The sequence below is a fragment of the Malaya genurostris genome, chromosome 1 (assembly GCF_030247185.1).
Source record: "Malaya genurostris strain Urasoe2022 chromosome 1, Malgen_1.1, whole genome shotgun sequence".
Lineage (NCBI taxonomy): Eukaryota > Metazoa > Arthropoda > Insecta > Diptera > Culicidae > Malaya > Malaya genurostris.
Window position 1 is genome coordinate 101824167 of NC_080570.1, and position 126438 is coordinate 101950604.

The following is a 126438-nucleotide window of genomic DNA, read 5'->3' on the forward strand; positions in this document are numbered from 1 at the left end:
TTGTAACCTAAAGAAATCGGATTTTTTAAAGAAGCATTATTGAGCAGTTTAAAATACAGCCCTCACTCTAGCAAAGTTGAAAAAAGTGTTAAAATCATCACATTCCTTTTAAGGAATTTGATTTGTCGGTTTCAACAGATTTCGTAGCCGATTCTTAGCGTTCAGAATCATTGAATAGCTAGCATACTATGATCCTACTGACACTAAAACTCCTTCCAAGTCGGGGCTGAGACGTACGACGACTGGCTTGTAAGACAAGCGCCCTATGCATTGAACCGCCAACCTGGGTCGACCCACACTATAAGTATTTAGTAATTACATTACGACTTATAAGAAACAAATTCGATGCAATCATTGTGAAAATCAACTGTGCAAGGCCAAGTCTCAGATGACCGACTCAGTTTGTCGAGATAGACAAATTTCTGTATGTGAGCGCTTATAATTGCTAATAAACTTTATTCGGATACGTCTTCCCGTTCCAGAGCAATGGAGAAAAATGTACAAAACGTGAGAAAAATACGCTCAATTTTCTCAAAGACCGCTATACCGATTTACACAAACCGTTATAGATTTCTATTTGAATCCGACTTCCGGTTCCAGAGCTACGGGGCAGAATGTACATAAAAATTAAAAAAAGATCACTCGATTTCCTCAGCGCCCACAGTACTGAACCTCAAGAGCTTGTATTCAAATGGAAGGTGTGTTAGTACAATAGCCTGCTATTGATTTATTTCCGGATCCGATCTTGAGTTCTAGAATTAGTTGCAATTTTCTCACCTATGGGTCAAAAGATTTCCATAAACCTAATTCAAATGAAATATATCACGATCTTATGACTTTCCGTTAATTGAATCTGAATTCTAGTACTAAAATTACAGTTTAATGATTTTTGAAACAGTAATTATAAGGCTATATATTTATAAGTAACTCCATTAATATGATGCTACTTCCTTGAAACTAAGCAGTAATTCCTTCCTTGACGCTGTTGGGTTCGATGAATTCGGCTCTGGTGTTATGATAAACAATTAAAAATAAAGGGTTGTTATCGAAAATTGCTTTCTTGTTTTTTAAAGTACTCTCTATGAAGATCAATACACTTTTGCATGCGATCGATATGGTCTTTCTCCTAGGGAATTAGATAAGAGTTATTGTTTTATAATATAAGGAGTTTTTAAATATTGCAGAAATATGTTTGCCTTACTCATATAGCAAGGCTATGCAATCACTGTGAAAACCGATTTTTAAACGGAGGCCCGGAGTTCCGAGTTTCATATACCTTTCAACTCAGTTTTCGAGATCACAAAATGTCTGTGTGTATGTATGGATGTATGTTTGTATGTGACAAAAATGTCACTCGATTTCCTCAAAGATATCTGAACCGATTTTCACAAACTCCGGTTCAAATGGAAGGTCTCATGATCCCATAGATTGCTATTGAATTTTATCCCGATCCGACTTCCGGTTCCGGAATTAAATAGTTATATGCACCAAAAAAATAAAAAAAAAGGCCACACGCTTTTTTCGGAGATGGCAAGACCGATTTTTACGAACTTAGATTCAAACAAAAGGTTTTATGATCCCATAGCTCGATATTGTATTTTATCTTTATTCGACTTCCGGTTCCAGAATTACAAGGAAATATGTGCAAATCTATGAAAAAATGCGCACTCAATTTTATCAGAAATTTCTTAATCGATTTTTACAAACTAAAATGCAAATAAAAGGTCTTGAAATTTTTCAAAATAGTCCTCAAAAAATTGTTCAATTTAATCCAATTTCCGGTTCCGGTATGACAGCGTAATAAGTGGATTTTTTTTAATTTCATGGGTATTTTGTCAAAAGAGGTAGCGAAACGAGGTGTAAATTTGCATAAAACTTACAAGTAATTTCATCTAGTTGGCAGACCTTGTTAGTTCATCAATATATAAATTTACTTTGGGACTATAATCTCCGGTTTCCGCTTTTGAACGCATTGGCAATAGTGAAGAAAAGCTCCAAAAACGGAACTCACTTCGATTTCTCAGCAACGGTTAAACCGAATTTCACAAACCATGATTTAAATTAAAACTCTTGGTGTTCTAAAAGATGCTGTGCCATTTCATCCAGATTGGACCTCCGATTTCGAAATTATAGGGCGATTAGTATCAAAACTACGCATCGGTACGTGCTGGTACGGAAGAAGAAAATACCACTGCGTGCTTTGTTCATTTTTTTTATAGCGTGCAGTGTTCCTACATTGAAATCCATATGACCTTGACATAACTGTTTACTAATTGAAATGATTATGTTAGGATATGTATACCCAAGAAAAGTTTTTGATTTTTTAAATATTGAAAAAAACATTTTGACAGAATCTTCTAGTGATGTTTTTGAAAATATAAGTAATATGAGAAAGGCATCACTACACCACTAGGTGGATTACAAAAGGTTTTTTTTTGTAATTTTCAACCTAAGTTTAGGGAAGCATGTGAAATTATCTAATTAAAAAGGAAATAAAAAGATACTAATCATAATGCAAAAGATTTATTCTGCAGATTGCTTCGGGTTTCATTTCATGAAACGTATAGCTGAGAACAAGATGCGTTCCATGATTCGAATTGGTGTTTCAAACCAAGAACTAGCAAATTATCACATATATTATGTGCCCGACTATCCATCTATCCAAGGTCGTTAGTTCTCAGATCGGCACCTGCATCTTATTAGAGTAAAAAAAACTATGAAACTTTTCTTTTGCTTCATACAAAGTGCCATGCGTCAACTGATTTGGGCGTGCTTTTCGAAATTCATCCTGGAGCGCACAACGACCATGGGCAGTCATCGAAACACGGTGGTCTATACGATTATATTTTATCGAAAGAAGTTAATCAATACATTTGTGTTAAGGTGAAAGTCGAATTAAGCTATGTCATGGAAATTTGGTCGATACTTACTATTATAAGAACATGTAGACGTACTAGCTCAGAACTAGCTTGCACTAGCGCTAGGCGAAAAAAGTGTGGCCATATCTCAAAACTTATTGAACAATCCTCGTAAATGGACTCATCAGATTGGTTAGGTTGAAATTTCCGAAATCAAAATTTTTTTTTGATGCCAAAAGACTTTTAGAATTTGTTTTAGAACTTCATGAAACGTCCAGATTTAGTGTCATTTGGAATTTTTTTCAATTGAATTTCTGGAATTTCACATCTCATCCAAGACCAAGTACAGTATTGTGTAGTGAACAATAGAACGATCTCGAAATGAGTGAACCAAACGAACAAAAGCTACCGCCGACACTACGAAAGAATACAATTATTATTGACTTCATGCAGTGCAAAATTCGACCTTCGAAACGAGAACTTGCAGGTTTGCTTAAGGAGCAAATGCATCTTGACATTAAAAGTGTGCATTTACTTAAATGCAATAAGACCAATAATGTTGTTTATATCCAGTTCTATAAAGAGTTGGATGCAATTCAATTCGCTAAAGACAATAATAATGTGCACTATGTGGAGCATGAAAACATCAAGTACAACATACCAGTATAGATGGAAGATAGTGCTATAGAAGTGCGTGTGCATCATCTACCCTCAAGCATCTGTGATCCTTATATTCGCAAAACTATGTCCCAGTAATGTGAGATTCTTTCCATCGAAAAAGAAATGCGGGAGAACTTTTTCCCCGGTATTCTAAATGGCGTACGTTTGTTACGCATGCGCTTGAAGAAGGCTAATGAAAAAAAAGACATTTGGCAACAAAATCAAAATCGATATCAGATGGGGACGGGTATAGCGCGATGGGTAAGTCGATGCTTTTCACGCAGCCTGCCTGGATTCCATTCCCAACCCCGCCCTTAAAAAGTCAGAAAGTTTTTCTGGCCCGAAGAGGTTAAAATCTCTATAATTAAAACAAAAAGAATCGATTTCGGAAGTTTTTTTTTCTAGATAACATAAAATCTTGACGTTTCATGTAATTCTAAGGCATTTGACAACAGGGAAAAAATTTTGATTTCGGAAATTTCAATTTTTTTTAATTCCCAGAAAGTTTACATTAAAGAAAATCAATTGCAATTTAAAGACTTTTGACATCACACATTTTTGTAACAAATGTGGAAATCACTCGTATTACAGATTGTAAAACCAACTCTCAAACCTGGTATTTTTCCCATTAAAAACAATGTTTTATTAAAACACGAAATTTATTTTTCACAAATTCAAAAGAAACGTCACATGTTCTTCGTTTTTTATGTTTTGTGTGTGTGGGTGTGTGTGTGTGTATGTGTGACAAATAATGTTACTCAATTTTCTCAGAGATGGCAGAACCGAATTTCACAAATTTAAATTCAAATGAAAGGTCTTGAGGTCCCATACAAAGTTCCTGAGTTTCATATGGATCCGACTTCCGGTTCCGGAATTACAGGGTGATATGCAATAAAAACAAGAAAAAAATAGTCACACACGTTTCTCAAAGATCACTGAACCAATTTTCACAAACTTAGATTTAAATGAAAGATTTTATGACCTTATAATATTTTCCTGAGTTTCATTTGGATTCGACTTCCGGTTCCGGAATTACAAGGATATATGCGAAAATTTATGAAAAAATATGCAATTATTTTTCTCGGAAATTTCTTAACTGATTTTCACAAACTAAAAAGCAGATAAAAGGTCTTGAAATTCTTTAAAAAAAAACCCGCAAAGTTGATCCAGATCCGACTTCCGGTTCCTGTACTACAGTGCGGTTTGTGAAAATTTTCAATTTCATGAGTATTTTTGCACAAGCGATGGCGAAACGAGGTACACATTTTTATAAAACTTACTGCTAAATTGATCTAGTTGATGGATCTTATTAGTTAGTTAATATATAAAACCACTTTGGAACTACTAGTCCCCGGTTTCCGCTTCCGAAAGCACCGATAATAGTGAAGAAAATCTTCAAAAACGGAACTCCCGTCGATTTCTCAGCAACGGTTAAGCCGTTTTTCACGATTCATGATTCAAATTAAAGCTCTCATTGTCTTTAAACATACTGGGCAATTTCATCCTGATCCGACTTCCGGTTCCGAAGTTATAGGGCGAGAAGTGTCATAACATTCAAATTCAAAATGAAGATGCAGGGGAACGGATATAGCGTTATGGGTATCAGGAATCAGGAATCAGAACAAATTGGCTCAAATGGCACGTTCCCCTTGATATTTGGAGATTTGTGCCTTGCCATCAATTTGTTTTTAGCATCATTTTCCCGATATATAAGAGGGAAGGATTGAAAGGAAATGGTAAGGGTTGGACTAGGAGGATGGGAAAAATTGACGACACAAAAACACATAAAAGCAGAAGTAAATTCTGCACCCCTAAGGGATGCTGAACAATCTGCTGAGGATCACATTTAGTGGAAGCAGAAGGAAATTCTGAACCTCTACGAGGTCCCGAACAGTCTGCTGTTAATAAAACCTCCAACCCCCGAGAGGATTTAGAGATCTTACAAAAGCGACACCATTCTCGGAAGAATGCAGAACGACTCGCAGTATGTACGAGCAGAAGTAAATTCGGCACCCCCCAAAGGATGCCAAACAATCTGCTAAACCCTATTTAAGGTGAATACAGAAGGGATTCATTCACTCCAGGAAGAACGATGAACCCTTCTGACTATAGCTCCTTACCACATTGGGTGAGAAACGAGAGAATATCCTTCAATTTTAGCTCCGCATACACAGACTCAACCATGTATGGAGAACCAAAAACCCGGATACGTAGCTGCGTCAATGCGGGACAGTTACATATCAGATGATATGAAGTACCATAATCGCATTCACACAAATCACACGAATAATACTCAGCACGTTGAATAGTAGCCATGTGATAAGTGAGTTTGCAATGTCCAGTCAGAGCTCTGACCAGAATACTGCAATGATACTTGGAGAAATGCAGTAGACACTTTGACATTTTCAGATTTAAATCTGGTAGAAATGCTTTTGTCTGAGCGCAAGTTTGCAAGCTGCGCCAGTAAGACGGTATGCACAAGATAATGCTTCTTGTTTTAGGAACACATGTAGTGGTTTAATGCACAGTAGCGCCTCTAGAGCAGCATTAGGAGTTGTCGTGAATGCTCCTGTCATCGCCATTAAGACCATCCTTTGGAGATGATTTAGCTTCGACTGAACTGTCGCGACTTCTCCTTTCTGCCACCATACAAGACAACCTAAGACCTGCTAAAATTGGTCTAACGATAGTTGTGTAGATCCAATGAATATATCTGGGTTTGAGTCCCCATGATTTTCTAAAAGCTCGTCTGCATTGGCCGAAAGCCATGCAAGCTCCTTCAATCCTGAAGTCAATGTGAGCAGACCAATTCAGTTTTGAGTCAAGAATAACCCCGACGTATTTAACTTGATCGACCACAGTGACCTCTGAACCAAAGAACTGCAACGGACGAGCTCCTGTAATTATCCTACGATGAGTGAAAAGCACCATTGATGTTTTGCCCGGATTTACAGATAATCCAAACCTGACAACACCATTGTTCAACAGATCGCAGGGCTTGCTGCATTAAATCAAAGAGAGTGTTAATGCTTATACCGGTCATCAATATATGATAATCGTCGGCAAAACCATAAGTCGGAAATCCAAGGTTATTAAGTTTCCTTAACAAACCATCAGCGACTAGGTTCCATAAAAGTGGGGATAGTACACCACCTTGAGGACACCCACAGACACTCAGCTTTCTAATCTCTGCTTGCCGAAGCGATGAACAAAGAAGTCGATTGCTAAGCATTGCGTGTATCCAGTAAGGGAAAAACCCAAGATATTCCGTTCACGACTGCAATGTTTAACCTCCTGCAGCCATTCAGCCATCGGTACGGAAATACACCTTGACTTAGGAGTTCCTATTTTTGTGGCCTTTTACGACATGGAACAGGAAACCAGTGGATCAATTCTTGGTAAAAAATAATTCCGCCGGATGCCACACGGCTTACCTGTTTGGTGGACTTATACCATCGGTACAGGTGGACCGTAGCGTTATTCTTAGCCAGTTGGGAAACCGCTACCGACACTACACGGCTATCTAGGCTGCTCAGAGAGGGAAAGTTGACATTGATGGTCAACTTCCATGGATGGCCGAGCAGCCTGTCAATTTCATCAATTTTCAATTTCATGAGTATTTTTGCACAAGCGATGGCGAAACGAGGTACACATTTTTATAAAACTTACTGCTAAATTGATCTAGTTGATGGATCTTATTAGTTAGTTAATATATAAAACCACTTTGGAACTACTAGTCCCCGGTTTCCGCTTCCGAAAGCACCGATAATAGTGAAGAAAATCTTCAAAAACGGAACTCCCGTCGATTTCTCAGCAACGGTTAAGCCGTTTTTCACGATTCATGATTCAAATTAAAGCTCTCATTGTCTTTAAACATACTGGGCAATTTCATCCTGATCCGACTTCCGGTTCCGAAGTTATAGGGCGAGGAGTGTCATAACATTCAAATTCAAAATGAAGATGCAGGGGAACGGATATAGCGTTATGGGTAAGTCGATGCCTATTAACGCTGCCCAGCTGGGTTCGATTCCCAACTCCGCATATAGGACCAGAAAACTTTTCTGGCCCGAAGAGGTGAATGACAACAATGTTAAAACCTCTATAATCGAAAAAAAATGACGATGCAAAAGTGATACGTGACGGTACGTGCGGCTTTGCTCCATTCACAGCGTGCTTTGTTCAACTTCGTATAGCGTGAAGGGTTGCCACATTAAAATTTATATTTTTCAGGTGAAAAAAATGTAAATTTCTAATCCTTTTATTCAATTTGTACCTACTTGTTAGTGTTATTACAAGATCATGATAACGATACTTTTCAATAAAAGTGCACTTATTGCCTTTCTCATATAGAAAGTTTATACAATATGTTCTATATAATTCAACATAGCTCATCAAGCTGAGCAATGTATGTGGCTGTGTGTGATTATGTGTCAAATAATGTCACTCATAAAAAGAATCTCGTAGTCCTGTAGGTTGCTATTGAATCTCACACCGTCATGTAGAGCGACGAAGGGTAAAATTCTTCTAGATTTGGTTTAGAACTAATTCAATTCGTAGGCTATATTAGTTACTTACTAAACGAACCGACTTTAGCTTTATTGGTTCCAAGTTCCTGGTTCCAGAAGTACCAGAAGTAGTGGTCGAAAAGTATAAAACGAGACTCACTCAATTTTCACAGAGATGATTTGATCGATTTCCACAAACAGGCTCAAATAATAGTTCCTACAGTTTCATAGGTTGCTGTTTAATTTCATCCGGGTCCGATTTCCGGTTCCAGGACCATAGGGTAAAGAGTGTTTAATCATTTAGTGCGACGATGCAAAATAAAGAAAAAATCTTATCAACGTGACATAACTGTTTGCAATTTGAAATGGTTATGTTAGTTTATACCCAAAGAAAGTTTCTTATTTTATTCAAGATTGTAAAAAAGAATTCTTTTAAAAATCTTCTGGTGATATTTTTGAAAATATAAGTAATATGAGAAGGGCATCATTACACCACTAGGTGGATTAAAACTGTTTTTTTTGTACGAACCACATATCCATAGTTTTTATCAATTTCGGCTGAATAATTCAATGTTGCGTTTCAATCAAAAACAGATTAAAACTAAACGGTGAGTCTCTGTTGAAATGCCACTTGAAAAACAATTCAAGCAATTTAACAAAAATACTAACGCGCTGAATTTATGAAAAACGCAATAACATTGAAATAGGGCGATGAGGTTAAAATGGCTAATTTCAAAGGTTTTTAATTTGATTTTGCATTTTGATCGGTGAGTGGATACAAGGGAGTAACCCATTCATATTCCCATAAAAGTTTTAGCAATCAATTTGTCTTCAGATTTATATAGTTTTTATCTGGAAAGCCACTGCTGTATACTGTCCGCAATCAATCAACTCCAAAACAGGTTCATCAATGTGACAGTGACGGAGTTTGTAACGGACAGGGAAAGTGTCCTCGAGACGATCAGCATTTTGTAACAAAACAGCGGCTTAGCGTGATGGATGACACACACCGCATGCGTGCCAACTCTCGGCTGGGTGAAGCCATAAGGGAAACTGTAAAATATAAAAGACAAATTGTCCTCTGCTCTCCCCGTGCGTTGGCCGTGGGTTGCTGTCACGGACTTTAGTATGTCAAGTTGGCATCAAGTGCCAACTGAATCCAGTCGACGACTGGATGAACCATTGCAAGCGAAATCGTTTCTTAATGGGCTGTTGCTTTTTTTTTTTTTGCTCCGAGCCGTTCAAGGGTGGGTGACTTCGCAAGATCAGCTTATTGGAACGAAATTGAATATTATCGGATCGTTTAGAATGACTGACATTTTATAACCAAATAATTCATAACTATGTTTTCATTAACGGTTTCGAGCTGTGATCTCTATTTAGTATCTAAGTTCGAATCACGCGAAAAATATCATTAAAATTTTAATAAAGGTCGGATCTATGACTTACACTTATTAATTTTTACTTGGAGAGTTTGCAATAGTTTTTCTTTAGGTGGTTTTTTTCTATAGTTATTTTTACACTGATTCCCAAATAAAGTACCCAAACTAACTCTTCAACAAAGTCATGAAGAAAAGTAAAACCTTACCGAAAGATCCTAGAGTATTACGCAACGAAATATTAATGCTGTTAAAGAGATCAGTACTTTATGTCAAGGTATTTGCGATGACAGATGTTTTTCTCTTTCCGCGATAGAGCCACCAAACAGCGTGGATGTTGAAAGCTCTTGACGCACGAGATGGTAATTCGGAGTTAAAAATGGAGAATAATTATTGCATTTACTTCATGTTCGTGGATTGCATAAAAGATTGCAATATATTGCGGCGCAGTTCCAAAGACAGAAATCTTAGTTTTATATGATAGAAGATAAAATAGCTTGAAACCAATTCTCATTGATATCAACAAAAGTTTAATACCTAATAGGCCCAAAGCAAACCATCGATGTAAAAAAAGAAGCTTTTTAAATTTTCATATATTTTTACAGGACTCCTTCAGTGCCGACGTCAACCGAGCAAAGCGGAAGTCCAAGGCAATGGAGTTGGCCTCCAATATGATTTTGAATGCATTGGAACAGCGTAGGAAACGTGATCAAGCTGCGCTGGATGCCAGTGACTATTTGCCTTCTGGCTTCACCCGGCAGGCTACGCGTAAAGTCGATCGCGAAACACCGACAGTGACCAAAGAAGAAGACGAAGAGGTCGATGAAACGACCCCGTTCGGAGAGGGTGGTAAAGTGACTCTGCAGATTCCGGGAAGGCTGTTTGGCAATGCAACCAATTTGTTTTTGGCGGTGGCGAAGATGCTGGGTGATTTCATCACGGTAGTTTTGCTGTCCAATTAGTTATTGCACAACCACTAATCATTTTCCATTCATTTTTATATTTTGCAGAACACAGCAATTCGAAAGGCCCGTTTCATGAAACTGTTCCAGCCATTGCTTGGGCGAAATCTGTACATTCAAATACCGCCAAGCACGACGGAATCAAATGATGTTTAAGATTGCAGTTTGATTGCAAAACTTAATGTTAAATTGTGTTTTAGGTTCTGTTTTATCCTAATTTGTTATTCAGTGCATAGTAAGTTATTTGTCACAATTTTAAACAAAAAAAAAATCAAACAGCGAAATGAAAAGCAACGAAAAACAATATTAAGTAAGTAAGACAAGAATTCTTACAACATTCAGCGACACAAAAAGGTTTTCCTAAACAATTTCCGTTTATGAAAATACTTTCGAAAAACTTCCGGATTTAGCAGCAAGGTTTGAAACTAATAAAATCTATGAACAAGTAATCATCTTCTTATTAATTCAACGGAAAGCCTCTATAAATTTCGAAAAGTCAACCTAGATCTGAAGTGGTACACTCAAAATACTAGACTTTATTTGGATACAAGCTCGTATTGTGGAATTACTGACTGAATTCCGGGATGTAGAATAATACCGAAAACTTGTGTAATCTTACAAACAGTACACACATATTTCCTTTTTGTAAGCTATAATCGGTGTTAATCCTAGAACGCTTTTGTGACTATTTCTACACGTAAACGCTTTTGGGAAAGTATGTTAGATTTTAGAATAATATCAGATAGAGATAGGCAATCCATTCGCGAACGGTTCAAGATAACTAGTTCTTCTAGAAGTATGATTGAACAACCGTTCTCTTATTTTATCAAAAACAGTATAAGTGAATAAAGAAATTGTATTAATAATTATATATTATATATATTAGTGACCTCTGAAAAAGTGCATAAAAGCGAACGAATGCTACTCTAAATACATGCAAAAAAGTTAATGTATATTATATTTTAACATTATTTGCTCTCGTGCGGTATTTGCTGAAACATTCAAAATTTCTTAAAAACGAATGAATGGTTCAGGAGATAGTTCATCAAGTTATAAACGGTTCTTTGAAATGAACTGTTTTGCCCATCTCCAATATTAGAGTAGTACTTCTTAGTAAAACAAGCCCCAACATTAAATCAAAACTCTTTTTCTACCTTCATTCTGTTGTGATACAAATGTTCCCCAGGAGATCGTTATTGGGCTAAGATATGTCACCAATTGAGTACTAAAACACTTACATTAAAATACAACAAATTTGTACCCGGTGAACGACCATAAATAGGTTAAAGCCGGGCCTAAAAACGATATATAATAATAATAATAATGGCAAATTTATTTATTTATTTATTTATACGAAACAAACGGGGGTTCGTAAAAAGAGGTAGCTCGTAAAAAAAGTTTACGTTATTTGGAATTTATTTCTTAAAAAAAGTTTTGTTTAATGAATGTGGAAACCGCGCATAATATGGTTATTTTCGGAACGGATGTGAAGAGTAAGTGCAAGAAAATCATGTTCGGACTCGTTTCAAAATCCAAGATGGCGGCTTCCGGTTATTGAGATTGCTTTAAACCCCTAAAAATATGGGTGTCTTCGGAACGAAATTGATGAGTAGATGTTAGAAAACGGTGTTTGAGTAGGTTCTTAAATCCAAGATGGCGACTTCCGGTTTGTTGATATTTCTTGAAAACCCTTAAAATACGGGTACTTTCGGAATGAAATTGAAAAGTAGATATCAGAAAACGATATTTAAGGTGATTCTGAAATCCAAAACAGTGACTTCCGGTTTATTAGTATTTCTTGAAAGTTTTTGCCATATTCCTTGACTTGGTATTCCTTGAAAACACTATACCGAAAGTCAACTTATTGAATTTTAAAACGAGCTCAAGCATCGTTTATTGGTATCCAATAAGCGTTCAGGAAGAAATTGTAAGGAATCGATTGGGCACTCTAAAAAAATATACACTGAAAAAAAATTTTGATTTTTTTTTCTCAATAATTACAAAATAATCCGAAAAAGTTAAATAAAAAAAGCATGGTTTTAATTTTTTTTGATAATGTTTATTTTAAAGCTGTTATTAAAACCTACAGATTGATGGCTATTCAATCCGTACCTTTTGAAAAATGAAGAAGTTACAGCTAAAACAATTTACCGATATATTTCAAGTTCTCGTTGAAATATAATCATTTAAACAGTGAATATTATTCTACAGGTTAAAGGCAATAGATTTGTTCATGATATCCTTTCTTCTAAAAGTAGCTGTTCTTGAGATACTTGGATATTTAATTATAACACCATTATTTTTATATATCTACAATTATTACATGTACATGAATAATTCTTAATTATATTTAAGGTTTTATTTATGTCTGACGGAGCTGCCTCGCAGTACAAAATCAGAAAAAAATTTACTAGTCTCTGTAAATTTAAATCAATGTATAACATTGATGCTGAGTAGCATTTTTTACAACTTCTCATGGCAAAGAACCATGTGATGCACTCGGGGGTAATTTAAAGCGAATGGCACGACGTGACAGCTTGACTAAACTACATGAACACCCAATCACAACTGCAAAACAATTATATGAATGGCAGAGCAGAGACATCGAGATTCATTCACGGCCATGTCTTTTTGTTACGCATCACAAGAAGAATATGAACGGGCTATGACCGAGTGGAGTAGTGATTATAAGGATACCAAAATGATTCCAGACACACAGAAATACCATTCTTTCGTCCCGATTTAGAAAAACTACAAGGATCAGCCCCTGGGATTGTTCGAGCCATTATTAACGCAAAAAAAAAATAAAACAGTGTTCTATTCGTGTTTCAAATATTCATTAATTTAAAACAATTTCGTCGAGCAGTTTTAAATCTGTTTTAAATTTGTACTCGAAAAATAGAACTAAATCTCAGCGTCGTGATTGACATGTTTCAGTTGTAGATCTAAAGTAGATCAGTCCATATGAAATAAAACAGCTTTGCGCACAACCTAATAGTCGTGATTTGTATTTGTTTTGTAGCCGACGAAATTACATCAATAGCCCAAATGTATGCAATTATATGTTTGTACATGCTTGCGATACGGATATCGATATTTAAGCTTCTCTTCGCCAAGCTTGTATTCAAGTTTTGTACGCAAGCAGTTATTTTTATAGCGTTTCTCTACCATTACTATCCTTCTGCGATATTGGTTGAAGCGATAAACTTTATCTCATCATCAATCGAGTTCATCTTATATAAATTAGAAATTAATCTTATGCACTCAAAATTTACCCTGGGGTAGTTGACATTTTCTCAGGCGAAACGACATAACATGTAATTTCATCCGATATGCATGACACAAGATCAGAGCATACCAGTTAAAGCTTCAAATCGTTTTATGGCACTTTTTGTCTTGCTGTTTAGCAACAACCTACCTCTAGCATACTACGCGTAGGACTGAAACGTTAGCTATAATTTTGCTTCTATTTACAGATTCGCGTGCTTCCAACAGCTTCGCTTTTGTTTCGATTGACCAATCAGAGCGATGCTTTCCCTTTGATATATCGCTTACTCCTTCAAAACCGTCGACTATGACAGGGAAATCCGGTATACCGGTGATTTCTTTGCAGACAAAATAGGACACTGCTAGTTATTCATCAACATTTCAATGATATACAATTAAAAATACATGACTATGTACAATCAAATCAATACGTAGAAATATTTCCAATCAAATGGTGACATAATATTAATAATTGATACAATATTGACTGAGCTGTAATTGTTCAAAACCTGACCACATTTATACGTGTATTTTTCTTGAGTTTCTGGTTTGCACCCGTATATAGGAAACAAAAATGTGTTCCACATTTAAATATGTTCACACAGAAAGAAATAATGAAATTTACACGACATGTAAATCAACAGTAACATGTAATAGACATGGGTTGAATCGAGATTTTGATTGAAAACCTTCATTGATGCAAAACTAAATTGGATTGCATTGAATTTTCAATGAATATAACTGTATCTTTCAATTAACGCTTAGTTTGCAATTAAATTCTATTGAAACCTACAGAATTGTAAAGTAACTTTATGTTTAATTACCTGCTCTAAATATGTGCATGAAAATAGATGTAAATTCACAAAATATTTTTATCTGTGCAGTGTATATTTTTTTAGAGTGGCCTAGTGTTTTCTCGAATCGAAACCCTTATTTTTTTTTCAATCAATTTTTTTGGTTCATTTTGAAATTATTGAGAAAAAAAATCAAAAAATTTTTTCATTGTTTATTTTTTAGAGTGCCCAATTGATTCCCTACAACTTCTTCCTGAACGCCATTTTTGTAAAATTAAAGATTTTCAAGAAATATCGATAAACCGGAAGTCGTCATCTTGAATTTCAGAAACACCTCAAACATGGTTCTCCAACATGCTCATCAAACCTGTTCCGAAAATACCCAAATTGTAAGGGTTTTCAAGGAATATCAAGAAACCCGAAGTCGCCATCTTAGATTTCAGAATCACCCAAACATCGTTTTCGGATATCTACTCATCCATTCAGTTCCGAAGGTACATATTTTGTTAGGGGTTTTAACCAATATCAATAAACCGGAAGTCGTCATCTTAAACTTCAGAACCACCTCAAACATTGTTTTCCGACATCTACTCATCAAACCCGTCCGAAAATACCTATATTGCAAGGGTTTTCACGGAGTATCAATCAACCGGATTGTAGTAGTTTCCATGGAATATAAATGAGTCGGAAATCACTTTCAATGTATGCCAAAAACTTTTTACGAAGCAGGTTCGTTAAAAAAGTTTACGTTATTTGGGATTTTGTTCGTAAAAGGAGTTACGTAAAAAGAGTTAACGTATAAAAAGTGGGGTGTATGCATGAAGCATTTGAGTGAGTCCGACATTCTTTTATCATGCAGCTTTCAATTTGTGGGGAAAAGCACATACTTCAGAATGGAATTGTGACAGAAATTTTAGCGATTGCTCAAAACCAATCCTCCATTTATGAACGAAAGCGGGGATTCGCAAATCGAATTAGTGTACGTTATCTGAAATTTTTTGTAATGAATATTGTAAAACTAAATCATATGAACATTTTCAGAACAGAAGTGAAGAACAGGTACCGACAAATTCTTGAGAACTTATCACATGAACATTTTAGGAACGAATTTGATGAGTAGAAGCCGGAGAACGATGTTTGTGATCATTTCAAAATACAGAATGCCGACTTAAGTCTAAGCGTTATTCCTTTACAGTCTACTTCAACAATATTTCTTGAAACCCTTTGCAATGCCACAAAACGAAAGATACCATAAAACGATAATCGAGCACACAAAAACCTCCGTTTTCGAATACTTTTTTTTACGTTACCTCTTATTACGTAATGCTTTTTACGAACCAAATCCCAAATAACGTAAACCTTTTTTTTCGAATCTAATCCCAAATAACGTAACTTTGTTTTGAGCTACCTTCATTTACGAACCCCCGTTTAGTTCGTAAATGGAGATTTCGGTCTAGTATGGTATAAAACAGCAATTGAGTTCGTTTAATAATCCAATATGCAATCATCCGGATTATCAGTATAACTTGAAAATATTTGTAATATGAGTGGCTTTGAAACGCAATTAACCAACACAATTAAATACTATTTAGAGTTCCTTACCCCTTGCATCATTTTTCCGGGATGTACCAATCAAATTCGTTCTGGTCGTCAAATGGTGAGATAACTAAGTCCTCACAAGTCCCTATCTCATGCCTCCCCGAGCGTCTATGATGACATTTGGTCAATAGAACGGCGTCGACTGGGTGCTATCGCCTTCTGCGTTAGTAGCAGAATGAGAGGGTGCGAAATGGCTTGTAGGTTGAAGCCCATCCTAAAATGCAGTGTTTATCATAGTATATTACAACATATAATTCTGTTGTTTATTACATCATGTATTATTATTATTATTTTAATTATTATTATTATTATTATTATTATTATTATTATTATTATTATTATTATTATTATTATTATTATTATTAGAAGAGCGTAACTTACACTGCGGCATTACCTGTTATATTGTATCATAGCATATTATTTCATATATTATCGTCTCACACTATTTTATGTTATTATATCCTATGTTGTATGGTAGTATGATACCATACAACATAGGATATAATAACATAAAATAGTGTGAGACGATAATATATGAAATAATATGCATTGCATTATATCACATTATATTGTATTATATTAAAATATATTATATTATATTATATTATATTATATTGTATTCTATTATATTATGTTATATTGTATTGCATTATGTTGTATTATATTATATTATATTATAGGGTTTATTATGAGTAGTACTACGTACCTCTGCGCAAAATATAAATTTGTTTTCCTTATAAGTTATCATTTTTAAAGTAACTTTTAACTAAATATCAAGGTCGTCACAAGGTGAGTTTGGTTCTCACTGGTTCCTGTTTCATGCCTACACGTGTGTCTGTGGTGACAAATGGTCTATGGAATGCGTTGATGTCAGAATGAGAGGATGAGAAATGACATATAAATTCAAGTAATATAATATCATAGCATATTGCAACATATCATTTTATTTATTCTATTATTTATTATATAATTCATTGTACTATATTATATTGTTTTTTATTGTTATTTTCATAATTATATTTATTGTTATTATTATTAATTTGTCATAAATAATAATAACATATATTATTTTTATAGATGTAGATATTATTATTGTTATTAGAAGAGAAATATTCTACTTCCTGCAGTATTGCGAAGATAGAAGAGCATAACTGACACTCTACATTAACTGTTATTTTATACCATGTTTTGTAATATATTATATTATATTGTATGACATTGTATTATATTATATTAAATTAAAATATATTATATTATATTATGTTATATTATATTATATTATTTTGTAATCTATTATATCATTTTATGTTATATTAATTTCATTACACTATGTTTCATTGTATTTATCAATATAAAACATTTTGCACGGGGAGGGAGGGAGCATCAGGGCATCGGACGAATTGATGACTGGACGAGGGATTGTGGATAGCCAGCCCAAGTCACTTGAAGGAAACTTGTTTCCTTCTGAAGGTTTGACATGAGTCTGACGCGCCCTTCTCAAACAAACCATCAGGCGGGTTCAAGCATGTATAGCGATATGCTTCATCCATGCACTGGATATTATGGTTGGAAGAGCATCTTTTATTCCCGCGGAATACGAGTAAGTGACTCTACTTACGTATCCGCCCAACCCTTTTTGTTCGCTTTTCGGTAACAGCTATAGTAAGAAGGTGAATGGATGAGTCATATCGGGGCTACTGTAAGTCTACCCGCATCCACTGGCAAGTCCTTGAACTGATGGTGGCTTCATTTCACATCACATCACATCACATCACATGTACCAATCAAATTCGTTCCGTTTAAAAATACTAATATTAAATGGGGTTTCAAATTATATCGTCAAACCAGAAGCCATTTCGAGTTTTGATTGTTATAAAGTAAAGTTATAAAGGCTTATGTAAAACTACACATGAAATCACTTCCTAAAAGTGTTACATAACAAAATGACCTTAAACATCGTTTCCCGGTATCAATTTATCAAATCTATACCGAAAACGTACATATTGTAAGGGGTTTGAAGGAATATGGATACACCGAAAGTAGCCATCTTTGATTCTAAATCGAGTTCGAACATTGTTTTTCGCCAAATATTCGTCAAACGTTCCACTCAGCAAGCGGTTATATTTTATTGGTCGTTGAGCGTGTGTTGAACGGCATATTGCATACTCTTTCAGTTTGCTGGAATGGTTTGTTGTGAAAATTAGGTGTTACCTTAATATAGAAAGAAAAATAGCTCTCCTCATAAATATTATGAATTTCGACACGAGTAATAAAATACAACATAATTTTGGTTTTGTTGTAATTGTTATTCTAAATCCTTCGGAATCTCAATTTGCAATGAACTTCCGAATAGCGGTTGGACGAAACGCAGCAATTTGGCAAGTCGGGCAGCAGATCTCTGAAAATGAATAGAGAAAGGGGTTTTCATTACAATTGAAAAATGAATAATTCTATTAGCTGAGTATTTATTTTACAAAAAGCAGTTTTATTTTACTGCATTTAAAGTAGGCTTCAATGATAAATGACACCATTCTATTTAGTTTTCAAATCACAGATAGTTTATATAGTTTTTAAATCACTGATAGATAGATCATTATAGTGCAAATGGTCGAATCCATGTGTCGAATTGATATGCGATACATTTCTATAAAGATCTTTTCGGCGAATATACCATATATACAATTGGGGGTCATCGAAAGGTGAGATAACTAAATGTTCACATGTTCCTTTCTCATGCCTTCCTTCCCTTGCCCCCTTTATATGATGACATTTGGTCAACATAACGGCGTCGACTGAGTGCTATCGCCTTTTCCGTTAGTGCGTTAGTCGCACTATATGACAGTGTGCAATTTTAAACACATTTTACCCTATGGAAGCATAAGTGACATTATTTGACACATACTCAAACACATATACACATACACATACATTACTCAACTCGATGAACACGATGAATGATATAGAACACTTAGCTCTCTGGGCCAATAATCACTAGTCAATTTTTCAAGTGATTGCATAAACTTTCGATATGAGGCAAGAAGAAAAGCATCGTTATCTTAATTTCTAATAACACTAACAAGTAGTTACAAATTGAATAAAAGATTCACAAATTTACATTTTTTTCACCTGAAAAATATAGATTTAAATGTGGCAATCCTGCACGCTATACGAAATTGAACAAAGCACGCTGCGAACGGAGCAAAGCCGCACGTATCGAAGCGTACCAGTTTTGCATCGTTTTCTGGAATTACGATTTTAATTTTTTTAGACCTATATTTTCGGAACCGGAAGTCGGATCTGGATGAAAATGCACAGTATCTTTTAAGACACCGAATTCATTCGAATTAATTTGTCAAAATCGGTTTAACCGTTTCTGAGAAATCGAGGTGAGTTTCGTTTTTGGAACTTTTCTTCATGATTACCGGCTTACGCGGAAACCGGGGTCTAATAGTCCCAATGTAGATTTCTATATTCACCAATTAACATTAAGTCTGCCAACTAGATAAATTTACCAGTAAATTTTATAAAAATTTTTCGCCTCCGCTTATGAAAAAATACTTACTCATGAAATTGAGATTTTTTACTATTCGCACTGTAATACCGGTACCGGAAGTCGGATCTGGATCAACTTTTCGAGGACTTTTTAAAGTATTTCCCGACCGTTTATTTGCATCTTAGTTTCTGAAAATCGGTTAAGAAATTTCCAAAAAAATTGAATGCTCATTTTCTCATAGATTTGCACTCATTGCCTTGTACTCGGATAAAGATAAAATTCAATAGCGATCTATGAGACCATTTGACCATCATTTGAATCTAAGTAAATTAGTTTCGTTGTGTCACAACTTGTGCATACGTTCTGAAAATGAATCATAAAAGCGGGTCATATTTTCTCGTTTTTGTATTTCGGAGTTTATTTCATGTCAATAAAAGCGACGGTATACTACATCAAACGAGCAGCCATGAATTTTTTCCTAATGCAAAATAATTTTAATCTAAGAAGTAATAAATCATACAGCCCACAACAAATGTTTTGTAAATGTACTTTTGAACCATTGAATTTGCTCTAAGTGAAGCTGTCATCCAATGAACACGCACACACACAAAACAAGACTTATGAAAGAATTGAACTGATAATAATGCGTTAAAGAGGATGTTTGAAAGAAATATTAAGGGTGGGTTTATTTAAGTGCAAATTGTTTTATTTTTAATTCTATTTTAAACACGGATAAAAGGTTTCATAGAAGTTTTAAAAACTATTATAATTACGAAACTAAATTGTAGAATTAATTACAGAACTTTTATAAATTATCGAAATGTTACTTGGGTTATGACAGAAAATAAAATCCGATGGAAAGTAATAATGAGCCACATCGTTGAAGGACAATACGAATAGCAAGGGTTCTAAATTACTACCTTGTGGGTCTGTACTGTGTACGATATACGAGTTGCGAGATAAATTGTAGAGAATTATTTTAGAATTTATTGTGTCAAAAGCAGCTTTAAGATCGGTATAGACAACATGACGTCGATAACTACAGAGGCATTTCCATTCTGAGTTGCTTACCAAAAGTCTTCGAACGTATGCTGTTGGAGTATCTCTATCCCGCAGTAAAGCACATTATCAATACTGAACAGCATGGCTTTGTCAGAAAACGATCAACAACGACTAATATGATGAGCTACGTTTCTATACTGATTGACAAACTCGAAAAACGACAACAAGTTGATGCGTACGTTGATTTCTGGAAAGCTTTCGATTGTGTACCCCATCTGCTCGCAATAGAAAAATTGAGGCGTGGAGGTTTCCCCGACTGGCTGACTGATTGGATTTTTTCGTATCTCTCAAATCGCATAGCCTCAGTTCATGCAGGAACTATTCGTTCTGATCCTTTCAACATTATATCAGGAGATCCCAAAGGAAGCCATCTAGGTCCACTACTTTTTGTACTGTTCGTGAATGACCTATGTAGAATTATCGTCGCCTAAAGTAATGTATGCAGACGATCTCAAATTGTATCGCATCATTACTAGCCTTGTGGATTGCTGTGCTTTACAAATGGACGTTGACAAAGTTATTGACTGGTGTGACGGAGACGGTGTGAGTATAAACATAAAAAAATGCAGTGCAATTACTTTCTCACGATCGCAATCTCCGATCCTATTTGAATACTCTATGATGGCTGTTCCAGTTCAACGCGTTTCTGCTGTTGAAGATTTGGGCATCGTCCTTGATCGTAAGCTTCGTTTCACCGAACAATTATCTCTAGTTACGACAAAGGCTTACGCAGCTTTGGGACTTATCAAACACAACAACAGAGACTTTGATGATGTGTATTGCCTAAAGACAGTTTACGTCGCTTTAGTACGCAGTATTTTGGAATACGGAGTAATAATCTGGGCACCGTTCAAAAATGTTTCATTCGATTTGCACTACGACGACTTCCATGGCAAAACCGTCTTCGATTACCTAGCTACGAGAATCGCTGCGCTCTGATTAATCTTCCTACACTACAAAACAGACGAATTTTTCTTCAGCGGCTGTTTGTCTTCGACTTGCTTTCGAATAACATCGACTGCTCAGCGCTTTTGGAGAGATTGCATTTCAATATTCCTGGAAGATCATTGCGGAGAACAGACTTTCTTTGACGATCAGATCCTATGGATGTTTGTTGTCATCGCTTCAATAGTGTTTATCATTTATTTGATTTTACAATGAACAAAGACGCATTTAAAATTGAAATATTTATGGTAGGTTAATGAGAGTAGTTGTATAATAATAGTCTGTGCGATAATTTTATTTTAATCGAAGACAAATTTAAATAAATAAAAATTTATTTGTGTATCACTCCCATATTAGTAAAGCATCATATTGTACAAAACGAAAAATATTGGAACTGACGCCTGCGTAATGTTTAATGTTCTACTTCAAATATTGAAAAAAGAATCACACCCTTACTAAACTAAACAATTTTTGGAATATGTTTTTCCTGATCACTCAGCAACAAACAAACAAAAATCCCTCGATAACCGAATATAACGTCTTTCACTCATCAGTGCGTGACCAGTACATGTAAAACATAAACAATAAATGTTCAACATAAACCACTAAGGAGACATAAAGTTAATGCTATATTCATAATATTTTCACGTTTGCACTGCAGTGTCCAAGACGTCATTTCAGACATTACAATTCGATGCGAACGTACAAAGTATTTTGTTAAAATCATTAACTTGATTAATAGCGGCTAAGTCGCGCGAGCAGTTCAACATAAAATGCCAACGCTCTGATGAGTCGAAGACAAATCGTAAATTTAAAAAAACGTGGATATGAACATCAAATTGGGTGCTCAATTTCAACCCTTAAATCTCCAATTGAACTACGATTTAATTAAACATTGTTAAGATTTGCGGTTAGTAGTTCGTCACAAGTGAGTACTTTAGCATTTCTCTATAGAAAGGTGTTGCCTGGAAAAACCGACTTTCGAGCGGATCCTCGGAGACCCATATTACATTCGACTCAGCTCGAAGAGATTGGAAAATGTATGTGTGTATACTTTTCAAAGATATCGTTCAAGTTTCTCGGAGATGACTGAACCGATTTCAACAAGCTGAAAGCCACTATTGGATCGTTGATCAAGTTTGAAGATCAAATGGCTGTAACTTCTGGTTCCGGAGATATGATTGTATAAGTGACGTAACCGACAAAACGTGTCGTTTTTTCCGCTCGATTTTCTCAGAGTTGGCTTAGCCGATTTTAACAAGTCTAGGCTCGATTGAAAGCTATTATTGAATTTTTGATGAAGTTCGAAAATTAAACGGTTGTGTAGATGTAATATTATAAGTGACGTAACAGACTAACCGCACTTTTTTCATCGGCTGAATTTTCAACGAATCTCGATGACCTTATATGAAAGTTTACAATGTCAATTAAATTTGGAATGATTATAGCGAACATTTCCGGTTCGAGAAATGTAGTGTTATATGTGACGTAACAGACAAATCCCAATGTTTTCCAACGTAACAAGATTTCTTGGAGATGTAAGAATCGATTTCGAAATATTTAGACTCGTTTGAAAGCTATTATTAAGGTTATTTGATAGGCTCACAATACTAATGACCGATTGAGACGATTGAAATGACAAGAGAACGGAATTACAACACCACTAGGTGGATATAGAAGGGTATTAGTTCTCGAGTCGCTTCATTATTTTGTTGATTACGCGGTCTACAACCAAAGGAATGCCAATATCTTCGCATCGCAGCCAATACAACAGTAACATTAATTCGAAAAATGTCCCACAATTCTGTGCGAAAATTTGAAGTGAATGAACTCATTTTCATCTGGCATTTCTAGTCAATCAATTGAACAGATATATCAGTTTTCAATCCATTGGTTTTGATAAATTGATGAAACTGAGGTGATTAAGGACACGGTTCAGGAATCAGAACTAATTGGCTCAAGTGACACGTTCCTTTAGTTATTTGGAGATTTGTGCCTTAGGACACGGTTACTCTACTCGCACAAAATGTCCCGCGAAATGAATACACTCAAGAAAACTTCACTATAACACTTGGATGAGAATAGAGATTTCAGCGACACTAATCTTATTTGTTCACTTTATCTTTGCGATAACATTGCCATCATTACATTCTTTTTATCCCCGAATAATGTGAGCAATATTTTCCACTTTTACAGTTAGGCTAACTGACAGGAAATTTCAATTTTACACGAACGCACTTTATTTTATTTTTTGGAACAAGTATCACGTCATTGTATATACCGTTATGAGCTGTCCAAAAGCGTCTCTTAGTCGTAGCGTTAAATTGGCAGAGGATGAGAATAGCTGATCCGGCAGAGCTAAGCTAACGTGGTTCCTATCGATAATCGGAACATCATCCGTTGTAGTCCTTTTCACAGGTCTTTCCGTCGTAGATACTTCCACAGCTTTCTTTTGATGAGTTATAACATCTCCGCTGATATGCAAATCCTTTGTAACTTGACTGATCGGCTTCGATACGCAGTATGATATTTGGAATATTATTACAACATAGCAAACCGGAGTTAAGGAAACCATTTTACACCGATGACGAAAAAGCACTGATTGCAAATTTGCAATGATACAGTAGATAAGTTGAACTCACGAAGTAGTGCAATAATTAAACCGTTCTTACGTCATTGAAACGCTGTGTTCAAGCAGGACCAGAAAATCCAGTTTCATGATCTGACATTGAAAGCAAAAGTTGCGCGTCCTTGCGAACATTCTTGTACGTTTCTTTACCAGAGCTTTATTTCATGGTCAATGCGAATGGTTTGTTAAATGAAGCTTAAGTGTGTCTCTGAGTTTCTGCGAAGTCGTGGTATTTGGGAATAAAAAGTCAATAACCCAAACATTGTTTTTATTTTTTTCGGATGGTAAATATTTCAACAAATGCTGTGGAATACGGTAGCTCAGAAAAAAAATTACAATGAGAAGAAAAACATTAACTTCAAAATATCTTTGCTCTAAACCTGAAACCAGCTATCTCAAGGAACAAATAAGTCGTAAGTAGTATAACAAATAGTTTTCAGATTAATCAAATAACTTATTTTATTTCGTTGCTCTGTACAGAGCCATTCCCACTGGAGGCAGTAGTAGGACGTGGAGTAGTCGTTGTGGTCGCCCTGGTAGTCGTCCGCCGCGTGGTTGTGGTGGTAGTTGGGATCTGAATCGTCAAATTTTTCCCTATTAGTGGTTGGATAACCCAAAGAATTTCGCCAGTTCGACGAGCTGAATTCTGCAAAACAATAAAATTGTGGTGAAAAACAGCAACGCCAACAGATGGCGGCAGTCGACGTATAAAAGAATGAAGCAAGTCAGCAAAAGCTTGACGGTTGGGTAACATACCATGATCAAGTTGCCGATTCGAGTTGAAATGTTTGTAACGAGTGTGAATGAACTACCGAACAGGGCGTCCGGTACCTGGAGCGAAACTTTCATTCGGTTGAAATCAGGGGTGTCGTCGGTCGTTGAGGAAGTGGGTTGCTCAGTCGGATGGTGGGCATCCTTCAAAATTAGCTTTGCTTGTTTGCTCGCCTGAAATGATACGATATATTAGTTTTATGAGTAAATTGATTTTAGTTAAATATCATGTATATAAATTGCTGTTTGGAGTGAAATTTGAAAAAAATATTTTCTGCTCAGTTACCACAGGGTGCTAAAAGCTAAAAGAGTTTATTTCAGTAGAATGAATGATGGTGTAAAATCGAACGAATTCAGAGAAAATCTATAGAAAATTTCTAGCTTTCAGAAACAATACCACTATGCAGGTGAAAATACTCCAAAATGGTTTCGAAAGTGATGATGTGATGAGAAATTTCTAAAAATCATATCTCGAAAGTTAATCTTCAATGAAAATGACTGAAAATATTCCTGAAACAGAACAGAATAGACAAGTAAGCAATATGTAGCTACATGACTATGAGCAGCATTATACATAGGCTGCAGATTGTTCGTGTAGATCCCAAGATCTGTTTCACAGAAGTTCTTGAATGACTGTGAATGTTCCTAGATCAGATCAAAATAGACAGGTCTACAATAAATTGCTCCACAACTATGAACAACATTGAAAAATTATTCATAAGCTACTGATTGCTAGTGAAGATTTTAAGACCTGATTCTACTGAAGATCTTGGACATACCTGGAACAACTATAAATAGACAAGTAAGCAATGTCTAACTCTACGATATGAACAGCAAACAAAAAATATATATTATCCGTTGTACTTGTAATTGCTAGGGCACAGTGTAGTCTCTAAGAACATTATTCCAAGTAGTTCTTGGATCTTGGCATATCTTTTATGGATTTCCGTAGTCTCAGACGGTCATAGATGCTACTGTGTATGAACGTAGATTTTTTGTGATATTCACACTAGAATTGGAATTGAAATAACGCGATGTTTTATTTAATTTACGTACCTCCGGCTTTGCGCGTAAATTGAGAATCCAATGTAATATCAAATGGAGAAGTTTCTTATCAAGAATATATGATTTACCTTTTATCACAGATAAAAGAGGTACCAGTTTAACTGAGCTTTGGAAAAATGATCATTAAGTAGCAAATAGCGCATAGAAGCACTTCTAATTGGCCAGAAAGCCTTTATAGTTTCCTTTAGTCAAACTTGCATTCTGTGTACGCAACGCTGATTTGGATTGAATTTTAACATGTATTCTTTCCGTGTGCTATGCTCTCATTTGCATGTCCGATCTCTGTGTCTTAGCAACAAAGTAACGATCTTGATATTTTCCTGAAATAAATTCGGCAGGCATACAAACAATTAAAAATACTTTATTTTTGCGCATTTGAATGTTACGTTAAAAATTAATAAACTTAAACTTGATATTGTGTATTAAAAGAGCAGATTGAATTTTGCCTGCGCATTGCTAAAAAGCGAACTACTTCCATGTCAAGCTAGCTAAATTCTCAAAATTGGTCAAGCCAACTGACACCAACATAATCTAAAAATGACAGTGTCGTCTATAGCATTGCAGCGTGCTGGAAATGAGCTGGACAGTCGACTCACAAGACGATGATGCTTCTTAGTCGTGACAAAAAGTAAAACAGCAATACGGTTTGATTACAATCGCAGAAGCTGTACACAAAGATGCTAATAAAGTTTAATTGAGTGGTACAGGATAATGGAATCAATGTCAAGGAAAGCAATATTATACGAAAACTGGAAAAGGAAGACTGGCACAGATTTCTGTCGATATTCGCTAAAAAAAAAACTAAATAAATAAGTGACATTTACATCGCGATTGTAATCATCAGCTAGAAAGTTTATGTGCAGGAGTGTCTACCAAAAACATCTGCTGCCTTTATTCAATCAACACAATTGTTCCGTTCTGTTTTGGCTGGTTTTGGCATCTTACCATTACGATCTAAAGGCCATGAAGTGGTATGTTGTGAACAAAATTCTGATGGTTCTTAATGTCATGAAACTTCCGAACACGGCTTCCCATCTAATAACTAAATATAGTAAGTCGTCGCAAAATACACATATTTTAGGAATATTTAAGTGCATCCACCGATCCAGATCATCTCTATCTCAAGCAACTTGTCAGTTGGCGAGACGCGCTATAGAGTTCGTTGAAAGAAATCGGTCGCTCATAAATTTCACCCTCAATAGCACCATATTTGGCTAAAATATCGGCTCTTTCATTGCCTGGAATGGAGCAATGAGCCGAGACCCAGACTATAGTGATTTGATAATCATTATTCAATATGTCGCTCAGGCACTGTTTTATTTTACCCAAGAAAAACGGCTCATTCTTGCCAGTCATGCATGCGAAACTCAGACTATCTGTGAAGAGGAAATAATGATTTGAAGATAATGTGACGATTACACTCAAGCCATAATGAGCTGCTGCTAACTCTGCTATATAAACAGATGTAGGTTCTTGAAGCCTAAATGAGGCCGAAACATTATTGTTGAACATGCCAAATCCACTAGTCTCTTCAATTCGTGATCCGTCTGTGTAAAACATTTTCTCAGAGTCAATATGCCTGAACTTATTTGAACATAGTTTTGGGATTTCCATCGAGTGTAGGTTTCCACGCACATCGCGCTGCATGGATGTGTCGAAAAATAACGTTGAGTCAGGAATATTTAGGATGCTGACACGGATGGGAATATATTTTGAAGGGTTGATTTCCTGTGACATATGGTTAAAATATACTGTTATGAATCTTGTTTGAGATTGAAGTTCGACTAGTCTTTCGAAGTTACTAATAACCAGGGGATTCAGTACCTCACATCTTATTAGCAATCGTGATGAAAGCTCCCAAAAGCGATCTTTCAATTGAAAAACTTTCGCCAGAACTTCAAGACTCATTGTATGTGTCGAATGCATGCAGCCTAAAGCAACTCGCGAACAATGATATTGAATTCGCTCAAGTTTGATAATATGAGAGTTTGCAGCGGAACGAAAACAAACGCATCCATATTCCTTCACTGAAAGTATCGTTGTCTGATACATTTTTATTAGATCTTCCGGATGAGCACCCCACCAAGACCCTGTTATTGTTTGAAGAAAATTTACTTTTTGTTGGCATTCCGTTATACTTGATACTTGATGTGTCCTTCCCACGTGCATTTGGAATCAAACCACACTTCGAGGTATTTGAAAGTCAAAACCTGCGCGATGATTCTTTCTATCATATGAAGCTGAAGCTGCGCGGGATCATGCTTTCTTGGAAAGACGACCAGCTCAGTTTTCTCCGCAGATATTTCGATGCCCAGATGAACAGCCCAAACGGACCCAAGTTATCTAAGGTATCTTGCGATGATTTTTGCATATCAACAGCTTTGGGTCCAGTAACTGAAACCACGCCATGGGGTCAGGTGGGGTGGTGGCTGTCAATGTTATTCACGTAAAAATTATAGAGGAGCGGACTGAGACTGTTCAATACGTCTAAATTGTTTCACATCGATTGAGAATCACTTTTTTATTGCTGTGTGGAGTGGTGTCGGATTAAATCGATCCAACGCCGGCTTGCATGGAGCAGCTGATTATAGTGGAGTCGTTTTTACAGTATTGTTGTGAAGCCGTTTTTATGGGATCAGAGGTCCAACCAAGTATAAAGAAACTGCAATCACTGGCCAATCAAAATGTTTGTAATGAAATGTCGACAATGCAAGAAAAACAATTGATCCAAGTCACCAGGCTTCACATGCGTATATAACGCAGATTGTGCTACTTCCGCTCGTTACGAACATAAAAAGTATAGATAAAAGACTTGGAGTTTTTTCGCATCAATCTCAATCTGTCTTAAATGTCATACAACTTAATTAACTTACTTGAGTGTTAAATTAATCTAAATTTGCAAATTCTAATTCTTATCGAAAATGAATTCACGAGTATTGGCAAGTTTATGAAAAGTTTGCGAACGATTTATTATGAAAGATCATGCGGAATAAGTTAAGAATCTTTAAGATATATTTTTAGATATAATGTGATCTGTAATCTATGACAAAACATTTAGCACGCGACTGCTTCCTAAAAAAGTCTTTGGTGTGAATGGAGATATCTGAACCGAATGATTTTGAACTTCTTTCATATTGGGCTTCCGAGGAACCGCTTTTGTTGCCTAAATTGCGTTTTTTACCTATTGAATCTCTGAATATCCAACTGTAATAAACAATCCAAGAAATAGATTCTGCTGCTAAGGTTATTATTTTTTTTAAAATAATTTTCAGATTCAAATTTTAAAACTGACATATTTTATATATCTGGAGCTAGAACATTGAATATGAACTAAAGTATAACAAAAATAGTAGTGGCACTGAATGACTGTAATGTAGGATTCCTAATAAAAGACTCTATGCCTATCTCATGCATTTTTATACGTTTTTTATTACCAGAACTATGTTTGCACATCGTAAATCGGATATATTAGGTACAGACTAAAGCCATTCTCGTAAAATGTAGTCATTTGACGAATTGCCTTTTCATCTATTATTTTATACGTTAAGTTACGTCACCAGATCGATTTATCACTCTTTGCCTTATAACAATTTTTGTATCAAGTCCGAATTTCAGATTCAATGTCACTTTAATTCTCAAGTTTTATCGATCGGATTTGGAGATTCCGATCGGAACCAGACTTCAGTACGAAAGAATAGGGTTCTATACTTAAGCTATGTAAATATTGATAATTTTACAAGTTTGTGTATTTAGTCTATTGGCTTGCAAGACTGACTTAAAATCGAATATATTTTCATGTCCTATGGAGTCGCAGAGTTTTAATTCCCATATATTTAAAAATTGTGCTAATCCAAAGTATCATACATGGGATTCAAACTCCAGTAGTCATTTATGAAAAATGTTCTTATCCAATTTGTTGAGGTACTGACGATTCTGGAAAACAGAAAGTTTATTGAATGCGCGACAGTTGCTTGAACAGAAAACGGACTTTTGCATCATACGAAGCCCACACATTTTACTGAAATGCTCACCGACCACCTGAACGAAATGTTTCTGGAAACCTGTTTCCACTTCTTTTTTTACAAATAAGTAGGTTAGTAGAAAGGTTGAACTAATTTTTGATTTGAAAACCTGTCTACTGATTCTATTGAAAAACGTGGTATCATGAGTTTGCTGGCGAGGAAGGGAGGAAGCGATCATGTTTTGCAGTATAACGCAGCATGTTGGCGCTCCTTAGAATTATCAAGAACAAATGATTTCTAAATAGTTTGAAAGCCCATCTAACTTTTTTTCTATCGATAATGTATTCTTATTTCACAAGAAATTTAGACATTTAGACGTATATAAATACATTACTGGGTATTAAAACACATAGCTTTGTTCTACAAAATAGCCGCACATGAGACAGAGAACAGAATTTTGAAGAAATTCACCCGGTTGATTTTACGTGAAAATGTAAGAGTTTTCCACAGTTTTTAAAACACAAAAACTTTTCTGGAATGTCAGATCACAGAAAGCACAAATTACTTCTAATCGATTCGACTACTGCTGAAAATGGAGATGAAGCTTAAATAATACAATGGCAGAGTCATTGTGAAAATCGAATTTCGCGCAGAGGATAGCTGAGTGTCATATTCCATTCGACTTAGTTTTTCGAGTACGTATAATGTCTGTGTGTGTATGTGTGTGTATGAATGAGTTCATGTAACAAAAATGTGCACTTGATTTTCTCGTAGATGGCTATCTCGATTTGCACAACTTAGTTTCAAATGAAAGGTCTCTTGGTCCCATAGCCTGCAATTGAATTTCACCCGAGTCGAACATCCGGTTCGGGAGTAAAGAGGTAAAATGTACAAAAAAAATAAAAACAGGTGCGCTCAACTTTCTTAGAGACCCCATAACCGATTTTCAACTCAGATTCGAATGATGGGACCTATAATCCCAGGTTAGGTTTAAATGAAAGGTCTTATAATGCCTAGAACCTTATCAAATTTTCATTGAAATTTGTTTGGATACGACTTCCGGTTTCGGAACGACATGGTAAAATGTGCTTAAAATTTCAAGCCGTTCACTAAATTTCTCGATAATGGCGAAATCGTTTCAACAAAGAACAACTGGCTATCATTTCTGGTTCCGGATATATGATGGTATAAATTATGTAATCGCCTTTCTCTTGTAGAAAAGTTATGCAATCAGTTTGAAAACCGAGTTTCAAACGTAGGCCTGGAGGGCCGAGTGTCATATACCATTCGACTCAGCTCGATTAACTGAGCAAATGTCTGTGTGCATGTGGCAAATAATGTCTCTCGTTTTTATGAGAGATGGCTGAACCGATTTTCAAAAAATCTGAATAAAATGAAAGGTCTTATGGTCCATAGATCGCTATTGATTCTCATCCCGATCCGACTTCCGGTTCCGGAATTACAAGGTGGTATGCACAAAAAATGAAAAAAAAATGGAGTGACTTTTCTCAGAGATAGCACGACCGATTTTTACAAACTTAGATTCAAACGAAAGGTCTTATGTCTCCACAGCTGAGTTTTATTTTTGTCCGATTTCCGGTTCCGGAATTACAAGGCAATATGTGCAAATCTATGCGCAATTTTCTCAGAAATTTCCTAACCGATTTTTACAAACTAAGATGTGTAATAGGAAATTCTTTAAAAAGTACCCGAAAAGTTGGTACGGATCCGACTTTTGGTATTACAGCGCAATAAGTAAAAAAAATTCAATTTCATCAGCAGTTTTTCAAAAGTCATGGCGAAACGAGGTGTCATTTTTTTAAAATTTACTAGTAAACTCATCTAGCTGGCAGATCTGGTTAGTTAGTGGATATATAAGTCTACTTTCGGACTAGCAGTCCCCGATTTCTGCTTCCGAAAGCACTGGTAACAGTGAAGAAAAGCTCCAAAACCGGAACTCACTTCGATTCTCAGCAACGGTTACACCGATTTTCACAAATCGTGATTCAAATTAAAGCTCTCAGTGTCTTAAAAGATACGATGCAATTTCATCCAAATCCGACTTCAGGTTCCGAAATTATAAAGCGATGAGTATCAAGAATTTCAAACTGTCATACAAAATGATGCAAAATCGGTACGCATCGGTACGGAAGAAGAAAACGCCTCTGCCTAGCACACAGCGTGCTTTGTTCAATTTTGTATAGCGTGCAGGGGTGCCACATTTAAATCTATATTAACTTGACATAACTGTTTAGAAATTGAAAAGGTGATGGTAGTTTATAAAAAAGAAAGTTTTTGATTTTATTCAAGTTCAAAAAAAAATTTTGACAGAATCTTCTAGTGATGTTTTTGAAAATATATGTAATATGAGAAAGACATCATTACAGCACTACGTGGATTAAAAAGGTTTTTTTCTTAAAGGCTTACTTAGTTTGGAAAACCAGTTCAAGTAACTTTGACAGCAAAATCCGGGTAAAACATTGAGAGTAAAAACCGGATACGAATTTTGCAATGCAAGAATTAAATACTAATACCGGACCAAAATTTTATTCAATTCAAAGTTTTTATTAAGAGAGATTACCAAAAACTTGGATTCTTTTCTTCTCTGATACACTTGCATATCAGTCCCATATGGATCAACATGTTGAGAAAAAGACGATTCGATTTTTAATTCCAAATTTTCTGACTTTCTGTGCTCTAGAATGCTCAATCTTGGCATTATTGTACGAAATATTGGTAATAAACAACAAATATTTCAATACATTATATCAATGAAATGTTCACTAAATGGAACTGATATGCGATTACTTTTTTACATTTTAGTTAACTAACCCATAATTCTTATTGCAGTTTATGAGAGCTTATTAAAGATAGACTTCATCCTTCAAACCAACTCAACCATTTCGAAAATATGCTAATTTGCAAGTATCGGCAGTACAATAGCAGAAATCTTGCTAAAATCTAGCAGCGGTTAGATATAAAGCTTGATTCATACACTTCTATCTAAGCCAATGGGAAAATGAATTTCATTATAATTTTCATCATGTTCTCTCTCATCAATGTGTAAAAAATATTGACGTTAAAAGTCCTGAAACCTCGCATACATCAGATACTTATTCATTTCTTGCATACAACAACTTTTTGATACAAACCGACTAATTTTTGCAACCTGCTGAGAATGAATATACGATTTTTTACCGTGGTTCAACCTGTTGGTTTTTCGTCGAAGAACCTTCTGAGATGCCATGATGAGTCATAACCTTTTCCGAATTAGTCGTAGCACTTCGACATGTTTTACAATGTGACATATTTCAACAAAATCTAACGTTTTGTAGAATAAATCATTCCTCTAACGGAGTATGACAAAATTTAGAAATAAATGGGGTAACGGCTCTCTATTCTATTTCATTTGTAAGGACGTTACCTTAAACACCTGATTTAGCCACTAAAATCACTATGATTATTTTATCTTTCTGCTTAATTCGCCTTGCTCCACACTCACAATCGATTCACATTTCTTAGAAATTAAACTAATTTCCAAAAAACAGCGGAAAACATTTCTGAAATGTTCACTAATCTGTTCCTAATATCATCTCAATGGATTTTTATCCATCCTATCTTTGATCCTATATTCATCCTACTAAATAGCAATTGCGATAGCAATCAAATCATAATAATGCACTTTTACACTCTCAGATCCAAAATGTCCCAATTCTTCTTAAAAGGCCGATTGCAAAACTTGAGACAATACACGATATTTTTAGAACCAGTTTGGAATCAATTTGACTTGTAAAAATCATTGGGTCGTTGTCGTGTCCTTTCGTTTTACATTTAAAAATATATTGCAAGGTCAATCTGGATTGCATATATTGAAAATTAAAAATATCAGATGCACAGCCGATGAAACACACACACTTAACAGCGTTATGTTGAGATATTTCGGAAAGAAATCATTGATACTAGATTTGCCATCGTGGTTATTTAATTAGTATTCAACACGCACTTTATAGTAATATTCGAAACCGAAAAATTTTTTTTAATTAAACTAATGTTACGGATATAAAAACGCTTGCTGATGGTAATCTAAAGAAGAAAAGAATTGTTTTTTGCATAGCATCATGAAAAAACTTGGCAACCTTGCGATTCAAAATGAGATGAAAACAATGCGCAATCAAGTGAAATAAGTGAAACTTTCATCTCATATTTTTGAAGACTTTTATTGCCTAGCGGGTAATTTTTATAAGTTTTCAATCGTTGATTCAACAAGTGAAAAGTGAACATTGCTAATTATGAAATCATCCAACATTAAACAATGATGTAATTATGTGAAATAGTGATCATGTTTTAAGACGTATTATTAGTAAATATTCTGAAACCTGAAAATTCTGAAAATAAATTCACTTTCCAATTAAGGAAACATTTAGGAAAATGTTTCTTAAATTGGAAAATGAATTTATTTTTTAATGGAAAAAAGATCGCTGAAGGATTTGAAAACATTTTTAGTAGAAAAGTGTGACAAAAATTTGAATAAACATTTTAAAATATTTTATTCTTAGGTTCAGGTACGTTGAAACATACGATTCATATTAAAAATTATGAGATGAAGGTATGAGATGGAATTGAGAGCTCAGATGGAATAGGGAGGCGTTACCCTAAATGTTTTTTTTGGTAAAAGTACCAGAAAAAATAAGTCTAGCGTAGCGGAAACGGTACTAGAAATTACATTGTCTAAAATGCTGTCCCACATGAAAACTATTTCTCTCTCTCTCTCTGCTTCCAGTACAAGGTTTCTTATACACCCAAACCTCCGTTTACGAACACTTTTTATACGTAACCTCTTTTTACGTACCTCTTTTTACGAACCAAATCCCAAATAACGTAAACTTTTTTTACGAACCTACTTCGTAAAAAGAGGTTTTGTCATTCATCGAAAGCGATTTCCGACTCCATGGAAACTACTACAATATAGGTATTTTTGGAACGGGTTTAAAGAGTAGATTTTGGAAAATGATGTTTGAGGTATTTTGGAAATCCAAGATGGCGACTTCCGGTTGATTGATATTCCTTGAAAACCCATACAATATGGGTATTTTCGGAACGGAATTGATGAGTAGATGTCAGAAAATTATGTTTGAAGTGGTTCTTAAATCCAAGATGGGGACTTCCGGTGTGTTGGTATTCCTTGAAAACCCTTGCAATATGGGTATTTTCTGAACGGAATTGATAAGTAGATGTCGAAAAAATATGTTTGAAGTGGTTCTCAAATCCAAGATGGTGACTTCCGGTGTGTTGATATTCCTTGAAAACCCATACAATATAGGTATTTTCGGAACGGAATTGATGAGTAGATGTCAGAAAACGATGTTGGAGGTAGTTTTGAAATTCAAGATGGCGACTTCCGGTTTGTTGATATTCTTTGAAAACCTATATAATATGGGTATTTCCGGAACGGGGTTAATGAGTAGATGTCGGAAAATTATGTTTGAAGTGGTTCTGAATTCCAAGATGGCGACTTCCGGTTTGTTGATATTCCGTGAAAACCCATACAATATAGGTATTTGGGGACGGGTATAGCGTGATGGGTAAGTCGATGCCTTTCACGTCGCCCGCCTGGGTTCGATTCCCAACCCCGCACATAGGGTCAGAAAGTTTTTCTGGCCCGAAGAGGCGAATGACATTAATGTTAAAGCCTCTATAATTGAAAAAAAAAATTGGTATTTTCGGAACGGAATTGATGAGTAGATGTCAGAAAATAATGTTTGAGGTAGTTTTGAAATTCAAGATGGCGACCTCCGGTTTGTTGATATTCCTTGAGCCCCATACAATATGGGTACTTTCGGAACGGTATAGTGTTTTAAAGGAATGAAGAGTTAAAGGAAAATGAGAAAAACTTTCAAAAGATAATAATCAACCGGAAGTCACTGTTTTGCATTTCAAGACCACCTCAAATATAATTTTCCGATGTCTACTTTTAAATCTCTTTCCGAAAGTACCCATATTTTAAGGGTTTTCAAGGAATATCAAGAAACCGGAAGTTGCCATTTTGGAACCAAGAACCACCTCAAACATTGTTTTCTGACATCTACTCATCAATCCCTTTCTGAAAATACCCATTATGTAAGGGTTTTTAAGGAATATCAAGAAACCGGATGACACCATATTGGATGACAGAACCACCTCAAACATCGTTTTCTGATATCTACTCATCAATCCCGTTCCGAAAATATCCATATTGAATGGGTTTTCAAGGAATATCAACAAACCGGAAGTAGCCATCTTGGATTTCAGAACCACTTCAAACATCATTTTCCGACATCTACTCATTAATCCCGTTTCAAAAATACCCATATTGTAAGGGTTTTCAAGGAATATCAACAAACCGGAAGTAGCCATCTTGAATTTCAAAACTACCTCAAACATCGTTTTCTGATATCTACTCATTAACCCCGTTTCAAAAATACCCATATTGTAAGGGTTTTCAAGGAATATCAACAAACCGGAAGTCGCCATCTTGAATTTCAAAACTACCTCAAACATCGTTTTCTGACATCTACTCATCAATTCCGTTCCGAAAATACCCATATTGCAAGGGTTTTCAAGGAATATCAACAAACCGGAAGTCGCCATCTTGAATTTCAAAACAACCTCAAACATCGTTTTCTGACATCTACTCATCAATTCCGTTCCGAATATACCCATATTGCAAGTGTTTTCAAGGAATATCAACAAACCGGAAGTCGCCATCTTGAATTTCAAAACTTCCTCAAACATCGTTTTCTGACATCTACTCATCAATTCCGTTCCGAAAATATCCATATTGTAAGGGTTTTCAAGGAATATCAAGAAACCGGAAGTCGCCATCTTGGATTTCAGAACAACTTCAAACATCGTTTTCCGGCATCTACTCATCAATTCCGTTCCGAAGATACCCATATTGTTAGGGGTTTTGGGCAATCTCAATAAACCGGAAGCCGCCATCTTGGATTTTGAAACGAACCCAAACATCATTTTCTTGCACTTACTCTTCACATCCGTTCCGAAAATAAACATATGATGCGCGGTTTCCACAATAATCACACAAACCTTTTTTACGAAGTAAATTCCAAATAACGTAAACTTTTTTCACGAACCAAATCCCAAACAACGTAAACTTTTTTTACGGACCAAATCCCAAATAACGTAAACTTTTTTTACGAACTACCTCTTTTTACGAACCCCCGTTTAGTTCGTAAATGGAGGTTTCGGAGTATAGAATTGATATACTATCTCTATGGAAACCGACTTGTGACCCTAGGTCCCGAGCCTTGTGTCATATACATTCGAATCATTTCGTCGAGATCAGCAAATGCCTGTGTGTGACAAATAATATCACACAACTTCCTACGGAAATAACTGCACCGATTATCACAAACTCAAAATGAAATGAAAGGCCTTATGGTTCCATGAAAAGTTTCTGAATTTCCTCTATATCCGGAATTACACCCAAAAATTTTTCGCACCAAAAAAATGAATATATTTTCTTTTCGCAGAGCCGTTTTTTACAATCGTATATTCAAATAAAAGTTTTTATGGTCCCACGAAATATTACTGAATTTTATCCGATTCCATGTTCCGGTTCTGGAATTACAGGGTGAGTAGTTGTTCAAATTTCAAACCGTAATAGAAAATGGCAATGTGAATGTGAATGAGCTGTGAAAAAAAGTTTCAAATTGGGCTCAAAACTATTCTAAATTGTAGGTCGGGTTAGTTCATGGTCAAACGAACCTTTGGTGATACTGGTCTCTGGATTCCTGTTCCGACATCTTATGAAATTCTTGATCGATTTTCATAGACTTAGATTTAAAAGGTTGGTCTTACGGTTAAAAAAATTGATCAATAAATAAAGAAACAATTTATTTATAACTTTTCCTATTTTGGACTGTATTTTATTTCATTCAGAATCATTGTCCAGAATGAGAAATCGCTACTTCAGCACTATGTATTTATTACTCAAGTTGAAAACTTATCTCTCTCAGAGGGTACGTTTTGAAATCATGCTCTATTGTAAAGTAAGTCGTATTCACGACAAAACTGTGCGTACTGGATTTCTTAATCCGCATATCCGAAAAAACTCTTTTTAAAAAAATGTTAGCGATGTCAAGAATTTATTTTCCTTTCATAACATTTAAATCTGTATTTTTCAGGAGAAATGAAATAGAAAATTCAATTAATTCTTAATGATGATCTGTGGGACTCAATAGTGCCTTGAATTGTCACGACCAACAGAATCTGCATATAGACAGAACTCAGATGGCTCTTGGCGTGTACACTCGAAAAACTCATCCGAAATTTGATTAGGAATTCATTGTGATTTCCAATTGAATTCCATAGTTGAAATAATCCATTTCAGGCGGAATCAGTAGGTTCTGCTGTTCGGCACTCGCTTCATTCCAAAAGTGTAAGATCTTCGGTGTTGCTCTCCCATATGTCTCGCTCGATAAGATTTGCTCAGAAAATAATGGGAAAAAGTGTTTATCTTTTATATCGATGCAGCAGCAGATATTTTGCTTTCGTACTCAGAACGCGTTCTGAATGGCTGGTGCTGACATGGGTCAAATCAGACAAGGTTTTCAATAGTGTACTATTGAAACACTTCAATGTTGTTGCAATACATGTTCAAGATGATCCTTCTACTGATCACTGAGCTATGAGCTTTCAAAATACAAGAAAGGAAAACATTTCAGAAAAGTTTAATTTGGAACTATTTGCGATTATGTCATACAAAATATGATCACATTTCCTATGGCATGTACCAAAAATTATGTTGCTACGTTAGATACAACAAAAGATATTCACGATCAAAAACTTATCACTCTCTCAGAGGTTAAATTTTGTAAAGTAAGTTCACGAGAAAAAGGTCCGCATTTTTGAATTGGTTCCTATTTGACAGCATTTTCAAGCTGAGACTAGTTTTTTACTACCCAAACTGAGACTAGTCGTTTCCGCTATTGAGATACTTCATATTTAAGCTGTTTAGTGCGAGGGAATAAAGTAATATTGGACACCATAAATGGTATTCCACCATTTGAACGCATTTAAAATTTTCTTATCAAGATTTAACTTCATTACTACTATGTGTACGAATTTATAATATAACAACTTACCACTCACCATTAACCACCGGCTGACCGACATTGAAAACCATTTCATGCAAAACAGGATATTGAAGTTAGAACACAGGACGCAAGGTATTACGAGGGCCATCCAGAGTATGTACAAACGACAAAGAAAACTTCAAAACAACAGCAACAAACCATCAGAAATTAGTATCCGAAACAATCAACCACGTAATTAAAACCAACTATTTCAGATTTTCATTGTTTCGATTTATTTTCGTTTAGATATTTACAATCGGCTCGATTTATTTATTAAAAGCTTTCTACGAATTCGAGTAACTTTACTTCAAAACCCCTACCTATATGACTCTTCCCTAACTAGAATTTACTCGTTTGTTGTATGAATGATCGGGATGAACATGACTCGTTTCTATACTGGTGATTTTTTGTTGACGACGACGCATGGAACATTTCTACACATGATTTCTTTTAAAATGTATTCTGAATGATAAAAACCAAATCCAAATAGTTAACAAAATTTGCCTAACTGAACGCTTACAGCCCTAGGATCTACTCATCATCATCATCGTTATCATCATGAGACACCGAATTACCGCCGTAATTCGATCCCGAAGATCCGGACAGAATGGGTCCAGAAAGTTTCAGCAGCGACGATACGACACCGCCCAAATTTGGGGCACCTTTTCCGTGATCATCATGATCGTCGCCATGTCCACCACTACTTCCGGATAAACCACCCAGGAAACCACCGCTGAGGGCACCGAGCTTGTGGGTGATAAACTGGACCTTGGGTGTGATAACCGAAGAGACTAACGACTGGAAACTGGGAATGGGCTGCGGTGATTCGATGTGATATTGTTTGTTCTTCTCGATGTTGGCGTGATCCAATTTCTCCACGAGACGGGTCTTGGCATCAATTATGGAGTTGATTTTCTGTGAAGTATTACGGTTTAGTGCTACGCAGGGTCTCGTCTCGATCCAAGAGCATTCTAGATACGGTCTGACCGGTCTGTTGTCATATGCCGTTTTGAGTGATTAACGGTTCAGTTTGTTGACCTTCAGTGGGTCAATGATTATCAACACTCCCGTACACCAGTTAACATTAGCCATGAAACATAAGCAAGTTTTTTGTGTTAGTATTTTAAGCGGTAGAAAAATAAAGCCAAACAAACCCACGGCAGATATTTAAATTAGAAGCGTTATCACCAAAGAACTAAAAAATATAAATTTTACTGGTTGGGTATTATTAACTAGTAGTGCAAGCACAACAAAAAAAAACAAACTCAAATTACTTGCTAGTGAACGTGATCGCTACTAGGTACCAGCTAAGAAAAAAACTTGTTTGCCCCCACTAAAGCGGTTGCCATTAGACCTCTGTTCTCCTTAGCTCCATTCTTGAATGCTTTCAGTTTCCTAGCCGTGAAAGCTTGTCAAAGAATCGGCGGCTGCAGCAGCAACAAAAACTTCATCAGAAACGTGTTTGTCGGACTCTCAACCACATTCATATTCTCGAAAAAACTAACCGACCTTAACCGATAAAGTTGTCATAGCCGTCGTGGCAGTTACAAATGAGTCACTGCTACAATTCAGATCGGGCTGTACAGCATTTCACCAGTTCGTTAGTACGATCTTCTAAATCAAAGCAACCCATCCTCACTCAGAACAACACTGAGCAAGGTTCTGACAGAAATGCGCCCTTTTTTCATCGTGATGCAAATTGACAACATTTCGGCAGATATCCGCGATCTGAGGGTAATTGTCTATTTGAATGTTTGTCTAGGATGGACATACGAAATTCAAATAGTGAACAATAACTGATCTATCTAGGGCTAATGTTACAATAGACATCTAATTATTATAGTGACCATGCTATTTTATCGATTACTCGACTTTCAATCAATGGATTGTGATAAAATCGAATACAATATCTTTGTTTCGGCTTTAAGAAGCAATACCGCATAAAAAGTAGTTCGAAAATGGTTCAACTCGAAGCGAATGCTTCTAATCTCATCTTACTCTTGACGCCAATCTATCGAACAGAGACAACAGGTCTCACCATAACAAATGGTTTATGTATATGAGATGTCTAATGGAGCTGAAATGGGGGTTCCGGTACCTTATTAAGAAAATTGTATAAAACAGAATGGTCACTAGTTCTATGAATCTCCCAAGCTGCAAAGAACCTTCCTTCGCCGTATCTGTCATTAATTTGGTATTAGTTTGATAGAACAACCAATTCAACTTACGCCCTATTTTTAAAAATGGGCGAATGTATTTTTGCATGCATTTTATCGTTACTACTTGAAAACTGTTAATTGTACCTATTAATATTGTGCTCAAAGGAATCCTAAGCAGATATCTATATTGAGGCCTTATTTATGTGATTTTTTATTCGTTTTTTTGGCCGTTTTTTTAGGTGGATTTCCGAAGTTACGCGGTTTTTTTACACGTTGTTCCGGAGTTACGCAATTTTTTTACGCCAATATCTGTAACCAGGCGGTTTTTTTTAAAGCGAACTTTCAAAGTTATACGGGTTTCTTGTTTTGTCTTAGAAATGCATAAAACATCGAGATCTGCACAGATAAAAAAACTGATCATCATTTTTTACATCTTATAAAATGTTAATAAATGGAGCGTCGTATATTCAAGAATATATAAAATTGTGTAGTTTGAAAATTACCTGGCTTGAAATCGAATGAAAAAAAACGAAAGATCGATTGCAACAGCGCGACTTGAACCGAGAAACATTACATCGAAAAGCACGTCAGTTAATCGACTGAGTCGCATAAGTACATATCTGCATGATGAATAATTGATACGTAGCCGAGTGCAAATTACATTCGGAGCCTGTTAAATGCTGTACGAGTGTAATATTCTGCGTAATTTGATAAGTTAAGTTATATTAATTGTATCGTTTGTAGAATTGTGTCACCTGTAAAATTCATATTTTTTTTTTGTGGTGTTATCCTGAATTCAACTCTATAACACACAATTTTTTGATATTTTTCAAAAACATATTTTTTGAGATTACATCAGATCTTTTATGCATTTCAAAAACATTTGGCATCACAAAAGTAAATTTCAATTTCGAAAATCTTAAGATTTTTCAAAATCCCGAGTAGTCAATTAAAAAAAATCCGAGTTAACACTAGATCCCGATGTTTCAGACGATTCTAAGACATTTGACATCAAACAAAATTTTACGATGTCGCAAATCTCAAATTTTTTTTTTAGGTTCTAAAGTCGACATTTTTCACACAAATTTTTGTCGAGATAACACCAAATTCGATGTTTCAAGAATTTTGAAAGCATTCGACAACAAAAAAAAATCCTAGTTTTGCGCGTATTTACGGGGATTTCCGAATGTACACTGAGGTCTTTTTTACGCGGTTTTCCGAAGCTATGCGGTTTTCTTGTTTTGTCTTAGAAATGCATGGAACGTCGAGATCTGGAGTTATCGCGAGTTTTTTGAAGTCAATTCTTAGACAAAGAACATTTTCGATTCTTTAAAAAAAAAATTGTATATAAACCAGATTTCGACTTTTCACGTATTTCTAAGATATTTGACATGAAAAAATCGATTTGGGAAATCGCAAGGTCCCAGAGTCGATTTTATTTCAAACAAAAGTTTTTTTTTGGGAAAAACCGCTAAATTGAAGAAAAGCTTATGCAAATGATCTTAAAAGTGCATGAAACGTCCAGATCTGGTGTAATTTTTTTATGTCAAATGTCTTAGAAATGGTTGAAAAGTCGAGATCTGGTGTGATCTAAAATAAAATGTTTTTTTTTGAAAATAAATCGAAATTTTTCTAAGTGTCAGAGAGTTGACTTAAAGAAAATTTCGGGATAACACCAGATCACGAGGTTTCATGCTTTTCTAAGACAAAACAAGAAAACTGCATAACTTCGGAAATCTGCGCAAAAAAACCGTGTAACTTCGGAGATCCGCGTAAAAAGCCGCATAAAATCCACGTAAAAAGTCCTCAGTGTATGTCTAATGTGAAAAACTCCCATAAATCGATTGCAGATGGTCAGAATAAAAACAATAGTACAGAATTACCTGCTCAAATTTTCAGTAGAATTATGTTCCACTGAAATGTTTTCAGTTTAACCCCAATTTTTGCATTTTGTTTTACAAAATATAGATCACCGTTGCCAGGTCTTTTTTTTTAAATATGTATCCGGCGCAACAATCTATCTGTATCATATCTGTATCAGAATCTCTACTACATAAATACCAGGAAAATGTCATCGGTGTTATTTTTAGTGAGTAAAAAAGGTCCCACGTCATACCTATCCAAACGAAAAACGGAAAATCGATATTTATCTGTATGCACTGTAAATTATCGAATTTTAGGAGAACATATCTGTATTGGTGTAGAGATAAAAAATCTGTATAAATACCGAGAAATAGGTATACCTGGCAACGTTGATATAGATCAAATTTGGTCGTCAAAGCTGTTCAACGAACAGCCACACTTTGCGGTCTTTCACGGTCAATAAATCTAGAAGATTGACATAGTTCTAGGAGCATAAATTAGGACAGTTACGGAAACCAGAGCTGATAAAAGTCATTTTCTGTGACGCAAAATAGACGAAAATAACGAAAAATAAATTTCACTCTGACCTCCGCTTGCAAATTTTGAAAAAGATTTTCATTTACAATCACCGGCAAAAGCGGAATAGTAGCTTCGAAATTGTATTCTTTCTTTCGTTTACCATTTCAGTCATTTTCGGTTTTCAGTGCATAACGTACACTGTGCAGTATCGATATTCATCCGAATCGGGAAGCTTCGACAATGACAGACAACGAAACACAGTGAAAATGAAATTACTTTGAATTATCGAATCGATGAAAGATGATCAATTGAAATTCACCTGATTTATACAGCAGACTTTAGTTTGGTTTCATCTTGTAATGGAACGAGTGACATTGGAATCGACACTCTCTTTTGGTGCAGTGAGAGACAAACAATCCTTCGCATTTGGATGCAATCGTTTACGAAATAGACCGTAAATAACGAAGATAACTCTGTTGGATTGTATTCTTTTTTTTAGAATTCGTGAAAATTTTAAACTCTGATGGAAACTGCTCCATTGTTCAAGTCATCTCCACCATTCATCACACATAGAAAACAAAACATCGCATAGAATTTTCGCGTCACTATACCATAAGTTTTCCGCACTGTAATTTTGTTACCTGGTATTAAGCATAATAATATGCTGGTTCGTCTAATGAGATGACTATTAGTACAATTCCCCTATATTTGAATGGGGAAATTATGAAAAAGCTAGGTAACCCCGATACCGTTTTATTCGAGTTTAAAAAAATAAGGCGTTAGATCGTTTTGGAAGTATGAAATTAAGACGGCTCTCTGGTAGTAAGTTGGTTCACAGATTAATCTTTGAGTCACAGTTGTCCAATATTCCAATGTTCAGTACACGCAGAAAAAAAGGTAAAATTAAATAAAATCCTCGTAACTTTAGCTTTGAATCAACCAACGTCTTCTTGAACTAACCAACACCTGTTTGGAACAATCATATTCTGGGTTTAGACAAGCATATTTTGTTTAAATCTGGCACCTCTGTTTCATAGAGAAATCAGAAAGAAGAAGCGATAATTCGTTTGAATTAATGAATACAATCAAAACTGTGATAAATGCTTCAATTTTGCGTGATAAAACGTGAGTGTTTCTAGGATTGTTTCTGTCTGGATTAAATGAAAGTTCAAAAAAGCTTCGAAATTTGAAGATAATTGCTAGGTCCCAATTATTAATATTGATTTCTAATAACCTTCAAAAACTCACTCGTATCAAGATTGGTAAGATTTTTAAGATCCAACGAAAGTGTTTTAACGTCATTCAATATGGGTTCCATACAGGTTCCGTGTTGAAGGATTTTTAGGGCCAAATAATTCTTCTAAAGTTGCCTTGTTTCACTACAATCGTTCCGAAAAACTCTCGTGACTGTTCTTTGTAATGTTCAAATATAAAAACTAAATCAAAATACTACAAGTAAGCGAAATGACAAATTCAACACAAAAAAGTTCCTATGAAATACAACTATATTTATCAATAATATCATTAAAACGGAAATATCCTTTAAAAGTTTACCCTGCAGGCACGTACACTATAACAGCTAAATACTGCTTCCGACTGAAAATCCACTTGCAGCTGCTTCAAATTTCCAACATCGTTGGTACGAACAAAACACTCAATATCAAGGCCAATCATCGCCATCAGTCAGCGCGGGATAATCGGGTCTGTGGCATATAGACTACCAACCGGATCACCTCTTGCTAGGTCATGTTTAGTCACAGAAACCGGTCATTTTGCTTTACCCCAAAACCACCGTGTCCACGGATTGAATACCAAATACCAAATACCGATCAACCATTAGCAGGAGATTAGCATAGCGAATGAGAAGCGAGAGGTTAGTCAAACACAACATCCTCAGTGGCACGTGATCTTGCTCAGTAGTAATAGCATAAATCACGCGTGAGTTTTTTTTGTGTGTTGTTGCTGTTGCTCTGAGCACCTGATCAGTGTTTAGGGGTTAGTTGTACAAAAAAGCAGCGAATTGATGAGGAAACCACTTCTTTACGCAGACGTGAAGGGTTAGTGGAGAATCTCAAACTGGTCGGTCGGAGGTCTGCTACGAGTGGCTGGTGTGTAATAGTTCGTGGTCTGTTTTTTTTCATATTTCCTATGCTCTGTCTTGCATCAACAACGAATACTCACTCCAAACACGAATCCGAGGATGGCATTTTTGGCTTCGAACTTGGGATCGGATGGGGCTTTTCGCTTGTCACGGTCAATGTCGTCACTAATCGATGCGTCCTATAAGGGAGAGAAAGAGAAAGAATGCATTGGTGAAGGAAAAAGCATTTGTAAGCATGTAGCATGGGTATGTAGGTGATGTTGGTGAAATATTTTTGATATTTTAGTTTGACTGTAAGTGTTCCGTTGACAATGTATGTAATTGCATGCATAAAACTTTGTAGGGTTGCGTGGTGCTATGGGAAATTCTAGGGTTTTTTTCGAAAATATAATATGCCCATTAAGGGTTACGTTGTCTACTAACGCTTCTACTTGAAAATTGACAAACAACACTAATTTCAAGTAAGTTATAATTAGACCAGAGTTTATTTTTCTCCGTATATTCGAATGAAAGTTCATGTTGCAAATGTACAAAATAATTTTTTCTGGACTTATTTACTAAACATACAAAGTAATACAATTTTAACTTTCAAAACGTAGTACGAAATAATCTATTCCATTTGTGAGAGAGAAAGTACTAAAGCAAATTTTTTCTAGGGTTTAAGATAGACTGAACAGTCGGAATCATGGCAGTATTAGAGCAACTTTTTTATACGTGTTTCTGTTGACACCGATCTACGAAAATAATCTGTGAAATGACTAAAATAAATTTTCAAAGAATGTTTAAATGTAATTAAAAATAATGTATGAAATATAACACTTGTTTTACTTTAACGATTTTTCGAAAAAAAATCCTCAAAATGGGCTTAAAAAATGGCTGTCTCACATATGACCTGATGCATGCAACTCTTAACGAGATTAATTTATTCAATGCTCATATCTCTGATACAATGTAACTATGAACGTGATTTTTTAAAGGAACGAATGGTTTGAATATGTTATACGAATCAAGCGAAATCTCTTTTCGATCACACGAGTAGTGCAGAATTTCTAAATTGAAAATATAAACTTCAACAGTCCAAAATATTGCACGTACAAATGCGTATAGATAAGAGGAAAGATCGTTCATAACGCATTGTTATCGTTGGATTTTTTTATGAGGTTTTGTTGTTATGACTCAATTTGAAAATCGATTTACCATAATTTACCATTCGAATCAGTTTATCGAGTTGGGAGAATGTCTATGTGTATTGATGTGTAGAGGACACACGCACCGGATCAGTTCACGCGGTGTCTGGTGGATTTACTGACTGCGAATGTTATGAATTTTTTTTTGATCGCGAATCACATACAAAACATGTATATAAAATGTAGGTGAAAGAATTTTTCGAAATTTGAAGTGGGCAAGAATACGTAGACGAAGTATACTTAGCTCACTCAACTTAGCAATTTCAAATTGATCTAAAAGAATCAAGATTGTGTCGTTAATATTCTAGGATTTAAAGGACTACAAAAAAGAGACAAAATTGGATCTTTTTAGGCTTTGAAAAAATTATTTTCAAAAGTATTTTTTTGCAGTAGTAGAGCAACTTTTTTTATACGTGTTTCTGTTGACATCGATCTCTGAAAATAATCTGTGAAATGACTAAAACAAATTTTCAAAGAATGTTTAAATGTAATTAAAAAAACGTGAATAATCCACCTAGCAGTGAGATGACACCTTTTTTGTCAATCCGCAGGTGTTTTTTGCATGGATATTCTTAGATGTTTTAGTTCGCATGACATTATTTTAATTATCGTCGTTTTAAACGGCAAATTGAGATTTTAATCATTCATTACCCTGTAATTTCGAAACTGCAAATCGTATCGAATTTCAATTTTAACGTGTGATAATCGATTGAACATTCCATGAGATGTCGAAGTGAGTTCCATTTTAGAGTTTTTCGTCATTATTTATGGTACTTTCAGAGTCGGTATTCAGGAACTAGCATAACCCAAAATGATTCAAATGGCCACAAATTAATATGCCAAACAATTTACATCGTCCATATCGGAATGAATTTTAAAAACTCGTCATCTGTAATTCCAGAATCGGATAAAATTCATAAATTTTATATGGGATTTGAATTTTTGTTTTTGAAGTTCGATTTGGCCTTTTTGAAAAAATGATTGAGCTTTGAGAAACGATTCGATACTGGAACCGGAGTTCTAAAATCGGTGTAGCCGAAATCAGTTAAATTCACCTGAGGAGTATGTAGACATCTTTAAGAAATTGTTGTGCGAATTAAAATTTGGGAGTACATTCCAAATCGAAAACTGAATACCGCTTAAACTGAAATAAATTTATTTCGTAATCGACTAACCAAATCAGTAAACCCGATAAACCTGATTAATTTATGTGAAATGGACATTTTTATACTCATCACCCTGTATCTCCTAAACCAGAAATCGGATCTGACTAAATTTTATAGGATTTTAAGCCTCTGATTTGAATCATAGATGATTCTTAGATTTCATTTGAATCTTAGATCGGTTCAGCGATCTACGAGAAAAATGAGTTGCATTATTTTTATTTCGTTTCACATATCATCCTGTTGGTTCCGCAATCAGAAGTCGGATCCAAACGTAATTCAAAAACCTTGTTTGGGAGTATACTACTTTTCATATTAATCTAAGTTTGTAGAAAACGGTTTAGCCATTTCCTAGAAAATTGAGTGAAATTATTTGTCACACACGCATTTGATGATCTCGACGAACTGAGTCGTATGGTATATGGAAGTTATGTTCTTCCAGCATTTATTGCTGTAAGTAGTTTAAATCAATATAATTATGGAATTACTTTCAACTCGAAAATGCTGATATCATCTGGTTTACATATGCGAACGATTATGTTGCCAAAAACGAACCGTGCTAAAATCGGTCCAAGCAAATTGTCATGAAAAAGGATGCTGTACACAGTTTTTTTTTGGTACTTAGAAACAATTGTATGTCACAGTATAAAAAATCGTGTTTTCCGTTGCACCCAAGCATTTCTTTGTCATACAGCGCTCAAAACTTCTACTGCTGCAATTAGGGCAAAAGTCAAAACTTCTACTGCTGCAATAAGGGGAAATTTTGATATCTCCGTTAAAAATGGACGGATATTAACAATCTATGGCTTGTTGGATAGCTATTACCGTGTGGAATGTAAGTCTGGAAACATATTCTGTTTTCAAGGTCAATTGTGACAAATACTGTCAAAAAACTGAACATTCTGACATAAAACTTCGTATAACTCAAAAAGTAAACATCCGATCTCAAAACCATTCAATAGCGTTTTGGGTGACGGGGAGACCTTTCATTTGCAACTAGTTTGATCAAAATCGGTCCAGCCATCTCTGAGATCTCGACCTCTTAGTTGACAACACACATACAGACACACGGACATTTGCTCAGTTTTTCGAGCTGAATCGATTGGTATATGTCATTCGGCCCTCGGAATTCTATATCTATTTTTGCCTTTCTCATATAGAAAGGTTATGCAATCACTTGAAAAACCGACTAGTGAAAATTGGCCCGGAGGGCCAAGTGTCATATACCATTCGACTCAGTTCATCGAGCTGAGCAATGTCTGTGTGTGTGTGTGTGTGTGTGTGTGTGTCAAATAATCTCACTAGGTTTTCTCGGAGATGGCTGAACCGATTTTGACAAACTAAGATTCAAATGAAAGGTCTTGTGGCCCCATACGGAATTCCTGAATTTCATCCGGATCTGACTTCCGGTTCCGGAATTATAGGGTAAAGTGTGTTCAATATTGTACACCGTCACTTAAAATATTTTCGGATGCAACAAACATTTAAATCGTAATTTAGAGTGCGTACTAGTATAGTTTGTATGTCATGTTACTTGGTGGCCGTACGAACCGACTTTGATTATACCGGTTCTCGGGTTCCGGTGCCGGAAGTGCATATAATAGTGAACCCATTTCGTTTTCTTACGGATGACTTACGCAATCAAAGCACTGTTTTATTCTGTATGTTATGCATAAACAATCTCTTGGTTTCTATCAAAAATCGAAGAGAAAATTTTTGAATAAAATACCACAATATTATATGTACATGAGAAAGGCATCATTACACCACTAGGTGGATTAAAACAGGTTTTTATATATATAAAAAAAGGTAAAAATGTATGAAATATAACACTTATTTTACTTCAACGGTTTTTCGAAAAAAAAATCCTCAGAATAGGCTTAAAAAATGGCTGTCTCACTAACTGACCCCCTCAATTGATTTCCGCAGGTTGATTATCTGTTATATAATAACCATTCGAACAGATTTGATTTATTTATTTATTTATTTATTTGGAGCAGGAAAAAGCCCAATGGAGCTGAAATAATAATCTCTCACTCCAGCAGGCATAAAACCTCCTCATCGTTTATATTAACAGATTATAACAATCCAACAGATACATGTATGTACTTAATACTATCAATTAAAACTAATCCTAGCTAACTAACTCTGACACTAAACCCATCGTGTAAACGATGGTGATTTTGCATTAAAACTAAAGAAGGAAAGAAATATGCTTTAAAATGGGAGGTAGAAGGAGGGAGTGGTGAATGAGAGTTGGCGAACGAAACGGGATTAGGTTCGGCATGTAGATCTAATTAGTGGTCGAAAAGATGGTGGAAGACGGATAAAAAAAGAGGGCTAGAAAACGAGGTTAGAACCGACGTATAGATCTAATTAGTGTTCAAAAAGATTAGAGAAGAACGATTAAGAGCGGAGAAGAGGAGATACAACAGGATTAGTTACAACGAGCGAATTTATTAGTTTTCAATGGAGATGGTGGAGAGAACGAAGGGAAGGTCGAGCGGAAAGAATTAACATTAGTATTATAACTGCAAAAATAAAGAATCATGGAATAATCGTTGTATTCCATTACGAGAGAGATGAAAATCAAATTCCTGTGAGCAACTATTGAATAAATGGCACATACTGGAAAAGGATTCATTATATCCGTAATTGGTTCTAGCATGGGGAATTCGTATAAATGGATGAGAACGAAGACTTCGACGATGAATGTCAAAATCGATCAATTGTAGGAGATCAGGACTGTCAACACGTGATTGAATTAGATCAGCAATAAAGACAGCCTTGCAAACGTTCCTACGTACATTTCAACAGTAGTCAAACGGACTATAACAATACAGGCATTCTCTGGTTTGGATCTTAAATTTTTAATACCACTTTAGGCATTGAATAAAAAATAATTGGTGATCTAGGATCATTGCTAATCTTAAGATCACTGATCTCGTACATTAAAGGAATAGATTTTAATCATTGGGACTACACATTGTCTGTTGATTACATGTAAATAAATAAATAAATCACTACTGTTTTTATCACAAGTCATCTTAGCCAAGGAAAAAATCATCGTTGTGAAATCACAACTAAACTGATCTCTAAGTGATTTTGATATTTGAAATTAATAAATTTTGTATTATCTGAGGCCTTCAAACGGTTGAACTGAAGTTTTGCATTGATAATTTTAGCCAATTTATATGAGTTTTGGTGCACTAATCACAGGGAATTATCTATTGATCTGCGTGATAAATAGAGGTGGGGTTATAACCTTCATCGGTACGTACATTTATTGGTAAGGAATAAGAAAGTACAACACTGATTTCGTACACGTACGATACCCGATACTTTGCACGAGTTTTCAACCGTATTGAAAAAATCAGAATCGCGGTGGCGGTACGAAAGTCTGTTATCAGTGTTTGGTTTTCATTGCACTCGGTACAGTGATTGAGAAAAATCATAGCCACTTTACTAGAAGTATGGCAGAAATAATTTCAATGAGTTTATTTGGTCGGTGGCATCGGCATTCTATGCATTTGAAATTTATTCAGTAATACCGAGTTGGCGGAGTACTATCACGAATAAAAACAGTAAATAAGGGGAAGTGTTCGGTTACCGGCACTCTTTTCTTCTAAGCTTATAACATCTAAAAAAGTTCATTTTCCTTGACTTGGACGATTTGTTTGAAGTCGTCATGACTAACAGAACCAGAAAACCAATGTTTTTACTCATATGACGGATGTATTGAAGCCGTCAAGTTGTCTACGTGTTGCATATCACCCGAGATGCCAGGTAATATAATAAGTTGAGCTAGCAAAAACGAAAAGATCGCGCTAATTTTCAAAATTCTATAATTTCTAACGAATGTTTGCAAACAATCGAAGTTTCAAAAGTCTGTAAAAAGTCTTTATTCGAAAAAAGGTTTACATGTTAACTAAGAAATTTGATAATTTACAGACAAATTTGGAGACTTGGCATCTCTGCATATCACTGACAATTTTTCGCGATTTGCCGAAAAAAATGGGGTACCGATAACCGAACACCTTGGGGTGCCGGTAACCGAAATCGGTAGACATTTTGAAAATTACAAAAAAAAACTTTGGTTGGGAAAATTTTGATAGCATCCGGTATTAAATCACGAAATAGATCGACTTCGCCTCATAAATATTCAATCCTCTCACCTTTTTGATTGATGCTTTTCAATTTATGATATTATAAAAAAAGTCATAAAAAACTTTTATGTTGATTTTTACGCAATTAAGATTTGTTTTAAGCGCATCAAAAAGTACAAGCGTCTGTTTACTTTGGTATTAGGCACAAAAAGAACGAGCTGCTATTACACACACGTGACATTTGTCGGAATGACGCTATCTGCTTTTTGTCAAAAGTTACGGTGGGGTGCCGGCAACCGATCTTCTTCCCCTAATATTAATTCATGTGCTGTGATTAATAATAAGAAAAACATGCTCAATCACAAAGCATGTTATGCATCTAGCTGATTAATTTACCCTATTTAGCTGGAATATCATACACAGAAGTAACAGTAGTGCAAAATTTTGCTACGCCAACTCAACCGCGCCATTCAAACGCTGCGCTTACTGTGTCTTCGAAACTGCCAAATTCTGCGTTCATGTTACTTCTATAAATCAATATCATGTCAAATAGTGTTTTAATGCGTGTAACCAAAATAGTGCATGAACAATGCGCTGAACCAAAATAGTGCATGATCATCAGCATCAACCAGCTGGAAGTAAAACAGTCTTTTGTCGCTATAATCACTACGTGGTATGAAATATATTTTAATGTGGAACACATTTTTGTTTTCTATATAGCGGTGCAAACTAGAAACTCAAGAAAAATACACGTAGAAATGTGGTCAGGTTTTGAACAATTACAGCTCAGTCAATTTTGTATCAATTAATAATATTATGTCACCATTTGATTGGAAATATTTCTACGTATTGATTTGAATGTTCATAGCCATGTATTTTTAATTGTATATCATTGAAATGTTGATTAATAGCTAGCAGTGTCCTATTTTGGCTGCAAAAAATCTCCAGCATACCGGATTTCCCTGCCATAGTCGACGGTTTTGAAGGAGTAAGCGATATATCAAAGGGAAAGCAGCGCTCTGATTGGTCAATCGAAGCAAAAGCAATGCTGTTGGAAGCACGCGAATCTACAAATAGAAGCAAAATTATAGCTAACGTTTCAGTCTTATGCGTAGCTTGCTAGAGGTAGGTTGTTGCTACACAGCAAGGCAAAAAGTGCTATAAACGATTTGAAGCTTTTATTGGTATGCTCTGATCTTGTGTCATGCAAGATTGAATGAAATCCCATGTTATGTCGTTTCGCCTGCGAATTTGACAACTACCCCAGGGTAAATTTTGAGTGCATAAGACTAATTTATATAAGATGAACTCGATTGATAATCAGAAATATTTTATCGCTTCAACCGAAATCGCAGAATGGTAGTAATGGCTATAAAAATAACTGCTTGCAAACAAAACATGAGCACAAGCTTGGTGAAGAGAAGCTTAAATATCGATATTCGTATCGCAAGCATGTACAAACATTTAATTGCATACATTTGGGCTATTGATGTAATTTCGTCGGCTATGAAACAAATACAAATCACGATAAATAGAGTCTATATTCTGGGTTCGCGTGTTCGGTGTTGATTCTTAATAAAGATCAATCTAAGCAGACTTTTGTGCATTTGCGGATTCAAAAGTGTGACGATTAATTGAAAATGTCAATCATTGGAAATTTTAGTTGCCTTGTTCCACATCAACGGCTCGAACAATCCCATGGGGCTGATCCTTGTAGTTTTTTAACTAATTTTGCATTGCGTAGTGAATGCTGTCAAATTGACAATATCAATGTGATTACAATCTCAACTTATAATTTTCATTAAACCTTCATCTAGCATTCATTTCACTTAATCTAGTATCAGATCAGTAGTGATTTTTATTGGGAAAGATCACAAGCGATCTTCTTTTTATCTTGATTTTCCCAGCCCTGAAGCCAGGTGTCAATTTAGAATTGAAAATTACCAGCGATTTAAGAGCGGGTATTTAAGAACAGATTGAAAAAGGCTCCATAAAAAGGCTTTTTTAAAAGAAAGGACCGTTTTTTCTTGAAATTAGTTTCCCATATTTCAGTTTCACTTTCCCACACAATTGCCGATCGCTTCCTAGCATTTCTCGTATTGCTAATCTAGCTTTCTTGGCACATCTGCTAATATATAATCTCATCTACCAGGGAAACCAGTTTCTTTTGGTGTGCTCACAGTAGTGCGTCCAAGGTAAGGAAATTCATCAGCTGGGGCATAAATCATCAACTAACTAAAAACAGATCGCAGTGTTTGGTGCACCAGCTAAAAATTTCATCGGTTCGCATACCAGAACTATCACTCTACTCTTCGACATAGACGATTGTGCATCCATTTGTGAAATCACGACAACGACGATTCCTTCTGTTATTACAGTAGGTTCCTGAGCTAAGCATGGCTCTCGTTGAGAATCAGTAGTTGAAGATTCTTTTGTTTTTTCTTATCGTAGCATGAAATTCACAGCTGGTGGAAGCAACGATTATCGCGAACATCAATTACTGTAAGCACAGATAGGCAAACGACTGCTCAATCAAACCATAATTTGAAACAACTGTTCGAGTAGTACACGTACAGATATACACATGTTTAAGCTTGTTGCGATTTGTTGATTGTAAAATATAAGCGAACGACTCTTACTATTCAAATATACCTCATACTGTAGATCTTACGTGGATTTTTTTGCAATTTTTTAGTTAACTAGACGAATCAGAACTATCCTTAATTTGTTAAAAAAAAACATAACAATTCTTATATGCAACAAACAAGTGTTTAGTCCTCATATGAAAATTACAAAACGGCTTTGAAAACTGTAGACGACAATGGCCCTAATTTGGCGAATCGAGTGAGGTGAGCCATCAGATTCTTGCAAACTCGGGTAAATGTAAACAACAAACAATGATCAAAATAATAATAAATTTTACAATCATATCTTGTCGTGATGTTGTTTTAGTGATACTTGATATTGCTCCGATATTTCCTCGAAGGAATCAGGAAATTTGAGAATATTAATTATTATATCTTAATTCGATGATATTATTCTATCCCGAATGCTAGACTTTGTTATGAATTTTGAAATTTTTATTTCAAACTAAATAATGTTAGTTTCTACCATTGAGATGTTTGATTTTGAAAATAAAATTTGTTATTGGTTCGCAAACCACTTTTACCCGGGAGCGTATGCTGTGAGCAAAGATACTTCAAGGAATTTTCACTGTCGAATCTGAGTGATACAGGTCACCAAGATCTAAAATCTATATCGATAAGCCAAACCCGCAATTTCAAAAATATATATTCGGTGGCGATTGTGGGGTTTGTCTGATACACTAAAGTCGTAGTTTATGCGAATTTAGTTTACGCTAATTTATTTCGTACGACTTTCCCGGCGTTTTATTCGAAATAACGCAATTTTTGATTTGATTTATGCGTCAACAGCGCAAAAAAAATTTTGAAAATGAGGATTCTTTTAATTCATGCATACACAAAACCATGCAAAATGCTTCTGTGATCGGAGTATTGTGCAGTCTCCATTACTGAATTGTTTAGATTTACAGAATATGGTTAGGATCATGAGCATTTCAGAATTCTGTGCAATAAATTCAGTACATTTCAGGGAGGAAAGAGCGTGGATCAAGTGCGTCAAAGTAAGCGTTGTTGTGAGACATATAACCGCAATATGAACCAGAAGGTGTTGAGAACCGTCAGAGCGAACCGTGGACTATCAGATAATGAAATAGCACAGAAAAACGCTGCTGCTCGAAGTACTGGTCGAAGAATTCATTTGCGAGCAGGATTTCGTTCTTATCGAGCCAGCAAGCAACCAAACAGAACGTTGAAGCAAAGTTTCGTTACCAAAACATGAGCTCGGAAATTGTATTAGCAGGTTTTGACGAAGTACCAAGTTTCATCGACGATGAAACCTACTTCAAAATGGATTTCGGACAGCTTCCTGGCCGAAAATTCTACATGGCGATGGTATGAGGTGATGCTCCTGCGAAGTTTAAGTTTACTTTTATGGATAAATTTGACAAAAAAACTGATGGTTTGGCAAGGGATATGCAGCTACGGTGCAAAGACCAAAGTGTTCGTGAAGAATAAAACGATGGGCTCGAAGCTGTACAAGAAAGAATGCCTCAAAAACTGCGTGCTACGCGAATCAAGAAAATTTAAGGCAATAATGAGCTTAAGAAAAGTGGAAAAACGGCTTGAGACGCGACTCAGATGACCCAAGTGTGAAACAAATGTGCAAATAAATCAAGAAGAAAGTGTAAGTTTTCATTAGAACCGAAGAGAAATTATTCGTGTTAATATTTTTTTCCTTAAAGTACAGTGAAGTGTCTTTGTTTTGATTCTAAGTAGACCAAACTTTATTCTCTCTATCTCGAAATATAAACAAATGCGGAGACCTCACTTCCATTATCTTTTTTCTGCATTCAGTCGTGATCAGCGTTCATTGCATTAGAATCAGCAAACTCGTAAACGAACTCGTGATTATCCTACAGGAATCAGAAACCAGAATGAATTGGATCCTCTGGCACGTTATTCTTGGATATTTGGAAATAAGAAACATTCATGTTATTTTCTATCACTTGGCATCGAATTATTTTTTCGTTACATCGATATAGGTTGATACAATACCAGAGTAGCAACACATGGATGGCCTTTTTTTATTTACCGATATATTTAATAAGGCACACTGCATTAGCACTAAAATGCCGAGGGTATAATGGGCGGTTCAAGTTTATGCTTATTCGTGTCTCGTGTTTGTACCTGCTGGTCATTCCAAAAGATTAAGTCGATCACACTCATGTTAATAAGACTTATGCGTAACTCGACACATAGTCCGATGACGCATGAGTAGAATGCCAAATCCTCATTTGCACGCACCTCATTTCATTATACAATTTGAACACTGCCAATTTTTATCGAAACGTTTGAATTTGGCGTTGGTTTTCGTTGTATTCAGATTAAGTAGCAACGAAACCTATTTAGTCAAGTTTAACTGACGGATAAAAGTAAAAGTTTAGTTATCACTAATTTAATGCAAACATTTCATATCTCTAAAAATAAAGTGTAATAGTTAATAGCAATCATTCGAAGATAATTAGTAACGACATTTGCTCAGATTTTTTCTTAGTATTAGTTAATGGGTTATGCTTCTCACTGTATTAAATAGCTGAACAACTGGATTTAAATACTCGCGCACTATCCGTTCATTGGTTTAGTTTCTGTTGCTACAAATTTGGGTTAGTTTGGCTCAATGCACAATTAGTTAAATGCAAACAACCATAACAGAGGAATCGCACGGAGCGTGGTTAACGCAGCTCACGGTTGCATAATCCGATACGCTCATGGATGCCAATTCGGTAGTAATGTTAGTAGTAGCACCAGCTAAGCGGCTAAAACTGTTCGTAATGGCGGTGCTTAGAGGAAAGAGAAAAAAAAACAAATATAAAAACTCCTAAATGCCTAGAGAAACATTGCCCACTTCGTTGAAATGGTTGTGATGATAAACACTTTGGGTATCTAGGGTTTAGTATTATCGGTAGCATTCTTTAGTGAGGATCACTACGTTTTTTCTAAGGGGTCATTAAAAAGCACTGATTCTGGTACGATTGAATTTAATCTTTAATCTAAACAAATAATCTAAAACTTTTACTAAAAACAGTATTACATAAGTCATACAAGCTGGTCATCAAATTTTGAGGAAAATTGACGAAATGTTGACTTGGTAGATTCTGGAAGTGATAGAGCAATGATAGCGAAAACACTGGGACTGGTGCTTTATGAATGGCCCCTTCAATCTTTGACACATTTCACCACGCATTACTTCATCTTGCCGACACGATTGACGCCAGACATGCCACAACGGCATCATCATCTGCATCGGATTGCGAAGCTCATCACTGCCCCAGCAGAAACGATTATGAAAGCAAACCGAAGTAGTTTTGAGATGTTTTGAGCTGGTCGGATGATCCGCAGGTGTCAGCTGACGTTTACCGTCATCCGATGGTGGTGGTAGTTGTGGTTCTTCATTTTATGGCACGCAAAAAAACACTCTTCGGCTGTCAACTTCGTCCAGTCGTTCGTTCGGTGGTGGGTCACTGTGTTGAACAGCCCGCGTTTCTCAACTAACATGGATGCGGGTTAACCAGCAGTAGAAAATTGGACGGATCCGATCGACCTTGAAATTCTGAAGTAATAACCAGAGATAAGAAAAAGCAGGACGGTGATTGTACGGAGAAGGTCACTGAAAGTACAGTCGCCAATGGTATTTGGACCCTTGGAAAGATCTGCTAGGAAAGGTTCCTGAGATCCGTTGTTTCCGCTACGATCACATTATGGTATAGATAACAATATTTCATGAATTTACATCTTTTTTCATGCATATATTTAGAGCAGGCGATTAAACATAAAGTTACTTTGCAATTCTGTACGTTTCAATATAATTTATTCGCAAACAGGCACGTACCCAGAGGGGGGGTCCAAGGAGCACCTGGCCCCTCCCGAAATCGGAGTAAAGTTATTTTCATTTTAGGATTTTTAACCACTATTTCCGGAATCAAGAACTGAAATGAGTTTTTTTCATCAACTAACAAGATTAGATTAGATTAGAGTTAATTAGAAGATTTTACCAACCAGTTTTAGACAACCCCGTATCTTTCTGCAATCGATTTTTTTTTCGAAGCTCAAAAGTCGGTTTTCACAGTGATTACTGTCAATGTCAAAATTAAAGGGAGTGGTACTAGATGGCCAGAAAATGCCATGAAGATTAGTACTGAGCAATATAATCATAGTTTTAGCAAAATTCTGCGCTGGAAAGAGATGTTCTGCCGCTGGATGCCGCACTTGCATACTCAGGATTAAAACGATGAACGCGAGCACACTTCGGAAGCATGTCCGCCTATGTAGTTAGTTACCAGAGAACAGAATGATTAACCGACAATAGACTGAAATCGGCAAGAGTGCTCCAAAGCGGCCTAGGTAGGCTAAATTGGGCGGAATGGTTATGAAGTCGGTTCTTTGGGTTTGTCTCGGTATACTTTTCGTGGACTACCTCGAACAAAGAAAAACACCTTCGACAGCAAATACCAGTGTGCATTATTGGAGCGATTGAAAATTGGTTTTTCAAGATAATGCACAGATATACAAGAGCAGAGTGTGAGTTTCATTCTGGAGTTCTGACCGCTTCTTCCGGACCTGTTCCGAAACCGGAAGCCGGATTCGGTTAAAATAGCATAAAAGTCTATGAATCCATAAGACGTTTCATTAGAATTCATTCTTACAAATTTGTGCAAATCGTCATCTCTGAGAAGTTCTTATGTGAGTTCCATTTTGGAGTTTGGAGACCGCTACAAAGAAGATTTTTCTGTTGTTGCATCGTCACTCCCAATGACGAATTCAAATTTTTATACTCATCACCCTGTATAACCAGACCAGAGACGCAAAGTAAAAATTTTAACTATTTTCATGCAGGGTTGAAGAAGTCTGTAAACTCGAAAAAAAGTCTGCGGACTCCAAGTTTTCTTCAAATAATGATGTAAAGAATTGGTATAGTGAACAAAAAAACGTGATTAATCCACCTAGCAGTGAGATGATACCTTTTTTTTATCAATACGCATGTGTTTTTGCATGGATATTCTTAGGTGTTTTAGTTCTCATGACATTATTTTAATTATCGTCGTTTTAAACGGCAAATTGAGATTTTAATCACTCATTACCCTGTAATGCCGAAACTACAAAACATATCGAATTTCAATCTTAGCGTGCGACAATCGATTGAACATTCCATGAGATGTCGAAGTAAGTTCCACTTTAGAGTTTTTCGTCATTATTTATGGTACTTCCAGAGCCGGTATTCAGGAATTAGCATAGCCCAAAATGATTCGAATGGCCATAAATTTTTACGCCAAACAATTTACATGAAATTTATAAACTCATCATCTGTAATTCCAGAATCGGATAAAATTCACCAATTTTGTATGGGACCTTAAGTCCTGTAATATTTGTTTTTGAAGTTCGATTTGGTCTTTTTTGAGAAAATGATTGAGCTTTGAGAATCGATTCGATACTGGAACCGGAATTCTAAAATCGGTGTAGCCGAAATCAGTTAAATTCACCTGAGCAGTGTGTAGACATCTTTGAGAAATTGTAGTGCGAATTAAAATATGGGGGTACATTCCGAATCCAAAAACGAATACCGCTCAAACTGAAATAAATTTATTTGGTAATCGACTATCCAAATCTGCAAACCCGATAAACCTGATTAATTTATGTGAAATGGACATTTTTATACTAATCACCCTGAATTTTCTAAACCAGAAGTCGGATCTGACTAAAAAGTAAGAGGTTTTATAGGATTTTAAGACCTCTCATTTGAATCATAGATGATTCTCAGATTTCATTTGAATCTTAGATCGGTGCAGCCATCTACGAGAAAAATTAATTGCATTATTTTAATTTCGTTTCACATATCATCCTGTGGTTCCGCAATCAGAAGTCGGATCCAAACGTAATTCAGGAACCTTGTTTGGGAGTAGACGACTTTTCATATGAATCTGAGTTTGTAGAAAACGGTTTAACCATCTCCGAGAAAATTGAGTGAAATTATTTGTCACACACGCCTTTGCTGATCTCGACGAACTAAGTCGTATGGTATATGTAAGTCATGTTCTTCCAGCATTTATCGCTGTAAATAGTTTAAATCAATATAATTATGGAATTACTTCCAACTCGATAATGCTGGTATCATCTGGTTTACATATGCCATATTCGAAAGATTATGTTGCCAAAAATGAACCGTGCTAAAATTGGTCCGAGGCAAATTGTCATAAAAAAGGATGCTGTATACAGTTTTTTTGGTACTTAGAAACAATTATATGTAACAGTATAAAAAATCGTGTTTCATGTTGCTCCCAAGCATTGCTTTTTCATACAGCGCTCAAAATTCCTTCTACTGGAATAAGGCTTACACAAAAATATCGATATCTCCGTTAAAAATGGACGGATTTTAACAATCTATGGCTTGTTGGATAGGTATTACCGAGCGAAATCTAAGTCTGGAAACATATTCTGTTTTCAAGGTCAAATGTGACAGATACTGTAAAAAAACTGAAAATTTTGACATAAAACTTCGTATAACTCAAAAAGTAAACATCCGATCTCAAAACCATTCAATAGCGTTCTGGGTGACGGGGAGACCTTTCATTTGCGACTAGTTTGATCAAAATCGGTCCAGCCATCTCTGAGATCTCGACCTCTTAGTTGACAACACACATACAGACACACACACATACACACACACAGACATTTACTCAGTTCGTCGAGCTGAATCGATTGGTATATGACATTCGGCCCTCCGGGCCTCGGAAAATTTTTCTAAAGTTAGAGCGAATTCTATACCTATTTTTTATATATATAAAAAAAGGTAAAAAAGACCGCAGAAATTTCAAAAGTAAATAACGATCCCTTCTCTTTGACACATATAACTTCTTGCTTCTATTCCTCATTGTCCAATTCAAAATATATGAGTACATATTTACTTAAATTGATAATTACACAATAATCATCAGTTAGATGCAATATATCTTATTTGTGGACCCCTCCCGAAACGAAATCCTGGGTACGGGCCTGATCGCAAAACTAAGCATTAATTGAAAGATACAGTTCTATTCAGTATTGATGATTGCCGAAAATTTTACAGAAGCTGCTATATTGCTATCTATATTGTATACAACATTTTCAATCCGGTAGAAGATGCTACAAGAACTGAGTATCTCAATGCATGAACCGCGAGAGAATTTTTCTACATTCCTTCGCTCCACTTCATACTCTGAGTATTTCACGGCTCTTAAAAAAAATTACAGTCTGATAATGATCGTTGCTGTGTGGAATTTCCCAAGAGAGAATCGCAAGTTGATAATTTTACAGGAAATCGAATCGATGATTCGATGAGAGTGCAAAAGAGAGAATGATCATAGATTCTTTCATTCGTTTCATTTGTATGTGTTAGAGACGTAAATAATAAATAATATGTTAGTGTGTTTCTGTATAATTACTGTTTACACTTTTTGATCTGTTTGGCCTCCGGAACATTCTTTTCGAAAACATCAACAATCTATATCATTAAATTTTAAATCAGAATTATTTTCTATCGCAAAATTGTGAGCCCCTTTAGTGCCACTATGCGGGTGAGTTTCTAACTAACATTTCTAACTACATTCCGAACATCTTTCTAAAAAACATAATCGCTCTCAATCTTTTAGTTTTCAACCTAGAGCATAATTTTGATATTGAAATATTTACCATAGCAAGCACACGAATTTCAATTTGATGGAAATTTCACTTGTTGATAAACTTTGAGTCTCTCGGAAAAGCAGTAAAATGTTCGCGATATTTCATGTTGAAATTGATTTCACAACTGTGAACATATGGATTATTTCATGCTCTTTTTCAAGCACCCCTGATGGAGTAGTTATCAACGAATTGTCTTCCAAATTACTCTAAATGGTGGGTCTTAGTAACTACAATAAGTTTGTTGAAGACTGTTGACAGAAACGAGATAATCGTTTACAGCCCCAATCAGACGAAATTCCATATGCTCTGGGTTTATCGCGGATTCGCTTTTCACGCCTCCGGTGAACCGCGTTATACGAGACCCCAATGTATGTCGCTTCTGTATCCGCCATTGTATAATAAATCTTATATTCCTGTTCGGTGTAATGTGCATTCGATATGGCGCTTATCCTAGTGTTCGGTACAAAATTCTACTAAAATCATGTATCTAATATTGCATACAACATATAAAGCTGAATTGTCTTGTATGCTAGAGAGCTTTATCTATATAGATTGTGTACTATTTGTAGAATTAATTTTCTGCAATGTGAAATGCCATTACGAATTAGCTTTATTACAACAGTATGCTTAAAACCCGTGTAAGAATTTTTAGAATCTGTACATTATGAATCGGCTGCGAAGGCTGTTGAAGAAAAATTGAATGGGTAATGTCAGAGACATAACTGGACGACGTTACTATGAAATACATGATTATTCGCTATTCTGAATATCTGAAATAGTTCTCATAAGTTGATTTATTGTGTAAATTGTGCAATGTTTCATTTCTTTACTTCGGTAATGGTGCATCTATACTAAAATACATCGAATTCCCGACACACAAATTAATAAGATAATAAAGGCAAAAGGAAGAAATATCGAAAAGCTTGTTAATAAATAATTATCCAAATTATTGATACTAAAATTGAACGGTGCTCACTAGAAAGAATGAAACGTGTCACATTTTTCCATAGTAGGTACCGCGAGAATGCAATGTCGCTCACTGTATCAAAATCGTCGCCCAAGCACGAGAAAGACAAACAAACGTCATGAGTTTTTCTCTTTGATACTCGTTGATACTAAACACTTTAGAAAACTATAATTCTGAGTTTTTTTTTATAAATTCATACTACTGAAAATATAACCATAAATTGCTGATCATATTTTCGATGGCAGGGACAAAAAATTATATTGGTGGGTTCAGTAAAATAAGAGATATTCACGATAAGTCTGTACCCATTATTGTACAGGGTAAATTTTGAAATGGCACACCATAGTCAAGTAAGCCATATTCACCACAAAATGATGAAATATCTCAAAAAGCAATGTTATACCAACAATTGATTTGTTCACAATTAAATCTTCCCAATTGCAGAATATATTGCACGGCAAATTGATCACCTAAGAGCAGTTCGCCTGTTTGAGCCTGGGCTTTTGTTCTTTCGACGAATATGTCTCCCATACGAGGTGAACGGCACATAAAATAAATCCGTAAAAGGCTTTCTGTGCACACCAGACAGCAACCTTCTCACCGGCAATAACGAGTGTGCCTTTCATTAAATGCGAACACATTCATTGAAGAGCGTAATTTTTATGAGAATCTTGAACTCATTTATACGAAAACCTCGTCTCTGTTAGAAGAAATCTTGATAATGGTATGGAAATCAGGGAAAATTAACACAAAGGCGAAGTTTTTCGATAGAAGGACCGAATAATAACCGAAGGAAGCTGATATCCGTTCAGTAATTACCAGGCAATGATTCACTTTTCGCGAAGATGTAATCAAACATCAGTTCCACATAGTTCCGATAGTTTCGAATAATGTTAAGCAATATTACCGATAGCTTTTTGAATACTGAATTGAATAAGGAAAACTAGATGTTCGATTTAGTAGGAATTGGTTTACAGAATAGGGCTTAGAGTAAGAACATATATATTTCTGTGTAACAGCTATTCATTGAAAACTATACGTTAACGTTTTCTATCATACTTCATTTAAAATTTTAATTTAATAACTTGATTTTCCTTAAAATTAACTAATCAAAACAATTATCAAAAAACAAAAAATTTTTATGATTTTCTAGATAATCTAAGAACTAAAGGAGTTGTCCAACAAGAGGGAATAGTGCATAGAAAGCAAAAGTGTTAATAATACGCATATGTAAGTGTACACTACTATTACTGCGAGTGGAGGTGTAGCCACCGAGCGTATAAAACATAATGTTTTTTCTACTCCCCACTTGGAAATTGCTGTTATTGACTAGGTGCGTTTTCCACATCGATATAATACTATACTGTGCGAGTGAAGGTATGGCATCGTGACGGTGAGTGTGACGGCATGCGGTGAACAGATTGCAGTTGCAACTGGTTTTTGTGCATATAAAATTGGCATTTGCACTATGTTAGAGTGACGGTGCCTCTTGTGCTTGAGAGTGGGATTTGGCTTCATTGGAAATAATGTTAGATATTGGCATGTTCGCATGACATAGGACACGAGAAAGACGGTGACTCCTCAAGGTCGATCAGTTTCCGACACAAACATATCTACAACAAAAATTTAACCATTAGTTATTTAGATCTAACCGGAATGATGGTTGATGTTGTACCTACGTTATACCGGAGTTTAAAGCTTCACAACATTGTAAGGAAACTTCTTGAAAAAAGCATCAACGCCACAGATCACTTTTCATAAATATACAATCACTAAGTTGAATTAAGAAAGCAACACGATGTTTTACTCTAACCACTGTAATCGATGTGTTGCCTAGCGACACCAACTTCGAAAACGACGCGATTCGTTGAATTTTAATTCGACCCAATAACGACCAGCCCCGTGCTCAACTCGTTGATCGAAGTCATGAATAAAGGAAAAAACAACAAAAAGTCACCACATGAGAGGTGCAAAGTTATTGACCACCAATAAAGCTGAGCAAACATTCGGAGACCGGCCGCGATGGGCACGAAGCGAAATGAGATGGTAAAATTTACTGCAGTATGAGGTCAATCGTAGGCGGATACCCAATGGCGAAACAATTGTGTGAAGATGTTATAGTTTTTCGCATGAAATCGTTACAGATCTAATCAAAAGAAAAATAGTCGAAGGTTGTGAATTAAATCTTCAGCGATATTTTCTCAATACATGACAACTGTTTTGTTTGAAACGAAGTATTATTAAAGAGCTTTTGATATTAGCGTACAGAACTATTGCATGGCTAGTACAACGATCCTATTGACACTTTGAATTCTTCCAGGTCGGGACTTGAACATATTACAACTGACTTTGCAAGACCAGCGCTCTATGCATTGAACCGCCAACCCGGGCCAAGTTGCTAATCTATTTTGCAAGTTTTAGTGAAAAAGGAAGTGTCCAACATTGGACGAAATTTACAATTTCGATTAAATTATTGTAACTAGGTGAGACTAGGGGAGACCAGGGACACGGGGTTAAACCGGACAGCTTAAATATCTTCTAAAACATGTGTTGACTTTGTTAACGCGCCTTCATGTGAGTGACAGACAGACGTCAGTGAGCTGGATGACGCTTAGTCAATTCAGTTTCGCGTCAATAGTGTTCGTGTCAAAAGCCGTACCTTTTTTACTGAAATATTTATTTTTAATTTTCTTATTTCTTGGGTATATTTGATTTTTGTGCATTGTAATGACTGTCCGGTTAGCGCTTTAAAATGTTTAACGTTATATTATTTTTTGGTATGCTAAAATTCTCCTGCAAACAAATTATAGATATGACATTCGAATCGAGTTTTTTCCGTAAACTTACGTTTAGTGGATTTTCATGTAATCCAGACAGCTATATCTGTAATATCTTCGTTATCTAAATTGATACAACAATGTCAGGTTTAACAAGTTATTACTACTCTTGTAATACCAAATGAGCTTGCTCCAAATGCAATATAATGAGCGTAACCTCTGATCAGACCTTATATTAATTCATCGTTGTTAGCACAGACAAATGTTGCAAATAAATACAATATTACTTTATAGTTCAAATGATTTGCAAATAATTCGATTATTACAACAATGAATTCAATGTTAAATATAAATAAATGTGTTCATTATAAACATGATCTTACACTCCGACGATTCACTGCCTAAATGCTTTAATATTCTTTTCCCCTTTGACAGTCTGATTTCCGTTGGCCTGTCGATCGACGATCTCGAGCCAAGGTTGCTGTACGTGAAGGTGCGCCTCGCTCGAAGGGTTCTGTGCAACAGGACTCAATCGGACACATAATTTCCTACTTGAAATTCTTAACGGATTCTTGAAACATACCTAAATATTGATATCTATGTTTCAATTCTAGTTATTATCAATAATTAAAAATAGATTTTCTATAATTTAAATAAAAGCGTCAATTACACGCAACTCACAAAACTAAAACGTTGTCGATTTGACTAACATATCTGTTGATTTTGTCACTTGGCGGAGAACGAAGACAGCAAAACGAAGAACAAAAATCTTCTTTATTTCAATAGAAACGAGTCATATTGAAAATTTTCAATGGCACACGGAAAAGCCAGCGATCGCAAAACAACTTAAATATTAGTATTTCTTCTGAATTTGATTGGTTGATATTTGGAACAACTCAAATCGATTGTTGTTTTAAGTAAACTGTTATTTTTGATTTACCGTTTTGGCAGTTTAGCAATGACACCCAACAAAGTAATGCACCACAAACTTGTAATGAAACGTTACAGTTGAGCAATAACATGCACCCTAATCGGAAAATTAAACGTTTCAATGAGGTGTCACTCGTGTAACTGAGCAATGACACAATCCCAGCAAAGTTACCTGTATGCATGAAAGCAAAAATGTCTCAGTTGTTTGAACCAATTATTCAGTTATTTGAACTATTGCAATAAATATGTTTTACTGTATGTCTCTTCGAGGGGCAGCTAATCGTTCACCGCTTGAACAACGAAATGTTGCCTATATAGCTGCTTATAGCTTTATTACTAAACTCACAGGTGATATAGAAATGTAACAATTATTATAATTGCCAAGAAGGAGTTCACCACCAAAATGTTCACAGGGCATTAAGAAATTTTTCCTCCACTTGCAGAACAGTTCGCTGGAAGAGGTTATTGGATTCCGAATGTTGGATTCAAGAATGTTGCTGATAAGCCTAATGCTATAGATGCACTTTCAAGAAAATACAAATAATATCACTTTACTTTAGCAGCAATTTTTAAGCGTTCCGCGTTTTTAATTACATTGACTTCAACTGTCCGAAAACACATTACTCGCAGATGAAATTAAAACATTTAAAATTAACTCTTATATTCTACTTTCACTTACATGAAACGGCCACTACGTAACTACGGAAAAAAGTCCGGAAAAATATTTATGGAAACAAGAAGTAAAAAGGAAATTTTGAGAAGAAATTCACTCAAAAACTGATTCATTTGTGTTAAGACCAGGTTCCTCTAAAAACTTGTTTTTTTTTAAAAATAAATTCTACCTATTGTTTAAACAACATTTCAAAAATATACTTTTAACAGGTAAAAGTATACATATTATTTTTTTAGTTTTTCAATAAGGCGTCTCTGAAAACAGCTGCTCAAACTCGTTCGATTTGTTGGTGGGTATCATCATTTGTTGGACACCAATCTTCGGAAAGCAAAAAGCATAACAGGGTCATATTTTATATCAAATTGGCTTCGATCGGAACTAGAATGAAACATTTTTTTCCGATTAAAAAGAAAATGACGGTCATTTTTCGATTTTCGATCCATTTTTTAGCACATTTTATTGTTAATAACTTTTCTTAAATATCAATGAATATTTTTTGTTGTAGTTTCGATCAAAGAGAGACAACTAACGAGTAAAATGCCGTTTGGTTCATGTAGATACTAGCAATAGTTTTGGAATGCGAGTGACACCCAGTTGAGCAAATGTGGTTTCGAGAAAAAGCGAGCATAGTTTTTAATCGCGACTAATCGTACCTGGGTGCGCACCATCTTCTTTCCCCCTTATTTAAACAAATTCTCGGTCGCGTGTACCCTTGGAACTAATTCTTTATCATTTTTAAGAGTATTTGACATTAGCAATTGACATAAAAAAATGTTTTCGATTTTTGAATAATTATTTGGAGGAACCTGGAAGTGCAAACATAGCTTCACAGTGATTCCTTATTTCGGGTGGCACTCAGTATAAAGTTGAAAGCTTTTGTAAAAGTTCAAATATTAGATATTAGATGTTAACGCGATTTGTGTTTCTTTTTGCCTTTCTCAAATAGAAAGGTTATATAGTCACTGTGAAAACCGACTTTTGATCCGAATTCCTGAATTTGTTTTGGACCTGACTTCCGATTCCGGAATTATGGGGTAAAATGTGCAAAAAAAATTAAAATATGTGTACAAACTTTTCTCAGAGATGGTGTGAACGATTTTTACAAACTTAGATTCAAATAAATGGTCTTAGTGTGCTTTACAAAACTTCTGAATTTCATGTGGATTCGACTTCCGGTTCCGGAATTACAGGATAATGAGTGTTTAACAAGTATATTGATATCAATGAAAACTGTAAATAATATTCACATACATGCTCTGTTCAACTGATTCAAAAATAATACCCTGTTTATCTTTAATTTAATATACAAAAATAACAGAAGTGCAGAATTTCGCTTGGTTCGTCTATTCTCGAATAATTGATGCAATCGAAACAGAGTAAGCCAAACAACTGGAATTGAAAGAAAGACTTTGTTTCTATATACAATATTCAAAATGAAAAAAAAAATCATGGAATTTATTGTTAGTGGGTATTGAAAATGGAACAAATTCCTTAAAACTAGATTATGAATTCTTCTAGCATGCAGGTCTTATTAGTTTGTTACCAAACAAACTAATCGTCATTGTACCGGTCGACCTTAAATTCAAATAGTTGTCTTACTTTCCTATTGAATGAGATTGAAATATTATCCGAATCTTCCAGATTATGTCCAACATAAAAATGTCTAACCTTCATATAGTGTACGACACAAAAAAGTACGAAATATTCGAAGCAGATTGTAAAACTATTCGAACTTGTAGGCCTGGCTATTTATTGGCTCACAATCACAATTTAACTTACTGCAACTGTGACAGCCTCATGATTCCGGTTCCGAAAACAGTTATTCGAAATGTCCTATATGAATCTTGCATCGATTTCTCGTGAAATGTTAATGAGAAAGGGACCATTACATCACTATGTAGATTAAAACAGGTTTTTAAATAAAGAAGTTACAGCTAAAACAATTTGAAGACATTTGCAAATCTTAAATTTCTGATGAAAATTTTTCATGTAAACATTGAAATATGATTATGCTGATTTTTTCTTGCAATTTTCTCATAATGCACTTTCCCCTAGACGTATCCGTTCTCGAGATATTTTGGAATATAATTTAAATACTTCAGAGAAAATTATTCGAAAAAATTATTTTAACTGAATCTTTATTATTTTTGCAACATTTTTATTTTAAAATTCATACTAGAAGAAGCATTAAGGGCTGAGTACAGTACGGTAAAGACGTAGTTTTTTTTTGCTATTTTCCCGTTTCAAATTAAATTTTCTTGAAAACGGTGATGAATATCGAAAAACCCACCTGACAATGTCTTCGAAATTGAGTTGAGAATATTCTGTGAACTATTCAGAATGATTCATTCAGGTTACCTCGGGTTGTATTTGGTTCTGACTGAAGAACTGCTGAAAATTGCAACGCTTGGAATGTTGCAGTTCAGTAGTAAGTTCTATACGCTCATTGAACGTCAAAAATGAGACTCACAATCCAGTCAACTGCAAAAAAGTGCACATAGTAGGAATTTCAGTTTCCATCCATCTGCTCATATTTTATTTAAGGAACAAAGCTGTTAAAACTTGAGTGATTCTACTAAATATACGAAAAATTTATTTTTTCAAAATATGAAAATATTCCGAATATGAAAACGTACCGAACGTACTCGAATTTTGACATATCGTTCTCATTTATGAACTTTGGTATTTCTGGAATTCTGGAAAAGAACTCATTCTAGGAATCCTGGTTTCGAATTCAATCCACGTTTATAATACAGATGGACAAGTATCCAGGTTCTTGGATGCACTCAATTATTCCTAAAATATCGACAAAGGCATGGTTCAGGGGACTGGATGTGAGTAGAGATTTCATTCGTGTGATGTCCAGACTCATGTCCAATCACTACACGTTAGATGCACATCTCCTTCGAATTGGACTTTCCGAGACTAATCATTGTGCTTGCGGCGAAGGTTACCGCGATATTGACCATGTTGTTTGGACATGCGTGGAGTTTCGTGATGTCAGATCTCAACTAATAAATTCCTTGCGTACCCAAGGTAGACTATCCAATGTCCCAGTTCGCGACATTCTTGCTTGTCGTGACCTTCCATACATGAAACTTCTTTATCATTTCATTAAATCCATTGGAGTTCCAATTTAAATTTTATTTTATGTTAAACTGTTTTCTCTTCCATGAGTTCAACCAATAGCCAACTATAGGATATTGAATATAAGTGGTGAACTGATACAAACAATCCTGAAATAGTTATAAGATCATGTACAAAATAAATGTATTTTATTTAATGTAATTAAAATAGCAACTCGCTTGATAAAAACAGTGTTTAGATTAACTAATGAGTACCAACATACTAATATGATATTCGAAATGTATTAGGTTTAAACTACTATGTATTGTGGATGCCACGGCGAAGAAAAACTTATGTATATTGCCTATGAAATAAACGTATTTATGAAAAAAAAAGTATCCAGGTTCTGAACTCAATGGACCAGAATCCAGGTTTGGAACCGTCGTCCGAGTGGGAAAAAGGCAAGCAAGCGTAATGAGTTTTTCTCATTGTTTCCAAAAGTTTGAGAAAACTGAACTTTTTAGTTATTGATGGTTATCTCACACTATTGATAATTCAATCATAAATTGCTGATAATATTTCGGATCACATGGAGAAAGAATTATGTTGTTGCGTTTGGTACAACTCGAGATATTCACGATTGAGTTCTACCCTTTCTTCCACTGGGCGAATTTTTAAAAGGCGCCCATAGTAATGTAAGACGTATTCACGTCAAAACATATATGTTATCGCGATAAAATAAAAATCTTATATTTTTCTGTGAAACACAGTCAATTTCAATGCGTCCGCCATTTTATTCGCTTTGATTTCCTGGTAGTGTTCGGGAAAAGAAGAGGAAAGGAGAGGAATAGAATCTACTCAACAAGGTTCCTAAATACACATAAGCAAAGGAAGCTAAGCAAGTCAGGGAGGGAGATTCAAAATCTATACGCGACGCACTGTCCTCAGGCCAGTGTTCATTTGATTAGGGTCTATTGAAGAAAGAAGAGAAGAATTTAGGAAAGTAGAGTTAAAACAATTTATTGGTTCTTTGAAATCCTCAAATTCTTGATGTTAAATAGTCATTCAAACGATGAAATATTAATCAACAGCTCTACGTATACTCGTTATGAACTTTTTTCTTTAAGTTATCGTTTTCGAGATACATAAAATTCAAAGCGAGCTGCGCAACTATACCCAGCTAGTAGTAATAGTAATATGAATAGTGACGATCTGTTGAAAAGGTACCACTTAACGGAAACCTGAGTTCACCTTCGAATTTCTTGTCTAAAAACTTCGGGAGCGGTTAGTTCTAGGAGAAAGCTCGATGGACTATTTAATTGCCCTTAAGCTGTAAAATAATGTTCTAGTTATTGAATGACTATATTACATCAATAATTCAAAGTTAAGCAAATGCCTATAAATTGTTTAAAAACAATCAGAAATGAAAATTAAAAGAAAATGTTTTTTTCGATTGATGTGTTAAGTTTTGAAAAATCATGTAACTTTTTTTTTCAGTGCATATTTTTCTAGAGTGCTCACTTGATTTCCTACACTGGTAAAAGTACACGCGACAGACTATTGTGAAGTAAACTTTCAATTTAATGTTCCTTTTCATATAACCATATTCTAAGCTATTTCAACATGTAGTTCATGTGGTTTTAAATTGGTTGTGTTTAACACATATATTGTTTGAAAATATCTTTCTAAAGTAGAAATTTGTATGCGCTGTATTTATATGAAAAACACTTGATTTGAAAAATCGTGATTCAATTGATATCTACATGTAAAACAAAAACTCATTTATGCGAAATTCATATAGAAAGGCTGGTGTCATAAGCATTTCTTATCATTTTGAAGTGAATGTCAAATGAATGTACCACGGATTCCATTCGAAATTCATAATTTTTACATACACACGTCAATTTTTATCAGAGAATAACTGCTTTTTAAACACCATTCTGAAAAATTAATTGTTTTAAGTTACAATGAATTACAAAGATCACACCAAAACACTTGCAGCCCTTTTAAAATTATTCTTGAATCGAATTGGTCTTTTTATCCGTGCAAAACAATGTGCTTTGTTTGCTATAGTGAAAACGAATGAATTATTTAATTCAAATCGGAGTATGTGCAGTCTGATAACATGTTATCAATTTCTGGAATCGCTCACCTGCAACCGTATTTCGGTCACCAAGTTTTCTTAATTTGAAGTTCCCGTCAAGTACAGGAAGAAATTTTTTGACACTTGGAAAAGAAAAAAAATTAAGACTCAGTAAAACTATTGAAAAAATACTACGTAGGAGCAATAGCGGTATTCTTTGTGCAAAAGAGTGGTACCGTCGGCAAGAAAAAATTCTATATCCTACAAAAATCACCACTGTAAATTTTTGAAGGATATAGAAGCTATTTCGAATGTCTAAATGTTTGGCTGAAAAGTTTATTATCAACATCTTAATACGAATCCTCTCTGCTCCGGTCTACCAGCAACAAAGTGCATTTTCCTCAGCTAGATTCGGGGAAGCCTCATCAAGCATATTTGTCTTGCACCCAGCTAGGGTAACGGAGTTATTTTGGCCACTCTAATACATTTTGGCCCAGCGCTCATAGTTTGGGTGGTAATCAAAATTGGTTACTTATGCATATCTAATATGATAAAAAATGGAAAAATCTTCAAAAAAAACTAGGACTCGATGTACTTCATTTTGATTATATCCAGAAATATGAGTGCCAGGCCAAAATATATTAGAGTATCCAGAATACCTCAGCTTCCCAAATGGATAAGAACCCAAACTTGATTTGGGTAATGATTTTGTTGTGGATCATAGAATGTTTTGTTCCTTTTTACCGAGAGAAAACATTCAAAACCATCTAGCGGTGAGTCATTGAATTAATTTTATCTCTTTCTCCTCGATTGTTCGGAATTTATCGAGAAGAAACGACAATTTTGTAAAGAGTTTTTACAAATTCAATAAAGTTTAATTAAATAAGGTAGTGTTTGTGAGCAATCGGTCACTCTTTCGAATACGGTAGTCAACCCAGAAAAGGAAAAATCAACAGGAAATATGAGGATCAAAACAGGAACATATTTACAACTGCTCCCAATTCATTCTAATCTATCGTAATAATTACTTGTCCGACTGTTACTTGATGAGAACCTATAATATTCTTATTATATTTAATAGGCAAATTTACTATATTTTTTCTTGTGAACACTACAGTTGATTGTCGTACAAAATTACCTGAGTCAAAGTATCTCAACATTGTAAGAACATGTAAATTGAACGGTTTTATTATAGTACTTTAATCTTTTAGAGGAATCGCATCATCCAACAAGTTAATAAACTACTCTGCCAAACATTTAGTCATTCGAATTAGCTCCTCAAAATTTCCATCCAGTAATTCAAACGGATTGCTAATTTCCTTAAAAAATCGACGGTAGCGAAGTAGCGTTTACTGAATTTTATCTCTAAAAGAAAAGAAATGTCTTTCTCAATTCCGTTGGCAAAAATGTTGAAGGAAAAATTATTTTCTTTCTCTTGATGTCAAAAAACTTCTTCTTGAACTTGATGAGAATTCCAAATTAGGAGAATAGGCGAAATCTCTTTGCAATTGCAGTAATTTTGTGACAGGAGCATAGTTGCTAAATTCGCTGAGAAGAAAAGTGAATTTTGTAAAGAAAAAGACATTTAAAGGTTTTCTTCTCTTCAAGAAAACTTTGATAAATTTCTTCTGTTTCGGCTGTTGGAGTAGAAATATCGACATTACTGGCGGAATATCGACATAACCTAATTTGATTTCTCATCAAAAATATCATACACAAATGAGTGATTATTTTTTTAAAAATACACTCAGACAAAATGATCTTTGAAAGTCATAAGAACGAATTAGGACTTTTAGACATAAAGATAATAAATAATTTCCATAAGTTTGTCTTATGATATAGTGGGGAAATTCTTCTCCCGATTTTTATAAGATGGTCTTATGAAATTCAACAAAAATGTTTGAAAGCATTTCATAGTTTATGTTTCATGATATTTATTTTTATAATATAGTAAATACTGTTCTGATATTTAATTCAAAACTTGTTTTTCTAACATTTTATGTACCAAGTGTTAAAAAAGATTTTGAAGATATTTAAAAATATATTTTCAGTTTGTTTATACAGACAATATCTTCAAAATGTTCTCATACTGAAGACTAATCACATCACATATTTGCGATTTTAACGATTCGTGGTTCCTATGACCAGGAAACACAAATTGAGTTTTCGCATCAATTGATCTTAAAATTGATATCCTTCTCCTTTTGAAATAAAATTTATTTCGTTTTCTTGAAGCATGACCGAAAAATCCTCTGGTATCATAAAGATTGTTAGATTAATTCATTTATTAATGTTTCCGGTTCCGAAATCATTCTTTCCCGTTTGCATTTTTGTCATGACTAAATCATAGGACAAAATTATGACATTTTGAAATTATATTGATGAAATACATAATGCGAGGAATTATAACATGCATAGATAATAATTTGGAAAATAATAAGATTGCGTATAAAAATCTCTACCTGTTAATGGAAGAAATGTAAGGATCATAAGCTTTAGTCTTAAGAAACTCTTAGTCGCTTTTTCCTCAGTGTAGATCCATAATACTGTGTTGTGAATATGTATCCAAGTTGCTACTGGTCAAAGATAGTAAACAGCTGACACTATTCAACAAATTTCATTCATGAAAACTGTTGCTGAATCACCGATTATTTGGAAAAGCTTGTGGTGAACAATCTCCCAAAAGGTTCCACATAAATATTAGCTATCGGTGATACAAAAATTGTAATTTCTGTCAACAACAATAGGTAAATTTGTAAAATTCTAAACCTAAAAGAGCCTGAATTCAGAAAATAAAGCTACTTTATTCAATGAAAATAGCTCACTCGCATCCCGGTAAAGTGAAAAGTGAAACGTTAAACGTTAGACTAACGCCACACTAAGACAGCCTAAAATCACTAATTGGCATTTAAGTCACTGTTAGAGCAAATTCAGCAGCTGGAAGTTTTATATGAGCGATCCTAAATAGAACTAAAACTGAAACAAACGTATCCCCAGCCAGCCGTTCTAGTTTTAATTATTCGAACAGTTGTACTGTCAAATTTAAAACTGGTATACATTACCGTCATATTTTTTATATTTTTGAAATACGATTAGGGCATGTTCAGGAGTGTTCTAGTTCTAGATGCATAATTTATGACAGTTTTAAATTTTAAATCTAGAAATTATGACAAAATAAACTGGCAGCCCCGGCAGCGTTTTATCTGTGTTTCAAATATAGAAAAAATAGAACGGCAGCGTATACCAGTTATAAATTTGACAATGGAACTGTTCGAATAAATAAAACTAAAACGGCTTGCTGGGGTTACGTTTGTTTCAGTTTCAGCTATATTATAGACCACCCATATGAATCTAGAAGCTGCTGAATTTGCTATTAAAACGTTGCTAGGCTGCCAGGTTTTCTTATTATAATTCGCAGATTTAAATTTTAAAACTAACATAAATTATGCATCTATAACTGGAACACTCCTGAAAATGCCCTTAAGGCTGCTTAAATATACAGCTGACCATGCTTATTTGTGACTAGAAATTTGAAAACTGATCGATAAGCAGGCAGATTGCTGATTTAAAGCTAGAAGAATTTTTGGGGCCCATAGCAAGATATTTTACCTTGATCAAACAGATCCCGGCATTACCACCGTGTGACGCTCTCAGTCATCCGATTAGATTTTTTTGAGGTTGCCACATCTGTCATTGATATTCTATCAAATTTCCAGCTTGATATCTGAACATTTGTAAAAGCTACCCTGTATTGAGAACATCTTCAATGTGCGTGTCCTCAATTTTGTACATTTTCCAGAACGGAATTGAACGCAACGATACTCTGAAAAAAACAGTCGTTTATCAGTGGCACGAACGTTTCAGAAGTGGCCGGAGTCTGTGAATGATGATGAGAAAAGCGGTAGGCCATCGTTCAAAGTTTTCATTGATTTCATTGATTGTATCATGAATTCCTTCCACAATGAAAAGTTGTTGGCAAACAACTTGTGGATTTTGCACTACGATAACGTACCGTAACACAATGCCATCGCTATCCGTGAACATTCGGCTAAAAACGAAACGAATACCATTTTGTAATCACAAAATTCGCCTGATTTGGCTCCCTGCGACTATTCGGTGGACTCAAGAAACCGCTCCGTCGTAGAACTAGGGTTCCATCTGCACGTGCCTCGAGCGGCAGTGTCGGGCCAAGAAAATGCTACCGGTCTGCCGGACTTAGAAAAAATCTGTCGGGCCGCAGTTCGACCGATAACCCCTGAAGATTCATATGATTAAATTCGTTATAACGTTAAGTAATCATTAACTTAGCTTAATTTATAATCAATACTCAACGAAATAAAAATTGGAAATCTCAAAATGATAAGATGATATTGGAAAAAAATCTTCAGAGACAGGACTCGAGCATACAAATCTTCTCCAATCATTGGAATAGTTCTGTTATTCGAACTATCGTAGGATGCTATAAAACCTATTTGAGAAAACAATCCGACTAAGCAGAGCGTCTATTTTATTTTGTATTTTAAATCTTATTCGTATATCTTTAAACCACACGCCAGCATCCACAAACTACACGCAATATTTGATATATTTTCGTTCCTATCATTCGCTCGATAAAGATATATGATAAAACATTTTATTTGCCATTGCTCTTGTGTTAAGTTCTGAGTGACAAATATGACAACCACAGTGGGATTCCAATATGGAAATTTCATAAAGTGGAAAATGTGATTAATTTCCGACTGGATATTGTAATTTACTTAGTAATTCCTACTAGTATGGATTTGAATGTTTGGTCAATGTAACAATGAATGCCCGATATAAATGAGGAATCAGAACTCATAATTCAATAGCTAAGTGTCTCCACGAACTGTCAAATTACCCATCGGATGAAAAATTATTACCTAGACCATAATTAGACCACTCAAACAAAATCATGCGCATCTCCTAAGCATCGTTGATCTTCCGGTAATTGGATTCTCTAGTAGAAATCGTACACTCCTAATAAAGTGCGAATATTATATTTAATAAATACTCTGTACGTCTCCAGCATCAGGTTTTACACCACAACGTTTTTATGATATTTGCGGCATAACAAGAAAAGTTGAATAAAGCAACTCTCTTCAATTGCAGGATCTTTTTTCTCAAAAATTACTGCCGGCAACGCGTTTCAGCACCCGAGATGAGATTATAGAAAATTCGCAGATGGCTCTGATGGCCAAACCGAAAACAGAATATTTTTAATTGTTTGAATAAATTCCGGGAACTTTTTGATCAAGGCGTATCTTGGAATGAACAATTATTCAAAGAAAACAAAAATCAAACTAGTTTTCCAAAAATGAAATCGTCATTCAACACTCGTATATCTGACAATTGATGAACGTGATAAAGTTAGCTTAATGTTGAACGTTAGGTATCTATAGCTAAACTGAATTTATTCAGTTCAATTCGTCGCGTAACAATTGAAGTTTTAACTTTCAAGAATATTGCATCGAAAGTTACTGAAGAATTATTCACCGGCATCGAATACTTCAGTGAGGATAGTTTTTTGAAGAATTTGTAAAACAATATAGAGCATTATTTGGACACGCCTGCTACAGAAAAATTATTCGCTTGTTACATTGCAACATTACACCTTGTTGATTATCTCTTACAGAACAATTCACGAGCAATCCATTAACAAAATGTTACTCGCTTCTGTTAGCCATTTCGCCTGTTGCTTGCATACTTTACTTTAGCGAAAGATTTTCAAGTTCATTTCCTCATGGCTGAGTATGTTTATCCACATCAGCAACATAGCGGCACCATAAACAGCAGATAATTGGCCCTCCGATTTTTATCATGATCTTTCTTCGTGGGAAGATATTCCCCCGCTTAGTTACGATTGATCTTGAAATGGTCTCAATTATTCACAGTTCAGTATCTACCACGGACACGTGTTCGTTCCCACCGTATGAAGCTCTCTATGAACAATAGCGTTCATCAAATTTCCCATACGAACAATTGGCGTTAATGACCATAGAGGTTCAGTACTTGACTATTGCGGAACATACCAGCAACATTATCACTTAGTCCCTCGAATTGATTAACATCGTTTATGCAAACTGAGTGCGACCATCCACCCCCGCGCGTTCCCGTGTTCGACCTTGATCACACCCGTTGCACTGACAGATTTGTGTTTCGCATTCATCCTTTCACTCTCGCTGTTGCAGTCTTTCTCTCCCACTCCTCTCTTTCATGTGCTCACACAGCTTCACTCTCACTGGAAGTGGTAGCATTGCCAAAAAATAAACCACTAACCTCGGCCACGACCGGATCGACGCCGGTTGCTTCAGCTAACTGATCGTCATCCCGTTTCACCCGGGCGCTGGGAGCTGCCAAGGTGGTTCCAATACACACCACCACTACCACCACCAGCATCATCGTCGTCACACTCCTTCTGAAGGGTTTCATGTTTACGGTTTACTTTCTTACTTTTTCTTCGATTCGAATGATTTCACTAGTTTTTCGGATGTGGCTAGTCCGGAATTGATCCGCTTCCTCTAGTCCTGACGAACACGACAACGAATGGCACTTGAACCTGTAGAGAAGCAAAAAAATAAACAATCAATCAGAATAATGAAAGAACCTCTGGAGTAGGGTGTCAACTGGTAAAAAGAGCGTGTAAGAACGAATAATTAGTAGGGAATTAAAAAAAAATGACACCAACAATATAGCTGTCCAGGGCGCGGTGTGGCGTGAACGACGTAGTGCTTCAAACCAATCCAAACGAAGTAATGATCACGATTCTCAACCGGGGTCTGCCTTTTGCCGAGTAAGCGAGCCGCAAGTCAGCCTTGCAGTCACTGATCGCGATCAGTTTGGCAATTTAATTTTCTGTTTCTTTTTGCTCGATCGGAAAGCTCTCTAAATGACAACGCAGCTTTTCCGACAGCCCTAATGAAAGCGAGAGTGGAAAATCTCCCACCACCCACTCGGGAACCAAGAGACTCTAAAGCTCCCTCTCTTCGTTTTTTAACTAAGCACGTTCTCTTGAAATTCGAGAGAAGGAGAGCTAGAGGTAGCTTTCTAGTCAACCCTCTCCCAAGAAAATAAAAAAGCTCCGAGTGTAATCGGAAGCAAGCTTTAAAGTCGCGTACTCGGATCGGTGGTGAAAATAGGTGGTGAACTTTTTCCGGAGATTCAAGAAATTATGCAGTTCAAGCAATAAACACCATTACCTATGCACCGCGCCAGGAAACCTGTTTTTGACTGAATGTTCAACTTCTTTGGAGCCTGCACTAACTAAATTCGGTTGTCTCTGTGGTGTGCTGAACTGCCGAATGAATGGCTTAATAAATTGGACAGCGTATTTCTAGCTAAATCTGATTGGCGGTCACCAGGTGGTTCGGATGTATCGAAAATAGAGACCCGTGGCTGAACACGGCAACCACGATCGCCATGGTTGTCGCGCCAATCGAAGCGTTTCCATGTTTGTCCCTTTTTTTCTTTTTTGTATTCGAGTTTTTGGCAAGGACACGTGCCAGTCCTTCCTTCCGTGGAACTGGTTCAGATCGAAGATAATTTGATCGCTCGACTTGTTGATTTATTTGTGTAGTTGGACCGCCTTGACAGAGCTTGAAAATATTGATCATATTTTGATAATTTAAAAATTTAAATGCTAAATTACTAGACTTAAGAAATCGGACGTAGGATTTTGTTTTTAGGAGTAGAAAAACAAATAGTTGTTGGTAATGTTCCATACCCCAACCGTACTCTAGAAAATAAGTATCTTATTGATTAAAAATAAACGGGTTTTAGAATTCAAATCAAGCACCATGTTCACAATCTTTTGTTATACTTATCTGCTTACTCATTACCTAATTTTATGAAATAGAAGTTTTATTGGTTTGTAATATATTCATGCACGTCATTTAATTGCGTGGTTATATCGCACTCTGATGTTGAACTGTTAACTCAACAGATCAAGGACAAGCCTTTGGTCAAATATTAATTAAAAATAATGCCGTTTTCGCATGAAGCTAAAACTAACCCAGGTTCTACAAATCCATATATTTGTCAAGAGTTGGGGATGAAATTGGGTTGGGTTTTGCTTCAACTTAAAACGCCATAAGAAAACCTGCAACACTAGTTAATAAACCAAGAGAATAACGATAAATTGTCTCTGATTCGACAGTCCTCTAGTTTGTTGGAACGACTAAACAATAGTTTCTTATGAGCTACAAAACGAACAAACCTAAATAGATGTGGTTGTGCAGGGATGGAAAATTCGTTCGATTGAACATTTTGCAGAGAGACCTGGAAAGCTCTATTTGAAAGAAAACTTTTGATGATCTTAATAATCTTATCATCTTCTTCTCTCTCAAAATTTCGGTTTAGTAAAACGAAAAAATATTTTTTCCTGACTGCATATGTCGATATTATCAGAATGTCACGCGAGAAATTGAACATAAACTTTTCCTACACGCAGAGAAATAAAACATGTTCAAAATAACAAAACCGTTAGTAGACCTTAAAACTTGATTTATGCTGAATCCTAACTAGAATATAATTGATTTTAACTTATTTCTCCCTTCAACATTAACAAAGTTCTCTGTTTGACTTGAATCAAAATTTCGGTTTAGTCAAACGAAAAAAACTACAAGGATCAGCCCCATGGGGTTGTTTGAGTCGTTGATGTGGAACAAGGCAACACTTTTGAATCCGCAAATGCACAATAGTCTGCTTAGATGGAATCAACACCGAACACGCGAACCCAGAATATAGACTCTATTTATCATGATTTGTATTTGTTTCGTAGCCGACGAAATTACATCAATAGCCCAAATGTATACATTTAAATGTTTGTACATGCTTGCGATACGGATATCGATATTTAAGCTTCTCTTCACCAAGCTTGTGTTCAAGTTTTGTATGCAAGCAGTTAGTTTTATAGCGTTTCTCTACCATTATTACCATTTTGCGATTTCGGTTGAAGCGATAAAATATTTCTCATTATCAACCGAGTTCATCTTATATAAATTAGAAATTAGTCTTATGCACTCAAAATTTACCCTGGGGTAGTTGTCAATTTCTCAGGCGAAACGGTATAACATGGGATTTCATCCAATCTTACATGACACAAGATCAGAGCATACCAATAAAAGCTTCAAATCGTTTATGGAACTTTTTGTCTTGCTGTGTAGCAACAACCTACCTCTAGCAAGCTACGCATAAGACTGAAACGTTAGCTGGGTGTGTGTAAAGTACTATTAATTCATTATTTGTTGTGTGTTTTATACAATGTTTGTTTTACATTTTAAGTGATTCGGCCCTTTGACCCTACATCTTTAATGAAATTAAGTACATGTAATACATGGTGTTTGTAGTTTAGTCTGTTCATGAAAATTTAAGTTTGTGTCTTAATACATTGTTAATGGAAGATAATTTAAGTTGAAATTTCCTACCTACTTATATCTAACCTAATCTAACCTAAACCTAAAACATTCAATCTTTGAATGATTGGTATTTCTGAGATTGAGCACCTCTCTCCAAATTTTACAGTTGGATGTTCGAAACGTTGTTCTAGGGTATCCAGGGAAGCCAACTCATGCACTTCACTGGTTCTCGTCCAAGGGGGCAAATTTAGGATCATTTTTAGAATTTTATTTTGAACTCGCTGGAGCTTTAGCTTGTGTGTTCGTGCACAACCCCGCCAAACGGGGACTGCGTATTCGATTCAGGCACAGTTTTGATGTTCTACATATCAACGGGTACAGAGACCTGATGAGTATGTTATATTTGATGATAATTTTTTCAACATGTGACCTGAACATCAGATGTCTGTCATACGTAAGTCCTAGATAGACCACTTCGTCGGACCACTGCACGACTGCGCCACAGAACCGAATTCTGCATTCGTCAGACGGAACAAGTTTAGTCGATCTCGAATGCGGAAACAGGATGACCTGAGTTTTGGCCGCATTGATTACAATTTTCCAGTTGGTGAAATATTCATTTAGAGCATCCAGACCCCTCTGCAATTTGTTCTTCAGAGTACTGACGACTCGCCCATTATAAAGGATGGCCGTATCGTCAGCAAACTGTGACAAGACACCACCCCCCGGGAGAGGTGGGATGTCTGATGTGAAAATATTATACAGAATGGGACCCAGGATACTTCCTTGGGGCACCCCTGCAGGGATGGAAAATTCGTTCGATTGAACATTTTGCAGAGAGACCTGGAAAGCTCTATTTGAAAGAAAACTTTTGATGATCTTAATAAGATACATCGGAAAATTGTATCGATGAAGCTTGTACAACAGGCCATCGTGCCACACATTGTCGAACGCTTTTTCGATGTCCAAGATCGCCATTGCTGTCGTCTTGGAAATCGACTTGTTCCGTCGAATGATGTTTGATACTCTAGTGAGCTGATGGATGGTGGATCTTCCTTTCCGGAATTCAAACTGTTCCTCCAGGAAGACACCTTGTTGGTCTGCGAATGCGAGGATTCGGTTTTGGATCGATTTCTCAAACAGCTTAGACAGAGCAGAGAGTAAGCTGATGGGCCGATAGCTCTTAGAAAAAGAAGGATCTTTTCCCGGTTTCAGTACTGGGATAACTTTAGCTAACTTCCACATTGAAGGGAAGTAGCCAAGCTCCCAGCATCGGTTAAATATTTTAGCTAGAAAAGCAAATGAGCTAGTGCTCAAATGCTTTAGCTCGATGTTAAAAGTATTGTCGAAACCGGGGGCCTTCATATTTTTTGATTTTTCACATAGGCTAACAGCTCATCGGCTGTAACTCTACTTTCCTCTATCACTAAGCTGTTAGATCGATCCATTTCGGCCACGCTATCGGCAACGGCCGCTTTATGTGGGCTAACTATGTTGAGCCCCAGATTGTGTGAACACACAAACTGCCGCCCCAGCTCGTTTGCTTTTTCTAAAGGTGTTAATAAAATATTTCCGTCTTTTGCGCCCTCGGACGGAACCAGCGGAGGGACAGGTCTTGGTTTTTTCTTCAACACCTTTGCCATAGCCCAGAAGGGCTTGGAAAGGGGAGTTATTTGTTGAAGAGTTCGTTGAAAATCTTTGTTCCGTAGATCTTTCATCATCTCCTGGATTACCCTAGTTAGATGATTAAAGGTGATCTTCTTATGAGGATCACCTGTTCTTTGATATTGCCTCCGAAAGATATCTCGGAGACGGATGATATGTTTTGTTAAACTGTCTATTTGGAGAGAGGTACTCACCCTACTTTCTAACGGAATCGTTCTTTCCCTGGCTACAGCAATCGCTTGTTGAATAGATGAAAGGGCTGAGTCGATTTCCACCGGGCAACCCAGCTTCATATCGACATCGATGTTCTCGTTGATGAAACGTTAGCTATAATTTCTCTTCTATTTGTAGATTCGCGTGCTTCCAACAGCTTTGCTTTTGCTTCGATTGACCAATCAGAGTGTTGCTTTCCCTTTGATATATCGCTTACTCCTTCAAAACCGTCGACTATGGCAGGGAAATCCGGTATGCCGGAGATTTTTTGCAGCCAAAATAGGACACTGCTAGCTATTAATCAACATTTCAATGATATTAAATTATAAATACATGGCTATGAACATTCAAATCAATACGTAGAAATATTTCCAATCAAATGGTGACATAATATTAATAATTGATACAAAATTGACTGAGCTGTAATTGTTCAAAACCTGACCACATTTCTACGTGTATTTTTCTTGAGTTTCTAGTTTGCACCGCTATATAGAAAACAAAAATGTGTTCCACATTAAAAAATTCACTTGAAGTATATCCGTTTTGAGCTGTCAAACCAACGATTTCGACGAGTTTCTAAAACCTAATACCGCATTATAATGAAACAATGGATGCCATTTCTTTTTGTTGTGTCTGCGCTCGCAAGCTAGAAAAAAACGAAAGAAATTGTTTGCGGTGGTTTTTGCAGATCGTCTTTCCATCTCAAGTGCGTGAAAATATCCAGTGAGATCCGTCAGTCTGTGACAAAGTGTTTAAATCTTTGTTTGGATGAGTACCTCTTGCACTAAAGTGATGGCAAATGCTACGTTCTGCCAGGCAACTCTTATAACAAACAATGCAATAGTTGCCAGTAGTGTTGATCACAAGGCACTGTTGGAGCTAAGACGTAAGATGGAGCAAAATACTGTTACAATAAACAAAATTCTAGCGCATATACCAGCCGGTCTAAAGGAAATCAATTGCAAGGATAGCATTTCAAATAACTCCCGTAAACGCCCCCGAACAGATGATGATTCTTCGAGCAAGTCCGAAGACATGTTGATATCCGTGTACTGCACGAAACCCCTCGCGATCGTGAAACAACCAAAATATTAGTTGTTTTTCTGAATTTGATTGGTTAAAATTTGGTACAACTAATCGGTTGTTGTATTTTCTAAACTGTCATTTTTGTTTTTCGATCAACAGAAACGATGGTTGAAATAACAAAATATTTGGTTGAAAAAAAAAGATGCTGTCAATAAAGATCAATTCAATAAAGATTTTAATTACAACAACCGACCTTGTTTTTGATTCAACAGTTATGTGAGTTGAAAAACATATCGGTTTTAGGTGTTTTAGATATTATGATTAGTTATTTCAACTTAAGCAAATTTATTGATTTTGAATGATAATAAAATATTCCTTATTTATATACGTTCTGTTTTTTTGAATCAAAATTCGGTATGTTAAGAAACATAAAAAATATGTAATATTTAATATAAATAATATATTATATTATGACGTTATAAATAAAAGTTAATGTTGTTGCAGATCTGCGCGTAGTGCTTCTACGCACTGAAACCGGCGGTCATGTACAGAAGTAACGCATCAAATTAATTAATTTCTATGATTGGTAACTGATTTGCGAAAAAACTAGTATATCAATTCAAAGTCTAATGAGATCCTATGTTCCTAAAATTTATTCTTAATTTTTAGTTTTCGATAAAGAATCACACTCATATCCTATCAAGCCAAGTATTGTTTTTAATGAAGCTGAAAAATGATATTACCTTCCATCTATCGGTATAATAAAACCTTTCTCAGCCCTTGCTTTATATTAAATGAATTATTCACTGAAACCATTTTTATTTTTGTTTTTAATATACTGTCTTTTAGTAGTGCTGGTGTCAACGAAACTTTCTAATTGTGACCACTATATTACTTACGAACAAAAAATCGAGCCGAATGCACTGATTTTATTTTTTTAGTCATTGCAATTTACAGTTTGTATGAATATTTAACATTTTCAATTTAATCACTTTGTTCATACAATTTTTGTACATGACTTGATTTTAGGACCAAAATTCAAACGCATGCAATTAACTGGGTTCTAGTTTTGGTTAAACACGTTTTGTTATTTGCAATATCTCTAATGGCTATCAATTCTGTGCATAGCACTTTTATATCAATCGTTTCTTCTTGTAACACCAGAGCATTCAAAAGTTACTCTTCACGAGTTTTACAAACGTATAATAAGCGAATTTCGTTTGCATGAAAATATTTAAGAAACGCGTTTGAATTTCAACTAAACTAATGGTTGATTTTCCATTACGATTTTTGTTTTGCTTTGTGCAGTTTTTGACGTTAGACAGCATGAAAAACAACATATTTTTCAACTACTTCAATATGTGCAAATCAAATAGTAAATTGGTTGAATCAACTAACTATTAATTAAAACAACAACTGCAAAAATAAAAAAATGAGAGATCGTAATTCTTTGATTGGAGGGTTTTCCGTGTGGTGCAGTGAAACCTGGATACTGATGAGACTATTGAAGCACGCAAATTAGTTCCCAAAGGTAAAAATCTCGAAGAACTATCTTTCGTCTCCTTCAAAGTCGGTGTTGGTGTACAATATAGAACCATTTCATTACTAACATCCACCTGGCAAAAAGGAATCATCTTCCGCGAATTTGATTTCCAACCGAGATCTACGTTTCAATTTCAGCATCCGTAATAAGGAGGATTCACAAGACGACACTACCCGAAACTCTCCATTGGCTCAGTTGGTTTATCACTTAAACAAGCCTAGCAATCATTCGAACCGATCATTTACAGTATACTATCAGAACGTTCGCGGCTTACGCACTAAAACAATTGAACTTTTATCTACACCACTCATCTTCCGACTATGACGTGATAGTATTTACAGAAACATGGCTTCATAAGAATATACTCAATACAGAACTAATCGACCAGTTTACCATCTATCGAATGAATCGTAATAATCTCACTAGCCGTTATCTTCGTGGTGGCGGTGTTCTGATAGGAACAAAAAATGGCATCCATAGTACTATTGTGACCTTTTCTGCGGCAGACCGTCTTGAGTAAACAGTTGTTCACATCAAGAGGGGAGTGCTTCTCTCGTTATTTGTGCGATGTATCTTCTACTAAACTCGGATAGCTTTCTTTACGAGCAACATGCAGTTCGCGTAAATGAGCTAATTAGAAAATTTCCTGGTCGTAATAGGGTTTTAGTTTTGGGTGACTATAATCTTTCGGTTGCATAATACATGCAGGCCAGTACCCAGGATTTCGTTTCGGGAGGGGCCCAAAGATAAAAAACATAATGTTATTGAAGATTGTTTATGTACCTAATTCTCGGTGTGCCTTTTACGGGAGTTTTTAACAGACACTTTAAACTTTTCCACTGAATGTGTTACATTTCTTTACGTTTACTGTCTTGTTATTTCTTCAACACATGTCTTAGACCTTCTAAATAATTATATTTCTGTTTTTGATTTCGGGAGGGGCCCGGGCCTCTCGGGTCCCTCCTCTGGGTAGTTGGCAATGCTACTTCAGAACATGAAATTTTTTGTTGAAATGTTGATCGCTTCTGGTTTGCAACAGATAAATTCATTGGCAAATCAGAATGGTAAACTGCTGTCATTCATCTACAGCAGCTTTGGATTCAGCAAACCTATTCGCGTCATTCTTTCAAAGTGTGCTAAGTAATAACTTACCTCCTTTGTCAGAATCGCACATGAATAGCCTACCGATGTATTATCTGAACTTACCAGCGATTATGTGAAGTGAAGTGTATACTAATCTGAAACGTGTTAATTGGTCAAAATGACCAGTACCGGATGGGCTGCCACCTACATATATAAAATAATGCTCTTCTGCTTTAGCTTTACCGGCTTCACTGCTTTTCAATCGTTCCTTAGCTGAGTGTTATTTACAGGCAAAGTGGAAAGAAGCTTTAATCGTTCCGGTTCATAAAACTGCTAACGTTCATGACACCGATAACTACAGAGACGATGCTTACCAAAAATTTCCGAACGTATGCTATTGGAATATCCTAATCCAGCATTTAAGCACATTATCAACACTGATCAGCATAGCTTTGTCAGAAAACGATCAACAACGACTTATGTCGTTTTCGCTTGATAAAACTGAAACTGATCCAGGGTAGTTTCATCAAACAAACGCTTTTTACGAAACTGTGTTGAATTCTCACTTATCAACGAGGGTTTGAGCAAACCAGGTATAAAAACCAGATTTGAAACTGACTCGATTTTCAGTTCAACAACGTTGAAACTAGGTTCGAAACTTGCTTCAAACAAACGGTTTGACAGCAGTTAGAGTGGAAACCGGGTTAGGTTTGGCATCAAGCGAAAACGACATTATATGATGTGCTACGTTTCAATACTGATTAACACCTGATTTACGGACCGAGCCAATTTGACTCATAAAACATTTGTTCACTATATGTTCGTTCGCTAAAAACTGTTTCAAAACAAGAGTTTATATATTAAAAATATTTTCCATGATTGTTTTGATAGCAAACATTTAATATAAATTGATTTGGAACTTTTTCTTTGAAAAAAACTTCAACTTTCTTGTGTAAGTCAAATTGGCTCACTTCAGTAGAAAAGGTATATAACCAAAGTTCGTATATCTAGTGTTAACAAACTCGAAAAACGACAACAAGTTGCTGCGTTGTACGTCGATTTTTCGAAAGCTTTCGATTGTGTTCTCCATCAGCTCGCAATAGAAAAATTGATGCGGAGCGGTTTCCCTGACTTCTTACTAATCCTTTCAACATTGTATTAGGGTTTCCCAAGGAAGCCATCTTGGACCACTACTTTTTGTACTGTTCGTGAATGACCTATGTAGAGAATTATCGTCGCCTATAGTGTTATATGCAGACGCATCATTACTAGTCTTGTGGATTGCTGTGCCTTGGACGTCGACTGATTCTATTTAAATACTCTATGATGACTGTTCCAGTTCAACGCGTTTGTGCTGTTAAAGATTTGTGCATCGTCCTCGATCGTAAGCTTCGTTTTACCAAACAATTCTCTTTAGCTACGGAAAATGCTTACGCAGATTTGGGACTTATAAATCGCAACACCAGGGCCTTTGATGATGTGTATTGCCTAGAGACAGTTTACGTCGCTTTAGTACCCAGTAAGATCATTACGGAGAACAGACTTAATTCGACGATCAGCCCGTCGCACAAAGTGCGGTCAAAATAATTTCATGGATGATTTAATGGTTTTTAGTTGGTTTGACGTAAAGCCGCTATAACTAAGTTCAGTTTTTGCAATGACTAAGTTGAAATATATATTGTAGAAGCCAAATGAACGAGAAACTTACAGATAAGATGATTTTTGGGAAAAAGATACGCTCAGAGACAGGACTCGAACCTGCGTTCTTATGCAATCCGTGTATACGCGTTACAATTTTATCATCTTAATCAGTGTGACTACCACACGACTGGGTCTGGCAAGCGTACATCGAACATGGTCTAAAACAGAGAAGATGTTTGGTATCATATATCCAAACATCTTCTCTGTTTATCAACAAACTCTAGTCTTCTCGCTCTATACCTATTCTTCCGCTGCCAGACAGCGACTGGCATAGTAGAGAAGGCAACAAGTGATTATAAATATACTCTGTTATCCTGTACTTTAGCTGTAGAATAGGGATAGAGCGAGAAGACTAGTGTCTGTTGTATGATGCACAGAGAAGATGTTTGGATATATGATACCAGTTGTGAGGCGGCTAAGATTCAGATCATATTCGATGTACGCTTACCAGACCCAGTCGTGTGGTAGTCACACTGATTAAGATGATGAAATGATAACGCGTATACACGGATTGCATAAGAACGCAGGTTGGAGTCCTGTCTCTGAAGAACGCAGGTAGGAGTCCTGTCCAAAAAATCATCTTGTTTGTAAGTTTTCCATTCATCTGGCTTCTCTAATACATGTTTCAACTCAGTCAATGCAAAAACTGAATCCTATGGATGTTTGTTGTTATCGCTTCAATACTGTTTATGTCTCGATGGTGTTGAATCCATGTCAACCTTGGACTCATGCGATCTGTTCGCGAAGTTCTTTGCTTCTGTGTTTGCTGAAAATACTGCCTCCAGTATCGAAGCGGAGACCGCCGCGGTGGATGTTCCTGAGAATATAGCGCACATTGACACATTTTTGATTACTCCCGTTATGGTTGTTGCCGCAGCGAAAAAGTTAAAACGATCGTTTTCGCCCGGACCAGATGGTATTGGTCCTTGGTTTTAGCTGACCTTTGTGAACTATATTTAACAAATCATTTGAGCAAGGAATTTTTCCACTGACTTGGAAGCAGTCTTTTATGTTTTCTGTATACAAGAGCGGTGATCGTATTGACGTAAGGAATTACAGAGGCATAACGAATTTATCTGCTGCATCTAAGCTATTTGAAATAATTGTGAGCACTGAGGTACTTTTTCGTACAAAAAATTACATCTCTTCTGATCAGCATGGATTTATGCCAGGTCGTTCGGTCAGCACGAATCTCTTAGATTTCACTTCCACTTGTATCTCGAGTTTGGAAAAGAGAGTACAAGTTGATGCCTGACCTTAAAGCAGCTTTCGATCGAATTGACCACCGAATACTTTTGTGCAAGATTTCGCGGCTGGGTGCAACACAAAAGTTTACTGAATGGCTTCGCTCTTACTTATGTGGTAGAGTTTTGCGAATAAAGCTAGGCTCCTGTGTATCATCTCCGTTTTCAAATCTATCTGGAGTTCCTCAAGGCAGTAATATGGGTCCACTTTTGTTTTTGCTGTTCTTCAATGATGCTGTTTCGCTGCTCGGTGTTGGTTGCAGATTAGTATATGCCGATGATTTGAAATTGTATCTTGAAGTTCGTTCTATCGACGACTGCATCCGGCTTCAAAATCTTCTTGATACATTCGTCGCCTGGTGTCATAGAAACTGGCTTATTATCAGCATTGCAAAATGCCAGGTCATAACGTTCCACCGAATACTGAATCCAATTCGATTCGACTATGAAATTGATGGACAAAAACTCCAGAGAGTTGATCATGTTAATGATCTTGGTGTTTTGTTAGATGCTAAGCTTACCTTCAATCTACATCGTTCATCTATAATTTCAAAGGCAACACGGCAATTAGGTTTCATTGCGAAGATCGGGCGGGACTTCAAAGATCCGCATTGCTTGAAAGCGTTATATTGCTCCTTGGTTCGTCCTATACTGGAAAATGCTAGCCTAATTTGGAATCCGTATCAGCTGGTTTGGAACTTACGGATTGAACGCGTACAGAAAAGATTTGTTCGTCTTGCTCTAAGAAACCTTCCTTGGAGGAATCCGCTTGAGCTCCCACCGTATCCCGATCGTTGTCGACTGATCGGACTCGACTCATTAGAAAGACGCAGAAAAATTCAGCAAGCTGTTTTCGTGGCAAAACTGATTAACGGTGATATCGACTCTTCGAAGATTCTGTCTCTACTTGATTTCCGTGCTTCACAACGATCGCTGCGCTCCACCAGTTTACTGCAGCCGAGATTTCATCGTACGACGTTCGGGTATTACGAACCGATAACATCTTGTTTGAGGACGTTTGGCACTGTTGAACATCTCTTCGATTTTGGTGAACCAACTCACAAATTTTCGCAGAAAATACTACGTTCTACAATTTTATGACTTGACTGATACATATCCATTAAGACCATTTTATTGTCAGATGAATTTCATAATTATAAATGAATAAATAAATAAATAAATCATTTATTCGATTTTACATTTAAAAAAGACGCATTTAAAATAAAAATATTTATGTTAGGGTAATGAGAGTAGTTGTATAGTAATAGTCTGTGCGATAATTTTATTTCATTCGAAGACAAATTTAAAATATAAAAAAATCTATGACGTTTGGCATTAGTAGAGACACCATGTTATTGATAAAAGCGTATACAATATCTTTGCTTTGGCTCTAAGAAGCAATATCGTAATCGGGAAAACTCGAAGCGAATGCGACTATTTTCATCTCACCGTTAAAGTTAATCTATCGAACAGAGACAGCTGATCTCACTCCAACTAATTGTTTTCGTATATGAGATGAACTGATGAACTGACATTAATGGAGTTTCCGTTACCCTACACAAAACAATACAAAACACTCTTCAGTGAATTTAATATTGTGAAATGAACTTTATTTTATTGATTGGTTTTATGAAAACTAGTTACGATCTTGGGCATCGTTTTGATGAATTATTAGGTAGTACTGGGTCATGCAAAAATTACCTGGAGTATAGGCCGTGGAATCTACAAATTTACCAAGTGAATTATCAAGATTCCAAGTAAATTATCGGTTTATGCTCGTGATACTGCATGAAAATCTAAGACTTATTGTGAACCTGGTATGCCATCCAAAAACTATCTGGAATTCTGACCTTAAGATCTACCGGCATAACAAAGTGCATTGACGAACTTATTGTTCACGGACCATGATCGTGATGCCACGTGCAATTCATAAGCTTGAGGTGAATGTTCTAGGTAATTGAAAAACTATCTGGAGTTATGGCCTTAGGATCTACCAGCACAACAAAGTGCATTAAGGAGCTTATCTTCCACGATCAATACTCAAAATGCAACGAATAGGCTTATTGTAGATACTGTAGATCACCCAAAAAAACCCTGGAGTTAAGGCCTCAAGATCTATCAGCCCAACAGAACGCATTAACGAACTCGATGTTCACGGTTCATGCTCGTTCTACTACATGCAATTAATAGTCTCGGCCATCCAAAAAACTACCTGGAGTTCAGGTGTTAAGATCTACTAGCGTAACTAGTGACAAATGCGGGAAACTGATATACGGTCCATACCCGTGATATCACATGCAATGCATGAGATTGTTGTGCATGTTCTAGGCCACCTAAAGCTATCTGGAGTTTAGACCTCAAGATCCACCAGCCTGGAACAGATCAAAGTAGACGAAAACTTGTAGCTCCCCGACTATTAACAACATTGAAAAATGGCTCATAAGCTGCCGATTGCCCTTGTAAATCTTAAAACCTGTTTTCACAGAAGTTCTTGGACGACTGAGAATATGTCTGAAACAGATCAAAATAGACAAATAAGCCATGTGTAGCTCTAGAAGTATGAACAGTGTACAAATAATAGGTATATACTGTTGTAGTTCTTGTCGTGGCATAGTATGATCCCTTAGAACAATATTCCAAGTGGTTCTTGGATACTGGAACATCTCATACGGATTTCTATAGTCTTGAAACGTACTCAGATGGTCTCAGTTACTTTTGCGTATGGACCTAGTTAGATTTTGTGTGTTATTTGTAACACGGAATTGAAAAAAAACCTATTTTCACTTGAAAAACTTGAAATAACGTCTCATTTGATTTAATTTGCGCGAAATTTAATTTAAGCACTCCCGACACTGCGTTGAGTTGTAAAAGTATTACCAGTAGTAAAGTGCAATAGTGTTGCCAATTGTCAACAGCCAGGCTTGATCGAATCACCAGAAGAACGCGAAGGCTAAGCAAATATTGAAGAAGATACCAGATCTTTCGGTACGTACTGTGGCTAGCAAAATAAGAATCTCTCCAACTTCCGTACATACTTCCATACACCGGTAAAGTATGAAGTCGTTCAACATGTAAACTGCACCGAACCCTAATGATAAACAGAATGTGACGGCTCGCAAGGTATATTTTCCTGCAGGGTAATGAACGATGAAACTGGAAGACTTTAAGCAGCTTCCCGGAATGTCTTTTTATACTCCCATACAATGGAACAGCTTAGAGTATTTCGTAGCATTTCAGAACGAAGAAAAAGGTCAAGTTTCCCAAACAATATTTGGTTTGGCAGGCAAAATGCAGCTGCGGTGCAAGTTGAGTTATCGAACGGTATTGGGTTCTCGTGAAGAGCTGAGAGAGTTTTCCTGAAATAAACAACAAGCTACAACCAGTGTTGATGATTGCCGAGAATTTGGCAGAAAGCGGCTCGATATTTCTCAACATTATATACAACATCGTCAATCTGGTAGATGATGCTATAAGAACTCGTTGACTCGCAATGCATGAACCGTGAGAGAATTTTTCTGCACTCCTTCGCTCCACCTCATACTCTGAGTATTTCACGGCGCTTACCAAAATAGATATAGTTTTTCAATGATCGGCACTGTGTGGAATTTACCAACAGAGAATCGTAAGTTGACAATTATCGCAGAAAAACGAATCGATGATTCGACTTGATGATGCTCATACTAGGTTACAATATTTTAAAACCCTTGTGTGGAGCATTCACAAATATTTTCATAGACACAACTTATACAAAGGGTATATGCACATAGTTAGAATAAGGGGCAATAGTAGAATTATTTTATCGCAATTTTCCACTGCCCGTATAGAGTCGGAACGCAAAACGAGAATTAACAACCGTTTGTTGCTTCAGAGTGAATCCGCGCAGCAGCGTGTTAACCCATGATGCTCAGACAGGAGAGAAATTCTCTCTCGCACTGGTGTCCATTCTATGTTAAATGAACCATGCCGGTTATTTGATGCTGAGATGATATCCGTCTCTCTTTGATGACGCTGATTGAATCGTGTGAAGAGTTTCTAGAGAGAGTTCTTTGATACGATAAAACCCATCCTTGGCTACAACTATAGAAAAATTTCGAAAATCTTAGACCAAAGCAGCTAAATCGGTTGCAGAGAAATCATCATAGGCCCTAATGACTAAAGTGCACTCAAAAGTTCGTAGTTTCTTCATTCTGCCTTATTGAATAATAATTATTTTTAAGATGACTAACAATGCATCTTGGAATGAACTAACAGCGAACTTGATTTATTCAATCGGTCCAGATTTCGTCACAAACAAGCCTTTCTCATTGTAGCTTTCTCATGAATATATATGAATAACATATAATATATAATATTGAATTCCGAAGTTTCCAGAACCTAATACTAGTCCACATGGCCATCAATCGATACAATTAAATGCAGACTATTTTATTATGTTTAGCGTGATAATTCAATAGTGAATTTCATAATTCGTTTCTCGTATCCATCCAAACCTTTGGACCTTAGATCTTGATCAATTTTATTTCACTGATGATGGGATGCTGTTGTAGGAGGGAGCGTTGTTCTGTGTTTGACTAGGCGCAATTGCTGTATTTTTTTTTAAATGGGTATTAACTTTTTCTTTTGTTTTTGACGACTAAGTATAGTAGTCAATATTTCTTTTTTATTTTATTTTATATTCACCTAACCAGAGACCATTTTTGTAGAAACAGAAAATGAAAATTATAGAATGATAGTACTCAAGGGAGAGCATTTCTGTGAGCTTGGATGTGAATATATAGAATGGAAAGGTGAGAAGTGACAGAGGTTCATTTTAAGGAAGCAGAAATCTTCTAGTAACTTAGCTTTTACTTTCTATCAGAGGAGTCGGGCTTAGGCATCTGAACAATGCGAATCGCCCGAGTCTCTGGTATATCGGAAAGTAGTGATAAAGGTCTTTTACCATTTACTATCCGAACCGGCAAAAGAAAAAAAAATGCTTAAAATGACCCTCTGTCACGTCTCACCTTTCCGTTCTATATATTCACATCCTTGCTCTCCCTTGACTACTATCATTCTATAATTTTCATTTTCTGTTTCTACAAAAATGGTCTCTGGTTAGGTGAATATCGCATAAAAGGAGTAAAGTTTAACATTTAAAATGATTGGTACAGCACAAACGGTGTATACAAACACAAATTTTGAAAAGTTTTTAGAATTTGAATTCATCCAATTGTATCCAAACACTTCCCACTCACATCGACTCTTACTGAGCACTGAAATATTGCAGTCAATAGAAAAAATAGAGGGAATCAGATGAGCAATGATAGACAGAGAATTGATGAGATAAATCCAGATTCATGTTTAAAACCCTTCTTAATCCACCTAGTGGTGCGATAATGCCTTTCTCTTCTTTCATAACAGTCTCATGAAAATATGTTTCATACTTTTATTAAATAATTTTGGATACTAATTTTGACACCAATTGATTCAGATTGATTCGAGTAGGTCACAAAAGCATGCTTCAGAGTTTATGTCACACAGTCAGCATCATTTTTCCAAACTAGTGCTTGACATTTGCGTTGCCTATTTGTATAAGAACAGTGATGCTAATCTAAAAAAAGCCTTCTTAGTCCACTTAGTGGGATTTTCATATATCTTGAAAAATCACCATAGGGGGGAGTACATGAAATTTTCGAAATCGAAAAAAAATTTTTGATGCCAAACGGCTTAGAATTGCATGAAACGTCAAAATATAGTGTCATCTCGAAAAAAAATTTTTTTGAAAATATCGACTTTTTGGGACTTAGAAAAAATATGAAAATTTTTCTAAGTCCCAGAAAGTTGATTTTTTCAAAAAAATTTTTTTTTGAGATGACACTAAATTTCGATGTTTTATGCAGTTTTAAGAGTTTTGGCATCAAAAAAAATTTTCGATTTTGGAAATTTCATGTACTCCCCCCTATGGTGCTTTTTCAAGATCGATAATTGTCAAACCTTTACCACCGGGCAGCACCCCTTAAGCATGTCCGATTTAGGTCAAATTTTGCATGAAGGCTTTTTTCGAGGTGCTTAAACTTTTGAGCACTAGAACTTTACGAAAATAGAGTTGATCCCAAAATTTTGGCACCCTTATATATACAAGAGCGGTAAAAATCAACGTGTTTTGTCGGTTACGTCACTTATACCATCATATATCTGGAACCAAAAGTCACAACCATTTGATCTTCGAACTTGATCAACGGCCCGACAGTAGCTTTCAAACGAGCCCAAGTTTGTTAAAATCGGATCAGCCATCTCTGAGAAAATTGAGCGCGTTCAAATACAACGCTTTTTGTCGGTTACGTCACTTATACAATCATATCTCCGGAACCAAAAGTCACAACCATTTGATCTTCGAACTTGATCAATGGCCCGCCAGTAGCTTTCAAACGAGTCCAAGTTTGTTCAAATCGGTTCAGCCATCTCTGAGAAAATTGAGCGCGTTCAAATACAACGCTTTTTGTCGGTTACGTCACTTATACAATCATATCTCCGGAACCAAAAGTCACAGCCATTTTATCTTCGAACTTGATCAATGCCCCGATAGTAGCTTTCAAACGAGCCCAAGTTTGTTAAAATCGGTTGAGCCATCTCTGAGAAAATTGAGCGCGTTCAAATATCTTCGAAAAGTGCACACACATACACACATACACACATACACACACACACACACACACACACAGACATTTTCCGATCTCGTCGAGCTGAGTCGAATGGTATATAACACTATGGGTCTCCGAGGCTCCGTTCGAAAGTCGGTTTTTCCAGCAATTCTAATACCTTTCTATAGAGAAAGGCAAAAATCGAATCTATCCTTTCTGACAAACGAATTGACATGACGAACTGACTCAAATGGTATATGAAACTCAACCCTCGAATTGCAGGTCGGTTTTCACAGTTATTGCAAAGCTTTTCTATATTTGTTCATTGTTTCAAGATAATCGATTATTTGCAAAAAACATCCCATTCTTCTAGAAAGGTACTGATCAACCTTGCAGGATTCTTGTTCCTGCTTTGGTCGTTTCCGCATACGCATTGGCAAAATCCTACCGTCGAACAGGAATCGCACAGAAAGAAGTGAAAGGTAGTTCCTTGGCATCGATTACTAACCGATCCCAGGAGCCGGGGAGATATCCGAAAAGAACTAGCAAAAGTATCCCGACTGCAAAAGAGCAGGAACCTGAAGGCTAGTGAAAGGCAGTTGATTCGAAACCAAGCGCTGGCTGCAAGCTTTTTTTCTTCTTATCATTCGCAATTGGCTTTCGATGTTAAGACTGAGGTCATCCAACAACGCAGAACTCACGCTGCCAACAAACGAGCAAAAAAATGAAATTTAAATATCATGGCTACAAAAGCTTTGTTATGCGAAGGAAAAACCTCTCTAAATAATATTCTGCGAATTGATCTATTTTTCAGGAAAGCATTTCAATGATACTCTTTGGGCATACAGATTTAATATACTTTGTTCTGTTTCCCAAAATTAGTTTAAACTGTCTTTTGATAATGGTTGAACTTTTTTATCTATTTTATTTAGAAGAGAAGAGTTGAATGAGTGGAAAGTGAAATTTCTAGATTTCCGAAAAAATATCCAAATTTCTGAATTCTAAATTCACAAAAGCTCAACTATGTTCCTTACCATCCGGTCATGCATTGCAAATAAGTTGATTTTTCTAACAAAAATTATTTTGATTTGTTCAACTAACGTTCTCGTCCAACAATTTCATTCAAAGCAATTCGCAAGATCTACACAAGCAATCAACAGCTTATACAGCAATCCCATGAGAAACTGATTCACGATCTTTCAGAATTTCGTAACATTTGGAAGAATCGTTCTGCAACGAAAAATAATAGACCGGTATTTTTTTATTTTGTCATTAGGGTGACCATTTCCTTGTTAGGGTGGATCAAAAAATCGATTATCTTCGATTTTCTTAAAAAAATGCATTTTTTAAAACATAACTTTTGAACCACTTGGCTGATTCTACTAATTTTTGGATATGTTGTTCAAAAGTTATAAATTTATAAAAAACTTCATTTTTAAAGAAAATTTAAAAAACACAGAAACTACGAAATCTATAATTAAAAAACAAAAACACATACATCGCCAATTTTTAGAGATGATATGTAAAATAAAATGTATGATGATATGTAAAACTCACTATTAGTAACACGTATAGATATATTTGAAAAAGTGCTCTGAACACACATACCATTCAAAACACTCAACTATATGGCGTTGACGTCTGATTTAAGGTGTTAAAATAAGTGTTGCCATATCTCATAACTTATCGAGAGAAGAAGTACTATACTAAAACTTCTAGCGATCAGTAAACGCAAGTTGTTAGTTCGGTCATACGCAAATCACATAATTTTCAATTGGCACAAATGTCCCATCTTCTACTCGCGTGGAAAACAAAAAAAAATTAATAGTCAATCTAGTCCTCTGGATTTCAATCATTTTGGTCCAAATTTTTAATAACAAATGTGGGTTTTCAAATGCTTTATCTGGCTATGAACAAGCTAATGTGGTTATTTCAACTCTTTGCATATCTCTCAACGGATTGCGACAATGCATCTGATTTATGAGAACAATATGTGGAAGTAAAATAAATTGCCTAAAAGTGGGCATTCGGAAATGCTGTCTAGGAACATAATTTACGAAGTAGATGGCCTCTAGTGTGAACAACTGCTCTTCATAAAGCACTAATCTTTCTTCATTCAATTCATGACGATTTCTCACCGAAGCTGTTTACCAACCACACACTAAATTCATTTGACCTCCTCGGTTCAATTCCTGTTCAGTTTGAATAGATCGGGTAACACAAAAAACAATCTCGCCACGTAGGACAGTTAATCACGGAACGAATGTTATTGAGGCAAAATGTCATAAAAGGTTTCACCTGTCAGTCACCCGACCAAATGGTAATTCCGCCAAAGTGGTCATATTTCATAATTGTTACTGCTGTGGCTGCTTGGTGCGAGTAAAAATAGTCTCTATACAAACTTAACTACATTACGATGTGACCACAAGCTTCGTAGACGCTTGTCAGACAGTATTCCGACGCGTTTTTTAATGACCATGTCTTTCAGCTTTAATCATTAAAGTATTTTTCTGTAAATCAGTGCAAATGTCAAACTTATAAAGCAAAAGATTATTGTAATGCGTTCCTTAGCGATGTTCAATATTTTTTCTTCTAGTGCAGTAAGAAGTGACATTTGTTTAACTATTTATTGTCATACTGCCGTAAATCTGTGCAATATAAAAGATTCTGGAATGGAAGTGTAGGGCGTAAGTACATTTTAAGTAAACTATTACATATATTCACATCACGGGTGGACAGTTAAATAGCATTGATCAATTCAGAATTGTTTTATTAGCCCGAGGAGAACTCAAAAGGCGCCACTCGTTTGATGTTTTGGACATTCATTACCCTTTATGAATTCCTCAACCCGTAACTTTTCAAATCGGTGAAAATGTCACTTGTTATCAAATGTTCGGTTGTTCATGTCTGTTGTTGGTATTCTAAGCGCATATGAACCAATTTTAGGAACTTATTTAAATGAAAGATCCTACCGAATCAAGTACTGCAAAATTCATTGTTATTTTACGCTAACCTAACTCGTTAGTTTTTCGTCGACTACCACTCAAGGCAACAATACTTCAGAATTCTCCATTCTCTTTGTTCAATGTGTTTTTTCTCTGGGGCCCACCGAATCAAAAATAATGCTTGTGTTCATGAGTTTAACTTTTGCTCCAAATATTATATTTGCATTAATCTTCGTCTCTAGCTAGCGTTTTACTTATTTCAATAAATCCAGTTTCATTTAAATCTAAGCTTCTGTTTCGGAGCGTTGAGTAAATTATTACGGTTTAGTTATTAAAAAGTTATCGTAATAACCATAGTAATAATAAAATGCCATAATGAAGCAGTAACTGAACTTAGAACTGGTCAGGGTCAACACTTTTTCAAATATATTTATATGTGTTATTTCTAGTGAGTTTCATTCCGAGAAAACTTCCATGATTTGGGAAGATATGTTGAATCAGTTAGAGCGAATTTATAGATTTGCATTTTCCAATGTGAGATCAGCAACAGGTACACGGAGAACCCTTCGATAATAAAATTCCAATATCGCAGTTTTTGATTTTTGCTATAGTTGATTTAACTAATTTTTCTTTTTGATTCAACCAATATGGTTTTTTATTTGCATATATTCAAGAAGTTGAAAAATATGTTGTTTTGAATGCTGTCAAATGCCGGAGAAGGTTGAAAGGAAAACAATAATCGCAATACAAAATCAACAAAAAAAAACAAAATCAACAACTTTTTTAGTTGAAATCTGTTCGCGTCGCTTCAAAACGTCAATGAAAACAACATCGATGATAAAGCGTTTGGTGAAATTGATTCCATAGCAAGTGTTTATCTAACAGCGGTGTTGTGATAAATTTAACCTTGTTTAAAAAGAAAAAGATTTGGTGACAAATAAGAAAATGTTAATGAATGATCATCTCGTAATCTTTCAGGTATGCGCAAAAATTTTATGCTTCAAATTCGATCATTGATTTACTTCCAGCAGACTGTTTTACTTCCAGCTGTTTGATACCGATGATGATGTTCATGCATTAACAATAAAACGCTTTTTGACATGAATTTAATTTATAAAAGTAACAGGAGCGAAGGGTTTCAAACACACAGAACGCACTGCGATTGAATGGCGCGTTTGAATTGCCGTCGTAAAATTCCAATTCCCAGCGGTTGATGCACCCAAGCTCATATAAATTGACTAAAATTATCAGTGCATAACCCAGCCCTAATGATATTACATGGCAATATAAAATACTGTTTTATTTTTACAACGATATTTATTTCATGAATCTCAACATACCGAACTTATTTCAAATAGATCATGACGTGTATCAGTAAGTATATTTTGATTATTTTCGCAAATCAATAACATTGTTCGAGTTGATTCAACTATTTGCAATGTCTAAAACAAATAAAACCGATTTATTTTTCAACTAACAGAATTTTGTTTTAATAACAACACCAGTTATTTCAACTAAAATTTCTGTTGAAATTGAAAGGTACGAGGTCTGTTCAAAAAGTACCCGGAATTCTCATTTTTCTAAAAAAATATTTATTTATTCGTCTACATCTATATGGTCCCCTTCAAAGTAATCCCCCCTAGATATAATACACTTATGCCAGCGTTTTTCCCAGTCTTCGAAACACCCCTGATAGTCACTTTTTGTAATGCTCTGTAGCACTCTCAGCGATTCTGCCTTTATCTCTTCAATCGATGAAAAACGCTGTCCTTTCATGGGTCTCTTCAACTTTGGGAACAGGAAAAAATCACACGGAGCGATATCTGGTGAATAAGGAGGTTGGGGCATGATTAAATGATGGTAATGCGTTGGTTTTTTTTATCAAAATTCAGCAGTTTTGGAACGAATTTTGCTGCCACTCGTTTCATGCCCAACACATTTGAAAAAATATGATGGTATGAGCCAACTGGTATGCCAACTTCATCAGCAACTTCTCTAATAGTGATTCGGCGATCATCCATAATCATTTTTTCCACTTTTCCCACATTTTCATCGATTATTGACGTGCTGGGTCGACCGGAGCGTTCGTCGTCTTCAACGTCTTCAACGTCTTCGCGACCATCTTGGAAACGCTTATACCACTCGTAAACACTTGTTTTTTTCATAGCAGACTCACCGTAGGCTCTCTGTAACATTTCGTACACTTGGTTACACTTCATTTCATTTTTCACGCAAAATTCAATACACATTCTTTGACTCTTCAATTTTTCCATTGTTTAAACTAACAAAAATCGCCGAGCTCAAAAAAACAAGTCTACACCAGCCGCTACAAGACAGAATGTAAACAATGAATACAGCTAAAAATTTCACCATACATTAGGGACATATGTACCAACACAATAAAAAAAAATTGACCACCGGACTCTCCAGACGCGCGCAATTAAAAAATTCCGGAAACTTTTTGAACAGACCTCGTATGTGTCCTCACTAATTGACAGCATTTTTTTTTAACAGTTAAATTAGTTATTTCAACCATCGTTTCTGCTAATCGAAAAACAAAGATGACAGTTTAGTTAAAACAACAATCGATTAGTTGTACCAAATTTTAACCAATCGAAATCAGAAAATCAACTAATATTCTGGTTGAAATGGGATCGCGGGTGGTTCCGTGTAGTGATATAGTTTTAACTTCAACTGTACACTGTATCATGTACGAGTTTCGTGCAACTTAATCGAGTTGTTGTCTGGAATGTTCTCCCATATTTAACAGAATAGCGTAGTTGCTGGGGCATCTCTACGGTAATCTGGGCTTTGGGCTCGAGCTCTGCCTCTAGCGATTCTGTTTCACAAATTAATAATTGGTTTTTTGCAGATTCATTCATTTTCCTTTCAACTTTACACTTTCACTGATTTCACCTTTCTTAATAAGAAAGGCATTATTACATCACTGGGGATGAGGCAAATTTTTAAAATGTTTTGTTGTTTCTGCTTTCAGTGTTTATTTCATTTACTCCATGTGTTCTGTTTATTATACTGATTCAATTCATTCTGTTGATTCTATTGATTTTTTGATTCTGTTTATACTGTTTATTCTGTTTATTCTGTTTATTCTGTTTATTCTGTTTATTCTGTTTATTTTGTTTATTCTGTTTATTCTGTTTATTCTGTTTATTCTGTTTATTCTGTTTATTCTGTTTATTCTGTTTATTCTGTTCATTCTGTTTATTCTGTTTATTCTGTTTATTCTGTTTATTCTGTTTATTCTGTTTATTCTGTTTATTCTGTTTATTCTGTTTATTCTGTTTATTCTGTTTATTCTGTTTATTCTGTTTATTCTGTTTATTCTGTCTATTCTGTTTATTCTGTTTATTCTGTTCATTCTGTTTATTCTGTTTATTCTGTTTATTCTGTTCATTCTGTTTATTCTGTTTATTCTGTTTATTCTGTTCATTCTGTTTATTCTGTTTATTCTGTTTATTCTGTTTATTCTGTTTATTCTGTTTATTCTGTTTATTCTGTTTATTCTGTCTATTCTGTTTATTCTGTTTATTCTGTTTATTCTGTTTATTCTGTTTATTCTGTTTATTCTGTTTATTCTGTTTATTCTGTTTATTCTGTTTATTCTGTTTATTCTGTTTATTCTGTTTATTCTGTTTATTCTGTTTATTCTGTTTATTCTGTTTATTCTGTTTATTCTGTTTATTCTGTTTATTCTGCTTATTCTGTTTATTCTGTTTATTCTGTTCATTCTGTTTATTCTGTTTATTCTGTTTATTCTGTTCATTCTGTTTATTCTGTTTATTCTGTTTATTCTGTTTGTTCTGTTTATTCTGTTTATTCTGTTTATTCTGTTTATTCTGTTTATTCTGTTTATTCTGTTTATTCTGTTTATCCTGTTTATTCTGTTTATTCTGTTTATTCTGTTTATTCTGTTTATTCTGTTTATTCTGTTTATTCTGTTTATTCTGTTTATTCTGTTTATTCTGTTTATTCTGTTTATTCTGTTTATTCTGTTTATTCTGTTTATTCTGTTTATTCTGTTTATTCTGTTTATTCTGTTTATTCTGTTTATTCTGTTTATTCTGTTTATTCTGTTTATTCTGTTAATTCTGTTTATTCTGTTTATTCTGTTTATTCTGTTTATTCTGTTTATTCTGTTTATTCTGTTTATTCTGTTTATTCTGTTTATTCTGTTTATTCTGTTTATTCTGTTTATTCTGTTTATTCTGTTTATTCTGTTTATTCTGTTTATTCTGTTTATTCTGTTTATTCTGTTTATTCTGTTTATTCTGTTTATTCTGTTTATTCTGTTTATTCTGTTTATTCTGTTTATTCTGTTTATTCTGTTTATTCTGTTTATTCTGTTTATTCTGTTTATTCTGTTTATTCTGTTTATTCTGTCTATTCTGTTTATTCTGTTTATTCTGTTTATTCTGTTTATTCTGTTTATTCTGTTTATTCTGTTTATTCTGTTTATTCTGTTTATTCTGTTTATTCTGTTTATTCTGTTTATTCTGTTTATTCTGTTTATTCTGTTTATTCTGTTTATTCTGTTTATTCTGTTTATTCTGTTTATTCTGTTTATTCTGTTTATTCTGTTTATTCTGTTTATTCTGTTTATTCTGTTTATTCTGTTTATTCTGTTTATTCTGTTTATTCTGTTTATTCTGTTTATTCTGTTTATTCTGTTTATTCTGTTTATTCTGTTTATTCTGTTCATTCTGTTTATTCTTTTTATTCTTTTTATTCTGTTTATTCTGTTTATTCTTTTTATTCTGTTTATTCTGTTTATTCTGTTTATTCTGTTTATTCTGTTTATTCTGTTTATTCTGTTTATTCTGTTTATTCTGTTTATTCTGTTTATTCTGTTTATTCTGTTTATTCTGTTTATTCTGTTTATTCTGTTTATTCTGTTTATTCTGTTTATTCTGTTTATTCTGTTTATTCTGTTTATTCTGTTTATTCTGTTTATTCTGTTTATTCTGTTTATTCTGTTTATTCTGTTTATTCTGTTTATTCTGTTTATTCTGTTTATTCTGTTTATTCTGTTTATTCTGTTTATTCTGTTTATTCTGTTTATTCTGTTTATTCTGTTTATTCTGTTTATTCTGTTTATTCTGTTTATTCTGTTTATTCTGTTTATTCTGTTTATTCTGTTTATTCTGTTTATCCTGTTTATTCTGTTTATTCTGTTTATTCTGTTTATTCTGTTTATTCTGTTTATTCTGTTTATTCTGTTTATTCTGTTTATTCTGTTTATTCTGTTTATTCTGTTTATTCTGTTTATTCTGTTTATTCTGTTTATTCTGTTTATTCTGTTTATTCTGTTTATTCTGTTTATTCTGTTTATTCTGTTTATTCTGTTTATTCTGTTTATTCTGTTTATTCTGTTTATTCTGTTTATTCTGTTTATTCTGTTTATTCTGTTTATTCTGTTTATTCTGTTTATTCTGTTTATTCTGTTTATTCTGTTTATTCTGTTTATTCTGTTTATTCTGTTTATTCTGTTTATTCTGTTTATTCTGTTTATTCTGTTTATTCTGTTTATTCTGTTTATTCTGTTTATTCTGTTTATTCTGTTTATTCTGTTTATTCTGTTTATTCTGTTTATTCTGTTTATTCTGTTTATTCTGTTTATTCTGTTTATTCTGTTTATTCTGTTTATTCTGTTTATTCTGTTTATTCTGTTTATTCTTTTTATTCTGTTTATTCTGTTTATTCTTTTTATTCTGTTTATTCTGTTTATTCTGTTTATTCTGTTTATTCTGTTTATTCTGTTTATTCTGTTTATTCTGTTCATTCTGGTTATTCTTTTTATTCTGTTTATTCTGTTTATTCTTTTTATTCTGTTTATTCTGTTTATTCTGTTTATTCTGTTTATTCTGTTTATTCTGTTTATTCTGTTTATTCTGTTTATTCTGTTTATTCTGTTTATTCTGTTTATTCTGTTTATTCTGTTTATTTTATTTATTTATTTCATTATTTAATAAATGTGAATTGAATTCACTAGGCAAAAATAGATCAGTGAATTTGAAAGCGCAATTTTTCGTATGCATCATTCATCATGCATCGAAACACATCTCAAAATGATCATCATCATCAGATTAGGCACTTGTGTATACTCAACACTTGGTTTGACCTTCAAATGCACCCAACCAGGCAGATGAAAATCAATCACTTCTCTAGGGTTTCTAAGCCGTTCGTTTGCCGGTTGAATTCACTGTGACCAAATTAGCCAAAAAACGATGGCAACTCAACATCGCATCGCATCGAATTGAATCAGTGCATGCATCAATCGCGTCCTCCAGCCATAATTGCGGCGGACACACGTGGCATGCGTGAAAATTCAAGTCTATAAGTAAATCAATATCATCATCTGTTTTGTTTTGTGATGACGGCGCAGAAATTAAACAATTTTCCCCGACTTGACCAACCAACCGAGAGAGCGAATAAGAGATCAATCAGACGGAGCGCATAGAATTAGATTGAGTTTTTTTTCTGGTGCTCTGTTTGGATGGATTCGCAACTGTAATTGGTCAAGAGTGGTGTGCTTTTTTGTTGTTGTATATGCAAAAGTTGCCAAATTTCTTTCGTTTTGGTTGTAACAATGGCTGATGCATTGCGTAGCATCACGCTCCGATGCAGCCAATATGCGGTCCACCTGACAAAAATGTTGATGCAATGTGCACGCAAATCCATGCTGGAGTTAATGAGTTTTTCGTTTCAATCAGGGTAACTGCTGAAAAACGAGGCTGTTTAATTCTCGTTTAAGATCGAATTAAGGACTTTCCTTGCAGCTTTCATCAGCATGCGTTCGGACGCTGCCGGATTGCAAATTGTAATTTGTCATGCTTCTTTGGTCAAGTGCGTTCATGAATAACACATGTCGGACATTCGTGAAGTAAAGTGTTTCACCGATTGTCTCAATTCAATCTTCTATTTATGTGCTTGGTCTAAAAGGATAGCGGCAATTGAGGCTTGGGGCTTCAATTTCAAAACAAGTATTTCTGTAATACTTGATGACCTTACTCAAATCGGGACAGATTCTGGAATCCCTCGGTTTTTGTAATTACAATCTTAACTCAAATCAAATATTAGTAAAGGAGATTTTTTAAATATGTATATGTATTATGAGAATAGTGAACTATAATAAACAAAAAATATTATTAATGAATTACAGTGCGAAGCGTACTTTTCAGTTGGGTTATTGCCAAAGTGCAAGCGTCTACGCTTAGGAGTAAATTAGTTAGAGTGAATGCTATGCGCTTACAGTTTCATCCTATTCCGTATCGCAAGGTTGCCAATTTTTCTCATAAAAAGGTTGTTATATGATCGATATTTATATTTCAATAAAACTAAACGAAAATGGCCCAATAATTTTTAAAAGTAGGATAAGTGTTCGATTGCCGGCACCACACCGTAACTTTTGACAGAAAGCAGATAGCGTCATTCCGACAAATGTCATGTGTGTGTAATAGCAGTACGTTCATATCAAAGAAAACAGACGCTATTACTTTTTATTGCGCTCAAAATCAATTTTAATTGCGTGAAAATCAACTCAAAACGTTTTTTCTGACTTTTTTTTATAGTATCATAAATTGAAGAGCATCAATCGAAAAAGTGAGTGGATTAAATAGTTATGAGGTGAAATTGATCCATTTCAAGATTTAATACCGGATGCTATTTCTAGTCATTTACAAAATGTCTACCGATTTCAGTTACAGGCACCCTCTTTTTTCGACAATTTCTGTAAAACTGGCAATGATATGCAGAAAGACAAAGCTATCCAAAGTTGTTGCCAAACATCTGGCTACTCATACAGCAGATGCTCTGGCTAAGAAAAAACGTGGAAGACCGGCCAAATCAGCACCAAAGGCACCACCATCCAAATAATCGGTCATGAGAGCCGATTTTTTTGAGTTGGATCTCGTTGTCACCCTTTTTCTAGGGGGAGAGGAGCTTCCATTTCCCTCCTGCGAGGATTGAGGGGCACTTCGTTCGTGGTTCGTCACGTCATCCATTGCCGCATCGGTGGTATTGTTGTCGATTTCCGTCTTCTTTTCGTTACTAGTTGCTGTAGATGCACCTTGTTGTACATTGGTTGCAATTGCTGGTTGGTTGGAGGGTAAGTTGTTAACTGCAGCTGGTGTACTTTGTTCTGTAGGGGATAATTATGGATTCGTTGAAGGGGATGCTTCATTGTTGTTGGTGGCTGTCACAGGTGTGCTGGGGTTGCTTGGGGTTTGTGTGAAGGAAGCACCGTTGTCATTTGGTGTAGTTGTCTCCTTGTCCAGTTTATCACATGGCTTACCGTAGTGAACAGCTTTTTGGCAATATTGCCATGTGGCCATCTGATTGTCATAGGTAACAAGTAATTTCCACGGAATTCATGTATCTTGACCGAAAATCACATAAGAAGGTATAGGTCTCTCCAAGTGTACGCGTAATAAACGTACGCCATTTAGAATACCGGGGAAAAAATTCTTCCACTTTTCTTTTTCGATAGTGAGAATCTCTTCGTATTGGGACATAGTTTTGCGAATATATGAATCGGTGACGCTTGAGGGAAGATCATGCACACGCACTTCTATAGCACTATCTTCCATATATACTGGTATGTTATACTTAATGTTCTCGTGCTCCACATAGTGCACAGAGATGGCATTTCACCAGAGTGATAAACGCTAGAGTCAGATTTCTGCCACACCAAGGATGAAAAAAACGAAGCACCGCACAAAGAGGAAAGCGCACTTCTTCTCAGTGTCGAATGGACAGCATTTGAGTGTGTGCTTGTGGTTAAAGCAGCTGGCGCGAGTGAAACACATTCTCTTCGCATGAATCGCTCACACGCGCTCTAGTCTAAATACACCCAAGTGACCACTGGCGCGTGATTGTGAGCGAACACTTCTGTGAACTTCAATTAATAGAGAGTAGATCTGCCCTTGCTATGAAAAATTTGCAAGGAAAACCGAAAATTTTACGATAAATTGTTTTATTTTGCTGATTTTGCGTGTCCACGCTTCATCTACGAAAACCATACAGCAGAGTGCTCACCGGCGTGTACACCTCTGTGAAAGTATCTGCATCCACCTCAGAGAATTTATTAGCTAATGCTCTAGCACTTCGGTGCGATTCAGTGGAAGAGGTAAAAGGAAATAAACAAACGCACTCATGATGCGTGCAGACTTACACAACAGTGGTGTATAAATGTGAAAGAGAAGAGCTCTCGTTGAAGTTGTCAGTGCGAGGGGAGAAATTTTGCTTGCTCTTCGTCACACAGAGGAGATAGACATCTCTGATAGTGCGCATTGTTATTGTCTTTTGCGAATTAAATTGCATCCAACTCTTTATAAAACTAGATGTAAACAACATTATTTGTCTTATTGCGTTAAAGTAAATGCACACGTTTAATGTCAAGATGCATTTGCCCCTTAAGCAAACCTTCAAGTTCTCGTATCGAAGGTCGAATTTTGCATTACCTGAAGTCAACAACATCTTTCGTGTCGGCGGTGGCTTTTGTTCGTTTGGTTCACTCATTTCGAGGTCGTTCTATCACTACACAATACTGTACTTGGTTTCTTCTGTCCCGAACGTAAGCGGTTCTGTTTTATCGACTGACTTGGATGAGATGTGAATACGAACTGAGAATAATTGTAGTTTTCACTTATATTTTTCAATTTTTAGCGAAATTTCTTGGGGTGCCGGTAACCGAACACCTACTTTGAAACGGCCAAAATTTATCACTTTACTAAATTAATAATAAAGTTTTTTCAATCAAATGAATCAACTTAGTTTCCTAATCAGTTTTTAGATTTGGACCTCAGCTTTTCAATGATGTATACATGTCCGCATAATGTGCACTTAGTCAGAAGTTATAGGCTTAAAATTAAACGGGTGCCGGTAATCGAACACTCTCATGTACTATTGATTCCAAACTGATTCTAAAAATATCGTGTGTTTTCTTACAGTCGGCACTAGGCCGGAGAATTCTTATAGTTTGAGCCTGTGAATGTAGTAGTGCAATATTGTGTGTTGATTTTTATCGCAATTGCTAATTAATAAGGAGTGTATCGAAAAAAGCCTTCCACAAATTTTCCTTTCAAATTATGATAAAAAACGATATTTTATTCAAACTAAAAATTGATCCTTCATTGTACGATGTTAAAAGCATATTGAAAACCGCATGAAATTCAAGTTATTCCTTCACGAATTTTCGAACTTTTGATCGAAAGCTCTTCATCCAGTTACGGACACGTATTGCATCGCATTTTTTGGACACTTGAGCCCAAATTTTTTTAACTCCTTTTTTTAACTGTTCCCAGCTTCCTTACCACTCTTCTTGACAACCCTCTTCACGATTGTCCAGTAGCATTCGATGGATCGAAACTAAGGGCAATTTGGTGGATTGATATTTTTCTCAACGAGATTTATACCCTTTTCCACAAGCCAATTGCGAGTAGGTTTGGTGTAGTGAGCTGACGCTAAATCCGGCCAAAACAGTGGAGGTGTACTATGCTTCTTATATAAAGGCAGCGATCTCTTCTGGAGACACACAGATCGTTAGATTTCTGAAGTTATAGTGCCGGTAATGTAAAAAATGGTTGACATCAAACCACAGAAACATATTTCTTGCCATACCACTACCTTTCGACTGAATTTCTCCACTTGAATCGACCTGTCCGCATCGCTTACATCCTCCCCAACGACGAAAGTAAATTATTGTGGACCTGGAAGGGTTTTTGAGTCCTCATTTACATAAGTCTCATCGTCCATCAAAATGCATGCATCCGGACACTTCAAAAGACGCGAATATAATTTTCGGGCCCTTGTTGATGCTCGTTTCTTCTGTTCTACACTTTGTTTCGAGATTTTATGCTTTTTGTAGGTCTTCAGGTGATTTCGACTCTTGATACGCTGGATCATTCCGACACTCGTTCCTGCCAAATCGCGTATTGACATTGATTTGTTCTTCATGATTAGAGATACCACTTTCTGGTCCAGTTTCGGTTTAGAAGAACCGGATTTTCTGCCTCTTCCTGGTAGCTCATCCAAAGAATAGTGTTCCCCAAACTTACTAATGATGGTTTTAACATTGGCATGATGAATTCCAAACCGCTTCGCCAATTTTCGCATAGTAATGCCCTTCTCACTTAGCCATGTGTCCAGAACCTTAATGTTCACTTCCTTTTCAATACGCGATATTTTGAAAACGCAGAATTTCAACCGCACAAACAAGTAAACAAACGAAAGCTGACAGCCAAACGCACAAAATGCTGTGATCTGAGCATAAAAAACCATCACAAATACAAGCCTACAACACAAAGTATGTGGATAGCCTATTTCCTTAGGATGAATAGAATGATAGAATGAATCAAAAATCTGGGATGAAATTAGAAACAGAGTAGTGAACATTTCAGAAGTATTTTTGCTATTATTTGAGTATAAGTTTAATTTATAACGATTTTAGTGACTAAATCAGGCTCATGAGATAACGTTTTTACAAATGAGATGAACTAGGGAGCCCTCACTCTATAACACTAAGGATTGCCGAGACTCCGAAAGTAAGTCGACTTTCTAAGTAAATCTAAATTCTTTCTAAGAAGAATGGCAAAACGAAATGGGTAAAATGATTTCTTTGCTAAAGCATGGCACGCATCGTAATGGAATAAATTTTATCACTCTCTGCACCGAATAAACTTTAAAGCTCATTACACCCCGCTCCGGTTTCGGAAATTTGTGACGTCATTATTTGATAATTACATTAGCATTGACAATGTGAATTTTTGGATCATATAAATCCTGTTTTGAAAAAGCAAAGTCTTGGCATTACATTCCTTTTGTGGAATTTGGCCTTTCTGTTTCAACAACCTTCGAAGCCGATTCATAGCGTAAAGAAGCATTGAATGGCTAGTACTACGATTCTACTGACACTAAGAATCCTTCCAGGTCGGGGCTCGAGCATATGACAACTGACTTGTAAGACCAGCGCCCTAAGCATTGAACCGCCAACCCGGGCGATTCCTGTTTTGAAGTTCACAGATAAATACATTCACATCTATTTTCATGCACATAGTTGTAGCAGGAAATTGAATATAAAGCTACTCCTCAGGTAAAGACTTTTCAATAAGTAAAAATAAGCGTAGTTTAAAATATGTTGTATAATTCATTGAAAAATCAAGGCATTATAATTTATTTTTACAATGATGATGGTTTTCAATAAAAATTTTATACAATTGATGTCTATATCAAAGTATCATTGGATTACATGTCGTTTAAAATGCATTATTTTTTCTGTGTAGTAAATGTATGACAACCTGACGATCAAATCCGGTCAGTAGTTATAGATTATGAAACCTTCATAAGGACAGACTTTGTACTGCTTCCATGACCTAATTTCTACGACGTGAATTTTTATTTATTTCTTAAGGTATACTTTGGGTACGCAAAGAATTTATTAGTTGAGATCTGACATCACGATACTCCACGCATGTCCAAACGACATGATCAATATCGCGATAGCCTTCGCCACAAGCACAATGATTAGACTCGGAAAGTCCAATTCGAAGAAGGTGTGCATCTAACGTGTAGTGATTGGACATGAGTCTGGACATCACACGAATGAATTAACTACTCACATCCAGCCCTCTGAATCATGCTTTTGTCGATGTTTTAGGAATAATTGAGTGCATCCACCGACCCAGATCATCTTTATCTCAAGAAGCTTGCCAGAGATTTGGCAAGTATTCTTTGGCGGGACGCGCTATAGAATTTGTTGAAAGCAATCGGTCTCTCATAAATTTCACCCTCAATAGCACCACGTTTGGTTAAACTATCGACTATTTCATTGCCGAATTGTCGAATGCATGCAGCCTAAGGCAATTCGCAAACAACGACACTGAATTCGCTCATGTTTGATAATATGAGAGTTTGCAGCGGAACGAAAACAAACGCATCCATATTCCATCACTGAAAGTATCGTTGTCTGATACAATTTTATTAGACCTTTCGGATGAGCACCCCACCAAGATCCTGTTATTGTTCGAAGAAAATTTACTCTTTGTTGACATTTTGTTATCAGATACTTAATGTGTCCTCCCCACAAGCATTTAGAATCAAACCACACCCTGAGGTATTTGAAAATCAAAACCTGTTGGATCCTTCTTCCCATCATATGCAGTTAAAACTGCGCGGAATCATGCTTTCTTGAAAAGACAACCAGTTCTGTTTTCTCCGCAGAGAATTCGATACCCAGATGAACAGTCCAAACGAACAAGTTATCTAAGGTATCTTGCAATGTTTTAATGTGGAACACATTTTTGTTTTCTATATAGGGGTGCAAACTAGAAACTCAAGAAAAAAAAATTCGTCATCTAACACTCGTTGTGGATAGACGAATAACCTACTACGACTAATTTCGATTTTGTTTTATTTTTTATTCGCAGTTGTCTACCTACCCAAGCTATGGGTAAAAACCGCCATAGATCCGAGAAGGATCCAAAGGATGCTAAGCGTCTGAAGCCAAGTGATGTACAGGTAAACGACCGTTTGCTGAGTAAAAACCAATATGCTGATCTGCCAGTTGATGTCGAAGAGGAACTGCAGAAGAAGGAAAAAATGCCGCCTTTCTACCTGAAGGGCTTCCCACCAACTCTACGCTCGGATTTCAACACACTGATCAGCAAAGGACTACAGGCAACAATCCGTTTATGTACTGAAGGCTACAAAATAACTGTTCCGGCTTTGAACCACTACAAAGGAGTGGAATGTTATCTGAAGCAGACAAAAGCGGAATACTTCACACACGATATTGCCGCCAACAAACCTATGAAGGTTGTACTTCGAGGACTACCCGATATGATGGAAGCCGAACTAAAGCAGGCACTGTCGGAGGCTGGACTAAAGCCTATGATGGTGTTCAAAATGAAACGACATAATACGGACAAAAAGTTTAGAGATCAACTGTACCTGATTCATCTGGAGAAGGGCACAATCACCATGAGTCAACTGAAAACGATTAAATCGTTATTTCACATAATCATCGAATGGCAAAAGTATAAACCGGTACATCGGGATGTCACACAGTGCACGAACTGTTTGAACTACGGCCATGGAGCGAGGAATTGCCACATGAAAAGTCGGTGCGGGAAATGTGCCGAACCACACAATACCAACGATTGCCTACTAGATGACATCGCTGTAGAATGTGTGAACTGTGATGGCGACCATCCATCTACTAGCAAATCGTGTCCCAAACGTGCTGAGTTCACAAAAATTCGACAACAGGCGTCCCGTAAACAATCAACGCGCAAGAATGTTCCACAGAAGGATGAAGTTAATTTCCCACGGCTCCCACCGAAGAGGGATATTCCGAATTTGCCGCCACTTCCTCGCAGCAATCCAAAAGATTCAGCCGCTGGATCACAAAAAGAATCTTCCTCAAAAATCCCTCCTGGATGGGGCAATAATCAACCACAAGCAAAGGATGACTCTGGTGATTTATTCTCTGCTGAACAACTGATCGTCATTTTTGAAACAATGACAACAAAACTACGAAACTGCAGAACGCGGTTAGATCAAATCAACGCTTTAGGCAAATTCATCATCGAATATGCAATATAATGAGTTGGTTATAGTAAATTGGAATGCTTGCTCACTCAGGAGCAAAACTGCTGAGTTATCCGACTTTCTTCAAGAGAAGAATGCCGATATTGCTATTTTAACTGAAACTCATCTTAAACCTGAAATTTCTATTTTTATTTCCAATTACAAGATTCACAGGCTCGACAGGACAACTACCAGAGGAGGGGGAGTTGCCATTGCCATTAAACGATCCATTCAGCACAGGCTTCTGTCAGCCTTTAAATTGCAACTCATAGAAGCCATCGGAATTGAGATTACAACGACGATGGGACCCATCATCATCATTGCAGCATACTGCCCCAAACAAACCAATCTTCGAGATGGTACGTGTGCATCATTGAAGCGAGATCTGGCTATGCTCACTCGACGACAGAACAAATTCATCATTGCTGGGGACCTGAACGCACGGCATGAGCTGTGGGGAAACAGAAGACAGAATCGAAACGGTTTCGTACTTGCCGAAGATTACGAAGCTGGACAATACAACATCTTCGCTCCGGATCAACCAACGCGACTTTCCAGATCGGGAGTTCATTCCATTTTGGATATATTTATCAGCAACATCGCTATAGACAGCAGTTGTCTTCAACGAGCTCTCTTCTGACCACTTTCCAGTAATATTGACGTTGGGATCTTCACCAGAAACAGTGCCTATTCAACTACGGAGGAACTATTATCGCACCGATTGGGTCCAATTTCAACAAATCGCCGACCAATTTATTAATATCAATGTTCCACTAGATTCCCCGATGGAAATCGATGCGGCCCTATCTTCCTTCCAGCATTCAATCACAGTCGCTCGTGATAGGACGGTTCCAGTACAACATATGCCGAGTTCCTCTCTTCAAATCGACAGTGTCACCAAGAAACTCATCCGACTTCGAAATATCTACCGGAGGCAGTATCAACGAACTGGCATCCTAGATAGGAAGACTTCTTATAACAACTTAACTAGGATAATCCAGGAAAGGATATCTGAGCTTCGCAACAGGAACTTCCAGCAAAAGCTTCGAGAAATTCTCCCACATTCAAAGCCCTTCTGGTCCTTAACGAAGGTGCTTAAGAAAAAACCGAAGCCTATTCCTCCTTTGCTGCCACTCCAGGACGCAGCTGAAGGAATACCTCTAATCACACCAGTAGAGAAGGCAAATGCGCTAGGCCAGCAGTTTGTGTGTTCTCACAATTTAGGACTCAACATTGTTAGTCCACATGAAAGAACCGTTGCAGATAGAGTAGCTGAGGTTGACCAATCAGACAGCTTAGTTCCTGAGGAAAGTAGAGTCACTGCGAATGAGCTGATGGCTATTGTGAAAAAATCCAAAAATATGAAGGCCCCCGGTTTCGAAAACACATTCAACATTGAGCTGAAACATTTGAGTATTCGCTCATTTGTCTTCTTAGCTAAAATTTTCAACAGGTGCTGGGAGCTTGGTTACTTCCCTTCAAAGTGGAAGTTAGCTAAAGTTATCCCAGTTTTGAAACCGGGGAAAGATCCTTCCTTTTCCAAGAGCTATCGGCCCATCAGCTTACTCTCTGCCCTATCCAAGCTGTTTGAAAAGTCAATACAGAGGCGAATTCTTGCTTTCGCAGATGAACAGGATATATTTCTGGAAGAACAGTTTGGGTTCCGGAAAGGAAGATCCACCATCCACCAACTTACAAGGGTTAACAACGTCATCCAGCAAAACAAATCAGTGTCCAAAACGACTGCCATGGCAATATTGAATATTGAAAAGGCATTCGATAATGTGTGGCACGATGGCCTGGTGTTTAAACTGCATCGGTATAATTTTCCCATGTATCTTATTAAAATTATCAAAAATTATCTTGCAGATAGAGCATTCCAGGTTTCTCTGAATAATGCACTTTCAGAAAGATTTACTATTCCTGCTGGTGTACCCCAAGGAAGTATCCTAGGTCCCATCCTATACAACATTTTTACATCAGACATCCCACCTCTTCCGGGTGGTGGTGTTCTGTCACAATTTGCTGATGATACTGCCATCCTTTACAAAGGTCGTGTTATTAATGCTCTGAAGAATAAACTACAGACAGGTCTGGATGCTTTAACGGAATATTTTACAAGCTGGAAAATTGTGATCAATGCAGCAAAAACTCAGGTCATCTTGTTTCCACATTCAAGATCTCCAAAACTTGTTCCATCAGACGAATGCCGAATACGATTAGGTGATGAGGTCATTCAATGGTCCGATGAAGTTATCTATCTAGGACTCACCTTTGACAGACATCTGATATTCAAGTCACATGTTGACAAAATCGTTCAAAAATGCAGCATACTCATTAGGTCTCTGTATCCGCTGATTTGTAGAACATCTAAACTGTGCCTGAAGAATCAGATGGCTGTCTATAAACAAATCATCTACCCCGCAATTGAATACGCAGTCCCTGTTTGGCGGGGCTGTGCACGAACACACAAACTAAGGCTTCAGCGCATTCAAAGTAAGATCTTAAAGATGATTCTAAATCTACCCCCTTGGACAAGGACTAGTGAAGTACATGAGATTGCCTCACTGGATATACTAGAACAAAAATTCGAACAATAATGCACGAAATTTGAAGAGAGGTGCTCAATCTCTGAAATACAAATAATTCAAAATTTGTACGTATTAGGTTAGGGATAGTTATAAGTAGGTAGATATTTTATTAATAATTAAAATAAATATTATGATTAAACATTAGTATGTAAAACAAGAGTAACTAAAACACCTATTATTAATAACGAATCGTATGAACAACAAAGATGAAAGGCCAAAGGGTCAAAACACTTGTACTGTAAAATGTTGATGTAATACACAAAAATAAGATTAGTAAACAGATATTTATGCAAAAAAAAACTCAAGAAAAATACACGTAGAAATGTGATCAGGTTTTGAACAATTACAGCTCAGTCAATTTTGTATCAATTATTAATATCATATCACCATTTGATTGGAAATATTTCTACGTATTGATTTGAATGTTCATAGCCATGTATTTTTAATAGTATATCATTGAAATGTTGATTAATAGCTAGCAGTGTCCTATTTTGCATGCAAAAAATATCCGGCATACCGGATTTCCCTGCCATAGTCGACGGTTTTGAACGAGTAAGCGATATATCAAAGGGAAAGCAGCGCTCTGATTGGTCAATCGATGCTAAAGCGAAGCTGTTGGAAGCACGCGAAGCTATAAATGTAAGGAAAATTATAGCTAATGTTTCAGTCCTACACGTAGCTTGCTAGAGGTAGGTTGTTGCTGACAGCAAGACAAAATGTGCCATAAAACGATTTGAAGCTTTAATTGATATGTTTTGATCTTGTGTCATGAAAGATTGGATGAAATCCCATGTTATGTCGTTTCGCCTGAGAAATTGACAACTACCCCAGGGTAAATTTTGAGTGCGTAAGATTAATTTCTTATTTATATAAGATGAGCTCGATTGATAATGAGAAAAGTTTATCACTTCAATCGAAATCGCAGAATGGTAGTTATAGTAGAGAAACGCTATAAAAATAACTACTTGCATACAAAACTTGAACGCAAGCTTGGCGAAAAGAAGCTTAAATATCGATATCTGTATCGCAAGCATGTACAAACATATAATTGCATACATTTGGGCTATTGATGTAATTTCGTCGGCTAAAAAACAAATACAAATCATGACAAATATAGTATATATATTGGGTTCGCGTGTTCGGTATTGATTCATAATAAAGACTAAGCAGACTCGTGCATTTGCGGATTCAAAAGTGTGACGATTAATTGAAAATGTCGATCATTAGAAATTTTGGTTGTCTTGTTCCACATCAATGGCTCGAACAACCCCATGGGGCTGATCCTTGTAGTTTTTTGCATATAAATTATACAGGAGCGGACTGAGTATAATTTCTATGTAAATGTCGTTTACATAGAAAATTTTCAGGAGCGGACTGTGGCATGAGCCTTGCGGGAGACTCATGTAGCTAATTTTGAATGTAGCCAAATCGCCATGTAAGAATAGTTCTCTGACAAAAGGTTGTGCAAATAATTATTTCCATGCTGGAAGTCCATGTTGGTGGAGCTTTTCTGAAAGAACATCAATGGAAACTGAATCAAATGCTCCTTTAATGTCTAAAAATACAGATGCCATTTGTTGTTTTTGAGCGAAGACAATTTGGATGTCAGACGGAAGTAATGCAAGGCAATCATTCGTCCCTTTATTTTTACGGAAGCCAAAATGAGTATATGATAACAAACCGTTCGTCTCGACCCAAGTGTTGAGACGTCGAAGAATATTTTTTTCGAACAATTTTCTGATGCAGGACAACATTGCAATACGTCTATATGAGTTGTGATTGGAAGCTGGTTTACCCGGCTTTTGAATAACGATAACTTTCACTTGCCTCCAGTCAGGTGGAACAATGTTTTGCTCAAGAAACTTGTTGAACAATTCCAACAAGCGTCTTTTGCTAGGTCGGGCTGATTCTTCACCAAGTTGAATTTACTTCTGTCCAACCCAGGAGCGTTATTGTTACAAGACATGAGTGCTATGGAAATTTCCATCATTGAAAAGGGGCTATCAAATGGAACCATTATTTGGAGAAGACTCCCTAATAATGCTATGCGTAGGAACAGAATTTGGACAAACTTTCCTCGTTAAATCAAATATCCATCGGTTCGAGTATTCCTCACTCTCATTTCCTACGTTACGATTCCTCATTCGTCTGGTCGTATTCTAAAGAGTGCTCATTGAGGTTTCTCTTGACAAACCTTCGACAAAATGTCTCCAATAGCTACATTTACAGTGTGCTCTTATACTTGGTTTCTAAAGTCAAGAATTTTTCAAAATTCTGAGGAGTTCCTCCCCTCCTCGTTTTAAAAACGTCTTAAAAGCATTTTGTTTCGCGTGTTTACCATCTGAGCACTCTTTGTCCCACCAAGAGTTTGGAGGCCTTCTGTTAGACGATGGACCAAGAAGATTTAAATTTGTGTTTGGGGATGAATTCGAACACAACTATATGATAATAGATATTCAAGCAAGGAATATGCAGTTCCGGCTAGAAGTCAAAGGTTCCTGTCACTGAGCAAACGAAGAAAAGGTTAACAATACTGACTGTCTCCGAGAGTAAGTTCTGCTTTTTGTCCAGTCACTTAAAGATTCGATGACATTTTAACCGGATAGAGTTGTCAGTACAGCTCTGAAGTGCAACAATGACAACGGAGTTCGAGAGCCATATTATGTAACTTCGAACAAAAGATGTTTTTAAACGAACGCTTGTGCGAAAATGTCGATTCGACTTGGTTGCATAATGCCACTGCAGTTTGTTCCGAAAACCCTTAAATGTACCCATTTAGAAAACTATTATATTAGGTATTAGAAGAGAATGCGGTAGGTAAAATGTACAGTCTTCGAAATTTCAGCTCAGATGAAAAATTTGAGGAATAAAATCTCCAAAACAGTAAACGAAACCGTTTATGTGTCATATTAGCATATAAAAGCAAAAGCATTTTTCAATCAACCAAATCCATAACTTATTTCTTCCGGACGTCGGGTAGAAAGTTGAAAACGGCAGTGGTAGTGGATCTTTGCTTTTGTGAGCGACGAAGAAACAATGAAAAAATGTTTCTCATGGCTCGGTAACATTTTAAATGTAGTGTGCAATAAGGCATGCTGAAGAACGTATGAAGTCGCTCATTTGGCGCTACATTGAGAACATTATTCATAGTATCGGAAACAATTTTGTTTGTCGATTTTCCAACCCGTTTAAACTAAAATCGATTCCTCGTTACCCCCAGCGAAAACGTTGAGTCGTAAAAATCATGATTTATGTGAATTGAGGAAATGAGGAACTACCTACCGTATTGTAACCAACACTTCCAAGTACGTCTCTGTATATTAGTCGACTAGTGCAGCCATGTAAGTATTCGCCAAGGAACTTGAAAGCACCCACTTTCAATTGTCTTCACTTTTCGGATACTTTTAAATGGCGTTCACACCCGGCCAACAGAAACTATCACTGGCCTGAAAATTTGCTTGCGTCGAAAATCGCGCAAAAATGTGGCGTGGTCGCGTCTTGCTTAATTATTACGCAAGTCGAAAACGATAAACACACAGACGACGACGACGACGACGCCGAATCGCGATGCTGAACGCGCGAAATAAGATGGAAAGGTTACTATTTTCTTACTGCAAGCTTATCAAACTGAAACTCGAAATACGGTAATCTGTAGGCCCGCTTCAAATTTCCAACCGATTATGCACCGTAAACAAAAACACACTTACACACACAACTATAAGCACTGTTAGATCACGGACTAACTGTAAAAACAAATAGTCAAAGGTCAGCTGGAAACAGAAAATTAGATAAACCAACGTCGAAATAGACCTGCAGGCGCGTGTAACAACGTAACCCGTGATCACGATGAGCGAACCGCCGGTACACTACGACGCCGTGTAACAGGCAAACGATAACAATGAGCCACACAAACCGAAACTGACTGACACCTGAATCGGTCACCGGGCGCGCATATCCCCGGTGAAAGGTGCGTGTAGATGAGTCCGTTCGGTGCCGTCCCAAATGGCAGCCAGTTGTTGGCAATCAACACTGGGAGTATCATTTCCAAACGCAACAAAATCGAGTAAGCCCAAGTAGGTCCATAATCGCGGACGATACCAAGTTGTGATATTGTTATGCACGGAGAAAAAGGTCGAGCAACACGTGTGATAAAATTGGATCGTATAAAATATTAGCGATATATTTTCTCTTATGCAAGAGGCTTCCAGCCTGTCCTGTAACGACATTAGATTCTTGACAATGAGCAAGAATGAATAACTCCGAGCGGAAACATGCATCGAGTTCCGACCATTTTCCTTCGTGTCTTATGAAAGTGAACAAAATTTCTCCACAACACAATGATGCTTCCATAGCACACACACACTTGAAAACGTCAGAATGAGTAACACAAAGTCACTTCTGTTTTCCTCCCATTGACAACTATTGACTTTATAAAGTAATGCATAATCGATGACAACACGCTGTCCTGTTGCTTTGGTTTCTCACCTGATGATCATCAATTGCGCGAATGATCAAACCAGTTTCATTAGGTGTAACCGAGAGCGAGAGCCGCCATTTCACTTTTGTGTTGAATTGTTTATCGGTTTTGTTTCGATTTTTTTCTGAGAAAGTGAGAGTTTTTCATTTCTTTCTCTCTCCATCTCTCTGCTTCGTTTTTTTTTCACTCTTGCTTTCATTTTACGTCGAAGGATGCATAACGTTTAGGTTAATTTTTGGTTAAGCCGTGACATGCATTAATTAGCATTTGCGGTAGATTACTTTATACCACTTAAGCAACACAGTGGTCACAGTCATACAAAAATGAGTGGTTTTTATTGAGTTTCATGTGGAGTTTCGGAGGTGTCATATCTTCAGAATAATGTTTTGATGGAATATAATCTTTTATTTTGTGCTTTACGATCGAAATGATTTGTTAGATACCTACTGATAATGACTACCAATTGGATTAGTTCTGAGGCCAATGGAGAATTATACACTTTACCCAATAATTCCGCAACCAGAAACCAGATCCGGATGAAATTCATGAATTTTGTATGGGACCACGAGACCTTCCATTTGAACCACTATTTTCGGTAATTACGGAACCAGAAACCGGGAACCAGGATAGCCGAAATCGGTTTATTTCGCTCACTGCTGATGCTAGCTATCGATTGGTGTAGTACATATAAAACAATGATAACAAAATTTGTGTTTTAAACATAATTAAAAACAATAATACAATGATCAGATACAATAGATAAAAATGTTTTTTTTTATAAAATCTTGATGTTTTATCAACTATACACAGTGAATTTCTATAAAATACAGATAGGGTTTGTGTGATTTATAATATCCAAATTTTATACATCTGATCGGGTAGATAGATTAAAACAGGTTTCAAAGATGATTTAACCAATTTTCACAAGCTTAGGTTTAAATGAAAAATCTTACGGTGTCAAAGACTGCTGTTGAATTTCACCCGGATCCAACTTCCGGTTCCGAAAACATAGGGCGAAGAAAGCCTTAAATTAATATCGTAATGTAGAGCGACAAAACAAATCACGAAAAATTTGACTGAACACAAAATTTCTGGTTCTTATTTAAGATTCAATTAAATTTTTTAAAGGGATACCACAGTGAAATTTCAGTGAATATGAGTAGTATGAATATAGTAGTGTGAACCGTATCCCTCGGTGAATTAAAACAGGTTTTCATCGTGCTTTGAAAAAACGTTTACACTTCTCATTAAAAAATTTGTTTTCAGTACTCTGACTACTGTATGATTTTGACGTTTTCTCGTCAGTTGTGAAAATAATATCGACAGAACGCGTTAAAATTTTGCTCGAGCATCGCGAAAATTCGACAGATTCAGGTTCAGATGGTGGCCAGCATAATAACCCTACCAAGACGCCAATGTTCCGTCCAATAGATAAAATATTGAGTCATTGTTAAGCGAAACAGCTAAAAAACACGAAACATCTGATGCTCTGTGGCAAGAAAGTAGGAGGCTGTGCAAAATTTGGTAAAAGTCGAAAAATGAGCTTGAATATTTTTTATTTAAATAACGTTGTGCGCTATTTTGAGATATCGTAAATCGTAGAGATTTGGAGTCTTGTTTTTTTTTGCCAGTCCAAGCTTTTTTTTCATTTTAATGAATGAGTTCAATAGCAATTATTTATTTGAAAATTATTTATCTTAACCGGGAACGATCAAACATTATTTTCAAAAGTTTTTTTTTTATATCATTTATTTTACCCCGGCTTTAACCATTTTGGTCGTTCACCGGGTACTTTTTTTTCAAAAATTTAATTGATTTTATGTTCGAAGCATATTCTAATCTGCATCTATTTTCAATCAAATGACTGATCTATAATTTTAATATGTTTACCATCAAAAAGAGTACTCATTTAAACCTATTTGTAACAGTTTCTCTTTAAAATTGATGCGAAAATGCCAAGCATGAATTGAAAATTGAATAGCATTCGAGTGCGGATCACTGCTCTCTGAATAATCTGTTTTCTTTCAAGCAAAATTCATATCAAAACAGTGAACTTATTCAAAATTGCTTTTTGTGCGGTTAGTGGAATGAATTTTTTTTAAATATTTTGTGTCGTGAATACGACTTACTTTACTATGGGGTGCCTTTTCAAAATTTATTCTCTGAGAGAGTGATAAGTTTTTGATCGTGAATATCTCTTGTTGTATCTAACGAATCAACATAATTTTTGCTGCATGCCATCGGAAATATGATTACAACTTTATAATAAAATTTTCAGTTGTGTGACATAATCTCAAATAATTCAAAATTGAACTTTTCTGAAATTTTCGGTATAAACGAGTATCAAAGAGGATAATTCATAAGGCGCGTTCGCCTTTCTCGTATTTTGAAAGCTCATAGCTCAGTGATCTGTGGAAGGATTTATATAATCTAACTACCAATAGAATCAAAAATTTTCAACTTAAACGTGTATAGCAACAGCATTGAAGTATTTCAGTAGTACACTATTGAAAAACTTGTCTCATTTGACTCATGTTAACACCAGCCAATCAGAACGCGTTCTGAGGAAGAAAACAAAATATCTGCTGCTGTACAACAAATCGTTCGAGAAAAATGTTCCGAACAGTTCTTAATATCTTAGTGAGTTCCACAATTTGGTCCTTCTGAAATGCAGGATTTAGTTCCGTACAGCATCCTTCTTTCAATGAAATGCAAATCCGAAATGAAATAATCAACACTAAAATTCTGTATGCTGCTATTTTCATAGCCGTTAGGACCGCCCATTAGTGAAAAAGCTACAAACGAAATCAGGCAAAAAGAAACCTCTTAACAAAAATTGGATCAGTTTGGATTCTATCGCCACTGCGAGCAGATCTATTGTGTGTCGTTTGCAAAGTTAGTTTCGCTTCCGACAAGAACGATTTCGTCACAGCTGCCAGTTGTTTGCCTTGGTGAAAAAACAACGAAAAGAAGACAACGGTGGAGGACATCACACAAAATCAGCCGTTCTAATGGCTCTAAAAGTTTTTTAAAGAACTATTAGGATTTGTTGTTCGCAAATCGAAAGAAATATCCTCAGTTTAGTGCAAATCTAGAACAGCTCAGTTAGATTTGTGAACTTTTCGCTGTGTGAAATTCACAGTAATCGAGATCAAGTGAAGACTTCTTTGTTTTTGCAAAAAATGTGAAAAAGGGAAATGCTTGCATAAATCATACAATTGATCAACTAATTGATATTCGGAAGTGTTAAGGAACATATCAGTTGTTTTCGTATTCACGACATCCAGTTATGTCTCTGACATTACCCATCTCCCTTGTTAAGTATAGCTTATAAACTTATAATAATTAACTCGCATCTTTTATTTTAAAAATCAAATTGTATAATAAACAGTTTAACATCTTTCGCGTGCCGTACTGGTCGGCGACGAAACTCCACGTCAAATCGATTATCCAAGCAAGTGAAGATCGAAATTTGAAGCAACATAAAAAATACTGTCACCTTTAAGCCTCTTGCGAACTGCCCGCAGAGTAGAGCTCACTTATTGTTTGTTTTACTGTTGCATGTTGATGTAATTAAGTGGAACGAAAATGCAAAATAAAATTGAGAAAACATAAACCCTGACCAGCAGCGGTAATTCATTCCTTTAAATACATTGGTATTTTTTTTTCGTCTATGGGCTTTAATACACAAAACTGTTGGATCTAGGTTAACGACGCATAATACCCTTCGGACAAGAGATGAATAATGGAAAGCAAAACAAACTCGACAGATACGGTGCAAATGGACAGTGACAAACAAAATGAACAAGCATAAATCAGTTGCCCGAAACTGGGCGTAGTGATTGCAATTGCGATTTTTATTTGGTTGAAAGAAAACTAATGCATAACAAATGACCGAACCTGGCCGATTCGTTGTGTTAGAAGGATGTCGTAATACGTAGTTGATTGAAGTAGTTGTGAAATGCTTGCTCTCCGAGGTACTTCGAAAAAAAATTGTTCGAAATATTCTGACACTCACAGACAAAAAAACTCGAACTCATACATTTTTTTTAAACCTATATATAAACTATTTCAAAAGCAAAAGATGATCACTTGGCCAAACAACCGTTAAATTTATTACACACATTGAGATCTTCTAGAAACCTGTTTCAATCCACCAAGTGGTGTTATGATAGTATTCATAATACTCACATTCTCGTATATATTACAGTAAAATTTTTCCCGTTTGGTTCTTGAATAAGACTAAAAAGTTTGTTCGAGCAACACCTTTAAATACCTATAAATGGAAATAGACGTTCTACAATTATTATTGATATAACGGTTCGAAATTTTCAAAGTTCATCAATTCGCATTAATTCCCGAAATTCCGATTTGAAGC

General features: G+C 35.8%; 3 protein-coding genes across 5 annotated transcripts in view; 1 reads left to right on the top strand and 2 right to left on the bottom strand.

Moving 5' to 3' along the window:
• Positions 1–10813, top strand: part of LOC131425268 (uncharacterized) — a 17315-nt gene extending 6502 nt beyond the window's left edge. Inside the window, exons 2-3 of the mRNA XM_058587016.1 lie at positions 10008–10343; positions 10413–10813. Coding sequence (XP_058442999.1) covers positions 10008–10343; positions 10413–10520 — 444 coding nt within the window. The 3' untranslated portion in view covers positions 10521–10813. The remainder of the gene's footprint in view (positions 1–10007; positions 10344–10412) is intronic.
• A 13518-nt stretch (positions 10814–24331) lies between these two features.
• Positions 24332–39125, bottom strand: LOC131427284 (uncharacterized). Its single transcript, XM_058590331.1, has 3 exons — positions 39102–39125; positions 24910–25098; positions 24332–24799 (listed from the first exon to the last, which is right to left on the bottom strand). Exons 1-3 carry the CDS (start codon positions 39123–39125, stop codon positions 24608–24610), a joined length of 405 nt encoding a protein of 134 aa, XP_058446314.1. The 3' UTR covers positions 24332–24607.
• A 169-nt stretch (positions 39126–39294) lies between these two features.
• LOC131425270 (uncharacterized) lies at positions 39295–121001 on the bottom strand. Of its 3 annotated transcripts, none has more exons than XM_058587019.1 (4): positions 120866–121001; positions 79272–79551; positions 45808–45906; positions 39295–40000 (listed from the first exon to the last, which is right to left on the bottom strand). In XM_058587019.1, exons 2-4 carry the CDS (start codon positions 79422–79424, stop codon positions 39617–39619), a joined length of 636 nt encoding a protein of 211 aa, XP_058443002.1. In that variant the 5' UTR covers positions 79425–79551; positions 120866–121001; the 3' UTR covers positions 39295–39616. The 3 variants fall into 3 exon arrangements, with proteins under 3 accessions (XP_058443002.1, XP_058443001.1, XP_058443000.1); XM_058587018.1 differs by lacking the exon at positions 120866–121001 and adding an exon at positions 80192–80311; XM_058587017.1 differs by lacking the exon at positions 120866–121001 and adding an exon at positions 79681–79827.
• Between the last annotated feature and the right edge of the window lie 5437 nt (positions 121002–126438).

Excerpts from the sequence above, each read along its gene's own strand:
- LOC131427284 (XM_058590331.1), bottom strand. The coding sequence starts at position 39,125 with ATGTCGGTCAGCCGGTGGTTAATG. Across the intron at positions 25,099-39,101 it reads CGGTCAGCCGGTGGTTAATG|GCGAGCAAACAAGCAAAGCT; the intron begins GTGAGTGGTAAG and ends GTATCATTTCAG. Across the intron at positions 24,800-24,909 it reads GAATCGGCAACTTGATCATG|AATTCAGCTCGTCGAACTGG; the intron begins GTATGTTACCCA and ends ATTGTTTTGCAG.
- LOC131425270 (XM_058587019.1), bottom strand. The coding sequence starts at position 79,424 with ATGAAACCCTTCAGAAGGAGTGTGACGACGATGATGCTGGTGGTGGTA. Across the intron at positions 45,907-79,271 it reads TCGATCCGGTCGTGGCCGAG|GACGCATCGATTAGTGACGA; the intron begins GTTAGTGGTTTA and ends TCTCCCTTATAG. Across the intron at positions 40,001-45,807 it reads TCCTCGGATTCGTGTTTGGA|AAAATCAACTCCATAATTGA; the intron begins GTGAGTATTCGT and ends AATACTTCACAG.